The following is a 116,760-nucleotide window of genomic DNA, read 5'->3' on the forward strand; positions in this document are numbered from 1 at the left end:
AAGGGCAGAGATCCTGTCTCTGCCCCACCTTATCACTTCCTATATCTTGTCTGTATAGACCTCCAGACCTCTATGGTTAACTAGTGGCTAGCTTCACCTTCTGATTTCCAGGCAAGATTTATTTGTCAGAACACAAACAAAATATCACCCAGCATTTCCCCCTTTTTGTCTAAATAAAAAGTGAAGGTTTTAACTAGCATAGAAAAGCTATATACAATAAGCATAATAATTATACACATTGTACATATATTATACATTATAACATATATGTAATAATTACATTAACAATGTTTAGTCCATTAACCTTTGACAAAATCAGAAGAAATACTTCATTATCTGTCCTATCTTGGTAAGTCCAAAGTGTTGTTCCTAATTTGGTTTCTATCCTAACTTACATTACCAACTCAACACTATCTTTTTATGTCTCTCAACCTTATACACTTTATACTCCTTTTGTGAGTGTCTTTTCTGACTTTGTTAAAAAGGAAAACTATAACTATAACTATCTGGTCTTCATCTCCATCAGAGACCTGGGAAGGATATAATATTACCCGAATAAATAGGAAGTATAGAGCAAACAACTTCCAAAAATAAGAATGACAGAAAAAGCTAGCTGCCTGGACAGTAACCCGAAGGTCCTCTGCAATGTTGGGGCATCCAACATTGGCCAGAGGATTCTAAGAGGTAGGAAGTGACTGTGGTTGCTCCTCTGATTCTCTGATCTTTCAGCTTTCACCTCGATATCTGAGTCCTAGTTTTTATTGATAAGACTAATTAGGATCAGGCTTCTCTGGGGTGAGTAATTTACTAATCATTCTAATCTTGGCTTTCTAACATTGTTATGAGGACTTAGGATTGTATTGGATAAATTAATTTCATTTACCAATTCCTTTATGGCCTCATGAACTGAAATTGTTATTTCCAGTGCAATTTCAGCAAAATCAAAATGTTTAACGTTTCATTATGCACTAACCAATCTATTTAAAACTATATAGAAGGAGAGATGGCGTTGGGCTGTCTTTTTTCTCATCAATAATATATCACCTCTCCCTCCCTGTTTCATATCATGGTTAGACATGATCTCAATCATCTGTCTCTTTCATAAAATATCACATTGGTGAACTATTTTGATGGCATTGCTAGTTGGGCCATGTGAGCAGGAGGTAGCAACCACTTTGAACTCATTGGTAACACATATGCTCGTCAGAGAATGGAACATAAATCTAACCAAAATTCAAGGGCCTTCTATCTCATTGATATTCTTAGGAGTTCAGTGGTGTGTGGCATGTACAGATATTCCTTTTAAGGTGACTGACAAGTTAGCACATGACCCCTGCCACCACCAAGAAAGAAGCACTACATTTAGTGTGCCTGTTTGGAATCTAGAGACAGCACATTTCTCTCTTGGGTGTGTTATTATGGCCCTTATACCAAGTGACTTGGAAAGCTGTGAGCTTCCTGTGGGTTGTGTAAGAGGAGAAAGCTCTTCAACAGGTCCAGGCTGCTGTGCAGTCTTCTCTACCACCTGTACCAGTTGACTGGATGGTTTGTGAACTGTCAGTGGCAGATAGGGATTCTCTTAGGAGCCTTTGCTGGTCTCTTGTAGTTATGTCAAAGAAGAGAGCTTTTGGACCTTGGAGTGAGGATCTACCACCACCATCTGCAAACATCTATTCTCTTTTTCAGAGACAGCTATTGGCCTGCTGTTGGGTCTTAGTGGAGACTGAACATTTGACAATGGGCCATCATATCACTACGCAACACAAGCTGCCTGCCCATCATGAGCTGGGTGTTATCTGACTCACCAGATCATAAATTGGGATGATCACATTAGGAATCTATGTTCAAATGGAAGTGATATATTTGTGATTTGGCTAATCATATCCTGAAGGCACCAGCAAGTTACACTAAGAAGTTGCACAAATGTGTAAGGTTTCTACTTCCATTACAATTCCCTCTGCTGCCAAGTATTTACCTATAGACTCGGGAGGTAGGTGGGGCCTGACAGGATTGGGGCCAGAGGGAGGGACTAGAATGTTGGGGTGCTGGTGTGGGTGCAGAGACGGAGGCTGGTAGGGTGGGGTCAGAGGCTTGGGGTGGGAACAGAGGCTAGGTGTGGTTAGAGATTTGGATGGGGTTTAAAGTTTGGGGAAAGTTGGGAGGATATGGACAAGGCTGAGTGGAGCACTCATCAAAGTGGGTGGAGCTAGTGCTTGCAGGGTCAAGTTGGGTGGAGCCAAATCCAAGGAGGTTTCAGAAGTGGGCAGGGCAGAGGCTGGGACAGAGCAAGAAATGGGAAGTACAAGTGCAGGGGTGGGTTTAACCAAGACAGGTGTGCCGGGTGTAATACGTTTGGTCAAGTCTGTCAGTGCAGGCCAACCCTGAAATGCTAGAGCTTCACACAAGCAACACTGTGCATTCACAACACCTCTGCTGTGCATGACACCTACAAACCCAAGCGCCCATGAAGACTTCTCCAAACACACATGCAAAGATGGCAGGCATGCTGACATGCATCACACATGGCCTACACATGTAAACATATCACTCACTCTCAGATACATACCATAAACATATACTCCCATATTTCTCAGAATATATAGTCAGGGTCAGCAAGATGGGGCAGTCAATTATGTGGCTCCTGCCAACCCTACTCATCTACGCTTGCTTCCTATATGATGGAAGGAGAAAACCATAGCTGAGCTTTCTCTTTTCCTCCAGCCAGCTCCCAAATAAAGACATAGTGACTTCTTGTTAATTATGAATGCTTGGCCTTTAGCTTAGACCTGTCCCTCTAGCACATAATTTAATTTAAATTGTTTTATTTTGTGTACATTTTGACTCGGGGCTTTTTACATTTCTTCCCTTCTGTATGTCCTGCTTCTCTGCTTCCTCCACATCTGGCTGGCTAGTGGGGTCCTGGCATCTTTCTCTGTCTCTCTTCTATGTCTCTTTCTCCCCCAGCCTAGATTCCTTTTCATGCATTCTCTCTCTGCCTGGAAGTCCTGCCTATACCTTCTTCCTAGTTATTGGTTGTTTAGTTTTTTATTAGGCCAATCAGGTGCCTTAGGCAGGCAAGATAAACAAATGCGACCTGTCTTTACATAATTTAATATTCCACAACATAAAAAATACCAAATTTTTATATAGTTAAACTGATATTCCATAACATAAACAAATACAACTTCCACATGAATAGCTCCTACCATTAGGCTCTCATTAAGGTATATTCCCCCATGAGCATGGTTATCTGTCTGTCTACCCTCACACAAAGGTGCTGCCCCTTAGGTAAGAAGAGGTGGTTCAATCCCCTGGAACTTTGGAGTTACAGATGTGAGCTGCTTTGTGGGTGCTGAAAACTGAACTGTTTTCTGCAAGAGGGATTTGCAAGAGTCCAGCTCCAAAGTGGTTCAGATCTCAAGGAGGAGATGGGGCATCTGCAAAGGAAGGAGACCGCCACGATTTGAGAGTGAATCAGGATAGTCATTGCTTTACTGACAAAAGACTACACCTTTTACACTCTATAACTGCACAAGCCAAATTGAAAGTAGGCTTAGTGATTCCAGGATGAAAGCAGCTATCAACCTCATCACAGCATTTTTCCTGTGGCAAAAAGTGTTAAGTTCAGCAACTATCTAAAGGCCTACCTGGATGTGAGCCCATTGTTTACTTCCATAGCATGCTTTCATCCTTGACCAGGTGTGTCTAGGTGGTAAATCCTTGAGTTCTCTATTCTTGGTATAATCAGGTGCAGTGTGTGTGTGGGGGTGGGGGTGGGAGCACAATGGGGATTCTTATGTGTGAGTAGGCAGAGCTATCACACTATTTGGTTCCATGGTGTCTGAGATTTTTTTTCTTCAAGAATTATTTTGTTGAAAGAGACAGCCATTAGCCGGGCAGTGGTGGCACACGCCTTTAATCCCAGCACTCGGGAGGCAGAGCCAGACGAATCTTTGTGAGTTCCAGTCCAGCCTGGTCTACAAAGTGAGATCCAGGACAGGCTCCAAAGCTATACAGAGAAACCCTGTCTTGAAAAAAGAAAAAAACAAAGAGACAGCCATTACATACAACCTCATCTTCCCATAAAGCCTGCACAAAATTTCCCAAAGGAAAAGGCATAAAGAAACTCCTATAACACATACTGAAAATTATTAAAAATGGGAGTAAAAAGCTGCTGAAGAATTGTGATCTGAGACATAACAATGTTGAAACTTTTTCCAGCAGCAATGGTCATCCTGCAGTCCATGCCAGGTTCTAAAGTGCTGAACCATCTCTCATCTCTTTTTATTTCTTGTGTGTAAATAGTATACTTGTAATAGCAGATGACAGTCTTTGTGTACCAGTCCTCTCCTTCTACTCTCCTGAGGACCTGTGTACCTCTCCTCTCCTGAGGACCAAATCATGTTCATCAGGCTTAGTTGCATGTACCTTTACTTGCTGAGCCATGTTGGGACATCCACTAAGCCCTGATCTATTTTTTGTTAATCATTGTTTTGGGGGTTTTGTTTTTAAAATGGGCTCATGAAGGTCAGGCTAATCTTGAAATCATGATCTTTTCCTTGTCCAGCTCCAAAGACTGGGATGACAAGTTTTAATACCATGCCCTGTTTATGCAAAGGCCTGGTGCTGCTGGGCTAGTGCTCTATCCAATAAGACCATATGAGCTGAAAATATTCATGTAGCTGAGTTTTTGATGCACAGGTCCACACTGAGACCTTGTCTCAAAAACAAAAACTGCGAACAAAAATTTTTGTTAAAAGAAGTTGTGTGTGTGTGTGTGTGTGTGTGTGTGTGTGTGTGTGTGTGTGTGTGTATGTTGAGACAGAGTCTCTCAGTTACCTAGGCTGGCCTAGAACTCATGGTAGACCTTGAACTCCTGCCCCTTGACCTTAGCCTCCTAAGTATGTGGAGAACAGACTTAGACCACAAAGGGAGGAAGCCAGGGCACAGAGAGGCTTAACTATGTGTCTGGATACACACAGCTTACAGTAGCCAGATATTCATGACAAGATCAAAATGTTCCTAGGGTCAGGTCTGAATCCAGAACCTTCCTTGAGGTGGAATGCCATCAGTTCAGTGCAGAAGGATGGGAAGAGGCCCAGGATCTAATCCACTTTGGGGTCGAAATGTCCTGAGAGACTCATGTGGGCTAGGGCCACAAATGCAGTGTGAGGCATTGCTTATGAAGAGAGAGATATGCACTCCCGAGGCCATGGCCATGGCTCTGTTGCAGGTTCAGTGGCCTCATATAGAGAGGCCAGAGCTGTGCCTGGGAGTCCCTGGAAAATGATGAAAAGGAGGCTTACTGGTGGGGCACATTAAGCTGAGATTACACAAAACTGAAGAACCTCTTAGATGGCAAGATTTTGCAAATTCTTCCACTTCTCACATGGGAAATGTGGAGACCCACAGAGGTTTCCTAGTGAGAATTTACTCAGGGTCCGAGAATCTGAACTTTCTTTACCCATCAGGGCTGCATAAGGGGATGATTTGACCACAGACAGGCATGGTTACCAGGTGTTTGAAAGGGTCTACACTTGGCTGTGTGGTGTGCTTTGATCTCGAAAGGGTGAGGTCTTTTGCCCCACCTCTTGGCATTGCTATAAAAAGTCCTTTTTAATAAAAGGAAAATGCCATTGGGTAGATACCTCCTGAGGCTATCCTGTGTTTCTTTCTTCTCATTAATTAGGTCTCTCTTTCTAATATTTTCTTATCCCTCTCTCATAAGAATTTCTTCAAAAGGTGAGAACTGGCCTCCCACAGGGAAACTGAGGCACAGAGAAGGAAGACGGTGTTGGCTAGAGCAATTCTGGGTTTTGATGCTCCAACTGGTTATTGTAACCGTGGTAACAAGTGTGCTATTCTTACATCTCTCTTCTATTAAGGGAGGTGAAGCCATTCACACAAAGTCACAAGGCAGTAAATGGATCATAAGCCAGGATTTGAACCCAGTTTCCCATGTGTATCCTTATAAAGTTTTTAAGATGGCATGTATTTGTTAATGTAGGGGTGAGGGCATGCATGTATGGAGGTCAGAGGACAGCTTACCTGAATCCATTTTCTCCTTCAACCATGTGGGTCCCAGAGATGGGTCTCAGGTAAAAAAACAGGCTTGGCAGCAAGTGTCTTTATCCTCAGAATCGTCTCACTGGCCCCGAGTTGTATCATTTTGTGTGTGTTCTTTGTGTGAATGTGCATGCATGGAGGTCTAAGGTCAATGCTGGGCATCCCATAAATTAATATTAAAATCCAAGTTGACTTTATGGGTTACTGGGCATGGCCAGGCATCTCTACACTCTAGTGTTTGTCAAGATGTGCCAATGGAGACCCTATGAACAGGGGAGGCATTGTGGCTGTCTATGAATGGCCAAACAGACAAAGCATTTGCTCATCTGTAGACCAGACAGTGTCTGGTTTCTCTGTGCTGTGAGTAATCAGGGCCATGAACCATTAAAATTTTATTGATAAACATAAAAAATGTGAGTTGGAATCACTTCAATGGCCACAAAATAATTCTTTCTTTGGATTTTTTCCTTTACTAACATTAAAACTATGAGGAACATTTTCAGCACCTGGGTATACAAATACAAGTCTGAGTCGGCTCAGCTCCTGTCTTAAATCTGTGACCCTGTACCACACTGGCCAGTGAAGTGGCTCCTTGTTCCCCCCTGCTCAGGGTGGCTGCTCATGAAGCCCCTGCCCCTTCCAGATTCCAGAACTTTACAAAGAAGTCTTTATGCAAAAGGGAACTTTGAAGGTTAGCAGGCTATCCTGGCCAGCTCTGAGGAGGAGGCACTGTGTGACCAAAAGACAATCTTGCTGCAGAGAATGGAGGTACTGGCTCTGTGGGTCATGGTTGGTTGGACAGACAGAACAGTCAGGGTACAAATGGGGATAGCTTGCGGGACAGGTTCCTGCTTCAGCTATCTGCAGTCACTGAACCTGGGGTTTTGATTCAGGTGGAGAGGTATGGTGTTTTGCTATAGATGCTGCTGAGGTAGGCCCAGGGCCACTGAGGACAGAGCTCAACTATATTCAGTCTCCATCCTTCAATTCTGCAATCTGAATCCACAGGGACCACCTTCTCTAGCTGGCAGGGTGATTAAGGAGACTCGTCATGCACAGGGAGACCAGCCTGGGACTTTATCAATGGCTCTGCTGACCCTATCATACCATGGCTCCCTACACTCTGGCCCTGTGATTCCCATCACTCCAGTGACTGATGTGTTACATCTTCTATTATGACAACCATCCACCCAGGATTATAAGTGCATAGTGAAAGGGAAACATAACCAGTGTGCAACACTTGGTGAGGGCAAGGGGGGGTAGGTGGGCTCAGAAGATAGTTTGTACTTCTGGACTCAAAACTCAGTTATGGCAATAAACATTAGTGCAATGCAACATTTAAAGAATCCAGAAAATGTATTTGCTGCTCATGGGTAAAGCCCCTGCCTAAAATACCCAGATGAAGAATTTGGGGCATTTCTTAGGGGTGAAGCCTCTGCCTAGAATCTCCAGTGAGGTGCTTGGGGCATGCCCTAGGCATTGAGCCCCTGTGTAGTATCACTCAGTGATCTCTTGGGAGCATGGTCAGTGGTGGAGTCCTGTATGCTCTACAGGCAGTGGATCTGGGACAATGGAGCTGATGTTTTTGGTTGACTAAACTCTATACAGTAGTCAACTTAATTTCCAGCACCAGAGAGTATATACTCTGAAGTATTAAGAACTATAATATGAATAAAATTCTCATGAGTTCAAGCTGTATATGATCAAGGACAAGCCACAGGTGGCAAAAACATGTTTATCCATAGAGGCATAAACATTTGACTGGGTAACAGAAGCAAGCAACAATAATTAACTCTAAGTAAATGCCCTCCTGTCAGCTACCCTTGGCAGGAGCACAAAAACACATTCGAGAACATGTGTTTTTGCTGTGGGATGTTCTGTATGGCAAATGTGTTGCTCTGATTGGTTGGTAAATAAAACACTGATTGGCCATTGGCTAGGCAGGAAGTATAGGTGGGACAAGGAGGAGAATAAAGCTGGGAAGTGAAAGGCTGAGTCAGAGAGACACTGCCAGCCACCATGATGAGAAACAGCATGTGAAGATGCCGGTAAGCCATGAGCCATGTGGCAAGGTATAGATTAATGGAAATGGATTAATTTAAGTTGTAAGAACAGTTAGCAAGGAGCCTGCCACGGCCATACAGTTTGTAACCAATATAAGTCTCTGTGTTTACTTGGTCGGGTCTGAGCGACTGTGGGACTGGCAGGTGAGAGAGATTTGTCCTGACTGTGGGCCAGGCAGGAAAACTCAAGCAACATGTTTTGAAGAATCTGAGGTCCCAAGACTCTTGTTTTCTTGTCATGTTCTCACAAGCACTCAGAAATCCTGGACCGTGTTCTGACAAGCATGAGCCATCCATGTATGCAAGATCTACTTATTGAAATTGCCTATGCATGGTGAGTATCAATTGGGTGGTTTAAATTTGACTGTGAGGGGATGGGTGCCCTTTCCACTGTGAGGCAGGTGGATATCTCCACTGCAGTTCAGTAATGGTCTGTGTTTGCTAGACACAGTGTACCCAGGAGGAAGAAGCTGAAGTGTCTACTGTGTGCAGGAAGACTGCAGGGCCAGGTGCAAGATCTAGTACAGTGCCAATCCTTGCAGATCTGGGAGAGTTCTGTGGCTGGGGTGGAAGTGCTGTGTCCCTTCACAGCACTCTTATCTCTAAGGAAGCTGCTCCTGCCACTTAGGTCTCAGTAGCTAATCAGAACCTCCAAGCAGACCTGCCTCTCAGAATGTTGGAGGGCAATTTTTGTTTGCCATGCTGTAGTCTGGACTCTCAGGCTGAAGGGGCACTAGTGATCTCTAGTGCAGCTCTATAACCCACTGCAGGGGAGGGAGCTGGGCGTATAGTGCCAGAGGTTCGGAAGCCACCCCACGGTGAGTTCCTGCACAGGATGGATGTTCAGGAGACACTGTAGGTATGCAATCAGGGTTGGTTGGAAACAGCAGGCAGACTCAACATCCCAGGACTAGTGTGAGATCCCATGAGGACCCATGAGGTCCAGTGAGAGATTCTATGATGATCGCAGCAGTTTTATGAGGTTCCTTGAGGTCCCATGAGACCCAGTGACATCACATAAGGTACTGTGGGTTCCCTTGAGGTAACATAATGTTCTGTGAGGTGGGTTTCATGTCGTTTGTCAGAATTTACTATATTTTAATTGTGTGTTTATTTCTAAGTTTTCTTTGATGTGCTATTGATCTCTTTATTCTTTTCCAAACAGTACAGTCCCTATTGTAAGTGTATGGAAGTTTTGAAGTCAGTCGATGTCTCTATGTACGTTATTTATTTAAACGTGTGGATCATTTGTTTTTCATGGTGATCTTTAGTCACTACTTTTCAATTATTGCTAGCATTAATAGACATTTTGTCGGACTTCTGTTGACTCTATAGCTCAAAGCTGTACTGATATAGTGTTGAGGCTTCCTGTCTACAGTCATGGAATTCTATCCTTTCATATAATTCCTTGATTCTTTTAATTACCAATGTATAGCTTTGTCCAAAGATATTTGTCACATTTTTATGTATTTCTGGCTGTTTTATCCATGGTGATATATAAGAAATATGAGGAGGTTGGTATTTAATTTAGTGTATTTACTTGTTTTATTTCATGTGTCTGAGTGTTTTGCATCCATGTATGCATATTCTCCATGTGTGTTTGGTGCCCATAGAACACAGAAGGGGGCATCAGATCCCCTGCAACAGGATGTAGGAACAATTGTGCACCACTATGTTAGGTCTGGAGATGAAAGTCATGTCTTCTTCAAGAGCAATATGTGGCCTTCACTGCTGAGCCATCACTCCACTCCTAAACTTGACAGCTTATCAAAATTTTGTGTGTGTGCATGCAGATGCTCACACTGAAAACTGAGTGTTTAAAGAGTTGAGGTTTGATTAAAAATCTGTGTTTGTGAGCTGGAGATGATTCAGTAGTTATGCTTGTTAGATTTGGTCAGCTTGATACAAGCTAGAGTTAGATTGACATGTAGGCAAAGATTGCTCCCTTTCATTACAAATTATTTACTCAGATTGCCCCCTTTCATTATAAATCTGGGTGAGAGCAACCACTGGTAAGCACACTACAGAGTCAATACTAGACTGTCTTGAAATGTCTTCTCCCAATGCCATTAATCCAAACCTCTTATATTTACCCTTCTCTATAAAGCAAAGTAAAAAGCAGCCAGCCAAATTCTTTGCCAAAATACCACAGGAATGGTCTCTATGGCACTTAATAATATTCTCTTCTAAAAGCTCTTGAGCAGAACCATCATTGTCTACATTTCTCTCTGCACTACTACCTCCAAGCTCCTTCTAATGAGGCCCATTAAGCCCCCTTAAAGCATTCAGTCACTTTCTAAATCCAAAGTCCCAAAGTCCAGAATCCACCAACAAGCAGCATGGTCTGGCCTGTCACAGCTGTACCCTGCTCCCTGGACCAGTTTCTGTCTCTGTCAGTGTTCTCTTCCTGTGAAGAGACAGCATGACTAAGGCAAGTATTTTAAAGGAAGGCATTTCACTACAGTTTCAGATGTTTATTCTATTATCCTCATGGTGGGGAGCATGGCAGCACCCAGGCAGCCATGGTAGCTGATACTTCTACCTCCAGATCCACATGCAGCAGGAAAAGAGAATGTCAATGGGCCTGACTTTGGCCCTTGAAACCTCAAAGCTCACCCCCAGTGATAGACTTGCTCCACCAAGACCACACCTACTCCAACAACGCTTCACCCCCTAATTCCTTCTTAGTAGCATCACTCCCTGATGACTAAGCTTTCCAACCTATGTTGTAAGGGAGGCCATTCTCATTCAAAACACCACATTATCTCTCTTTTTTATTTCATTGTTGTGCATAGGTCACTAATCTAGGTTTCCTACATTTTTGATGTCTCTCAGTCATTAAGAACTTCTTTGATTTTCCACAAATGGTTATTTATTTCTTTTTAGAGCAAGTTGTCAGGTAGGTGTCTTAGTTTTGGTTTATTTGCTGTCATGAGACACCATGAAAAAAAATACATATCGGGGAGATAACAGTTTATCTGGCTTATACTTCCATATCATCAAAGGGAGTCAGGACAGGAACTCAAATGGCAGAGACCTGGAGGAAAGAGCTGATGCAGAGGCCATGGAGGGGTGCTCCTTATTCTATTGCTCCCCATGACCTGCCCAGGCTACTTTTATTTAGAACCCAGGAACACTAGGTTTGAAATAGCCCCACTGAATGAACTGGCTGTTCCTTATCAATCACTAATTAAGAAAATACCTTACAATCCAGCTTACTACCTGATCATGCAGAGGGATTCTTTTTCAATATAGGTCCCGGTTCCCAGGTGATTTCAGCCTGTATCAAGTTGACACCAAGCAACCCAGCCCATTAGGCCAGACATGCCTTGTCATTGAGAGTTGCATTGAACACCTAAAACTGCCTGTGTCACTCAGTGCTGGGAACACAGGAATGCAGGTCAGTGGGAAGGAGAATGAGACAAGGGAATGAATGTCCTCATAAAGTCCTGGCTTTTGTTGTGGAGTTGCAAATGCATAGGGACCTGTGTAAGAATCAGAGTCCATTGTCTGCTTGCAAGCTGGTAGAGTCAAGAAAATTAATTTTTGATGAAAAACTTGCAAATAATCTAATTTTATTGATTGAGTTTTTGGTTTAACTCCCCTTAGCCTCCCAGGAGATTCAAGAAACATACAAATATGGTTGCATTTTTTTTGGCCCTCATATTATCAAGAAGAAATATTTTACAGACTTTCTTATTTCAATTTACGCCTATTTTTAAAAATGCATTCTAAATTTGTTTATTTTGTTATATTGTACAAAAGTGTAAATTTCAAAACAATGTTTGAATAATAAAAGGCAATATAAAATTTCTTTTTCTTAAAGATTTATTTATTAGATAAGATTTCTTATTTTCCTATCAATTATTGGATAGATGCATAATTTGATCAAGCAACAGCTATTAAGTATACCTGATTTTAAGCGAACTTTTTTGTTTTTAGTTAATCACTTTAGGCTTAAATTTTACAACATATATAGAAGGGCAAATCTTGTATTTTATAGTGAATCATATTTATACTCGGTATGACTACAAACTTAGTTTGGCATATTATAGGATTTGCTCATTATATGATGATTGGACATTAGTTTACATGTCTTAATTTTCTTTAACAGTTTACAACAATCTAGTAGCTTTTATAAGATTAGGATTTTGCAGTTTTAGATAGAGATCTCTAAGTTAATTTTTGTTAGCTTGAGTATAACTTTGTAACCTTAGGAGTTTATCTTTGTACAAAAATCCATTCTAGCCGGGCAGTGGTGGCGCATGCCTTTAATCCCAGCACTCGGGAGGCAGAGCCAGGCGGATCTCTGTGAGTTCGAGGCCAGCCTGGTCTACAAAGTGAGTTCCAGGAAAGGCGCAAAACTACACAGAGAAACCTTGTCTTGAAAAACCAAAAAAAAAAAAAAAAATCCATTCTAATCTAAAATATTTTGTGGATTTGCTGTTGCTTCCCAAGTTTAAAAAGAAGATATAATAATAAACAGAGGATTCACTGGGACTAAGAAATGTCACAGGTGCCGCCCTTTTCCAGGAACAGTCAGAGCTGCTCCTGGCTTTCCTCCTACGCAGGGTTCTCCTGCTAGTGTTTCTAGAGATGGAGGTGCCAGCAGTTCAGTATTACTGTCATGCTTCAATAAGATCTTATTTATTTACTTATTTAATAATTTATTTATTTATCGTTTTTATAGCAAGGAAACTGAGGTGAAGCAGCACATTAAGCCCTTTTTCCACTTTTTTGTTTCCTTTCCATTTCTGTCTCAGAACTACTAGTGTTTCATCCATTCCAGCTTTCTGTTAACTAGACTCTATACTCAAGTTCCTCATTCCAAATGTTTCCTCCTACTATATCCTTTGTACATTTACAGTTCTTCTGTAAATTTTTTTCAATTTCACATTAGGTCTCACTTTTTTTTAAATAAATAACTACCTGTATTAATTACCTGAATTGATAATTCCACAAATGTTTGCTTGTATGGAAACATCATATTGCCTTCCATATGTAAAACTATTTTTTTAAATTTAATGAACATTTTTTTCATTTATTTTAAATACCCACTACAGTTTTCCTCCCTTATCTCCACCTCTTTCCTTCCACCTACCTCCCATCTATCCCATTTCCCCATTCACTGCTTCTCTGTCTCCGTTCAGAAAGGTGCAAGCCTTCCACGGTCTTAACAAAGCATAGACATCAAGTTGAGGCAGGGCTGAGCCCCTCCTCCTACATCAAGGCTGATAGGATCTGAGGGGGAATCTGAATAGCTGCTGCTTTATTAAAGAAGGCTACACTTTCATACTCTACAATTGCACAAAAGAGTAACTGGGAATGGGAGGAAGGGGGCTTGTGTGCTGGGTTGGGGTTTGTGAGCAGGGATTGGGGGAGCTAGCATGGACCATGAGGAGTTAATAAACACCACAGTCATGTGTTAATGGAAGGGTTACCAGTTCCTCTTGCCAGAGATAAGGAGAATGACTCCCTTTACAGCAAGCAGGAACTTTCTTGATGCCCTTGTGGAAATGTCAACTTTTGTTTAAATGCCTGAACTTGGGAAAAGGACTTTCTCAAGTGACCATCCCTTCTATTATAGAATGTTCTTAGTTTATCCAATAGCTAATGCTTAAAGTTAACAAAGACAAAGCTAGACAAATACTAGTGTGACCTGAGTAGACCTAGGAAATTATATGTGGTGATATTTTATTTGTGCTGAAATGTGGTATTTTATTTGTATGTCAATAAATAAAGTTTGTCTGGAGCTCAGAGGTCATAGCTAATCACAAACAGAAGTCAGGGGGTGGTAGCACATGCCCTTAATCCGATAACATGGCAGGCAGAGTCTCTGTGTGTTTAAGGACATAGCCAAGCATGGTGACACACGCTTTTACTCCTAGTACCAACCATAGAGACCTGGAGGTCTGTATAGACAGGCACTGATGAGGAAGTGAGGTGGCTGGGCTTAGAACCAATGAGAAGGCAGAACAACAAGGCAATAAAGGCACAGGTTAGACAGGAAGAAGCTGTTTTTGACTCTCTTGGGAAGCTATTTTGAGGTGGTTGGCACCTTACCTGAGCTAAGGTTAGTTGGCGGCTATTGCTCTGATCCCTACAGCTTGCACCTCTGTATTTGGCTCTGTGTTTCTTATTTAATAAGATGGTTTAGAAATTTGTCTATGATTATAAATCTTGTTTGTCAAATATACCTTATTTATAAAAAAATCTTATTTGTCAAATAAATCTTATTTATTAAGAATATGTTACTCATCTAACTTTTTTAGCATTTTGATGTTAACGTGCAGGAATCGGTAGAATTATGGTATATGGCTTCACAGTGGTAGGGATTTTTTCCCCAAGAATTGTTTTGTGTAAATATGCTCCCATTGTATACATCTTCATCTTCCACTGAAGCCCACCCAAAATTTCTCAAAGAAAAAGGCATAAGGGAACTCCCATAAGACACAGTGAGAATTATTAATTAAAAATGAAAGTCAAGCCGGGCGGTGGTGGCACACGCCTTTAATCCCAGCACTCGGGAGGCAGAGCCAGGCGGATCTCTGTGAGTTCAAGGCCAGCCTGGTCTCCAAAGCGAGTTCCAGGAAAGGCGCAAAGCTACACAGAGAAACCCTGTCTCGAAAAACCAAAAAAAAAAAAAAAAAAAAAAAATGAAAGTCAAAAGTTGCTGGAGAATTGTGATCCACAATGTCAAAATCCTGGGAAATTATCAAGCAGCAGTAGTCCCCATGTAGTTCATTCCACATCATTATCCTCTTTTTATGGGCTCTCTTCGCTTTAGTTCCTATGCATTCTAAAGTTTGCAGACCTCCTGCTCTAAATATTTTGTTCCTCTGGATCTTAACAAATATTTCAATAATTGTACAAAATGCTTTGTTGCAAATAGCTGAGAAGAGCCCATACTTAGTCCCCCTCTCTCACTTTAAGGCCATGACCACTTATCAGTGAAAGGACCCTTTAATTTTCATTAAGATAAACTCTTCTTACCTTCTTCAAGGGTCATGTGCCCCACATTGGGCACCAGTTGTGGGAGTCCCTCAGCATGAGAATGAAAACCCAGTGTGGATTGACTTCGTCAGTCTGGATCAGAATTCAGGAAGACTACTACCAGATAGAGCATGGTCAGCATATTTAAAACACAGTACAATTTTGGGAAAAGGTAACAATCAGTCCAATTCCAGGTGCACAATAAAGCTTAGGGTGTGATTACATAGACATTCCTTTAAGTGCATGTGACCATGAGAGTGGGTTCTATAGCTAAAAGGCCTAGAACAAATGTGATCTCTGACCAAGAAAGCATAGATATCAGCAGGCCATAGAGTACATGTGACATCTCCCCTCAAATACTTAGTGGACTAAGGAAGGAAGACTCTGGGATAATTATTCTTGGGAATATTGGTGAGGTCTGCCTCTGTAGCAAAAGGTGTGTAAGGTCTACTGCATAGATAGCAAAAAGTTTACCAAGTCATTAACAAAATCCACTCTTAGTCTTCTGGATGCAATTCAGTTCTTTGATTTGTATCTCCTTCATTGAGTGGACACATCTGGGTGATTAACTTCCTGGTTCTGTTAGTGCTTCTTTGTGAGTACAAGGACCTCTGTGCCCCCAACATCCCATACATTCCATAATCAGCATTAGCATGTGACTCCACCTCCTATTTTCCAAGTTCAGGTACAAATGAGTAGCCCTACCAAAGTAGATTTCCTGAGCCAGAAATTTACTATAGTGACCCAGACTGAACATGCCAGTCAAGTGTTCGTGTGGCCTTAAAGAACCCTCAGTGGAAGGCCTGCAGGCAGGACACAGGATGAAATTCCTTCACAGAGCGGTGGAGCACTGCAGTAAAGCAGCTGCACAGGGATTCTTCATGTCATTGCCACTGCTGCTGGCTGCTGCTTCAGCACCATCACAGATTCCAGACAGGGTGTCAAAAAGTGGACAGTGGACTTGGGAGCAAAGACCAGGGTGCCATAGATCCAAGTGTACTCCGGGACAAAGACCGACACTAATGGTCCAAAAATTCTGGGGTGGCAGAGGCTACATGTGCTTTGCCATTTGCTCTTTTGAGATAGGGTCTCCCTTATAATCATGCTTGCCTAAATCTCAGTGTGGTCTCCTGCAAACAGTGTCCTCAGTGCAGAATACAATTGTGTGCCACACATAGCTTCTGGTTATTTTATTAATAAATGTGCAGAGTTACTAGAAGTAAGGCATGGTGGTTTAGGCCTTTAATCTTAACACTCTGCAGCAGAGGCAAACTTATCTTTATGTTTTTTTAGACTAGTCTGGTCTGCATAGCATAGTAAGCTCTTGTTCAGCCAGGGCTACAGAGTGAGACCCTGATAAAGAAGATGAAGCAATAGAAGCATGATGTAAAACTACATATTCTTAATGCGGCTCACTTATTTTCACTGATGATGCAGAATGACAGAAAACCAAATCTGTAGACTCTTATGTCACATGTGTAGTAAAATATGTTTAATTTAGCCATCAGAATATTGAGACTCTCTAGTAAATATGGAGTAATAAGTAAAAAGCTCATTGATCCCATAGGGATGGGCTTTTTCTACAGAATAACTGTTTAAGAGAGTGCATATTAATGCATAGTTTTTTTTTTAATCAAACTTTCTTCTTACAAAAATTAAAATTATAACACGTTTTTCACAGCTCGCCTGAGGTTTTCCTTAGCCTGGAAACTGGTTAAGTTTCCTTTGTCCTTTCATAGCAAAACCTGACTAATTCCCCAGAAAAGAGTCCTCCTGAGTGCAGGGAAGACTTTGCAGTCCAGCCCCAAGTTCTGCTGCAATGTCAATCTCTGCAGGTCTGAGGCAGTTCTGTGCCTGGGGTGAAAGCCAGGGCTGCCAATCATTGGGCTCCCTCACTTCACAGCACTGTCCCTAAGGGAGCTGTTTAGATCACTCAGGCCTCAGTAGCCAATCTGGGCCTCCAAATGGACTGTCAGTCAGAATGGGGAGGGCACTTCCTGTCCGCCATACTCTAGGCTTGGCTGCCCGAGTTTTAGGCAGACTTTGGTGTCAGTGTGCTGGGCTGAGACCGGCCTCTGAGAGACGTGAGGAGAGCGGGTGAGCACGGAATCCGTCATGGTGAGTGAGGGGCCGCTATCCCCACGGGAGAAGCCGGAGTGGCGTCCCCCGCGGGACTGTGGACAAGGTGTCCGGTCTCGGTGGCCGGAGTGATTCGCTTTGGTCTTCTGAGGTCCCTGCAGCTCCCAGGCAGAAGCAGGACCTGTGATTTAGCTCTGCTGTTTTCGCCTGCGCATAGCATGGGGGTGCGTGAGCTTTTGTGTGGAAACTTTCATGGTGCGGTGCAGGGCGCGCGCATGCGCTGTTTTTTCCCCTTGCCGGTTAAGGCAGATTTGCTAATATGCAGAGCCCTGGTCACTCTAGTGTCTTATGTAAGGGTGGTCCAGTCATGTGTGTCACTAAGGCCAGCTTCCTGGATATCTTGGCCTCGTGCTGTTATATTTAACTTTATATTTATTGTGTTTTTATTTCTAAGTTTGCTCTCATGTTCTATTGATCTTGATCTCATTCTTTCCTGGACGATACAGCGCCCCCCCCCCCCCCCATCCCAATAGTTTTGTTTTTGTTTTTGTTTTTTTCTGTGTAGCCCTGGCTGTGCTGGAACTCACTCTGTAGACCAGGCTGGCCTCAAATTCTCAAGTGCTGGGTTTAAAGGTCTGTGCCGCCACCACCGCCCAGTTCAGTACAGTCTTTATTGCAATTGCATTCAAAGTTAGAAGTCAGATGGTGTCACTGTGTGAACTATTTATTCAGTCATGTGCTGATCAATTTTTCTTTCATGACGACCTTTTCTCATATGATTTTTGTTGTTGGTAGCATTAATTGTTAGACTTGTATTGGACTTTTGCTGTATTTATAGCTCAAATTCTGTATTGTCGTAACATAATGTTGACATAATAGACAAGATGATAGCAAACCACATGGTTGCTTTCTACTCAAGGTTAGTCCAGCTCCCTGCTAAGGAAGCCCCTCCTCCATCAGGTACAGTTCCCAGTGGGATCCACATCTCTCCATGGTTAAATGTGCACCCTTACACCCTTTCCTTTAAAAGACTCTTCAGTTATGCTACCATGTATGTAGGAGGAGATGGTTCCTGTGGCCTAGGCAGGTAGGCCCCATACAGCTAAGGAACAGAGGAAAGAATTCCATGACCCCAACCAGAGACAGTTGAGTCCATCCATGTGTTTCACCAACTGATTCTAACAGTTGAAGCCAATTGTCGTCATCCAGGTCTTTCACCTTCTCCTCAGTCCCCAAACAAAGATTTTGCTTGGCCCCATTTTTATCCCAATTTTAGCCTGGTCTGGGCTGTGATCAGACAGATTTGTGACTCTCTATGTTTGCTGGACTGAATACTTCCAAGGTTTAATTTGTTAAAATAATTAAATCAGTGGTGGTGGTGTATGCGTTTAACCCAGTACTTGGGAGGCAGAGGTCAGCCTGGTATGTAGAGCTAGTTATAGGGCATCCTGGGCTACAGAGAGAAATCCTATCTGGAAAAAAAAAAGGTAAATAAAATTTAAAACTTTTGTAGCGTTGTTATTGCCTAGTTCGAATGCATGTTTCAGATGGCATCATCTCCAGCAGTCACACTTAAGCACACCAGGAGACTGACTGCCTCATTGCTTCCACCACACCTGATCCAAGGTTTCCCAGATTCTGCAAGGAAACAGGGTAGGGAGGGAAACAAGGGATAATGCTATGCACTCAGGGAAAAGATAGGGACTTAAACCTGAGTTTGGAGGCCTTGAATTGTTCAATCTCTTCTTAGATGGGGTAGAGAAGGTTATATTAAGGAAGTCTCTAATCTAGCTAGGGGAGTTGTCTTCTGCTATTTGGAGGAAATATGTTTTCTTTTTGTTTCTCTCTCTGTCTCTCTTTTTCTCTATCCTCCTCTGTTCCTCTCTCTGTTTTCCTTAATAACTTTTAGTCTTTTCTTTTAGAGCTTTTTCTTAGGTTGTATTCCTGTTATGGTTTACATTTGATCAACACCCTAAGGATCCTATCTTTGAATGGTTGGCCCTAATTACTAGAAGTAATTGAGTAAATTAGGAGGTATGCCCTTGTGGGAGTAGGTGTGTCTTGTTTGTATTGGTGTGTCAATGTGGGCTGACTTTGAGGTTTCTAAAGCTCAGTGCAAGGCAAGTGTTTCTTTCTGCCTCTGTGCGAGGATGTAACACTCAGCTCCTTCCCTGCCACTGTGATTCTTCCTTTCAAGATGAGAATGGACTGACCCTCTGTCACTGTAATTAATCCCCAAATTAAAAGCCTTCCATTATAAGAATTGCCTTGGTTATAGTGCTTCTTCACAGCAAGAGAAGAATCAGTAAGGCAGGTTGTGTAATATTTTGTTATATTATCTCTCTTTATTCTGTACATGTCCTATATGGTGATATTTTATTTGTACTGAAATGTGATTTTATTTGTATGTTAATAAATAAAGTTGCCTGGGGGTCAGAGCTAATAGCAAGCCATAGCAGAAGCTGGACGGTGGTGGTGCACACCTTTAATCCCAGCACTTGGGAGGCAGAGCTAGGCAGATCTCTGTGTGTTCAAGGATATAGCCAGCATGGAGACACATGCCTTTAATCTCAATACCAACCATAGAAGACCTGGAGGTTTGTATACATGGGCAGTGACGAGGGGGTCATGTGGTTGGGTTTACAACCAATGAGAAGGTAGAATAGAAAGTCAATAAAAAGGACAAACGCACAGGAAGTAGGTCTCTTGCGGAGAGGTACGACAGCAGCGGCAGTGAAGGGTAAGGTTTTTAATCTCAGCTCTTAGCTATTGCTCTGACCTTTTGGCTTTTAACTCTGTATTTGGCTCTGTGTTTCTTATTTAACAAGACGGTTACATCTACAGTCCTGGGAAATCAAATAAGGCTAAATGAAAGAGTATGGGAAAGAAATCATGCAAGTGGCAACCACGTGAAAAGTTTTATTATTAAAAGGGGGAAGGGAAGGTGGGAAGGAGAAGGGAAGAGAGAGAGACTGGAGGTGCGAACCTTGCCAGAATTGAGAGTTTTCTCTTAAAGTGGACTTTACGTAGGATGATGTTGTCAGGACACTGCATGGACCAGGGGCAGGTCTGAATGCTAACAACTTTGTGTCTGAGTATGTAGTCAGTTTTGGAGAAAGTTCTGTGAAGCGCTTGTTGTAAGGTGTTCACCAGAAAAGATGGCTGGGACATGGGTTTAAGCCAATAGAAAGTATTATCTGTCTGCAAGTACACTGGATGTTCTAGATCCCAGTGTAGCAATGATCCTTTTTCAGGATGAGTTTTTAAGCACAAAAACCATGTTCTGGGTTGACATACTTCATTTAACAAGAAAAGCCAGAAGCAGAACTACAGTCTAAAAAGCAAGGTTAGTACATTTAGAGACTTCCTATAAATATGCACTTTGATGGATTAGATCTTGTTTTCCTCTTGACTGGTGGTAGTTTCTGTGTGCTGAGTTTTGCAGCCTAAATGGCATTTCCATCTTGGAGTCAGTTATGCTAATATCTAGGGGCCTTCTAAAGACTTGGGTCTTTTACATTCCCCCTGGACTTAGTGAATGAGTCAAATCATGGACTTGTCTGTTTTAGTTAAGATGCAGGTCTCTGCCATTAATCTAATAGAATGAGAATTAAAGGCCTAGTCAGAAATTTAAATTAGAGTTTTAAATGTCATCATGGTGTATTTTACCTTTGATAAATATATAGTGTTCTTCTTCATCTCTTTTGATTGAGTTTTGTTTGAAGAGCTTCAGATGCATTTTATGTACTCATGAACATATTGGATGAACAATGAGGCCCCATTAGTTATTTATTTCCTCCTGTGAGCTAGGGATCAAAACCATGCACTTCCATGTGATAGTCAAATAATCTGCCACTGTGTCAGGTTTTATATGGAATTTTCTTCAGCCAGTCATGGTGACTCACAATTGTACTCTAAGCGCTTGAAAAGCTGAGCCAGGAGGTCTCTAGCTTGAGGCCAGACCAGAGCACAGAATAAGACCCTGTTCCAAATGTGTGAAACAATTTCCTCATATAGGACCAAGATCTCTCCAGGACATATACTGTTCATATTCTACAGTGTTTCCTTGAGAAATGAAATACCAAGTTTTCCTAGACCCATAGGAGACCAAGTGCTTATGCCTGTTACATGGTTAGCCTTTCCATTGGCAAGAGTTAAAATCTGTCACCTTCACTTTAGTTTTGCCCTTCAAGAAGGTGCCCTATATCTCTGTATTATACTTTGATTTAATCAGTACATTTATTTAGCTGAGCATGAGGTCATCCTAGTATTTTGGCAGCAGATGCAGAAAGTTCAAGACTAACCTGGAGGAGCTTTTGTGGAGGAATGTAGTCTCACCTTATTTCTTTGTTTTGGTGAAAGTGAGCAGCCCCCTTCCTTTTAATGTAGCCACACCATCACCATCAGCAGAGACTTCATTTCTAAACAATGTAAGGTAAAATAGAAGCAATTGCTTTTCCCTGCTAATTCATTTTTCTTGCCTGATATTTTTATGTTTACATTTTTGACAGTTGAATCAGGTTTTTGTACATGTCAAGCATTTGCTCTTGTGCTTAACTTTACCCACTTCATGACTTTTGAACTTTAGTAGAGAGGGTCATTTTTCAGACCAACAATGCTTGCAGTCATGAAATTAATAGTAATCTCCTGAATCACTGAATTGCAGGTGTGTAACATTGTCTCTACTTTTGTGTATGTTTTTACATTTTTATATTATTTTCAAATGTCTGAAAAAATACACACACACACACACACACACACACGTGTGTGTGTGTGTGTGTGTGTGTGTATACCACTTGTCTTCCTGGCATTTACTGAAGGCAGAAGAGAGCATTGGATTCTCTTGATCTGGAGTTAGGAATAGTTGGTAACCTCTAGTCAGTGTTGAGAACTGGTCTAGGACCTCTTCAAAAGCAACAGGTGATTTTTTTTTTTGAGACAGGATTTCTCTGTATAACAGTCCTAGCTGTACTGGAACTTGCTTTGTAGACCAGATTTGAACTCACAGAGATATGCCTGCTTCTGCCTCCCAAGTGCTGGGATAAAGGTGGGCACCACCACAGCCGGGCACAACAGGTGATCTTATCTGTTGACTCATCTTCATATATTCCCTCCCTTTTATAGTTTGTTTTATTGTTTTAGGATCAGTATTTACTTTACTAATGTTCTTGAGAACTCATTGATCTCTGAGTCAGTAACTTCTTAAAAAAATGCTTTCCTTCCTGGGAATTATTAGTCTTACAGTTCAATAGGGGTCACTCCAGCTTTTATGATAGACAAGTGTAGAATTAGAGTGAATGTTTAACTCTGTGGAGGAATTTTGAGTGAGACCTGAGTGCTTTCTGTTTTTTTTGTTAGAGACAGGGTCTCACTACGTACCTTCTGCACAGGAATGGAAGGTGTCATCCTCTTTTTCTGTTTCCTTTTAAAATGTGTTGGTGACTGCATTTGATATTTACTGACCCATGTCATAGAATGTTTCGAGCACACAGAATTATGTAAATATATTCTCAATGAAGTGTACATTTACAATTCATTCAGTCTCACTGTTTCAATTATGAACATGCATGGGACATTTTAGGATGCAGTGACCTATAAGGATGTGCATGTGAACTTCACTCATGAAGAGTGGGCTTTGCTGAATCCTTCCCAGAAGAGTCTCTACAAAGATGTGATGCTGGAAACCTACTGGAACCTCACTTGTATAGGTAAGAATGTGAGGTTTCTGTCAGTTTTTAACTTAAGGGGACAAGCTTTTCTTGGAGATTGGTGCTCTTCTGTGATTTTGATATGAAAGGGGAAGAATCTGTTGAATAAATCAAGCATGATACTAAGATTAATGATAGTAATTTCAAGTGTGCCCAATTTTCAGTAATGTAGCATGAATCTTAAAAAGTTCTTATTAATAAGATCAAACCTGGACCAGGTATTGAGGTGAATTCTGGAAGATCAGAGAGACAGAACAAGCCACAGCTAACCTCACCTGGCCAACTTCTCAGCTAATCTTGTTTCCTCAGACTGGATGCTTCTGTGTCCTCATCCCAATGGCTCTCAGCTGAACTGCTCAAAAGCCTGAAGCTTAACCAGCTAAAAGCTTAACCAGCCAAATGCTTCTAGTTTCTGGTCTTCACACCTTATATATCTTTCCTTTCTACCATCACTCCCTGGGATTAAAGGCGTGTGTCACCATGCCTGGCTGTTTCCAATGTGGCCTTGAACTCACAGAGATCCAGAAGGATTTCTACCTCTGAAATGCTAGGATTAAACGTATGACTGCCACCATTTTCTAGCCTTTGTATCTAGTGGCTGTTCTGTCTCTGACCCCAGATAAGTTTATTAGGGTGCACAATATTTTGGGAAACACAATACCACCACACAGTAATATATCACATACATTTTCTGGTACTGTATTTTAGGTTACAAATGGGAAGACCATAATATTGAAGAACATTGTCAGAGCTGTAGAAGAAATGGAAGGTAATTTTCATGTGCAAGCTGATATATTTGTATGACTGAAGAAATGTTAATATACCCTGAACTTTTAATGAAAAGCAACAGTATAATAAGCACAGCTTTGTACTGTTTATTAAATTCACACACACCATGTACTTCATTGTCACTGTTTGCAAAGCATTCCTTTAAGGACAAGACAAGGAAACAATGCCATAGTAGATGTCGCAGTTTTAATCATAGCCATGTATGAGGCACGTTGTAGAACTGCCCATCCACTTACTGTCATGCCATTCAATTGTCATATAAGGTGTACCCATTGATGAGGGGATTAATCTATGTCTAAGACCTTTTATAAACAAAGCTGTCATATTAAAGCTAGTGTTCTTCATTTTCTTGTAGTGAGTGACTTAGCATAGTTTAGTGAGAGGAGCACTTTATGAACAACTAGGAAGTTGTCTTGATGTAGCAACATGAATCCCTATTTGCACATCTGTATGACACACAAAACGTTTGACTATGTGAATGCAATGTGAAAACTCTTTATTTGTTATCTTCCATTACCAGGGATGTCATCTATCACTCTGTATACAAGCCATGTGAGCATAAGGGACATAGAAAGAAGCATTGTAGTTCTGTCTCTCTGAGAACAACTGGAAGATATGTGGTAGTCCCCACTATGAGAAGACATGAAGACTGTGATGCAAGTTTACAATTAACTGGTTTTCCAACTTCAGTGGGAATTCATCAAGAAACTCTCATTGGAGAAAAACCTTATGAGTACCAGGAATATGGAAATTCAGCTGTCTCTACTGGTTCACTGTGCACATGTAGTGTGGCTCACAGTATAAGAAAATGTGAATACAATCAGTGTGGTCAGACCCTGAGTTCTTCAAGTTCTCTTCAAAGATGTGAAAAAGCTCATGTGGGAAAAGAAAATAGTAAATGTGAGTCATCTACTAAAGGCTTTAGTCATTACAGGCATCTTCAAACACACCAAACACCCAATAATGAAGAGGATCTCTATGAATGTAATCAACATGAGAAAGCCTTTATATCTGATTGCTGTTTAAAAGTACACCAAAGAACTCATTCAGAAGGAATACACTCTGAGTATGATCAAAATTATAAAGTTTTTGCATGTCCAAATCTTCTTCAAGTAGATAAAATTCAAACTAGAGAGAAAAGGTATGGATATGATCAATGTGATAAAGTCTTTGAATGTCCCACTTATCTTCAAATACATAATAGAAGTTATACTGGAGAGAAAGCCTATGAATGCAATCAGTGTGGCAAAGCCTTTGCTTATAACAGTCATTTTCTTATTCATCTAAAAAGTCATACTGGAGAGAAACCTTATGAATGTAATCAGTGTGGTAAAGCATTTGCACATAAGAGCTATCTTCGAAGTCACGAGAGAATTCATACTGGAGAGAAACCCTATGAATGTAATCATTGTGGTAAAGCCTTTACGTGGAAGAAGACTCTTCACTGTCATGAAAGAATTCATACTGGAGAGAAACCCTATAAATGTAATGAATGTGGTAAAGCCTTTGCAAAGAAGACAAGTCTTCACAGTCATGAAATAATTCATACTGGAGAGAAGCCCTATAAATGTAATCAGTGTGGTAAAGCCTTTGCACTGCAGAGTAGTCTTCACAATCATGAAAGAATTCATACTGGAGAGAAACTCTATGAATGTAATCAATGTGGTAAAGGTTTTGTCCAGAAGAGTAGTCTTCTCAGTCATGAAAGAAGTCACAATGGAGAGAAACCCTATGAATGTAATGAATGTGGTAAAGCATTTGTGCATAAGAGTTATCTTCGCAGTCATAAAAGAATTCATACAGGAGAGAAACCCTATGAATGTAATCATTGTGGTAAAGCCTTTGCACAGAAGAGAAGTCTTCACAATCATGAAATAATTCATACTGGAGAGAAACCCTATGAATGTAATCAATGTGGTAAAGCCTTTACACGGAAGAGTAGTCTTCTCAGTCATGAAAGAATTCATACTGGAGAGAAACCCTATGAATGTAATCAATGTGGTAAAACCTTTGCACAGAAGAAATATCTTCTCAGTCATAAAATAATTCATACTGGAGAGAAACCCTATAAATGTAATCAGTGTGGTAAAGCCTTTGCACATAACAGTAATCTTCTTAGTCACAAAAGAATTCATACTGGACAGTACCACATGGATTTAATCAATGTGGTAGTTTCAGATGTGAGTTGCCGTGTGGGTGCTGCAAGCTGAACTGTGTTTTCTACAAGCAGTACTTGTTAGAGTCCAGCTCCATAGGAGTTCAGATCCCAAAGAGGAGAACAGGCATCAGCAAAGGAAGGAGACTGCCATGACTTGAGGGTGAATCAGGATAGCTGCTGCTGGACGGACGCAAAACTCAGTTATGGCAATAAACACGAGTACAATGCAGTATTTAAAGAATCCAGGGAATGTTGTGGCTCAGGGTAAAGCCCCTGTGTAGAAAAGCCTATGTTTTTTTCTAGAGGTAATTCAAAAGGAAGAACTCTGCTTTCTGGAGTACGCAGAAGGTGTGGAAAGGCCGCATTGGACTGAAGAATGTAGATCATCAAGGGACAGACTAGGTAAACTTTTGTCATTGGGAAATGTCCTGAGTGTGCCTGCTGGAGGCCCCAATATCAAATTTTATCTAATTCTCTGTCAGCATCAAGACCCCCCCCAAAGTAAGATTACACAATGCTTTATTTTAAATTTTTTAAATGCTAATGAGAATGAGTAATAGTTGCAGAGAGACATTGTAGAGTACAAAAAACTCCTGAATTAAATCAGTTTTTATATTTTTTATTTTAAAGATATGTTCACCTCAGAATGGAAACTGGGATGTATGTTGAGTTGGGGAAGAGATTTTGCTTATGTTTTCACTGTAGAAGATACTATTCAGATTGATATATTGAGGTTGATAAAAGTTACATTTGAACAAGAGGGATCTGCTAAATGAAAGATGGATGATATTTCATTAGACAATTCAGCCATTCAAGCTAAACTAACTTATAAAGAGTAATAAATACCTTTTATTTAATCAGGCAAGAAAAAATAAAAATAAAAAATAATATTTTTAAATGATAATTTACCCAAGGCACACATGCCTTACTGGCATGAAATGAAACATAGGTTGTCTTACACCACATGTGTTACTTCTATGTTACAATGTTAGAGTGAAGATTGTCATGTCGCCCACAGCATTTTGGACATGAGCTTTTGAGTTTTCTTAAATAAAAAGAATATTTCTTTTGTATTGTTTGCTGTTAAAATCACAGTGAAGAGATTTAAAATTTTGGAAGTAAATTCAAAGGGTTACTACAATTGAAACTTGTTTTCTAAATCTCTTAAGAGTTGGAGTGATTTGGAACTAAGATAAGATATTTGAGCAGAGTAGTGGTAGCCTATGCTTTCATCCCTGCAGAGATAGTCAAATGTCTATAACTTGTTTTCTAAATTCTAACCATGGTGGTTCACACCTTTAATCCCACTACCCAGGGACAAAACTCATACCACTCCTAACTGGTATGTATGCACACTAGAGAAATCAGATACCGTATTTATAGGACATTGTAATAAACCCTCTACAGAATTACTAGAAAGGCAGCTAATAACCAATGGGACAGGAGCAAAGATGTAGATGAATTTCTAAATGGTCTTATTAGATTAAAAAACATGGAGCCAAGTGTAGGGGTGAAAGCCTTAAAGAGATAAGGAAAATAGGGAAAGCCACCAGCCAACCTTACCTCACCATCTCTGCAGCTTCCAAATGCGAGTTACTTCCTATCTACCCATGTCTGTATGCGTTGCTGTTCTGCCATCTGCTTTGCTCTCTCTGTTCAGCTATATCACTTCCTCTTCCTACTCAGCTCTGTCACTTCCTGTCTGTCTGTACAGACTTTCAGACTTCCATGGTTAACTAGTTTTGGAATTTAAGATGTGTGCCACTACACCTGGCTTTGTTTCCAGTGTGGCCTTGAACACAGAGATCCTGCCTGCCAAATGATAGGATTAAGGGCGTGTGCTACTGTTGTCCAACTTCTTTGTTTACTTAAAATGGCTTGCTATTTCCTCTGATCTCCAGGCAAGCTTTATTTATTAAAGAACAAATAAAATATCACCACATTTCAGCACAAATAAAATATTGCTAGATTTCAGCACAATTAAAATATAACCACACAAAGAGTTTTTGCAGCTGCCGTTAACCTCTTCTCTGTGCATGCAACTGTGACCATTATTGAAACAGATGATACCCTAATTATGGATATCATGTTTATTGGTAAATTGGAAACTAGGAACTCTTCATAAAGCAAAAAGGAGTCTATCTACATTTGCCTTTTGGATTTTATTGCAAATGCTTTCCATATAAGGAGAATAAATATCCTCTCTTTGAGAAACAAATCAGGACATTTTATGAGACATGGAGAAACTGATAGTGAATGGCATCTATCATATGGTCATCTGGGTACACCTTACAATGATGGATTGGATCTCTTCAAAGTCAGAGTCCTCAGAATGGAAGGAAAGGTATTACAGTGGAACTGGTACATATCAGAATTCCTTAGTGACTGGGATATGGTTAGCACTGAAGAAATAGTTCAGTTGCTTAAAGTGCTCACCCCTCCTCCAGAGAGGCAACTATTGAACTGCAGGGACCAACAGAATGGTCAAATCATTTGGCTAAGGCATGGTTTACTGATGGCTCATCAACCATTGATGGATCCCAAACTAATGGAAAGTGTCAACCTCTAGACTTGAGATGGAATGGCCAAGTTTGAGGAAGAAGATACCACAAAATCAGTGAACCACAATTGGCTCTAAGACAAACAGCTAAAGGAGGCCAAGGGAACATCTGCAGTTCATGGGGCCTGTGCAGTGGCATAGCTATACGGCAATCAAAATGGAAAAGCACTCACTGGCAGGTAAATGGGAGGCATGAATGGAAATGGCAGCACCCGGCAAAACTTAGCAAAGACATGAAATTTTATGTATTTCATAAGAGTAAGAGAAAATGTCTGAAAATAATGAAATAATGGGCAAATTGGCATCGTGTTTAAGTCTACAATATTAAAATTTGCTGTGGAACACATTCAGAAAATCAGTGAAAATGATAGATTATACACTTAAAAATGGAGAAAGTTTACCCTAATACTGAAAAATAAGGAAAATGTAGAACCAAATATACCAGGAAATCCATATTATCGAGGTTTTTGGGGGTCTAGGCCCTCAAAAGCCCACTCCCAGGTTCTGGGAAGAATCTGTGACCAGCTGATAATCTCATCTTTGATGATATTAAATGAATCTATGCACACAAAACTCTTCAGTCCATTAATTTTATTTTCCTGATTCAAGATTCTATCTACACAACTTCAATTTTCTTACACTTAGCTCCTCTCTGTCCCTTCTCCCACCCTATCCTCGTTCTAGTTAAGCTCCTTTTGCCTCATCCTCATCTTCGTTTCTCTTTATCTTGATTCCTACCCATTCTTCTCCCTGGAACAGGTCCCTCACCTGCCAGCAGCCTGACTCTGACAGTACCATGCAATGCTTCCAGATCCTTTGAAAGAGTATACGGCACTGGTGGCTGGAGCTGGTTACCATGGCAGTGCTGGTTTTAGAGCTTTACTAGGAGGAGGGGGTGAGGAGAGAGAGAGAGAGGCGCAGAGAGAGAGTGTGGGGGTGCACATCCGGCTTTTAGGCTGGGACGCAGTCACCTGCTGATGACATAAAAAGGTGCCAGATGAGACCCCTGAGCTGGGCGTATACAGAATCCGTACATTCCAGACTTTTGCTTATCATAGAACAGGAAGTAGATGGGAATAGGGGCTGACTAGGAGGGCGTTCGGTTGGCTCTTGGGGGGAATAGGGAAGGGGGTGTCTTCCGAGGTAGACAGGTGTTGTTGGATGATGGGCTATCCGTCCTGGAGCCGTGCATCTTTCTTAGCTTGGCACTCTGGTTGCTTTTGTATCTGACAGGATGCTGGTGAGGCAGGAAAAGCCTGAAGTAGATCCGACCTGTCCAGATGGATTTAAGCTGGTTTATGGAGCTTGGGAAAAATTTGAACATGTGAAGAAGCAGCCATGAGAAGATTAGTGACCATATGTGGTGTTTAGTACTTTGCTTATATTGGTTAGTGTTAATGGGAGAGACAGAGATTGGAACATGTTAAGCTTTATCAGAGAGAAATTATTTTAAGGCACCTGTTTCCTTTACTAGTTTGGTATCCAGGAGACAGGTGATCAATTGTTAAAAGCATTTCATAGTAATAGATGTTTTTATTAAAGTCTGTTTTTGTAGCACCCAGATTAAAGTCTGTTTGGGACTGGGGGTGTAAATACCTTTTAGCTGTTATGGTTTCTTACTTGATCTCTGGACTTCAGTTCTGAGATGATCCTGTACCATTAGCTGAACAGTGGGTTAGAACAGGGAACTGGGAAGAGAAAAGCTTGTGGTACATGAGAACTTATTTCTTTGGAATTAGGGACAAGGCAAAGATCAGGACCCTGTAAGCACAGGCGGGTGAGTCTGGAGTGAGGCAATGAAATGAAAACTCCTATCTTAGCTGGAAATATTTTCCCATTAAGTAACCCTGAAAGTGCAATCAAGTCTGGTGAGGTGGGTAAGGCTGTCCTCCCTACCCTGACAATAGGGAAACAAGGAGAGGTGACACCCCAAAACTCCCAGGACTGATTCAGTGGCTCTGGTGTCCAGAAGGAAAGAAACGGATTGCTTCCCTGCTGCATTCTGGGTTCCCTGCCATGTCTGTAGCCAAACCTAGGTCTGCTGGAGGTCTTAGCTTGATGTTCCCATGCGTCTTGGTGCCTGGGGGCAGTCAGCTGACTGGTTGTCTTTCTAGGTGGTACTTTCAACAAGGCTATTGATGGCCTGGCAGGGCACTCGCTAGCCCATGGCCTTTCCCCACACTTAGAACAGGGACCCAACAGCATTTGGGAGTCAGCAAGTACCAGCACTTGTGTTTTCGGGCTCTTTTTTTTTTTAATCTCTTCCGTGGCACACCTTGAATGCCACAGATGACACTTTAGCCTGTGGGGTCAGGAGCCTTGCTCTCCAGATGCTTAAGTTTTAGTTGGGGAGGTTTGGGGAACAAGAGACAGATTTTTTTTTGTTTTTTTTTTGGGGGGGACCTTGTTTTGTATACTTTTTAAAAATTTTTTTCTTTCTATTATCAGCTTGATACAGTACAAATTCTTATCCTAATAGTGAAATGTTTCACTGAAGCTTGCCCAGTGATTGAGTAAAACCAAAACTTATTATAAGCCACAGTCATCCTAGGGTCCCTCCTGCTAGGTAGCGTCCCTGGATCTGTGAGTTGCAGTCTGATTGTTCTTTGCTTTATATCTAGAATCCACTTATGAGTGAGTACATACCATGTTTGTCCTTCTGGGTTTGGGTTACCTCACTAAGGATGATGTTTTCTAGCAAATTTCATGCTGTCATTTTTTTTTCCTCTGCTGAGTAGTACTCCATTGTGTATATGTACCACATTTTCTTCTTTTAATTTTTATTTTTTTAAATTTTATAATTGATTTAATTTTACATATTAGCCGTGGATTCCCCTGTCCTCCCTCATCCCACCCACCTCCTGCCCTCCCCCCAATCCACCCTCATTCCCACCTTCCCAAGGCAAGGACTCCCCTGGGGATTCAGCTCAGCCTGGTAGATTCAGTTGAGGCAGGTCCAGTCCCCTCCTCCCTTCACTTAGGCTGAGCAATGTGTCCCAGCATAGGCCCCAGGTTCCAAAAAGCCAGCTCATGCACTAAGGACAAGTCCTGGTCCTACTGCCTGGAGGACTCCTAAATAGTTCAAGCTAATTGACTGTCTCACTTATCCAGAGGGCCTGATCTAGTTCCATGGGGGCTCCTCAGCTATTGGATCATAGTTATGTGTTTCCACTAGTTTGTCTATTTGTCCCTGTGCTTTTTCCAATCATGGTCTCAATATCTCTTGCTCATATAATCCCTTCTTTCTCTCGCTGATTGGACTCCTGGAGCTCCACCTGGGGCTTGGCCGTGGATCTCTGCATCTGCTTCAGTCAGTCACTGGATGAGAGTTCGATCATGACAGGGTGTTCGGCCATCCGATCACCAGAGTAGGTCAGTTTGGGCTTTCTCTCAACCATTGCCAGTAGTCTATTGTGGAGGGATCTTTGTAGATTTCTGGGTTCCTCTCTAGCACTTTGCTTCTTCCTATTCCAATGGGGTCTTCATTTATCATGTTCTCTCTTTCCTTGTTCTCCCTCTCTGTTCTTGATCCAGCTGGGATCTCCCACTCCCCTAAGCTCTCTTTCCCCCAGCCCTTCATTACCCCTGTCACGTCTAGTTTGCCATGTAGATCTCATCTATTTCTCTGTTGTTGGGCAATCCCTGTGTCTTTCTTAGGGTCCTCTTTCCTAGGTAGCCTCCCTGGAATTGTGAGCAGCAGTCTAGTCATTCTTTGCTTTATATCTAGTATCCACCTATGAGTGAGTACATACCATGTTTGTCTTTCTGAGTCTGGGTTACCTCACTCAGGATGACTTTTTCTAGATCCATCCATTTGCCTGCAGACCTCATGCTTTCATTGTTTTTCTCTGCTGAGTAGTACTCCATTGTGTATATGTACCACATTTTCTTAAGCCATTTGTCAGTTGAAGGGCATCTAGGTTGTTTCCAGGTTCTGGCTATTACAAACAATGCTGCTATGAACATAGCTGAGCATGGTACCACATTTTCTTAATCCATTCTTCAGTTGACGGGCATCTAGGTTGTTTCCAGGTTCTGGCTATTACAGATAATGCTGCCATGAACATAGTTGAGCATTTGTCCTTGTGGTATGATTGAGCATTCCTTGGGTATATGCCCTAGAGTGGTATGGCTGGGTCTTGAGGTAGATTGATTCCCAATTTCCTGAGACACCACCATACTGATTTCCACAGTGGTTGTACAAGTTTGCACTCCCATCAACAGTGGAGGAATGTTCCCTTTGCTCTACATCCTCTCCAACATAGACTGTCATTAGTGTTTTTGATCATAGCCATTCTGACAGGAGTAAGGTGGTATCTCAGAGTCATTTTGATTTGCATTTCTCTGATGGCTAAGGATGTTGAGCATTTCTTTAAATGTCTTTCAGCCATTTGTGATTCTTCTGTTGAGAATTCTCTGTTTAGCTCTTTAGCCCATTTTTTAATTGGATTGTTCAGTATTTTGATGTCTAGTTTGTTGAGTTCTTTATATACTTTGGAGATCAGTTCTCTGTCAGATGTGGGGTTGGTGAAGGTCTTTTCTCATTCTGTAGGCTGTCTTTTTGTCTTATTGACCATGTCTTTTGCCCGGCAAAAGCTTCTCAGTTTCAAGAGGTCCCATTTATTAATTGTTGTTCTCAGTGTCTGTGCTACTGGTGTTATATTTAGGAAGTGATCTCCTGTGCCAATGTGTACAAGAGTACTTCCTACTTTCTCTTCTATCAAGTTCAGTATAACTGGACTTATGTTGAGGTCTTTGATCCACTTGGACTTGAGTTTTGTGCATGGTGACAGATATGGATCTATTTGTAATCTTTTACATGTTGACATCCAGTTATGCCAGCACCATTTTTTGAAGATACTTTCTTTTTTTCATTATATAGTTTTGGCTTCTTTGTCAAAAATCAGGTGTTCATATGTGTGTGGATTAATGTCAGGATCTTCAATTTGATGCCATTGGTCTGTATGTTGGTTTTTATGCCAGTGACAAGCTATTTTTATTACTATAGCTCTATAGTAAAGCTTGAGGTCAGGGATGGTGATGCCTCCAGAGGTTGCTTTATCATACAGGATTCTTTTAGCTATTCTGGGTTTTATGTTTTTCCATATGAAGTTGAGTATTGTTCTTTCCAAGTCTGTGAAGAATTGTGTTGGGATTTTGATGGGGATTGCATTGAATCTGTAGATTGCTTTTGGTAAGATTGCCATTTTTACTATGTTAATCCTCCCTATCCATGAGCATGGAATGGTATCTTCTTCAATTTCTTTCTTTAGAGACCTAAAGTTCTTATCAAATAAGTCCTTCACTTGTTTAGTGTTATCCCAAGGTATTTTATATTATTTGTGACTATTGTAAAGGGTGATGTTTCTCTGATTTCTTTCTCATCCCTTTTATCATTTGTATATAGAGGGCTACTGAGTTTTTTGAGTTGATCTTGTATCCTGCCACTTTACTGAAGGAGTTTATCAGCTGTAGGAGTTCCCTGGTAGAATTTTTGGGGTCACTTATGTAGACTATCATATCGTCTGCAAATAGTGAAAGTTTGACTTCTTCCTTTCCAATTTGTATCCCCTTGATCTCCTTTTGTTGTCTTATTGCTCTAGCTAGAACTTCAAGTACTATATTGAATAAATATGGGGAGAGTGGACAGCCTTGTCTTGTTCCTGATTTTAGTGGAATTGCTTTGAGTTTCTCTCCATTTAATTTGATAGTGGCTGTTGGCTTACTGTAAATTGCCTTTATTATGTTTAGGAATGTTCCTTGTATTCCTGATCTCTCTAAGACCTTTGTCATGAAGGGGTGTTGGATTCTGTCAAAGGCTTTTCCAGCATCTAATGAGATAATCATGTGGTTTTTTTTTCTTTCAGTTTGTTTATATGGTGTATTACATTGACAGATTTTCATATGTTGATCCAGCCTTGCATCCCTGGGATGAAATCTACTTGATCATGGTGGATAATTTTTTTTTGATGTGTTCTTGGATTCGGTTTGCCAATATTTTGTTGAGTATTTTTGCAGCAATGTTCATGAGAGAGATTAGTCTGCAATTCTTTTTCTTTGTTGCATCTTTGTGTGGTTTGGGTATCAGGGTAACTGTAGCCTCATAAAAAGAGTTTTGTAATGTTCCTTTTGTTTCTATTATGTGGAACAATTTGAAGAGTATTGGAATTAGTTCTTTGAAAATCTGGTAGAATTCTGCACTGAAACCATCTGGTCCTGGGCTTTCTTTGGTTGGGAGACTTTTAATGACTGTTTCTATTTCTTTAGGGGTTATTGATCTATTTAAATAGTTTATCTGGTCTTGATTTAACTTTGGTATGTGGTATCTATCCAGAAAATTGTCCATTTCTTCCAGATTTTTCAATTTTGTGGAGTACAGGTTTTTGAAATATGACCTGATGATTCTCTGGATTTCCTCATTATCTGTTGTTATGTCTCCCTTTTAATTTCTGATTTTGTTAATTTGGTTGCTCTCTCTTTGCCTTTTGGTTAATTTGGCTAGGGGTTTGTCTATCTTGTTGATTTTTTTTCAAAGAACCAACTCTTTGTTTTATTGATCCTTTGTATTGTTCTCTTGGTTTCTATTTCATTGATTTCAGCCCTCAGTTTGATTATTTCCTAGTGTCTATTCCTCCTGGGTGAGTTTGTTTCTGTTTGTTCTAGAGCTTCCAGTTGTGCTGTTAAGTCATTGGTATGAGATTTCTCCATCTTCTTTATGTGTGCATTTAGTGCTATGAATTTTCCTCTCAGCACTGCTGTCATAGTGTCCCATAAGTTTGGGTATTTTGTACTTTCATTTTCATTGCATTCTAGGAAATGTTTAATTTCTTTCTGTAGCATGAATCTTAAATGGTCTTATTAATAAAATCAAACCCGGGGCCAGTTATTGGGGTGAAATACTGGGTGGTCAGAGAGACAGAATAAGCCACAGCTACCTCACCTTGCCGGATCCTCAGCTGGTCCTGTTTTCTCAGACTGGAAGCCTCTGTGTCCTCATATCCGAATGGCTCTCAGATGAACTGCTGCTCAAAAGCCTGAATGTTTAACCAGCCAAATGCTTAACCAAGCCAAATGCTTAACCAGGCCAAATGCTTCTAGTTTCTGGTCCTCACGCCTTATATACCTTTCTGCTTTCTACCACCACTCCCTGGGATTAAAGGCTTGCTTTCTGAGATTAAAGGCATGATGAGTCACCATGCCTGTCTGTATCCTTGAACACATGGATTTCTGCCTCTGGAATGCTAGGATTAAAGGCGTGTGCTACCACTGCCTATCCTTTATGTTTAATATTGTGGCTGCTCTGTCTCTGACCCCAGATAAGTTTATTAGCATGCACAATATTTGGGGGAAAACAATACCACATCTTTATTTCTTCTTTGACCTATTGGTGCTTCAGGTGGGCATTATTCAATTTCCATGAGATTGTAGGCTTTCTATAGTTTCTGTTGTTGTTGAAACCTAACTTTAAGGCATGGTGTTCCGGTAAGATACTGGAGGTTATTCCAATGTTTTTGTATTTGTTGATATTTGCTTTGTGACCAAGCATGTTTTCAATTTTTGAGAAGGTTCCATGGGGTGCTGAGAAGAAGGTATTTTCTTTTGTGTTAGGGTGGAATGTTCTGTAGATATCTATTAAGTCCATTTGAGTCATAACATGTTAGGTCCTTTATTTCTTTGTTAATTTCAGTCTGGTAGATCTGTCTTTTGGTGAGAGTGGTGTGTTGAAATCTCCCACTACTAGTGTGTGGGGTTTGATGTGCGTTTTAAGCTTTAGTAATGTTTCTTTTATAAATGTGGGTGCCTTTGTATTTGGGGCATAAATGTTCAGAATCGAGACTTCATCTTGGTGGGTTTCCTGTGATAAATATGTAACGTCCATCCCAATCTCTTTCAATTGATTTTAGTTTGAAGTCTCTTTTATTAGGTATTAGGATAGCTACACCAGCTTGCTTCTTAAGTCCATTTGATTGAAAAACCTTTTCCCATCCCTTTATTCTGAGGTAGTGTCTGTCTTTGAAGTTTAGGTGTGTTTCTTGTATGCAGCAGAAGGATGGATCCTGTTTTTGTATCCATTCTGTTAGCTTGTGTCTTTTTATAGGTGAGTTGAGACCATTGATATTGATGGATATTAAAGACCAGTGATTGTTAATTCCTGTTATTTTTTTGTGGTAGTGTTGTGTTTCCCTTCTTTGGTATTTGATGGTGTGGGATTATCTATTGCCTGAGTTTTCATGGGTGTGTTTAACTTCCTTAGGTTGGATTTTTTCCTTCTAGTGCTTTCTGTAGGGCTGGATTTGTGGATAGGTATTGTTTAAATCTGGTTTTATCATGGAATATTTTGTTTACCCCATCTATGGTGATTGAGAGTTTTGCTGGGTATAATAGTTTGTGTTAGCATCCATGGTCTCTTAGTGTCTGCATAACATTTGACCAGGACCTTCTAGCTTTCATAGTCTCTATTGAGAAGTCTGGTGTTATTCTGATGGGTCTGCCTTTATATGTTACTTGGTCTTTTTCCTTTGCGGCTCTTAATATTTTTTCTTTGTTCTGTATGTTTAGTGTTTTGATTATTATGTCGCAAGGGGACTTTTTTTTTTTGGATCCAGTCTATTTGGTGTTCTATAAGCTTCTTGTATCTTCATAGGTATTTCTTTCTTTAGGTTAGGAAAGTTTTCTTCTGTGATTTTGTTGAATATATTTTCTGTGCCTTTGAGTTGGTATTCTCCTTCTTCTATACGTATTATTAGGTTTGGTCTTTTCTTAGTGTTCCAAATTTCTTAATGTTTTGTGTTTTGACTTTTTTGGCTTTAGTGTTTTCTTTGACTGACGAATCTATTTTCTCTATTGTGTCTTCAATGTCAGAGATTCTCTGTTCCATCTTTTGCATTCGGTTGGTTATGCTTGCATCTGTAGTTCCTGTTCGTTTAGTCAGAATTTCTATTTCCAGCATTCCCTCAGTTTGTGTTTTCTTTATTGTCTCAATTTCAATTTTCAAATCTTGAACTGTTTCCTTCATTTATTTAATTACTTTTTCTTGGCTTTCTTTGATTTCTTCCAATTTTTTGTTTGTTTTTTCTTCCATTTCTTTAAGGAGATTTTTTATTTCCTCTTTAAGGGAGTTTTTCATTTCCTCTTTAAGGGACTTTTTCATTTCCTCTTTAAGGGCCTCTATCATCTTCTTAAAGTCATTTTTAGGATTGATTTCTTCTGCTTCTTCTGCCTTGGTATGTTCAGGTCTTGGCAGGTGTAGAATCGCTATGTTCTGATGTTGTCATATAGGTCTTTATGTTGTTGCCTGAATTTTTGCACTGGCATTTACTCATCTCTTCCTCTGCTCAGTGCAAGCTGTATCTGTGTCTGAAGGTGCCTCTCTTGTTCTACTTGATAGTCTTAGTCCACTAGGGGTTCTTGGTTGAATCGGTGCTGTTGGGCTCTGTTTCTCAGGGAGCAACTTACTCCAGTCAGTGTTAGTGGGTTCTGTCTCAGGGAGTAGTTGTTCCCAATTGGTGCAGGGTGGGCTTATAGCTCCAGTGGTTGTTGGGTTCGTAGGGGTTAGGGTTTTTTTTTTTTTTTTTTGGTGGGGGAGCAGGGAAAGGTAGCTGTCTGGTCACTGGGACTCCGATGGCTAAGGCCTAGGGCTAGAGACCTGGTCTGCCGTCCGGGAATGGGGGCTTACCTGTTCCTAGTCGGTGTAGGGTGGATTTATGATTCTGGTGATCTGGTTCGGTGGCTGGGTGGCGCCTTCTTTTGTGTTCTCAGGTTGAGTTTTGCTCATTCGTCAACTCCTCAGCTAATCTTGTTTCCTCAGACTGCAGACCGTAAGATTCTGAAACCTCTCCCGAATGGATCTCAGCTGAGCAGGTTGTTTAGTAGGGTAATCTCACCAACACCTCCATGTTGTTGGGTTTCGAAGGAACAGCAGCTGGGCCCTGGGTTGGCCTCAGGCAGAATGTTCAGGTCTGTTCTGGTTGTGTCCCACAGAGATGGCTCCTTCCCTGAGTGCTGGGATTAAAGGCATCCCTACTCCAAGCTCTTAATCTCCATGTTCTAACCAACTTTTCAGCCCAAGAGATGGATTTTACTCTGTGTCTTGAATTTTTTTTTTCCTTGATGATTACTGGCTTAAGGGCAGCTTTTTGGAAGATCTGTCAGGAGGCAGATTGTAAACTGATCTCTGGATTAAGAGCCATCTTGATTACTGTAAACTTATTTGTATGGATCTTAGCCTGCTTCCAGACCCGTCTGTGCCTCTCACGGCAGCTTGAGAATGAGTGGCAGGAGTGAGAGTCAGCAGAAGCGGCCCACACAACAGTAGAGAGCCGGCGCACTGCCGGAGAGCAGAAGGCAGAAGGCAGACAGACACAAATGGTTGCATGTGGCAGAGAAAAGGAAAACATCAGAAATGTGGAGGGAGAAGCGTTCAGAACTTTAGCAGAAAGCTTGGGGATAAAGTAACTCTTTATTTGCCCGTTCGCTGGCAGAAGTTCCCTCGAAGCTGTTATGCGGCCAGATTTACTGATATCTGCCAATTTAAGTGGTATCCGCCCCTTTGTCCCATGGCTGCAGCCAAGAGAAAAATAAAAAATTAACATAACAAACCTGGATCCTAGGCTCGTATCCCAAGCATCCCTGAGGCTAGGAGGATCTATGAATCAGCACAAGTTACACAAAACCACCGTCTCGTTATGAGTAAGAGTTGAGAGCATACTCCATATGTGGACCACCTGGTCTGACAGCATCAACCTCCTTGTCAGGGGTGAAAATTTGTCATTGCCAGCACAGCCCAAGGACGACCCCCCCCCCCCCCGCAGGGGTCTTTCTCAAAGAATATTGGTCAGGCTGCAGCCTTGGGGAATGGCGGAGGACTCACCATTTGCATGGTGCGGTGGAGGATGTGGCAGCAGGAGCCGCGGTGTGGTGGGAGTGGTGTACAGGTCCAGCATCTAGAAGCCGCAGCAGGCGTGGAGGCTTGAGGGAGGGGGATGCGTGCTCGGATGCATGCTCGCAGTGTCACTGAGGGGAGGCGGCGATGGTGGTCGCATGAACCGTGGGCAGGGTCGAAGCCCTCGGTGATCCCCCGAGTCCAAACGGCACCAGTGAAAGGGAATATGGTGCTGGTGCCTGGTGCTGGTTACCTTGTGGAAAGGTCACAGTCACGACAGAACCCAGTGGTACCTTTTAGAGCTTTATTGGGAGAAGAGAGAGAGAAAGGGAGCCCGAGAGAGATGGAGAAAGAGTGCGTGGGGGGGTGCACATCTGGCTTTTAGGCTGGGATGCAGTTGCATGCTGATGACATAATAAGGCACCGGACAAGACTCCCTGAGCTGCTGCCCATATATAGAATCCTTACACCTGTGATAGCCAGTTTCATTTGCAACCCAAAAGGGGAGTGAATAGAGGAGGTGGGGTCAGATAAGGCCTGGAATAAGTCAGAAAGGGAATTTATGTGCTCAAAATATATTCTTATAAGTGGTTAGGTGGAACGTTATGAGTCTATGATAAATGTGCTCAAACTACAATCTTTTTTTTTTTTTTTCAAGACAGGGTTTCTCTGTGTGGCTTTGTGCCACTGGAACTCACTCTGTAGCCCAGGCTGGCCTCGAACTCACAGAGATCTGCCTGCCTCTTCAAACTACAATCTTACAGGTGGTTAGGTAAAGGAGTCTATAAATCACTAAAATAAAACTGCCTCTATTTTCCTATGCTGCTATATATTGACAGGGCAGGATAACTCTGCCAAGAATTAGGAGACCTGCCTCAATACTTCATTGTACCTAGTATGCAAAAAAAAAAAAAGCCCTTTCCTGAATCAGTTGCTCTGGCATACCATTTGGACTGTGAGAGAGGAGGGTCTGAGCTGCTTTTGCACAAGAATTAAAGCTATGCCTAGGAGACAGGCAGCATTTCCCTGTGGGTGTTTACCTTAATTCAAGAGACAGCATTTGGTCTGTTTGCCATTTTGGCCTAGGATGCATGAGAAGTATATCAGATAAATATACTGTTAAGAGTTCTTGGAAGCAATACATGGCATACAAGAAAATCAATGCAGGAACCGCTAATATATCTACAAAAGCTAAAATATCACCAAGATTTCTTAAGCCATGGCTTGATCTTTGGAAAATTCTTAATGTTTCCAAGCAATAGCTTTTGTCATAGCTGAATTCCATTACATTTTCCTGCAGCTTACAGCACCCTATGAGAATAACCATTATAAGAAATCCATAGATAGGTGGTGGTTTACACCTTTAATCCCAGCACTCAAGAGGCATATGCCTTTAATCGCAACACTGGGAAGCAGAGGCAGGCACATAAGAGTTAAAGTGTTTTAAATTAAAAGCCACTTGCAAAAGGCATGCTGAAATTCAAAGTGAATGTTGTTACATAATATTCCTTTACACTGCTTGAAGATGTGTCGCCCATGGTTGGTTTAATAAAAAGCTGAATGGCCACTAGGTAGTCAGGACTGAGTTAGGCAGGACTTCTGGCTGGAGAGAGGTCTTAGGGAAGAAGAAAGATGGAGTCTCCAACCAGACAGGAGGGAGGGAGACATGCAGGAGGAGAGGTAACAGCTACAGGTGACGTGACAACAACACATAGATGAGTAAAAAGAGGTTAATATAAGTTATAAGAGCAAGTTAGACACAAACCTAAGATGTCTCCATGTTGATTTTTATGAGCTGGTTGCCCAAAGAAAAATATGGCAACCAAATATCCTTTGTGATCTTAAAATAAATACACTTAGACCTTGAATTTATATATTAAAGAAAAATGGGAATATGTATATTTATCCACACATACTAAGGTATATTTAGTTTCAAAGTTGCAAAAAGAATTTTTTTTAAATTGAAAGATAATACTTTTTCTGTTGCCCAAAACAATTTTGCCCTAGGAAAGCTATAACCGGATGAAAAAGGGAGCCCCAGAGTTATACTGGGGCCTGGTTTCCCTGTTATCTTTCCAGGAGAATAAAAGCATCCAACAAGGAAAGCAAAGACCACTAGACAAGTGAAACATCTGAAGAGAAGATGTCCCATGAGAAAGAATCAATTGTCCAAGTGTCATCACCTGCTTCCAGGTGACCAGCCTGAAATCCTGGCTTGCAGCTCTAGAGTAGCACTGGTATCCATGCCACCATCTTGCCTGACTGGCTACTCCTTCACACAGGACAACCACCCAATGTGGAACAGCCTGGGTAGGCCCTCCATTCTTTCTTCCTGCCATGGTGGATTTCAAAAAGGTTGTCTCTACTGCCCTCTACAGACGTAAGTGGCAATTGCTCTCTATGTGGTCCTGATTCAACTAAATATTAAAGTTGGCTTTGGAGTTGCAATGTGGCTCTCACCTCTAAATGCATACATTCTTCTTAAAGGAAAATCCAAAATCTCTGTCTCATGTCAGAATAGCCACCTGGTACGGACAAGAGAAAAACCAGCACTTGGGAGGCAGAGCCAGGTGGATCTCTGTGAGTTTAAGGCTAGCCTGGTCTACAGAGCGAGATCCAGGACAAGCACCAGAATTACACAGAGAAACCCAGTCTCGAAAGACCAAAAATAAATAAATAAATGAATAAACGAATAAAATAAATAAGATAAAATAAAATAAAAAAGAGTGACCACTAATAACCACTCTGTAGAGTCAATACTAGTCTGTCTTGAAATTTTTTCTCTCAATGCCATTAATCTAAATCTTGTCTATTTACTCTCCTTCAGAAAGAAAAGCAAAACACAGCCAAATTCTTTGCCAAAATACCACAGGAATGGTCTCTATGGCACTTAATAATATTCTCCTCTAAAACCCCTTGAGCAGGACCATCATTGTCTACATTTGTCTCTGCACCCCTGCCTCCAAGCTCTTTCTAATATGGCCCACTACCCCTCCCTTAAAACATTCAGCCACTTTCTTAATCCAAAGTGCCAAAGTCCACAATCCACCAACAAGCAGCATGGTCTGGCCTGTCACAGCTGTACCCTGTTCCCTGCACCAGTTTCTGTCTCTGTGTGTTCTCTTCCTGTGAAGAGACAGCATGACTAAGGCAAGTATTTTAAAGGAAGGCATTTCATTACAGTTTCAGATGTTTATTTTATTATCCTCATGGTGGGGAGCATGGCAGCACCCAGGCAGACATGGTAGCTGATACTTCTACCTCCAGATCCACATGCAGCAAGAAAAGAAAAAGGCACTGGGCCTGGCTTTGGCCTTTGAAACCTCAAAGCTCACCCCGAGTGATAGACTACTCCACCAAGACCACACCTACTCCAACAACACTTCACCCCCTAATTCCTCCTTAGTATCATCACTCCCTGATGACTAAGCTTTCAGACATATGGGCTAAGGGAGGCCATTTCATTCAAAACACCACATTACTTATATTTTTTATTTCATTTTTTGTACAGAGGTCACTAATTTGTGTTTCCTACATTTCTGATGTCTCTCAGTCATTAAGAAATTATTTTGATTTTCCACAAATGGTTGTTTATTTCTTTTTAGAGCAAGTTGTCAGGTAGGTGTCTTAGTTTTGGTTTATTTGCTGTCATGAGACACCATGAAAAAATACATATTGGGAAGATAACAGTTTATCTGGCTTACACTTCCATATCATCAAAGGGAGTCAGGACAGGAACTCAAACAGGGCAGAGACCTGGAGGAAAGAGCTGAAGCAGAGGCCTTGGAAGGGTGCTCCTTATTCTATTGCTCCCCATGACCTGCCCAGCCTACTTTTATGTAGAACCCAGGAACACTAGGTTTGAAATAGCCCCACTGAATGAACTGGCTGTTCCCTATCAATCACTAATTAAGAAAATGCCTTACAATCCAGCTTACTACCTGATTATGCAGAGGGATTCTTTTTCAATATAGGCTCCTGGTTCCCAGGTGATTTTGCTTGTATCAAGTTGACACCAAACAACCCAACCCATTAGGCCAGACATGCCTTGTCATTGAGAGTTGCATTGAACACCTAAAACTGCCTGTGTCACTCAGTGCTGGGAACACAGGAATGCAGGTCAGTGGGAAGGAGAATGAGACAAGGGAATGAATGTCCTCATAAAGTCCTGGCTTTTGTTGTGGAGTTGCAAATGCATAGGGACCTGTGTAAGAATCAGAGTCCATTGTCTGCTTGCAAGCTGGTAGAGTCAATAAAATTAATTTTGATGAAAATCTTCCAAATAATCTATTGGTGAAAGTATTAAGGCCAATTCACGTAGTTAAAAGGTGTAACATTTAAAGCTTAAACTTTGAGGATCTTTGAAATGTTTTAAGGTCCAAGAAAAGGGGTTTTGAGTTGTGTAAATGCAAGATTATGTAAGGTGTGAGGATGTCAAATCTTTAATTGTGATAAGATACTGAATTGAGGTATATAAAAAGAATGAATAATGCTTCACATTTCTGTCTCTCACCATGCTACATCTATGTTAAGACTTCAGAGCTCAAAGTCTTATTAATCAATGCAGTTCTGATAAGCTATTAATGTAGCTCTGGGAAAGCTTTGCTTCTATTGTCAGAGTCACAAGCTCGAGATTTTAAACTCCATTTGGTTGTTTTCGAGGTACAGACTTAAAAGTTCTTCTTATTGAGCTAAAACACCAGAATAAACTATATACAACCAGACTTCTGAATGGAGAGAAGAGGCCCTGCTTTTTTCATATTTAAAATCAAGACCAAGTGAGCTATTGCCCTTCTGCTCCACAGAATGTTTCTGTCCTCTCTAGGCTTGCCTTAAAGAGTGTTCATGCTTTTAACCCAGAATCATTTTTTGGTCCCCAAGCTTTAACAGTGACACAAGGGCATGAGTCTACTGCTCTTCCTACAATGTGGATATTACAAACAGTAGTAATGCTAACATATCTAAAACTTGTGCCTCTTTATATAAACTTAAAAAAGTCTTGTAAGCTTCAGGTCATCTACTTCCATCCACCTCTCACATGTGAAATGGACTCCAGATATATACTCTTTTCAATCAACAGCCTGCTTCCCCACCTGACTATTCCTGAGGGTGGAATCTTCCCCTTTCTCTGGTCTTGGGATTCCCCTCCCAGAGTGACAAGGACTGTGGACCTAAAGGTTTCAAATGGACACCCAAGAAACAAATTTCCCCCTAACCTCCTCAGCTTTATCTTCTGTTGCTAATATGTGTCTCTTCCAGCAGATTTCTAAGCAATCAAATGCTGCAGACTGCTCTAACTGCCGCCTGATTTTCTATCAACAAAAGGCTGGGATGTTAAATTTCAAGCTAGGGTCAAATGGCTGAGGTGACTATTTATCATACCAAATCAGGATTTGGTCACCAGTTTCTCCCAGAATCCTTCAGTCTCTACCTATTACAGGGCATGGCTGGCATACTGAATCCCCTACCCTGAATTCTTCTGCCCAGGGGCTGGGCTATCCTTCCCCCAGAGGCTCTTCCATATGTAGTTTAGACATTTTGGTCACTTGTCACTTTTGTATGTTTGGCCTCCTGACTGCTCCACCTGGTTCCCATCTCTTCCCTTCCCTTCCCACTCTCTCCACATGACCCAGCTCAGTCTGGTCTTATCCACTCTATACTCCCTCAGATATCCCTGCTTCTGACTATGCTCTCCCACACAACTACAATAAACTTTCTCCTCCACCATACTTAGGAGCAGTCATGTCCTTTTCTTTTTATTCTTTTTCTCATTTAAGCACACCTAATGATACAGTTCAAAATTATGAAATTTGCTCCAAAATTAGTTCATATATCATGAAATTAAGCATTCATTTAAGCATTAACTAAAGGATCAGGAGAAGAGATCTGAGTTTCAGTCAGTTCCTGTGATAGGACAAGTCCCAAAGGTCCATGGCTGGCCTCGAAGTCTAAAGGTCTAGAAATGATTCGGTCTTTGTGGCCAAGATGTGTCTATAGCATGAATCTTAAAGAGTCTTATTAATAAAATAAGACCTGAGGCAGGTATTGGGGTGAACACTGGAAGATCAGAGAGACAGAACAAGCCACAGCTAACATCACCTGGCTAACTTCTCAGCTAATCCTGTTTCCTCAGACTGGAAGCCTCTGTCCTCATATCCGAATGGCTCTCAGCTGAACTGTGCTGTTTGAAAGCTTAACCAGCCAAATGCTTCTGGTTTCTGGACTTCATGCCTTATATATCTTTCCTTTCTACCATCACTCCCTTGAATTAAAGGCTCGCTTTCTGGGATTAAAGGTGAGAGTCACCATGCTTGGCTGTATCCTTGAACAGATGGATTTCTGCCTCTGGAATGCTAGAATTAAAGGTGTGTGCTGCCACTGCCTATCCTCTATGTTTAATATTGTGACTGTTCTGTCTCTGATCCCAGATAAGTTTATTAGAGTGCACAATGTTTTGGAGAACACAATACCACCACATTTGTCCAGCAGAAAATTTTCTCTCCCCTTTCTAAAAACTCTTTGACTGGGACTTTATTGCCAGAGTCCAGCTCTGTCGAGGTTCAGGTCCAAAAGTGGAGGTGTGGAGTTGGTGAGGGAAGCAGACTGACAGGATCTGAGGCTGAATCTCAACAGCTGCTGTTTATTTCATTAGTAACTGTGCAGAATTACTAGAGTGATGCAGAGTGGAGCAGACCTTTCATCTTAGCACTCTACAGCAGAGGCAAACTTTTCTTTATGATTTTTAGGCTAGTCTGGTCAGCAGATCAAGTTCTTGTCCAGTCAGGGCTGCAGAGTGAGACCCTGGTAAAGAAAATGAATAGAAGCATGATGTAAAAATAAGTATTCTTAATTTGCCTTGCTTATTTTCACTAATGATGCAGAAGTAAGAGAAAACAAATCTGTAGACTGTAACACGAATTTTCAAAGGTCTTATTAATAAAAACAAAGCCAGAGCTAAGTATTGGGGTGAACGCTGAATGATCAGAGAAACAGAACAAGCTACATACAACCTCACCTTGCCAGTTCCTCAGCTGATCTTGTTTCCTCAGACTGAAAGCTTCTGAGTCCTCATGCGAATGGACCTCAGCTGAACTGCTGAAAGCTAAAAGCTTAAAAAAGACTCTAGTTCCTGGTCTTCATGCCTTATATACCCTTCTGTTTCCTGCCATCACTTCCTGGGATTAAAGGCATGTGTCACCATGCCTGGCTCTTTCCAGTGTGGCTTTGAACTCACAGAGATCTGGATGGACCTCTGCCTCTGGAATGCTAGGATTAAAGGGGTGTGTGCTCTCATTTTCTGGCCTCTATGTCTATCTAGTGGCTGTTCTGTTTTCTGACCCCAGATATGTTTATTAGGATGCACAATAAATTGGGGGACACAATATCACCACAGTAGACTCCTATGTCAAATGGACAATAACATATATATATTTATTATTTAATAATTAAAATATATAAATTTATATATTTATTATAAATTAAAGAAATATATAAACAATATTTTAAATAAAATTATTAAATAAATTTATATATTTATTTAATTTGTAATAAATATATAAATTACATATAATTTAGTCATTAGAGTATTGAGGCTCTCTAGTAAATATAGATATAAGTAAAAAGCTCACTCTGATCCTGTAGGGTTACTTCTCTAAATCCTGTATTTATATTGATGGGCTTTTTCTACAGAATAACAGTTTAAGAGAATGCATACTAGTGTATAGGTTTTTTTTATCATAATTTTTTTTTTTTACAAAAATGAAAATCATAGCACGTTTTCTACAGCACGCCTGAGGTATTGATAGCCCAGAAAGTGGCAGGTTTCCTTGTTCCTTTCTCAGTTCTTAGCAAAACCTAATTCTCCAGAAAAGAGTCCTCCTGAGTCAAGAAATAGTTCAGGGAAGACTTTGCAGTCCAGCCCCAAGTTCTGCATCAATGTCAATCTCTGCAGGTCTGGGGCAGTTCTGTGATTGGGGTGAAAGCCAGGACTGCCAATCCTTGGGTTCCCTCTCTTCACAGCACTGTACCTAAGGGAGCTGTTTAGATCACTCAGGCCTCAGTAGCCAGTCAGGACCTCCAGATGGACTGCCAATCAGAATGGGGAGGGCACTTCCGGTCTGCCCTGCAGGATGGTCTGTGGCTCAGTGGTTAAAGGAGGATCTACTGTTCTGCGAGCTGGACTGTGACTGGGAGCCACAAGGCCAGCGGGTGGGCAGGGAATCCGCCATGGTGTGTGAGGGGCTACCGTCCCACGTGTGGAGAAGCCGTGGGAGCCAGCGTGGGGTCCCACCGGTGCTGTGGAAATGGCATCAGGACTTTGTGTCTGGAGTGATTCCCTTTGGTCCCCTGATGTCCCTGCAACTCCCAGGCAGAAGCAGGACCTCTGAGTGATTTATCACTGGGGTTTGCACCTTCACAGAGCATGGGGGAGTGTGAGCCTTTGTGCGGAAATATCCTAGTCACCATGCAAGGCATGGTAGTCATGCATTTTTTCATTTCTTTCAGTAAAAACTGAAGGCAGATTTGCTAACTTGCAGAGCCCTGGTCACTCTAGTGTCTTCTAAAAGTTCTGCACTTGGCACTGAACATTCAGGTGTGGGATCCATCTGCAGTTAATTCTGTGCAGGAGTAAATTCGGTGTCATTAACACATTTGCATGTAGATGCCATAGTGGTTCATTTACCTGTGTCATTAAGGCCAGACTTACTGTGATTTCTGGCCTCATGTGGTAAAATTTAATTTATATTTATTTTGTTTTTATTTCTAAGTATGCTTTCATGTTCTGTTGATCTCTTTATTCTTTCCCACACAGTACAGTTTTTTTTTCCCGTGAGATAGGTTTTCTCTGTGTAGCCCTGGCTGTCCTGGAACTCACTCTGTAGACCAGGCTGGCCTCAAAAACCAAGTGCTTCGTTTAAAGGTCTGTGCCGCCACCACCATCCAGTTCATTGCAGTCTTTATTGCAATTTCATTCAAAGTTAGAAGTCAGATGGTGTCACAGTGTTTATGTACTATTGATTCAGTCCTGTGATGATCAATTTTTAATTCATGATGATATTTTCTCATGTTATTTTTGTTTCTCATGCAATTTTGTTTGTAGCATAAATTATTAGACTTTAATTGAACTATTGCTGTATCTGTAGCTCCAATTCTGCATTGTCATAATATAATAATGACGTAATAGACACATGGTTTCTTTCTACTCAAGGTTAGACCTGCTCCCTGCTAAGGAAGCCCATCCTCCATTAGGCACAGTTCCCAGTGGGGTCCCCAAGTCTCCATGATTAAAAGTGCATGGTTACGCCCTTTCCTTAAAAAGACTCTTTAATTAGGTTTGCATGTATGTAGGAGGAGATGGTCCTTGTGTCTAGGCAGATAGGCCCCATGCAGCTAGGGAACAGAGGAAAGAATTCCATGACCCCAACCAGAGACAGTTGAGTCCATCCACATGTTTCCCCAACTGACTGTAACCGTTGAAGCCAGTTGTTGTCATCCAGGTCGTTCTCCTTCTCCTCAGTCCCCAGACACAAGATGTTGCTTGGCCCCATTTTCTCCCAATTGAGTCTGGTCTGGGCTGTGATCAAACAGATTTGTGACTCTCCATGTTTGCTGGACTGAAGACTTTTGGGTTTAATTTGTTAAAATGTTTAAATCAGTGGTAGTGTTGCTTGCTATTAATCCCAGCACTTGAGATGCAGAGGCAGGCAGATCTGTGAGTGTGAGGCCTGCCTGGTCTACAGAGTGAGTTCCTAGGACAGCCAGGTCTGTTCCACAGAGAAAGCCTGTCTGGAAAAACAAAAACAAACAAAAAGAGTTGCCTTAGTCATAGTGCTTCACAGCAAGGGAAGAGTCAGTAAGACAGGTTATGTAGTATTTTGTTATATTATCTCTGTATTCTCCACATGTCCTGGGAAATCAAGTAAGGATAAATGAAAGAGTAATGTGCTGTGGAATATTATCTTAACTGGACAAAGATTTGTTACCTTTGTTTATGAAGTGGAATATTATCTTATGTGAAGGTGTTATATTTGTACCTGTTTCATTTGTTTAATGATGTAAGGATGTGTTACATTTGTTTATCCTGCATTTGTTTTATTATGAAGAGATGTGTTTCTGTTTCACTTTCCCTGCCTAAGTCACCTGAGTGGTAAATAAAAAGCTGAATGGCCAATACCTGGGCGGAAGAGGGATACACAGGGCTGGTGGGCAGAGAGAATAAACAGAAGCAGAAATTTATGCTCCAGAAGAAAGAGAGGGAGGAAGAAAGGAGAGAATGAGGGAGAAAGAGAGGGACACACCCAGGGCCAGGAGCCTGGCAGCCGCCAGCCAGACATGGAGAGAGCAAGAAAAATATCCAGAAAGAATGAAAGGTACAAAGCCCTGGGGCATAAGGCAGATAAAGAGAAACAGGTTAATTTAAGTTGAAAGAGCTAGCGAGAGGTGAACCTAAGCTAGGCCAAGCATCCATACCTAATAATAAGTCTCTATACCATGGTTTGGGAGCTTGCTGGTGTTCCCCTAAAAATGCCTGGTACATTTGATTTTTCAGTGTGGGGCATGGAATTTCCACATCCTGAGAAAGCTGAAGAAAAAGTAAAAAGAAAACAACAACAAAAAACCAGACACAGCTCCTTTAAGAGGTTCTGCTGTACATGAGAGCATTTAAACAGTCCTTTTCACCTGTGTACATTCAAACAGTATTGGGACTATGACATAATATGGGGATCTTTGAAAGCAGACTAAATGCATTGTGCATCATGATTTGACTTGAGCCTGTCGTGACTTGTGTCAAAATGTTGAGGGTTAAATGAAAAATCTTCCAGGTAGTGTGATGACTTTGAGCATTTGTCTTTGGTCTGAGCCTTCATTGGTGACTTACAGTCACAATTGTGACTTAGAGTCACAATTGGTGACTTCTCCTTAGGAGGAGGATCCTTTCTGGAGGAATATAGTCTCACCACATTTCTTTGTTTTGTTGAAAGTGAGCAGCCCCCTTCCTTCTCATGTAGGCATGCCATCACCAACATTCGAGACTCCATTCTTAAATAATGTAAGGAAGCCGGGCGGTGGTGGCGCACGCCTTTAATCCCAGCACTCGGGAGGCAGAGCCAGGCGGATTTCTGTGAGTTCGAGGCCAGCCTGGGCTACCAAGTGAGTTCCAGGAAAGGCGCAAAGCTACACAGAGAAACCCTGTCTCGAAAAACCAAAAAAAAAAAAAAAAAAAGTAAGGAAAAGTAGAAGCAATTGCTTTTCCTTGCCGATCCATATTTCTTGCCTAATATTTTTATGTTTATATTTTTGGCAGATTGAATCAGGTTTTTGTATATGTCAGGCATTTCCTCTTATGCTGAACTTTACCCCTGTCATGACTTTTGAACTTTGGCATTGGTGTCATTTTTCAGAGCCAGAATGCATTCATTCATGAAATTAATAGTGATCTGCTGAATCACTGAATTGTCAATGTGTAATATTGTCCCTACATTTGTGTATGTTTTTACACTTTTACATTATTTTCAAATGTGTGATCTTATCTGTTGACCCATCTGTCTATACTCCCTCTATTTTGGTGTTTGTTTTACTGTTTTAGGATCAACATTTACTTTACTAATGTTCTTGAGAACTCATTGATCTGTCAGACAGCAACTTAATAAAAATGCTTTGCTTCCTGGGAATGATTAGCCTCACAGTTCAATAGACAATTATAGAACTGGCGTGAATATTTCAGTCTATGAAGAAATTCTGAGTGAGGCCTGAGAGCTTCTTGTTTTTTTTGTTAGAGACAGGGTCTCACTATGTACCTTTGGCTATCCTGGCAATCTCTCCATAAACCAAGCAGGCTTGGAAATCTCAAATTTTACCTGTCTCTGACTCCCGAGGGTTGGTATTAGAGTTGTGTACCACCCACCCTTATTGTCTATCCTTTCTTGAAGTTAGTAATTTTGATAAAATTCTGTTGATGTATACTATATACTGTTACTCTGTTTGCATGTCTCTCTGTATATATTCCCAGGCATTTCTCCTGCTGTGCCATATTCTATTCTGTGGGCACTGGAATGGAAGGTGTCATTCTCTCTTGATGTTTCCTTTTAAAATGAGTTGGTGACTGCATTTGATATTTACTGACCCATGTCATAGAATGTATCAAGCACACAGAATTATGTAAATATATTCTCAATGAAGTGTACATTTGCAATGCAGTCAGTCTCACCATTTCTATTATGTACATATATGGGATACTCTAGGATGCAGTGACCTATGAGGATGTGCATGTGAACTTCACTCCTGAAGAATGGGCTTTGCTGGATCCTACCCAGAAGAGTCTCTACAAAGATGTGATGGTGGAAACCTACTGGAACCTCACTATTGTAGGTAAGAATGTGAGCTTTCTGTCAGTTTTTAACTTAATGGAAGAAGCCTTTCTTGGAGATTGGTGCTCTCCTATAGTTTTGAATGTTAAAGAAGAAAAATTCTGGTGAATATATCAGGCATTGTTCTAAGGTTCATGCAAGACAGTAATTTCAATTGTTCCTAATTTCCAGTAATATATCACATTTTCTGATACTGTACTTTAGGATCCAAATGGAAAGACCACAATATTGAAGAACATTTTCAAAATTCTACAAGACATGGCAGGTAATTTTTACATGTAAGCTGATATATATGTATGTCTGTGATAAGTACTGGATTCCTGGTTGCTGGGTTCCCCCATCACTGATGCAATAAGTCAAATCAAACAAAATTAATAAATCCAGATTTAACAAACAGAGCATAGCAAAGCAGAGCACTCCAGGGGCTCTCAAGAAGGCAGGAGACAGAACAGGAGAGCACCCATGGCAGATCTATGGGCCAGGTCTTAAATAGCCAGTAGGCATGGGCATGGTTCCAGGCATCTCTGGGGCAGGATCTGCCATTAGTGGCTTTCATGAATGAGGCCCACTCTGCTGGAGATTCTAAACATCCCAAATTTTTGGGTATATGTGGGTGCAGGTTCAAGTTTGTGTACTTCCTGCTAGCATGGGACCATGTGGGTTGGGAGGAGTCGGGAGTCAGGTGGGCCCATGCTCAGCAGGGTTATGGGTGGAGAAGCATTTGGATACTGCCATCCAGAGGACCTCATGCATCTATTCTTGAGGAGGCAGAGAAAGCAGATTGCTAGGAGAAAAAAGAATAGCTTTTTATCACTGTCCTTATGAACAGGGATAGCCATTGGTAATAGGAAGACTGCCAGAAAGAATGCAACTGAGAAATGTCCTGGTTGTACATAAGAGTCAAGGGTGAATGAGTGAGGCATGAGTCCAGATATGCCCTTAATTGGGACATCCTGAAAAACAAGGTTTCAGTTGCTGGGTAGGTGTCCACTTGTGCCTGAAGAGGTGGTACCAGCAATGAAGTCCCAGGAGCTTGGGGAGATGGCATGCTAAATCTAGGGATGATGTTTTCCAGGAGTACTGGAGTCATAGCATCTGCTGTTTTTTGGGATGTTTGGAGAGCATTCATCCTGTCAATGTGTCAATAAGAGTTAAGAGATATGGAGCCTTTTTATGAGCAGGCATGTGGGTGAAATCCACCTGTTAGTATTTGTCCATTTGGCATCCTTGTTTGGTGGTTGGCATCCTCAGAGCTGTTGCAGGAGCTGGTGTATCTGTAGGGCCCCCTGTGGGTTTGACCTTGGCCCAGGCAGAAGGAATGAACCTACAGAATATGCTCAAAAATGGGTGGGGTCAAAAATAGGCTTTGGAAACAGAAATTAATTTCCATTAAGTCAGACTTCTTTATGAAGTAGAAGAGCCCTTTTCCCAGGAACCTTCAGGTGTCTGTAAAACTACTGGAACAGATTTACATCTTGGTGTCATAGTATAAAGCTATGACTTTGGGTTAAAAGGCATGAATGTTTTTAAGTCTAAATTCACTGAAGAAAGGAGGTTGTATGAGTGAAGGAGGAGGGAGTTGAACATGCCTCCAGGGTTCTATATCCTCTCTAGTGCTAACCTAGCTCTAAAAGCTGGACCAGTAAAATCCACAGAAATTTAAGGGCCCCTGAAAACTGTAATCAATTTTTTATCAGTTTGTCAAAACTGCATTTATCAAACCTAAAACTTTGAACCTATGAAGTTACATCTGAAACCAGTTTATCCTGTACCATGGAGTCTGTGAATGAGGCACACCTGTCTTTATTTTTAATAGGAAATGTACTAATAAGCTACTAAGGTGATTGTAGCCTTGGGATTGGGGGTGCTGTTAAACTGGTAAATCTATTAGTACCCTGGTCATCGAACATCATGAAATCTGAGAAGGATAAGTAAATAAGCAGGAGTGAAGGAGCTTTCCAGTTACCCAGGCAGTCCAAAGTCTCTCCGTGGTCACTGGGCGACAAGTCCCAGAGGTACCACTTGTTCAGATGCCAAGCACAGAGCATCTGACAGATTCTTTGGGGAGTAGAAATTTGGGCAGATCGACCTACCTGTCTTGACAGAGTGGGACAATTGTTCCCCCAATGCTCCACCTATTCATAGTCTGGACATGATCTCAGCAGCAGTTAAAGGTGTAAAGCAACTTTTCACTGTGTGGCTGGCTTTTTTACACATGAGGCAAGGGTCCAGGTGGAAGTTCTTCTGTGGCCATCCATCTTCTTGGAGAAGATACAGGATGCTTCCAGGAGTTGGCATGCCTCTCATAAAAAGCTTTTATATTAAATGCCATATTCTCAGATCTCAGAGTGTTTGCGAATGAGGGAATAAAATATGTTAGGTATATCTAAACTAGACAAATGTTGTTTAGGTTTAACTTTGAGGGCATATGTTGGTTAAGTCTAAATGTACAGTTTACCCAATTAGTTACAGCTTACCATTGTTCATAAAAGCCAGAAGATTCAGTCTGTAATTTTCAGTGGTGATCCTAAGATATATTAGGCAAAACCAAGTTTTACCATTGCAAACAATTTTTATTTCAATATCAATTATCAAAACCACCATTGTTTTAAATTCTGTTTAAGAAACCTTGTTATTAGGACAGGACAGAAATTATCCAACAGAAATATATCCTAACCCAAATTATATTGGAGACCTAATGTTCCTTGGTGGGGCCAGTCCAAGTGGTTACCCTTATTAAAGATGGTGGTGAAGTATTTCTTTAACCTCAATCAAAATGGTGACTGGTGATGTTCTCTAGAACAGTTTCAATCTGTAGTCACAAGCCTTACAGATTTTAAAACATACCCAATTAGCAAGATACATTCAGGACACGTAAACCCAGACATTCAAAACTAGTCAGAAACACACATGTGTGGCCACACCATTCACACATTTCCACCACACATAAAAAGTAAACAGGATCATTAACAGAAACAATTTTTTTTTAATGAGGCTCCACTCAGGTTTGGACGCCTGATACCCAGATCCCAAAGAAGTTGCTGCAGAGGGAAACTGAAAAACAGAGTAGCAGCACGTGCTGCCCCGTTGAGTAAGTCAGAGCAGCAAGATGAGAATTTTGGAAAAAGGGATTTTTAGGAGGGAGGAAGGTGTAGCAGAGTGTATTGAAGGAGAACAGGCTTAAGGGTGGAGTGGGCAGGTAGAATTTTAGGGGTGAGGAGTATGGGGACAGGGACCTCCCTGGGCTGCAGTGAGGTGGTGATGGTGGTGGTGGCATCGGTGGTGGAGGTGAGTGGTGGTGTGGTGTGGTGTGGTGTCGGCAGCGTCTCTGGTGGGAGGGAGGAAAGAATGAGGGAGCAAACAGTCAGACCAACAGGCTGGAGACTTTTATGCAGTAGTTCAGGGTGTGAGAGCAGACAGGACCAAAGAGAATGGATGTTTAACTGGGAGAATCCCGGTGTGACCGGGTCATATGCCAGGAAGGAGAGAGGCAGACAGACAGACAAACAGAACAGGGGAGGGAGAGGAATAGGGGCATTAGAATCACAGTGCGGCCGAACTACACGCTGGGAACAAGATGCAGAGTAACAAGGAAGAGAGAGGTATGGGGGCAGTATTCTTGCAGCCCCAATTTGGAGGAGACAACCCCAGAATTTCTGGGGACAGAAATTGGACTCAGCAAGTACCCATTCACAAGCCATTTGCTGGGGATGTTGTTGTGAGGGCAGGTACACCAATCACATCTGGGAGCTGTGTGTGGGGTGGACTCTGGTGAAGTCTCTCTCACACAGGGAATTCCAAGGGCAGCGACTGTCTCTACCCTGAAACAGGCTGGAGTCACCTGGCACTGCAGTGGCTCAGCAGGCAGTCTGCAGGTTGGAAGAGGTCCTGGACCTTTAAGACATTTTGTTTGGGAATGGGAGGCTTACTGAGCTGTTCATTCAGTGTGGCAAAGGTGGAGTGGGGAGAGAGAGTGAATGGCCTTCCACAGCCACACCACATGGTTGTGGAAGGGCTACTCACCCCGGCCAGTGCACCAAAGATAAGTATTGGATCTCCAGTTTGTAGGTTCCTCCGTCACCGGTGCAGTAAACCAAATCAAAATGAATTAATAAATAGAGCTTTAATAAAAAGGGCAAGGCAAAGCAGAGCAGTCCTATGTGGCTCTCAGGAAAGCAGGACACAGATCATGAGAGCACCCATGGCACATGTATGGGCTGGGTCTTAAATAGCTTGTAGGCATAGTCCCAGACATCTCTGGGGGAGGACCCATGGATGGCAGGCTTTCTGCAATGGGGCTGCCTGAGCAGGAGATTTCAAACAGTTTGAAAAAATGTTAATGTGCCCTGAACTTTTAATGAGAAGCAACTGTGTAAATAGGCACAGCTTTGTGATGATTATTAAATTGTCACAACACCATGTAATCCAACGTCAGGTAGCTGATCACTGTTTGTAAAGCAATCCTTTAAGGACAAGACAAGGAAATAATGCCATAGTAGATGTCACAGTTTCAATCATAGCCGTGTGAGAGGCATGTTGTAGAACTGTGTATCCAATTACCATCATGCCTTACAATTATGATATCATTGATGAGGGCATTAGTTTATGGCCAAGACCTTTTATAAGCAAAGCTTTGGTATTAAAGCTAGTGTTGCTCATATACTTGTAGTGAGTGATTTAGCATAGTTTAGTGAGGGGAGCACTGTATGAGAGACCAAGAGGTTGTCTTGGTGTATAAACATGAACCTCTATTCCACATCTGTATGACACACAAAACATTCGACTATGTGAATGCAATGTGAAAACCCTTTATTTGTTATCTTCCTTTACCAGATGTGTCATCTGTCACTCTGGATACAATCTATGTGAGCATAAGGGACATGGAAAAAAGCATTGTAGTTCTGTCTCTCTCAAAACAAATGGAAGATATGTGATAGTCCCCACTATGAGAAGACATGATGACTGTGATACAAGTTTACAATTAACTGGTTTTCCAACTTCAGTGGGAATTCATCAAGAAACTCTCATTGGAGAAAAACCTTATGAGGACCAGGAATATGGAAATTCATCTCTGTCTTCTGGTTCACTGTTCACATGTAGTGTGTCTCACAGTATAAGAAATTGTTATGAATGCAATCAGGGTGGTCAGACCCTGAGTTCTTCAAGTTCTCTTCAAAGATGTGAAAAAGCTCATGTGAGAAGTGAAGATAATAAATGTGAGTCATCTACTAAAGGCTTTAGGCTTGACAGGCATCGTCAAACACACCAAAGAACCAATAACGAAGAGGCTCTCTATGAATGTAATCAACATGATAAAGCCTTTAGATCTGATTGCTCTTTAGAAGTATACCAAAGAATTCATTTGGAAGGAAAATCCTATGAGTATAATCAAAATTATGAAGCCTTTGCATATCACAATCTTCATCATCAAGTACATAGAATTCAAACTCGAGAGAATCAATGTAGTAAAGCCTTTGTACAGATGAGTGATCTTCACAGACATGAAAGAATTCATACTGGAGAGAAACCATATGTATATAATCAATGTGATAAAGCTTTTGCAGAGATGAGAAATCGTCACAGTCATGAAAAATTTCATACAAGAGAGAAACCCTATTTATATAATCAATGTTTTAAAGCCTTTATTGGAAAGAATAGTCTTCGCAATCATGAAAGAATTCATACTGGAGAGAAACACTATGAGTGTAATCAATGTGGTAAAGCCTTTGCAAGAAAGAGTAATCTTCAAAGTCATGAAAGAATTCATACTGGAGAGAAACCATATGAATGTGATCAATGTGGTAAAGCCTTTGCACGGAAGAGTCATCTTGAAAGTCATGAAAGAATTCATACTGGAGAGAAACCCTATGAGTGTAATCAATGTGGTAAAGCTTTTGCAATGAAGAGTTATCTTCTCAGCCATGAAAGAATTCATACTGGAGAGAAACCTTATGAATGTAATCAATGTGGTAAAGCCTTTGCACTGAAGAGTAGTCTTCAAATTCATGGAAGATTCCATAGTGGAGAGAAACCCTATGAATGTAATCAGTGTGGTAAAGCCTTTGCAAAAAAGAGTTATCTTCTCACCCATGAAAGAATTCATACTGGAGAGAAACCCTATGAATGTAATCAATGTGGTAAAGCCTTTGCATTGAAGAGTAGTCTTCACAATCATGAAAGAATTCATACTGGAGAGAAACCCTATGAATGTAATCAATGTGGTAAAGCCTTTGCAATGAAGAGTTATCTTTTCAGCCATCAAAGAATTCATACTGGAGAGAAACCTTATGAATGTAATCAATGTGGTAAAGCCTTTGCACAGAAGAGTAGTGTTCAAAGTCATGAAAGAATTCATACTGGAGAGAAACCCTATGAATGTAATAAATGTAGTAAAGCCTTTGCAAAAAAGAGTTATCTTCTCATCCATGAAAGAATCCATACTGGAGAGAAATCCTATGAATGTAATCAATGTGGTAAAGCCTTTGCATTGAAGAGTCATCTTCACAAACATGAAAGAGTTCATACTGGGGAGAAACCCTATGAATGTCCTCAATGTGGTAAAGCCTTTGTGCAGAAGAGTAGCCTTCTATGTCATGAAAGAATTCATACTGGAGAGAAACCATATAAATGTGATCAATGTGGTAAAGCCTTTGCACAGAAGATTAGTCTTCAAAGTCATGAAAGAATTCATACAGGAGAGAAACCTTATATGTGGTAAAGCCTTTGCAATGAAGAGTTATTTTCTCACCCATGAAAGAATTCATACTGGAGAGAAACCCTATGAATGTAATCAATGTGGTAACACCTTTGCATGGAAGAGTCATCTTCACAGTCATCAAAGACTTCATACTGGAGAGAAACCCTATGAATGTAATCAATGTGGTAAAGCCTTCATACAGAAGAGTAGCCTTCTAAGTCATGAAAGAATTCATACTGGGGAGAAACCCTGTAAATGTGACCAATGTGGTAAAGCATTTGCAAAGAAGAGTAATCTTCACAGTCATGAAAGAATTCATACTGGACAGTAACATATGAATGTAATCAATGTAGTAATTTCAGATGTTAGGTGATGTGAGCTGCCATGTGGCTGTTGGAAACTGTATTGTGTGTTCTACAAGAGTTACTTGCTGGAGTCCGGTGTCATAGGAGTTCAGGTCCCAAAGAAGAGATCACGCATCAGTAGAGGAAGGAGACTGCCATGATCTGAGCATGAAATAGTATAGCTGCTGCTTTATTGAAAAACAACTACACATTTAATGCTCTATAACTGAATCTTAGGTTAGACTCAAGCAGGTTAAAAGCAGGTTTAATGATTCCAGGATAAAAGCAGCCATCAACCTCATTACAGTATATTTCCTGTTGCAAAAAGTGATAAATTCAGCAAGTATTTTAATGCTTTTCTGGATGTGGTCCCATTGTTTGTTTTTCATAGTTGCTTTAATCCTTGGAACTAGGTATATCCAGTTAGTAAATCATTAAGTTCTCTATTTTTGGTGTAATCGGGGACACAATGGGGCTTCTTGTGTGGGAGTAGGCATAGTAATAACATTGTGTGGTTCCATGGTGGTGGGATTTTTTCCAAGAATTTTGTTTAAAGAGACTTCCTTGCCTATGTATATGTTCCCATCCTCCAGTGTAGCCAGAAAAATAAATTTCCCACAGTAAAAGGCATAAGGAAACTCCATAACATATAGTAAGAATTATTAAAATTGAAATAAAAATGATGCTGGAGAATTAAGATCGGCAATGAGGAAATGCTGGAACTTTGTCAAACAGCAATGGTCACCGTGCAGTCCATGCCAGGTGCTAAACTGCTAAACAATTTCTCATCCCGTTTTATTTCTTTTAGGATTCATTTTATTATTGTTATCTTTGTGAGTCCATATGAATAGTATAGTTTGAAATCAGATATCAGCCTGTGTAACCCAGTTCTTCCTTTCTACACTGTGGGTTTTGAGGACCACACCAGGTCCATCAGTCTTGGTTACCTGCTGAGCCATGCCATGATGAACACTGAGCACTGATATTTTTTTCTTAATTTTTAATTTTTTTCTGTTTCTTTAAACAGGCTGATGAAGTTCAGGCTGACCTTGAACTTCAAACCTTTCTGCTTCCACCTCCAGTTACTAGGATGACAGGTTTTACTACGATGCCCTGTTTATGCAACGGTCTTGTGTGTCCTGAGCAAGTATTCTATCCAATGACCACCAGTTGATATGAAAACATTGATGTTGCCAAGTTTTTCATATACAGGTCTACACTGAACCTTCCAAAACCAAACCAAAACTGCAAACACATCTTTTGTTAAAATAAACTGTGTGTGTGTGTGTTTTGAGATAGAGTCTATCTCAGTTGCCTAGACTGGCCGAGAACTCACACTGTAGCCCTTGAATCCTGCCCCTTGGCTTGGCTTCCTAAGTACCTGGAGAACAGGGCTGGACTAGGGAGTGAAGAAGCCAGAGCACAGAGTGGCCTAACTGTGTGTCCTGGGGCTCACAGGTAGGAGCCAGAAGTGCATGACAAGATCTGAATGTTTCTAGGGTTGGAATATATTCCAGAACCTTGCTTGAAATGGAATGCTAGCATTTCAGCATGGAAGGATGGGAAGAGGCCCAGGATTCGATCCTCTTGGGGGTCAAAATGTCCTGAGAGTCTCATGTGGGCTAGGGCCACAAATGCGGTGTCAGACATTGCTTATGAAGAGAGAGATATACACTACTGAGTCCAGGGTCATGGCTTAGTTGCAGCTTCAGCGTCCTTATATAGAGGGTGAATGAGCATGCCAGGGCCAGAGCTGTTCCCAGGAATCCCTGGACAAGGACAAGAAGAATGATGAAAAAGAGGCTTCCTTCTTGCTCACTGGTGGAGCACACTATGCTGAGATTACACAAAACTGAAAAACCTCCCAGGTGGCAAAGTATTGCAGAATCCTTTCACTTCTCACATGGGAAACTGAAACAGAGAAGGAAGACAGTCGTGGCTAGAGCAATTCTGGACATTGTTCCAACTTGTTATTGTAACTATGGTAACAAGTGTGGTGCACTTACATCTGTCTGAATAACAGGCATAGGGAGGTGAAGGCACTCAACAAAGGCAAAAAGCAATAAATGGGCCATTAGCAGGATTTGAACCCGTGTATCCCATGTGTACTCCTATAAAATTGTAAGTCTGCATATATTTATTAATGTAGGGGTGTGGGCATGCATGTGTGGGAATCGGAGGACAACTTACCTGAATCCATTTTCTCCTTCAACCATGTGGTTCCCAGTGATGGTTCTCAGATATAAAAGAGGTTTGGCAGCAAGTATCATTACCCCCACAATCATCTCTCTAGCCCTCAGTTGTATCATTTTGTGTGTGTGCTTTGTGTGAATGTGCATGTGTGGAGGTCACAGGTCAAAGTTGGGCATTTCATAAATTGATATTATTCTCCAAGTTGACTTTATGGGTTATTGGGCATGGCAAGGCATGCCAGACTCTATAATTCCCCAAAATGTGCCAGTGGAAACCCTAAGGACAGGGGAGGCATTGTGGCTTTCTATCTAGAGCCAAATAGACAAAGTATTTGCTGACCTGAAGTTCAGACAGTGGACAGTGCCTGGTTTATTTGTGCTGTGAGTACACAGGGCCTTGAATCATTAAAAGATAATCTGTGTTTTTGATTGTGGTAACAAATCACATCCCCATAAATTCATGACTGTATTGTCCATATATTGCTTTACTTTTCCTGTTTGTCATTCTGACCCTATATATTCTACCCCTTTTGTACTTTGTTTTACCTGAGATCAAGTTTAAATCCCTAGAAGCTGAATGTTTCCCTGTGAAGAGACCAATCTGAATGCCACGATTTGATGAACATCAAAATATGATCTCTTATCCTGTCAAGGGTAAAAAAATAATTGTTTGAATTTTTTCCTTCCCAAACGTTTAAATGAGGAACATTTTCAGCACCTTAGGTATTCAAACACAAGTTCTGAGTTGGGTCTGCTCTTGTCCTGAATCAGGTACCCTGTACCAAGTTCCAGTAAAGAGATCCCTAGTTGCATCCTGGCTCAGGGTGGCCCCTCATGAAGCCCCTGCCCTGTCCATATTACAGAACTTCCAAAGAAGCCTTTCTGCTAAAAGAGACTTTGAGGTGCAGCAGGCTATGCTGGCCAGATCTGAGGAGGAAGAAGAGGAAGAGGGGGAGGAGGAAGCACTGAGAAGCCAAATGACAGATTTGTTGCAGAGAATCTAGTTACTGTAGGCTCTATGGAACATGGTCAGGTGATGGGACATAGAGAAAACCATCTCTGTACATAGAGGGATAGGTTGCTGGATCCAGCCTGGGACAGGTGCCTCAGTGACGTGTCCCTCCTTCAGCAATCTGAAGTTCGGGTTTTGATTAAGGTACAGAGGTGTGTTTTTGTGTCTTGCTATAGATGCAGCTGATGCAAGCCCAGGGCTGTTGAGGAGACAGCTCAGGGATTCAATCTCCATCATTTACCTCTGCAAGATAAAGCCTTAGGGACCACCTTCCTCAGCCTGCAGGATGATGACCAGGACTTGTGCACTGGGAAATCAGCCTGGACAGTACCAATGGTGCTCAGCTAGCCCCATCACACCATGACTCCCTAAACTTTGCCTGTGATTCCCATTACTCTGCAACACTTCACATGTTACAACTTCTGATATGCCACCTACATCACAAGTATCCACCAGGGAGTGTAAGCTTACTGTGAGAGGGAAACATAACCAGTGTGGAACATGGGGTGATGGCAGGAATGTGGCAGATGGGCTTAGTAGATAGTTTTGAGCTTCTGAACCCAAAACTCAGTTATGGCAATAAACATGACTACAGTGCAGTATTTAATAAGTCCAGAGAATGTTGTGGCTCATGGGTAAAGCCCCTGCATAGAATGCTCATCATTTTTTCTAGAGATAATTTTAAAAGGTCTCGGCCTTCTGGAGTATGCAGAAGGTGTGGCAAAGGCTGGCATTGTACGGCTGAATTCAGACCATGAAGGGACAGACAAGGTAAACCTTTGACATTAGGAAATGTTCTGAGTGGGCCTTCTGGAGGCCCCAATATTAAATTTGATCCAATCATTATCTGTCAGCATCAAAACTCCCAAAGTTAGATTACACAGTGGTTTATTAACTTCAAATTTTTATATGCCCTTGAGAACAGACAGTAGGCACAGAGAGATATTGTATAGTACAAAGAACTTCTGAATTAAATTAGTTTGTATATTTTAAAGATGTGTTAACCTCAGAATGGAAACTGGAATATGTGTTCCATTGGAGAAGAGATTATACCTTTTCTTTCACAGTAGGAAAATAGTGATGAATACCATCAGGATTGATAAAGGTAGGGTTTGAGTAGGAAGGACCTGCTTAATAAGAAGAGGTAAGAGTTCATCAGACAGCTTGGTCATTCAATCCAAGCTAATATAAAGACTAACAAATGCCCTTCACTTGATCAGACAAGAAAAAATTAAAAAAATAAATTTGAAATGATAATTTACCAGCAGCACACGTGTCTTACTGGCATGAAATGAAACATGGCTTTTCTTGTACTCCATGTCTCAATTCCATGCTACAAATGATAGACTGTAGATTGTAACATGACACATGATATTTTGGACATTAGCTTTTGAGTTTTCTTCTTAAACAAAAAGGATATTTGTATTGTTTGCTGTTAAAAATCACAGTTAAGAGATTTACATTTTTTAAATTAATTCAAAGGGTTACTACAGCTCAAACTGTTTTTCTAAATCTCTCAGAGTTATATTCGGAGCTAAGATGTTTGAGAGAGCAGTGATGGCCCATGCTCTTCATCCCTGCAGAGACAGATCACTACAGTTTACTTTTTTTTAAAGACGTGGTAGTTCACACCTTTATTGCCACTACTCAGGGTCAAAAGTCAGATGCAGTGTTTACAGGTTATTGTAATCAATCCTCTACAGAATTACTAGAAAGGCAGCTAATTTCCAGTGGAGACGGGGAAAAAAGAGCAGCTTTTGTGGCTGCCTTTATGCTCTTCTCTATGCATGCAACCTTCACAACTGTTTAATCAGATGGTATCCTGATGATAGATATCAGCATATTTATTGCTTAATTGGCATCTATGAACTCTTCATAAAGCAAAAAGGAGTCCACCTACATTTACTATATGGATTCTATTGCAAACACTTTCTAGATAATGAGAATAAATATCCTCTCAAAAAAAAATCTGCACATTTTTTTGAGGCATGGAGAACCTGATAGTGAAGGCCAACTATCCTATGGTGATCTAGGTACCCCTTACAGTGATGGATTGGATCTCTTCAAAGGCAGAGTCCTCAGCATGGAAGGAAAGGTATTACAGTGGAAACAGTACATATCAGAATTCCTTAGTGACTGGGATATGGTTAGCACTGAAGAAATAGTTCAGAGCCTAAAGTGCTCACCCGTCCTCCAAGAGAGGCAACTATTGAACTGCAGAGACCAACAGAATGGTCAAATTATTTGGCTAAGGCATGGTTTACTGATGACTCATCAACCATTGATAGATCCCAAACTAAAATGGAAAGTGTCAACCTCTAGACTTGAGATGGAATGGCCAAGTTTGAGGAAGAAGATATCACAAAATCATTAAACAACAATTGGGTATAAGACAAACACCTAAAGGAGGCCAAAGAACATCTGCAGTTCATGGGGCCTGTGCAGTGGCATAGTTATGTGGCAATCAAAATGGAAAAGCACTCACTGGCAGGTAAGTGGCAAAGATATCGGGTCATGGGAGGCATGGATGGAAATGACAGCACACGGCAAAAAGGACCTATGAGGTCTTATGAGAGTTTCCATGTTGATCCAGGTGGTCTTATGAGGTTCCTTGAGGTACCATGACTTCCCATGGAGACCAGTGAGGTCCTGTGGGTTTCTCCAAGGTAACATGAAATCCTTTGAGGTAGTTTTCATGTCCTCATTTGTCAACACTGACTATATTTTTTATCTTGTCTATTTCTAAATTTTCTCTGATGTTCTGTTAATGTCTTTATTCTTTTCCAAACACTACAGTCTTATTGTAGGTATATGGGAAGTTTTCAAGCCAGTTGATGTCACTATGTGTACTATTTATTCAGTCTTGTGTAAATCATTTGTTCTTCATGGTGATCATTTTTCATTTTTCTGTTGTTGATAGCATTAATAGTTAGACATTTTGTTGGACTTCCGTTGAATCTATAGCTTAAATCTGTACTGACATAGTAATGAAACTTCCTGTCTAAAGTCATGGAATTCTATCCTTTTATCTAATTCCTTGATTCTTTTAATTACTAATTTATAGTTTTACCTACAGATATTTGTCACATTTCTATGTTTGCCTGGCTGTTTATCCACGGTGACATATAAGAGATTTGGGGGTTGTGTTTTTAATTTGCTGAATTTACTTATTTTATTTCAACTGTATGAGTGTTTTGCATCCATGTATGTTTGTTCTCCATGAGTGTTTGGTGCACACAGAAGACAGTAGAGGGCATCAGATCCTAGGCAAGATGATGTAGGCATGGTTGTGCATCACCATGTTAGATCTGGGGATGAAACTCATGTCTTCTCCAAGAGTAAAATGTGGCCTTCACTGTTGAGTCATCTCTCCACTCCTAAACTTGACAGATTATCAGAATTTTGTGTGTGTGCATGTAGAGTCTCACACTAAAAACTGAGTGTTCAGAGAGTTGAGGTTTGATTAAAAGTCTGTGTTTGGGCACTGGAGATGATTCAGTAGGTGTCAGAGTCAGATTGACATGTAGTCAAAGATTGCTCCTTTTCATTGTAAATCTCCATCTCCATAAGAGTGACCACAAATAACCACTGTGTAGAGTAAATACTAGTCTGTCTTGAAATCTCCTCTCCCAATACCATTAATGTAAACCTCTTCTATTTAGTCTCCTTTTGACAGCAGCGCCCAAAGTGTCCACATTCTTTCTCACAATACCACTGGAATGGTCTCTATGGCACTTAATAATATTCTCTTCTAAAACCTCTTTAGCAGGACCATCATTGTCTACATTTGTCTCTGCACCACTGTATGGTGGTATTTTATTTGTACTGAAATGTGATTTTAATTGTATGTTAATAAATAAAGTTGCCCTGGGTTCAGAGCTATTAGAGCCATAGCAAGAGCGTGGCGGTGGTTGCCCACGCCTTTAATCCCAGCACTTGGTAGACAGAGCTAGGTAGATCTCTGTGTGTTCAAGGAAACAGCCAGCATTGGGGACACATGCCTTTAATCTCAATACCAACCATAGAAGACCTGGAGGTTTGTATAGATGGGCAGTGATGAGATCATGTGGTTGGGTTTACAACCAATGAGAGGGCAGAACAGAAAGACTATATAAGGACTTTAACACTTTAACACTCTCTTTTGGAGAGGTAGGACCACCGCAGGAGGAAGGGTCAGGTTTTAGCTCTTAGCTCTGACCTCTTGGCTTTCTTCTCTAAATCGGCTCTGTGTTTCTTATTTAATAAGATGGTTGGTTACATCTACATTTGGCGCCCAACGTGACAAGAATCCATTAAAAACCGCTTAACTTGGCTTGGCGGCAGGTCTGATTTCCTGCCTGGGTGGCTGGCTCCCTAGCCCAGGCCCAGGTCGGCTTGGCCTCAGGCCAGACTAACCTTGAGCTACTTGCTTAAAGCCAGTGCTACAAAAAACTCAGGCCTGCCCTGCCGAACAGGGCCCCTGCCTGTAAAGCCACCACACATCGTCGGAGCTTAAGGAAGCCAGAGCCAAGCCTTGACTAGGCTCAAGCGGGAACACGTGGCTGGATTCAAGCTCTTAGGCAGAACTTGTGGCTACACTTTCTCTCTCTCTCTCTCTCTCTCTCTCTCTCTCTCTCTCTGGATTCACACCTCGGACACTAGATGGCTGTTTTGAAATTCTCTCGGATTTCTACTGTTCTTCGCAGACTTGATAAGTCACTTAACATATCAGATATGTTAAAGGAAACTATTTAAAAAAGAAATTTTTTCCACATTTAAAAAAAATGGGTTTTCTGTGTACATTGGAAGAAAATTGGGCTTTGTTTGCAATTTAGGCAGTCTGACAATGGAACAACTATATGAGAAGATTAATGTTGATCAAATTATGCAGTTTATTACTATGCTTATCCTCATTTTACTATTTAAAAAGATAGACAATTTAAGTGCCAGGATGACAGCTTTAGAAAAACTTGTTAAACCTGTAAAATTTCAGACAGAAGAAATTAACAGTGAAGTTGCTTCAAGATTGGACCATAAGGTTACAGAAAGAAAGCCTGTTTTCACACAGTCACCCTTAATTTGTCCAATAACCATACAGCAGTTGCCTAATCAAATGACTACACAAAATATTTGGGTTCCAATTGAAATGTTAGATTTATGAAGGTTTAAGGAGGCAATAGTATCTTATGGCATGCGTTCCCCATATGTAAAGCAAATGTTAAACTCTTGGTCAACATATAATAGGATTGTACCACAGGACTGGCAGGAGCTGGCACAAGCTGTTCTTGAACCCAGTCAAGGCTTCAGTGGCTAACTTGGTTCAAGGATGAAGCTAATAACAGAAAAACAATGGAGGGATAAAGGAATACAAGTCTCACAGGATCAGATTATTGGAGAAGGTCAATATGCTTCAGAAAAAACACAATGTTTATATGATGTCCAAACCCTAATTTTATGTCAAACAACAGCATTGAATGCATGGGACAGAGTTGAGGAACCAGAAAAAAAACTGAGTTATTTACAAAGATTATACAAGGCCCAAAAGAATCTTTCACAGATTTTTTTACAAAGCCTGGCTTCAGCAGTAAAGAGAATGGTCCTGGATTCAGAAGCTAGTCAGATAATAATTGAATCTTTGGCCTTTGAGAATGTGACTGCACCATGCAAAAGAATAATCAGGCCATTAAAGGCAAGATCTGCACCTTTGGAAGATTGGATTAGAGACACGGTTAATGTTGAGGCTTATGACCATGATGATATGTGGGTAGGAGAAGCAATTTCAAAAAGTTTGAGGAATGTTAGATGTTTTGGATGTGGAAAGCAAGGACATTTGAAAAGGGATTGTAAACAGGTCATTCCAAGAAAAAATGTTTCTTCAAGGAACACTGGCAACAGAATGCCCCTTCCTTCTGGAGTATGCAGAAGGTGTGGTAAGGGAAAACACTGGACCAACGAATGTAGATCAACAAGGGACAGACAGGGTAATCCTTTGCCTCAGTCTTCGGGAAACTCCCAGAGGGGCCTCATGCAGGCCCCCGTAGCAAATCCAGTTCAAACCTTTCCTGCAGTTGTAGAGGAAACCCCTACTCAGAGCAATTAAATAACCAAATGCCTATTGGAATAAATCATGCTGGTCAGGATGATAAAACAGAGAGAATAGAAAATTCAGGAGAAAACATGAAATTTTTTGGCAAATTTCTATTAATGAACAAAGACCAAAATTAACGATAAAAATAAATGGAGTTTTGTTGTCTGGTCTGGTAGACACAGGTGCAGACGTTACCATAATTGCACCAGAATTTTAGCATCCAACTTGGCCTCTTCAGGAGGTAAACGTTCAACTATTAGGAATTGGGACATTATCTCAGGTGAGACAGAGTGCAAGATGGCTTGAATGTATAGGTCCAGAAGGACAGAGAGGAAAATTAAAACCATATGTGACTAACATAGCTATGAACCCGTGGGGTCGAGACTTGTTGAAACAATGGAATACTCAGATTAACACCCCTACAATCTCAGAAACAAATCATAAACTAGCACATGTTTCTGAGAGAAATGTTAGAAGGCATTATTCTGAGTGGTGACCAGCCATCCATATTATATAAGAAAAGGGCACAACAACTGATGATCTTCCAAAAACACCAACAGCTCTACCTTTAAAATGGTTAACAGACAAGCCTGTATGGGTCCAGCAATGGCCTTTAACAACAGAGAAACTCCAGGCTTTAGAAGAGCTGGTAGAAGAACAGGTAAATGCTCAGCATGTTGAAGAATCAACCACCCCTTGGAATTCTCCTGTGTTTGTTATTAAAAAGAAATTTGGTAAATGAAGAATGGTAAGAGACATTAGAGCAATTAGCAAAGTAATTCAGCCAATGGGCTCTCTACAATCTGGAATTCCTTTGCCTACTCTGTTACCAAAAGGATGGCCTCTCATAGTTATTGATTTAAAAGACTGTTTCTCTTCAATACCCTTACAAGAAAAAGACAGAGAAAGATTTGCTTTCACAGTGCCTATTTATAATAATTCTCAACCTGTTAAAAGATTTCAATGGAGGGTCCTCCCATAAGGAATATTGAATAGCCGAACTCTGTGCCAATATTTTGTACAACAGCCATTGGAAGTGATATGTAAAAAAATTCCTAAATCTATAATTTATCATTATATGGATGATATTTTATTAGCTGACTCAAATGTAGATACTTTAGAAAGAATGTTTTAAGAAGTAAAGAAAATTTTGCCTTGCTGGGGATTACAAATTGCTCCTGAAAATATACAAAGAGGAGATTCTATTAATTATTTAGGATATAAAATAGAGCTACAAAAAATTAGACTCCAAAAGGTGCAAATTAGGAGAGATGGACTACAGACTCTTAATGACTTTCAAAGATTATTTGGAGACATTTCTCATCTAAGAACTATTGTTGGGGTAAAAAATGATGAACTAAATAATTTGTTCAAAACCTTAGAAGGTGATAAGGACTTAAATAGTCCAAGAGAATTATCACCTGAAGCTGAGAAAGAATTGGCCTTGGTAGAAAAGAAAGTACATGAAGGGCACGTGGATCGTATTGATCCAAAGCTGGATTGCATTTTGGTTATTTTACCTTCTGGGCATTCTCCAACAGGAATATTAATGCAGAGGGAAGATACTATATTGGAATGGATATATTTACCAAATACACCAAATAAAAAATTAAAAACTTATGTGGAAAAAATCTCTGACTTGATTTGGAAAGGAAAATTGAGACTTCGTCAATTAGCAGGAATAGACCGAGCTGAAATTTTTGTAGCTATAACTAAAGAGGACATTGAAAAATTATGCACAGAAAGTGAACCTTGGAAAAAGCTTGCAGTAATTTTTTGGGAGAAATTAACAGCAAATATCCCCAAAGCAATAGAATTGATCTTATAAAGAGAGCTGATTGGATTTTGCCTCGAATTGTGTGGGAAAAAACCCATATCTGGAGTTCGTATATTTTATACAGATGCCAACAAACAAGGAAAGGCAGGTTACAAATCAGAAAATTTAAGTAAAGTGGTTCAAAGTCCTTATAATTCAGTTCAAAAATCAGAATTGTATGCTAGTCTGTTGGTATTAATGGATTTTTCAGAACCTCTAAACAGTAACTGACTCTCAGTATGCTGAAAGAGTAGTATTACATATTGAGACTGCAGAATTTATCCATGATGCTTCAGAATTAACTTCACTGTTCATTCAATTACAAGATACAATCAGGAAAAGGAGTCATCCTTTATATATAACTCACATCCGATCCCATACTGGTCTGCCAGGCCCTCTAGCACAAGGCAATGATGAGATTGATAAATTATTAATAGGAAATGTGCTGGAGGCCTCAGAATTTCATAAAAAACATCATGTAAATAGTAAAGGTTTAAAAAAAGGATTTTTCCATAACCTGGCAACAAGCCAAAGAAATAGTAAAGAAATGTCCTACTTGTTCCTTCTACAATCCAACAACATTACCAGCAGGATGTAACCCAAAAGGTACTCAGAGGAATGAAATCTGGCAGATGGACGTGTTTCACTTTGCAGAATTTGGAAAATTGAAATATGTACACCATACCATCGATACTTATTCAGGATTTCAATGGGTAACTGCTTTGAGTTATGAAAAAGCTGATTCTGTAATCGTTCATTTGCTAGAAGTTATGGCCATCATGGGTATACCTGCAGAAATCAAAACTGATAATGCTCCATCATATCTCTGTTAAAATAAAAGTTTTTTGCTTATTACAATATAAAGCATATTACAGGCATACCACATAATCCTACAGGTCAAGTAGTTATAGAAAGATGAAACAGAACTCTAAAGTATATGCTAAATAAACAGAAAGGGGTAACAAAACCCCCAGATATAGATTGCATAATGCTCTATTAACTTTGAATTTTCTTAATCCCACTGAGAAAGGAACAACAGCTGCAGAGAGACATTGGATAATAGAAAAAACTACAGAATTAAATCAGCCTATATACTTTAAGGATGTGCTGACCTCAGAATGGAAACCAGGATATGTGTTACATTGGGGACGAGGTTTTGCTTTTATTTCTACAGGAGAAGATAAGCTGTGGGTACCATCAAAATTGATAAAGGTTCGAATTGAACAAGAGAAACCTCTTAATTAGAGGAGGTAATAGTTCATCAACCAGCATGAACATCCAATTTAAACTAACTTATACCAGTAACACATGCCTTTTCATTTAAGGTCCTGTGGAGGAATATAGTCTCACCACAATTCTTTGTTTTGTTGAAAGTGAGCAGCCCCATTCCTTCTCATGTAGGCATGCCATCACCAATAGTAGAGACTCCATTGTTAAATAATGTAAGGTAAAGTAGAAGCAATTGCTTTTCCTTGACAATCCATATTTCTTGCCTGATATTTTTATGTTTATATTTTTGGCAGATTGAATCAGGTTTTCGTACATGTCAGGCATTTGCTCTTGTGCTGAACTTTACCCCTGTCATGACTTTTGAACTTTGGCATTGGTGTCATTTTTCAGAGCCAGAATGCATTCATTCATGAAATTAATAATGATCTCCTGAATCACTGAATTGTCGATGTGTAGTATTGTCCCTACCTTTGTGTATGGTTTTACACTTTTACATTATTTTCAAATGTGTGATCTTATCTGTTGATCCATCTGTCTTTACTCTCTCCCTTTTGGTGTGTGTTTTACTGTTTTAGGAGAAGCATTTACTTTACTAATGTTCTTGAGAACTCATTGATCTGTCAGACAGCAACTGAATAAAAATGCTTTGCTTCCAGGGTAGTATTAGCTTCACAGTTCTATTGACAAATATAGAACTGGCATGAATATTTAACTCTAGGGAGAAATTTTGAGTGAGGCCTGAGAGCTTCTTTTTTTTTGTTAGAGACAGGGTCTCACCATGTACCTTTGGCTATCCTGGCAATCTCTCCATAAACCAAGCAGGCTTGGAAATCTCAAATTTCACCTGTCTCTGCCTCCAGAGGTTTGGGATTAGAGTTGTGCACCACCCACCCTTATTGTCTATTGTAGATGTAACCAACCTTCTTATTAAATAAGAAACATAGAACCAATGCAAAAAAGAAAGCCAAGAGGTCAGAGCTAAGAGCTAAAACCTTACCCTTCCTCCTGCTGTGGTCCTACCTCTCCGAACCAGAGCTACCCCTGTGTTAAAGTCTTTATATAGAGTTCCTGTTCTGCCTTCTCATTGGTTGTAAACCCAACCACATGACTGCCTCCTCATGGCCTGTCTGTATAGGCCTCCAGGTTTTCCATGATTGGTATTGATTAAAGGCATGTGTATCCAATAATGGCTGTATCCCTGAACACACAGAGACTTATCCAGCTCTGCCTACCAAGTGCTGGGATTACAAGAGTATGCCACCACTGCCCTGCTTTCCTATGGCTTGCTAATAGCTCTGACCCTCAGGCAACTTTATTTATTAACATACAAATAACATTTTAATACAAATAAAATATCACCATATTTCCCTTTTCTATTTTAATAAAAAGAAAAAAAAGAAAAAGCTTATAACTAACATAAGAAAAACTATATACAAAAGTACAATAACTATATACAATATAAGTTCATTTGTATTTGACAAATTCAGAGAAAATAATTCCATTATCTATTCTATTATATCTAATTCACTTTCTATCCTAATTAATCTTCAACTATAACTAACTAATCTTCAACTCCCTCAGAGACCCAAGAAGGAAATAATATTAGCTAACAAAAAAATAAAAACGGGAAGTATATGCTAGCAACTTCCAAAAAATTGTGAGTTGACAGAAATAGCCAGCTGCCTGGACAATCATCTGAGGTTTCTCTGCAGTGTTGGGGCATCATCAGCCTATAAGCTTAGCGTATTTGACAGACTCATTTGTGAAGTAGGATATACACAAGGTCAACAGTTCAACCTCACATTGGGTGAGAGCAGTCCATGTACCAGAAACACCTGAATTCCACTAGTGTCATGTCATGATTCAGGGTTTTAAATTCTGGAAATTGTTGATGGTTTTTTAATTCAGCTGTCCATTCTTCTTGGCTGTGTATATATGGCTTCATCTCAGCATCCCGTTCTTCTCCACATCCCTCTATCAAATGCCAGTCTACTATTGAGAGGCATGAGCTTAGTTACTCTTCAAGAATAACTGTTTCAGCTGCTGTTCCATTGCACATCAGAGGCCATTGGCCCACTGCCTGTTCAACTGCCTTCGAAGAAAAGGGCACTGTACCTTTTCCGAATTGCGAAGGCCACTTCAGGGATGGTGCCATATTGTCCTGGCCTCAGAAGATGCCTTTTGATAAAGCCATAACCTACTTGTTTTGGCAAGAATCAGTAGTCCTTTGTTTCATGTCCTGTGTGTCCATTTTGTCAGCAGTTTATTTGAGGATACTTTGTTGTCCAGTGGCTAACTTTTGCCACAATGAAAGTTAACTCCATACACAGTTTCTTCAATGCCCATATTTTCTCTAAAGTAGCTTGGTACTGCCAGGAGCCAACATGTCTCAAAAAAGAAAAATTTTCTAAGTTATTAAAACATTTTAAATGCCATATTCTGTAGATCTCTGAAGGGTTTGAAGATGACCTGTCTAAAATATATCTGCTCAATTTTTAAAACATATCTAATATGACAACAAGTTCTATTGTAATGTCTAACTACTAACCTTCATTTCTTTATATCCTAATAGTTGGTAATAATAACATTCAAGGATCAGAAAATCACATTACATTGTTAAATGAATGGTACAATTAGAAATATACATAAAGCATTTTCTAACAATATCAATTTCAATATATATAATTTGTATACAATATAAAACAATCCAATCCAATGTAAAGTATTTAAAACTAGTAATTGTCTTTTTCTTCTTCTTTCTTTCTCTTTTTTTTAAACAAGAACCTTAAGTCTAATCTCCTTTGCTTAGCCTTTTTCCTAACCCTTGACAACAACTTGTAACCAACCCCCCTAATCAATGAAAATTATCCCAGACCCAAAACCCATTAAAAGACCAAAAAAACCACCAGCCCCACACCACCTCTTTGGGAATGTGGGCGTTGTATTCTTGAAATTGCTTCCTGCTGGGTATGGGCGAAGGTATCTTGAAAAGAAAAATTTTAGGTTAATTGTCAAATTCTAGGAAAGGTAACTATATCCTTCATTATCCAGTCTGTGTATAATGCCAAAATTCAGGGTTTATCTCAAGTCCTTACTCAAGTAGTCTTTGAGACTGGATCATCTCAGCTAGTCATCTCAAAATTGCTCTGGGCACCTTGTAGTTCAAAGCTGATCTGTAGATGATGTTTGTCAGCTTAGTGATTTTATTATTGTCCACGTGAAATTGTTGTTGTTGTGGGGCCCCATCTTCTTCCTGGAGACTTCAGTTGATGTTAGGCCTGACCGTGATTTCCTGCAAAAAACTGATAAGAGACTTGAACACAAAGACTATATATGCGACTTTTTAGAATTAGTTAGTACTCTATATGACCATTTATATCTTAACAAAGTTTAGAATGTATTTATGTCTATATATATATTAATCTTGTAAATTTTGATATAAAATTTATACTTTAAGAAAAGTTTAAAGAATCAGAATAGAATCAAAGAGTTGAGAGAGATTAGTAATAGAATAGTTCCTTAATTAATTTGGCTTTTCTCCTGTCCCATAGCAGAAGATGGCTCTTTTCTTCTGGCATGATACAGGGAGTTTGCATTTTCCTTTTAACAACATGCTTGAGTTTAAAGAAGGAGAGAGCCATTCTCCAACTCCAAAGTCAGCTTTAAATTTTGATTGAACTGGGACTATTAAAAGACCAATAGTGTTAAATCTTTAAAGAAAAACAAAAACAAACATTTAGGAAGACATAAAATTTTTTAGATAACATACCCATATGCCATTTCACTCTGTTTCTTAGGATAGACGATTTGTCCCTTTTCTTCAGTTGTCTCATTTGTCCAGTGTTCTTCAAATTCCTTAACCTTCATTCTCCTAAAAAACAAAAACAAAAACCTTTCCTCAAGGTTTTTTGGGGATGTTCCCTTTTGACAAGTTATCTGATTAAATGAAAAGGCATGTGTTACTGGTGTAAGTTAGTTTAAATTGGATGTTTATGATAGTTGATGAACTATCACCTCCTCTAATTAAGAGGTCTCTCTTGTTCAAATCGAACCTTTATCAATTTTGATGGTACCCACAGCTTATCTTCTCCTGTAGAAATAAAAGCAAAACCTCGTCCCCAATGTAACACATATCCTGGTTTCCATTCTGAGGTCAGCACATCCTTAAAGTATATAGGCTGATTTAATTCTGTAATTTTTTCTATTATCCAATGTCTCTCTGCAGCTGTTGTTCCTTTCTCATTGGCATTGAGAAAATGCAAAGTTAATAGAGCATTATGTAGTCTATTTCTGGGGGTTTTTGTTACTCCTTTTTGTTTATTTAACATATCCTTTAGAGTTCTGTTTGATCTTTCTATAACTGCTTGACCTGTAGGATTTTGTGGTATACCTGTAACATGGTTTATATTGTAATAAGCAAAAAACTGTTTCATTTTAACAGAGACATATGATGGAGCATTATCAGTTTTGATTTCTGCAGGTATACCCATGATGGCCATAACTTCTAGCAAATGAACGATTACAGAATCAGCTTTTTCATAACTCAAAGCAGTTGCCCATTGAAATCCTGAATAAGTATCGATAGTGTGGTGTACATATTTCAATTTTCCAAATTCTGCAAAGTGAAACATGTCCATCTGCCAGATTTCATTCCTCTGAGTACCCTTTGGGTTACATCCTGCTGGTAATGGTGTTTGATTGTAGAAGGAACAAGTAGGACATTTCTTTACTATTTCTTTGGCTTGTTGCCAGGTTATGGAAAAATCCTTTTTTAAACCTTTACTATTTACAAGATGTTTTTTATGAAATTCTGAGGCCTCCAGCACATTTCCTATTAATAATTTATCAATCTCATCATTGCCTTGTGCTAGAGGGCCTGGCAGACCAGTATGGGATCGGATGTGAGTTATATATAAAGGATGACTTCTTTTTCTGATTGTATCTTGTAATTGAATAATTAATGAAGTTAATTCTGAAGCATCATGGTTAAATTCTGCAGTCTCAATATGTAATACTACTCTATCAGCATATTGAGAGTCAGTTACTGTTTAGAGGTTCTGAAAAATCCATTAATACCAACAGACTAGCATACAATTCTGATTTTTGAACTGAATTATAAGGACTTTGAACCACTTTACTTAAATTTTCTGATTTGTAACCTGCCTTTCCTTGTTTGTTGGCATCTGTATAAAATATACGAACTCCAGATATGGGTCTTTTCCCACACAATTTGAGGCAAGATCCAATCAGCTCTCTTTATAAGATCAATTCTATTGCTTTTGGGATATTTGCTGTTAATTTCTCCCAAAAAATTACTACAAGCTTTTTGCCAAGCTTCATTTTCTATCCATAATTTTTCAATGTGCTCCTGAGTTAAAGGTACAACAATTTCTGCAGGGTCTATTCCTGCTAATTGACGAAGTCTCAATTTTCCTTTGCAAATCAAGTCAGAGATTTTTTCCACATAAGTTTTTAATTTTTTATTTGGTTTATTTGGTAAAAATATCCATTCCAATATAATATCTTCCCTTTGCATTAATATTCCTGTTGGGGAATGCCTAGAAGTTAAAATAAACAAAATGCAATCCAGCTTTGAATCAATACGATCTATGTGCCCTTCATGTACTTCTTTTTCTACCAAGGCCAATTCTTTCTCAGCTTCAGGTGATAATTCTCTTGGACTATTCAAGTCCTTATCACCTTCTAAGGTTTTAAACAAATTATTCAGTTCATCATTTTTTACCCCAACAATAGTTCTTAGATGAGAAATGTCTCCAAATAATCTTTGAAAGTCATTAAGAGTCTGTAGTCCATCTCTCCTAATTTGCACCTTTTGAGGTCTAATTTTTTGAAGTTCTATTTTATATCCTAAATAATTAATAGAATCTCCTCTTTGTATATTTTCAGGAGCAATTTGTAATCCCCAGCAAGGCAAAATTTTCTTTACTTCTTCATACATTCTTTCTAAAGTATCTGCATTTGAGTCAGCTAATAAAATATCATCCATATAATGATAAATTATAGATTTAGGAAATTTTTTACGTACCACTTCTAATGGCTGTTTTACAAAATATTGGCACAAAGTTGGGCTATTCAACATCCCCTGTGGGAGAACCCTCCATTGAAATCTTTTAACCAGTTGAGAATTATTATAAGTAGGCACTGTGAAAGCAAATCTTTCTCTGCCTTTTTCTTGTAAGGGTATTGAAAAGAAACAGTCTTTTAAATCAATAACTATGAGAGGCCATCCTTTTGGTAACAGAGTAGGCAAAGGAATTCCAGATTGTAAAGAACCCATTGGCTGAATTACTTTGTTAATTGCTCTAAGGTCTCTTACCATTCTTCATTTACCAGATTTCTTTTTAATAACAAATACAGGATAATTCCAAGGGCTGGTTGATTCTTCAATATGATGAGCATTTAACTGTTCTTCCACCAGCTCTTGTAAAGCCTGGAGTTTCTCTGTTGTTAAAGGTCATTGCTGAACCCATACAGGCTTGTCTGTTGACCATTTTAAAGGTAGAGCTGTTGGTGTTTTTGGAAAATTATCAGTTGTTGTGCTGTGTTCTTGTATGACATGGATGGCTGGTGAGCACTCATTAGAATAATATCTTTTAATATTTCTCTCAGAAACATGTACTCATTTATGATTTGTTTCTGAGATTGGAGGGATATTAATCTGAGTATTCCATTGTTGTAACAAGTCTCAACCCCACAGGTTCATAGCTATGTTAGCCATATATGGTTTTAATTTTCCTTTCTGTCCTTCTGGACCTATACATTCAAGCCATCTTGCACTCTGTCTCACCTGAGATAATGTCCCAATTCCTAACAGTTGAACGTTTACCTCCTGAAGAGGCCAAGTTGGATTCCAAAATTCTGGTACAATTATGGTAATGTCAGCACCTGTGTCTACCAGACCAGACAACAAAACACCATTTATCTTTATTGTTAGTTTGGGTCTTTGTTCATTAATAGAAGTTTGCCAAAAAATTTTCTTTATGTTTTTTCCTGAATTTCCTATTTTCTCTGTTTCATCATCTCGACTAACATGATTTATTCCAATAGACATTTGGTTATTTAGTTGCTTTGAGTAGGGGTTTCCTCTACAATTGCAGGAAAGGTTTGAACTGGATTTACTGTGGGGGCCTGCCTGAGGCCCCTGTGGGAGTTTCCCGAAGCTCAAGGCAGAGGATTACCCTGTCTGTCCCTTGTTGATTTACATTCGTTGGTCCAGTGTTTTCCTTTACCACACCTTCTGCATACTCCAGAAGGAAGGGGCATTCTGTTGCCAGTGTTCCTTGAAGAAACATTATTTCTAGGAATGACCTGTTTACAATCCCTTTTCAAATGTCCTTGCTTTCCACATCCAAAACATCTAACATTTCTCAAACCTTTTGAAATTGCTTTTCCTACCCACATATCATCATGGTCATAAGCCTCAACATTAACTGTATCTCTAATCCAATCTTCCAAAGGTGCAGATCTTGCCTTTAATGGCCTGATTATTCTTTTGCATGCTGCATTTGCATTCTCAAAGGCCAAATATTCAATTATTATCTGACTAGCCTCTGAATTCGGGACCATTTTCTGTACTGCTGAAGTCAATTTTTGTAAGAAATCTGTGAAAGATTCTTTTGGGCCCTGTATAACCTTTGTAAATGACTCAGTTTTTTTCCTGGTTCTTCAACTCTGTCCCATGCATTCAAAGCTGCCGTTCGACATAGAACTAGGGTTTGGACATCATATAAACATTGTGTTTCTACTGAAGCATATTGGCCTTCTCCAATAAGCTGATCCTGGCAGACTTGTGTTCCACTATCCCTCCATTGTTTTTCTATATTTTTAGCCTCATTATTGAACCACATTTTCCACTGGAGATTTTGTCCGGGTTCAAGAACAGCTTGTGCCCATTCCCACCAGTCCTTTGGTATAATCCTATTACAAGTTGACCAGGTGTTTAACATTTGCTTTACACATGGGGAGTGCATGCCATAAGATGCTATTGCCTCCTTAAATCTTCGTAAGTCTAACATTTTAACTGGAGTCCAAGTATTTTGTTCATTCTCTTCATCAGGTAGCTGCTGTGTGGCTACCGGATAAATTAAGGGTGATTGTGTGAAAACTGGCTTTCTTTCTGTAACCTTATGATCCAATTTTGAAACAACTTCACTATTTATTTCTTCTGTCTGAACTTGAATTTCTCTATAATTCATCTTTACTGGTTTAACAGGTTTTTCTAAGACTGTTATCCTGGCACTTAAGTTGACTATCTTTTTAAATAGTAAAATGAGGATAAGAAAAGTAATAAACTGAATAATTCGATCAATATTAATCTTTTCATATAGTTGTTCCATTGTCAGAGTGTCTAAAATTTCAAACAAAGCCCAATTTTCTTCCAATGTACACATAAAGCCCATTTTTTTTAATGTAGAAAAAAATTCTCTTTTAAATAGATATGTTAATTGACTTACCAAGTCTGGGTAGAACAGTAGAATTCCAGGGAATTTCAAAACAGCCACCTGGTGTTCGAGGTGTGAATCCAGAGAGAGAAAGAGAGAGAGAGATAGAGAGAGAGAGAGAGAGAGAGAGAGAGAGAGAGAGAGCCTTGGCTTTACAGGCAGGGGCCCTATTCGGCAGGGCAGGCCTGAGTTGTTTGTAGCAGTTGCAAGTAGCTCCAGCTGTGGGTTAGTCAGGCCTGGGGCCGGGCTAGGCAGCCAGGGTGCCCAGGCCGAAAACCGGACCTGCCGCCAAGCCAAGCCAAGCCAAGCCAAGTGGTTTTTAATGGATTCTTGTCACGTTGGGCGCCAAATGTAGATGTAACCAACCTTCTTATTAAATAAGAAACACAGAACCAATGCAAAGAAGAAAGCCAAGAGGTCAGAGCTAAGAGCTAAAACCTTACCCTTCCTCCTGTGGTGGTCCTACCTCTCCGAACCAGAGCTACCCCTGTGTTAAAGTCTTTATATAGAGTTCCTGTTCTGCCTTCTCATTGGTTGTAAACCCAACCACATGACTGCCTCCTCATGGCCTGTCTGTATAGGCCTCCAGGTTTTCCATGATTGGTATTGATTAAAGGCATGTGTATCCAATAATGGCTGTATCCCTGAACACACAGAGACTTATCCAGCTCTGCCTACCAAGTGCTGGGATTACAAGAGTATGCCACCACTGCCCTGCTTTCCTATGGCTTGCTAATAGCTCTGACCCCCAGGCAACTTTATTTATTAACATACAAATAACATTTTAATACAAATAAAATATCACCATAGTCTATCCTTTCTTGAAGTTAATAATTTGGATAAAATTCTGTTGATGTATACTATATACTATTACTCTGTTTGCATGTCTCTCTGTATATATTCCTAGGCATTTCTCCTGCTGTGCCGTATTCTATTCTGTAGACACTAGGTTGGAAGGTGTCATTCTCTCTTGATGTTTCCTTTTAAAATCAGTTGGTGACTGCATTTGATATTTACTGACCCATTTCATAGAATGTATCAAGCACACAGAATTATGTAAATATATTCTCAATGATGTGTACATTTGCAATGCAGTCAGTCTCACCATTTCTATTATGTACATATATGGGATACTTTAGGATGCAGTGACCTATAAGGATGTGCATGTGAACTTCACTCCTGAAGAATGGGCTTTGCTGGATCCTTCCCAGAAGAGTCTCTACAAAGATGTGATGCTGGAAACCTACTGGAACCTCACTATTGTAGGTAAGAACGTGAACTTCCTGTCAGTTTTTAACTTAATGGAAGAAGTCTTTCTTGTAGATTGGTGCTCTCCTATAATTTTGAATGTTAAAGAAGAAAAACCTGGTGAATATATCAGGCATTGTTCTAAGGTTCATGAAAGACAGTAATTTTAATTGTTCCTAATTTCCAGTAATATATCACATTTTCTGATACTGTATTTTAGGTTACAAATGAGAGGACCACAATATTGAAGAACATTATCAAAATTCTACAAGACATGGAAGGTAATTTTCACGTGTAAGCTGATATATATGTATGTCTGTGATAAGTACTGGATTCTTGGTTGCTGAGTTCCTCCATCACTGATGCAATAAGTCAAATCAAACCAAATTAATAAATCCAGATTTAATAAACAGAGCATAGCAAAGCGGAGTACTCCAGGGGCTCTCAAGAAGGCATGAGACAGAACAAGAGAGCACCCATGGCAGATCTATGGGCCAGGTCTTAAATAGCCAGTAGGCATGGGCATGGTCCCAGGCATCTCTGGGGCAGGATCTGCCATTGGTGGCTTCCTTGAATGAGGCCCCCTCTGCTGGAGATTCTTAACATCCCAAATTTTTGGGTATATGTGGGTGCAGGTTCAAGTTTGTGTACTTCCTGCTAGCATGGGTCCATGTGGGTTGGGGGGAGTTGGGAGTCAGGTGGGCCCATTTTCAGCAGGGGAATGGATGGAGAAGCATTTGGATAGCTGCCATCCAGGAGACCTCATGCATCTGTTCTTGAGGAGGCAGAGAAAGCAGATTGCTAGGAGAAAAAAGAATAGCTTTTTATCACTGTCCTTATGAACAGGGATAGCCATTGGTAATAGGAAGACTGCCAGAAAGAATGCAACTGAGAAATGTCCTGGTTGTACATAAGAGTCAAGGGTGAATTAGTGAGGTGTGAGGGCAGATATGCCCTTAATTGGGACATCTTGAAAAACAAAGTTTCAGTTGCTGGGTAGGTGTCCACTTGTGCCTGGAGAGGTGGTACCAGCAATGAATTCCCAGGAGCTTTGGGAGATGGCATGCTATATCTTGGGAATATGTTTTCCAGGAGTACTGGGGCCATAGCATCTGCTGTTTTTCTGCATGTTTGGAGAGCATCCATCCTCTCAATGTGTCAATAAGAGTTAAAAGATATGGAGCCTTTTTATGAGCAGGCATGTGGGTGAAATCCACCTGTTAGTATTTGTCCATTTGGCATCCTTGTTTGGTGGTTGGCATCCTCAGAGCTGTTGCAGGAGCTGGTGTATCTGTAGGGCCTCCTGTGGGTTTGGCCTTGGCCCAGGCAGGAGGAGTGAACCTACAGAATATGCTCAAAAATGGGTGGGGTCAAAAATAGGCTTTGGAAACAGAAATTAATTTCCATTAAGTCAGACTTCTTTATAAAGTAGCAGAGCCCTTTTCCCAGGAACCTTCAGGTGTCTGTAAAACTACTGGAACAGATTTACATCTTGGTGTCAGAGTACAAAGCTATGGCTTTGGGTTAAAAGGCATGAATATTTTTAAGTCTAAATTCACTGAAGAAAGGAGGTTGTATGAGTGAAGGAGGAGGGAGTTGAACATGCCTCCAGGGTTCTATATCCTCTCTAATGCTAACCTTGCTCTAAAAGCTGGACCAGTAAAATCAACAGAAATTTAAGGACCCTTGAAAACTGTTTGTAATCAGTGCTTTATCAGTTTGTCAAAACTGCATATATCAAAGCTGAAACTTTGAACCTCTGAAGTTATATCTGAAACCAGTTTATCCTGCACCACAGAGTCTGTGAATGAGGCACACCTGTCTTTATTTTTAACAGGAAATGTACTAATGAGCTACTAAGGTGATTGTAGCCTTGGGATTGGGGGTGCTGTTAAACTGGCAAATGTATTAGTACCCTGGTCATCAAACATCATGAGATCTGAGAAGAATAAGCAAATAAGCAGGAGTGAAGGAGCTTTCCAGTTACCTAGGCAGTCCCAAGTCTCTCTATGGTCACTGGGCGACAAGTCCCAGAGGTAGCACTTATTTAGATGCCAAGCTCAGAGGATCTGACAGATTCTTTGTGGAGTAGAAATTTGGGCAGATCGACCTACCTGTCTTGACAGAGTGGGACAATTGTTCTCCCAATGCTCCACCTATTCATAGTCTGGACATGATCTCAGCAGCAGTTAAAGGTGTAAAGCAGCTTTTCACTGTGTGGCTGACATTCTAGGCAAGGGTCCAGGTGGAAGTTCTTCTGTGGCCATCCATCTTCTTGGAGAAGACACAGGATGCTTCCAGGAGTTGGCATGTCTCTCATAAAAAGCTTTTATATTAAATGCCATATTCTCAGATCTCTGAGTGTTTGAGAATGGGGGAACAAAATCTGTCAGGTATGTCTAAACTAGACAAATGTTGTTTAGGTTTAACTTTGAAGGCATATGTAAGTTAAGTCTAAACATACAGTTTACCCAATTAGTTACAGCTTACCAATGTTAATAAAAGCCAGAAGATTCAGTCTGTAGTTTTCAGTGGTGATCCTAAGATATATCAGGCAAAACCAAGTTTTAACATTGCAAACAATTTGTATTTTAATATCAATGATCAAAACCAGCATTGTTTTAAATCCTGTTTAATAAACCTTGTTTTTAGGACAGGGCAGAAATTATCAAACAGAAATATATCCTAACCCAAATTATATTGGAGACCTAATGTCTCCTTGGTGGGGCCAGTCCAAGTGGTTACCCTTACTAAAGATGGTGGTGAAGTATTTCTTTAAACTCAGTCAAAATGGCAGCTGGTGATGTTCTTTAGAACAGTTTCAATCTGGAGTCATAAGCCTTACAGATTTTAAAACATACCCAATTAGCAAGACACATTCAGGACACGTAAACTCAGGTCTTTCAAAACTAGTCAGAAACACACATGTGTGGCCACACCATTCACACATTTCCACCACACATAAAAAGTAAACAGGATCATTAACAGAAACAATTTTTTTAATGAGGCTCCACTCAGGTTTGGACGCCTGATACCCAGATCCCAAAGAAGTTGCTGCAGAGGGAAACTGAAAAACAGAGTAGCAGCACATGCTGCCCCGTTGAGTAAGTCAGAGCAGCAAGTTGAGAATTTTGGAAAAAGAGATTTTTAGGAGGGAGGAAGGTGTAGCAGAGTGTATTGAAGGAGAACAGGTTTAAGGGTGGAGTGGGCAGGTATAATTTTAGGGGTGGGGAGTATGGGGACAGAGACCTCCCTGGGCTGCAGTGAGGTGGTGGTGGTGGTGGTGGCATCGGTGGTGGAGGTGAGTGGTGGTGGTGGTGGTGGTGTGGTGGTGTGGTGGTGTGGTGGTGGTGGTGGAGGTGGAGGTGAGTGGTGGTGGTGTGGTGGCATCGGTGGTGGAGGTGAGTGGTGGTGGTGGTGGTGGTGTGGTGGTGTGGTGGTGGTGGTGGTGGCGGTGGTGGTGGTGGTGGTGTGGTGTGGTGTCGGCAGCGTCTCTGGTGGGAGGGAGGAAAGAATGAGGGAGCAAACAGTCAGACCAACAGGCTGGAGACTTTTATGCAGTAGTTCAGGGTGTGAGAGCAGACAGGACCAAAGAGAATGGATGTTTAACTGGGAGAATCCCGGTGTGACTGGGTCATATACCAGGAAGGAGAGAGGCAGGCAGACAGACAAACAGAACAGGGGAGGGAGAGGAATAGGGGCATTAGGATCACAGTGCGGCCGAACTACACGCTGGGAACAAGATGCAGAGTAACAAGGAAGAGAGAAGAATGGGGGCAGTATTCTTGCATCCCCAATTTGGAGGAGACACCCCAGAGTTTCTGGGGACAGAAATTGGACTCAGCAAGTACCCATTCACAAGCCATTTGCTGGGGATGTGGTTGTGAGGGCAGGTACACAAATCACATCTGGGAGCTGTGTGTGGGGTGGACTCTGGTGAAGACTCTCTCACACAGGGAATTCCAAGGGCAGCGACTGTCTCTACCCTGAAACAGGCTGGAGTCACCTGGCACTGCAGTGGCTCAGCAGGCAGTCTGGAGTCCTCCTCCTCCTCCTCCTCCTCCTCCTCCTCCTCCTCCTCCTGCTCCTCCTCCTTCTCCTCCTTTTCAGTTTTCAAGATTTTTCAAGACAGGTTTTCTCTGTGTGGTCCTGGCTGTCCTGGCACTCAATCTGTAGACCAGGCTGAACTCCAACTCAAGAGATCCTCTGCCTCCAGAGTGCTGAGATTAAAGGCCTGTGCCACCATCAACCAGCCACACTGCATTTTTAAATCTCTAATGTGATTTCCTGTTATGTTGAGATAAGGTTTCTCTATCTAGTGCTGTAGGCTGTCTTTTATATCAAATAGTTGCAGGGTTTGTTTGTTTTGTTTGTTTGTTTGTATTTAAATCCCTAAACAAATAACAGATAAATAAACAAAGAAATTCAAAATGAAAAAGAACTAGAGGAATCAGAAAAACTGCTGCTGCAGCTACCTTGTCTCAAATAAGGAAGACATCATATTAAAACATTATTGAGTTAACCGAGATTTAAAAAGAAGTTCTATCCCAGCACTCGGGAGGCAGAGCCCGGAGAATCCCTGTGAGTTTTAGACCAGCCTGGTCTACAAAGCGAGTTCCAAGATAGGCTCCAAAGCTACACAGAGAAACCCTGTCTCGAAAAACCAAAAAAAAAAAAAAAAAACCCAAAAAACCAATACATTTAATACATTTATTGTAACTAATGAATATCATAAATATAGTTATTGAATGAAAAAAATTTTAATCACACAATGTTTTAAGTATGTTTACTATTTTGTGTTGGGCCACATCATAGCTATTCTGGGCCCCCAGTTGGATTCTCCTGAATCTGGAAATTTCCCTAGAAAATTAAATGTTGAAGATGAGAATAGAAAAAAAAAAAGAAAAGAAAAGAAAGAAAGAAAAGAAAGAGAAAAACAGCTTCAGATGAGTTTCTACACGAATACTAATTTTTAAAGTATAATAAGAGGAGAAATTCGGCCGGGCGGTGGTGGCGCACGCCTTTAATCCCAGCACTCGGGAGGCAGAGCCAGGCGGATCTCTGTGAGTTCGAGGCCAGCCTGGGCTACCAAGTGAGTTCCAGGAAAGGCGCAAAGCTACACAGAGAAACCCTGTCTTGAAAAAGCAAAAAAAAAAAAAGAGGAGAAATTCTTAACCATTTAAATAAGTGTAATCATCTTATGTTAATAATGATGAAGGAAAGGTGTATAGAATGCAAACAAATGGAGTTTGGCAAAATAAAATGTACAGTGTGTCAAAAAAAAGGGGGGGGACATAAAAGAGGCCTGAGCCAGGTGGTGGTGGTGGTGGTGGTAGGGCAGTCTTTTATCTCAGCACTCAGGAGGCAGAGGGAGGCAGGCGGATCTCTGTCCTTTCCAGGCCAGCCTGGTCTAAAGCGAATTTCAGGACAGGCTCCAAAGCTACACAGAGAAACCCTGTCTCGAAAAACAAAAACAAACAAACAAAAAAGTTCTTTTTCATTTTGTTATTTGTTTGTCTGTCTGTCTGTCTGTCTGTTTATTTATTTACTATATTTTTATATGTACTTGGGACAGGATCTCTTGGCATAGCCTTGGAATTCAGAAAAATAAAATGTTAACACATACATAACTTTCTCCTTTTCTTCTTCATGTCCTCCACCACCCCCACCACCCCACATGGTGTGTGTGTTTGGGGGGGTATGTGTGTGTCCATGGCCCAAGCCTATATACTTTTTTTTTTGTTAAACACTCCTAGAGTTATAGAAGACACAGAGTCTACCTGTGTCTTCCTGGCTGACAAGGTTTCTCTGTGTAACAGGTCTGGCTGCCCTAGAACTCACTGAGACCCGAGTGCCTCTGCCTCCCTAGTGCTGGGATTAAAGGCCTGTGCCAATAACACCTGGCAATTTCACCTTCTGTTGTTGTTTTGCCTTTTTTGTTGTATTACAGAGTCATCCTGTCTGTCCTGGAACTAGTTCTGCAGACCAGGCTGGCCTGCAGCTCACAGAGATAAGATTGCCCCTGCCTCCCGAGTGCTGGGATTAAAGCATACATCACCACAGCCTGGCTAATTTTACTTTTAGCATGTGTGTGTGTGTGTGTGTGTGTGTGTGTGTGTGTGTGTGTGTATACAGGATTATAAATTTTTTGTTTCATTTCTTTTGTTTTTATTTTTTGTGTATTGTTGTTGTTCTTTTTCCCTGTCTGTAAATACACATTTTTTTTTTGTTTTGCCTGCCAGGAGGTAGTGGTGCAGCCTTTAATCCCAGCACTCAGGAGGCACAGGCAGGCAGATCTGGGTGAGTTTGAGGCCATCCTGGTCTACAGAGTGAGTTCCAGGAACTCTGTCTCAAAAACCCATCTTGAAAAACCAAAATAAATAAATAAATAAATAAATAAATAAATAAATAAATAAATAAATAAAGAAAGAAAGAAAGAAAGAAAGAAAGAAAGAAAGAAAGAAAGAAAGAAAGAAAAAGAAAGAAAGAGGCCTGAATGCCTTAGAGTTGCCTGGAGCCCAGGGCCTACCCCTTCCCTCATAAATCAGATGTCCAGCACTGCTGTCTGTTGTTTGTTTGATCCCAAGTGAATTATATTTGTGTTTATGTCTATTTACTTAACTTTATTTATTTAACGAGGCACATGAAATGAGAAGAGAATCATATTTAGCCACGGTTTGCAAGAATCTTTTAGTAGCTCAAATACTGCTGGAATAATCAAGAAAAAGTCCATTCCTCAGGGATGGGTGGGAGTGAGGCTGATCTCCATCTTTTCAGCTCCTTAGGGTCTCTGGACCTTCTGTTTCTTTGTTTTGTGTGTATTGTTGTTGTTGTTTTTCCCGGTCTGTAAATACACATTTCTTGCCTGCTGGTGAGGTGGTGGTGAGTGACCTTCTGTTTTCCCTTTATTTATTTATTTTTTTCTCCTTTTAAGTTCTGGCTGGCCCTCTAGAGGCCACGAAAACACAGAGAACAAAAAGGACCTTGCAAAGTTTGTCACATGGTGGCTTCCATCTTGGTGAGGTCACTGGCTAAGATGGCTGCCATTCTCATGAATGCTTCCATGTTGGTGAGGTCGACATGCCATTCTAAGGGCAGTTCCTGAAAAGTTTAGAACTGTGACCAATCCCCACCCCCCAAGCAGGCATACAGGCTCACATGCACATGCATGAGCATATCCGTAGATGCATAAATACATTTTGAAATTAAACTAAATGTACAATAAAGTTAACAGGAGAAGAAATTAAAAACAGACAGAGAGAAAAATGTTGTTCCTGGAGTTTTATTTTATTTTATTTTTTGATTTCGTGATTGATTTTTTGAGACAGAGTTTTTCTGTATAACAGTCCTGACTGTTGGGGATTTAGCTCAGTGGTAGAGCGCTTGGCTAGCAAGCCCAAGGCCCTGGGTTCGGTCCTCAGCTGGGGGCGGGGGTCACGGGGAGATGTCCAGGACAATATGTTCTACATATTGAGTAATACAGTCTGAAATAAAATTAAAAAATAATGTAAAATATAAAAGAGCCCGGGGCTGGGTGGTGGTGGTGCAGCCTTTAATCACGGCTTCAGGAGACAGAGGCAGGTAAATCTCTGTTCGTTCCAGGCCAGCCCGGTCTACAGAGTGAGTTCCAGGACAGGTTCTAAGGCTACACAGAGAAACCCTGCCTCAAAAACCAAACATACAGCCTGCTGGTGGGGTGGAGGTGTATGCCCTTAATTCCAGCTGTCAGGAGGCAGAGGGGCTTTGTGACCTTTTTTTTCTTTTAAGTTCTGGCCCTCTAGAGGCCAGGAAAACACAGAGAACAGAAAGGACCTTGCAAAGTTTGTCACATGGTGGCTTCCATCTTGGTGAGGTCACCAGCTAAGATGGCTGCCATTCTCCTGAAAGCCTCTATGTTGGTGAGGTCAACAACCGTGCTGTAGGCTGAGGGCAGTTTCTGATTTCCCAGGCTATGTATGTAGAAAGGCCACTGTCCCAACTAATTTATTGAATAGAAAATATAGAAAACTTGGAGGAATCAAACAAACAAAGGAAGGCAGTGCTTATGCGTTTGAAAATGACCCCCACATTGGACATGAGGATAGAAGCCAGTCTGGAAGCCTCAGAACATCCCCAGCCCTGCTTGCTTGCTTGCTTGCTAGCTAGCTAGCTATGCTTGCTTGCTTTTGTTAGTTTTTTGTTTGTTTGTTTGTTTGGTTAGTTTTTCAAGACAGGGTCTGTTTGTGACATCCTGGCTGTCCTGGAGCTAGCTCTGTAGACCAGGCTGACCTTCAAATCACAGAGATCAGGCTTTCCTCCAAATCAGAGATCAGCCTGCCTCTGCTGCCCAAGTACTAGGATTAAAATCCAACAGCACCACTGCCCAGTTAATTTTTGCTTTCCTTCCTTCCTTCCTTCCTTCCTTCCTTCCTTCCTTCCTTCCTTCCTTCCTTCCTTCCTTCCTTCTTTCCTTCCTTCCTTCCTTCCTCCCTTCCTCCCTTCCTTCCTTTCCACTCCATAGAATCCAAAGCCTCTGGCCTCCCTATACAATTTAAATTAAAATAATTAACTAACCTGGCATTAATAAAGACAAAAATGAATAAAAGCAAAGGGAATCTGGCCTGGGTGGGGATGAGATGAAGCTACAGATGTTGGTTTGGGAACCTGAGCTAGTCTAGGGTTCTGATCTCAGCAGTGTGTGTGTGTACACTGGGATTCATCACAGTATACATAACAGAGCAAGTTCTGGTGGTGTTGGCAGTTGGGGTAGTATGATAAGAAGCCCAGATACTGATGGCAATGATGCTTGCTTGCTTTTGTTAGTTTTTTGTTTGTTTGGTTAGTTTTTCAAGACAGTCTTCTTTCTTTCTTTCTTTCTTTCTTTCTTTCTTTCTTTCTTTCTTTCTTTCTTTCTTTCTTTCTCTCTCTCTTTCTTTCTCTCTTTCTTGATTATGCCTGCCCACTCCAATGCCTCTGGCCTCTCTAGGCATCTGTACTCATGTGAGTGAATCCACACACATACACCAGTGAAAATAATAAAAATTATAATGAACACTTAACATGGCATTAAAAAAAAAAGGAAATAAAAGGAACGGAAAACAAAACAGGGCTAGGGATGTGATGCACCAGCTAGTGGTGTTGGGTTAGGAACAGAGTTGGTTTCGGGTGTCCCGAGCACTGGCTTCTATCCTCAGCAGTGTAAAAACTGGTGTCGCCACAACACACAGACAGAACAAAGCCATTTCTGGTGGTTGTTGTAGGGTGGGGGTAGGATGAGAAGAGAAGTCTAGGTACTGGCTGAAAGTTTGTCTCTCTTTCTTCAATTTTTTCCCCCCAGGGATTCTTGGTATAGACCTGCCTGCCCTAGAACTCACTCTGTAGCCCAGGTGGGCCTCCAACTCTCAGCCTTAGCCTCCAGATTGCTGAGAATATAGGCCTGAGTGATCCCCTGTAGCTAAGATTTGGGGTTTCTGTTTTTGTCCATTTATTCTTTGGTAGATGGGACCCAGATCAAATAATAGCAGAAACAAATGTGGGAATCAGTTGTTGCTCTGCCTTATGGTGTCTGTGCTCTGTGACCTTTTTTTCTTTTTTCTTTCTTTTTTTTTAACCGTGTCTGTAAATACACATTTCTTTTCTGTGTCCCGTTGGTGTCCCCTGAACCACTCCCTTCCCCCCCTCCCGACAGCAAACTAAACTTTTATGGTACTTTTCTTTTCATATGGAATGTACTTTCTCTGTCAGGAGAGCTCTTCACAATTCTTCACATGCAAATTGGTTTTAAATTTTGGCCCTCCAGAGGCTAGGAAATGCAGAGAGAACAAAATAGACCTGGAAAAGTATGTCACATGGTGGGTTCCATCTTGGTGAGGTCACCAGCCAAGATGGCTTCCATCCTCATGACTGCTTCCATTTTGGTGAGGTCAATAGCCATGCTGTTGGCTAACCACAGCTACTGAAAAGTTTTGAACTGTGAACCCCCACCAAACACACACACACACACACACACACACACACACACACACACACACACACACGGACACAGGGACACACAGAGACACATAAAATTTGAAATTAAACTGAATGTACAATAAAGTAACAGAATAAATAAGAAATTAAAAACGGATACAGAGAGAAAAATGTTCCTGGAGTTACAGAAATAGAAGGAAGCCCAGTGTGGTGGTCCACGCCTTTAATCCTGTCATTCAGGAAACAGATGTAGGTGCATGCCTTTAATCCCAGCACTAGGAAAGCAGAGGTAGCTGAGCTGGATCTCTGAATTGAAATTTGGCCTTGCACACAGAAAGTATTTCCCAATAGTAAGTAAGTTCTACACATTGAGAAACACGGTCTCAAAAAAAAAATTAAAAGTCTGGAGGTTGGACTGTTGTGCCCAGATCGTGACCCCCAGAGAGACCACCAAAGACGAGCATGCTGGAATGCAAAAGCAAGGTTTAATTTTGGGATATCCAAAAGCAATACAAGCCCAGGCAGGGACTTCGTCCAATACATCCAACGCAGTGGAGGCTGGAGGAAGTACCCGCCTGTCTGCAAGCTCAGTTTTTAAAGGGAAAAATCACAAGGTTACATCATTTAGGGGTGCTAGTATGGGTACAATTCTGATTGGCTCGCTTCTAGGGACTTCTAGAAATTACTTCTAAGGGAGTGGTTGCCCGCCACCATTTCTCATTGGCTGCCCTCAGGTGGGGGCATTTTTATGGTCAGTTACCCTGGAAACCAGGGAGAGGACATTCCATAGTCTGGCAGGCATTACCTTGTGACTATCTTGTGACTCTGTACTTTTACACTTTCTGGTTTCTGGAATCTGAACTGACTGGTTTTAGTAACTCATGGCCTGTACCTAAAAGGAGATATCTCAGGCCTTAGTTTTAGGGTGAAAGCACTTTGGTCTTATTTCTAAGATGGCTCATTTTGGTCTCACAGGACCTCTTAAGACATTTTGGTTTGGGAATGGGAGGCTTACTGAGCTGTTCATTCAGTGTGGCAAAGGTAGAGTGGGGAGAGAGAGTGAATGACCTTCCACAGCCACACCACATGGTTGTGGAAGGACTATTCACCCCGGCCAATGGCCCAAAGATAAGTATTGGATCTCGGATTGCTGGGTTCCTCCTTCACTGGTGCAATAAGCCAAATCAAACTGAGTTAATAAATCCAGATTTAATAAACAGGGCAGCGCAAAGCAGAGCACTCCCAGGTGGCTCTCAGGAAAGCAGGAGACAGATCATGAGAGCACCCATGGCAGATGTATGGGCTGGGTCTTAAATAGCTGGTAGGCATGGTTCCAGACATCTCTGGGAAGGGAGCCATGGATGGCGGGCTTTCTGCAATGGGGCTGCATGAGCAGGAGATTTCAAACAGTTGGAAAAAAATGTTAATGTACCCTGAACTTTTAATGAGAAGCAACTGTGTAAATAGGCACAGCTTTGTGATGATTATTAAATTGTCACAACACCATGTACTCCAATGTCAGGTAGCTGATCACTGTTTACAAAGCATTCCTTTAAGGACAAGACAAGGAAACAATGCCATAGTAGATGTCACAGTTTCAATCATAGCCATGTAAGAGGCATGTTGTTGAACTCTGCATCCAATTACAATCATGCCTTCCAATTATCATATGATTGATGAGGCCATTAGTTTATGGCCAAGACCTTTTATAAGCAAAGCTTTGGTATTAAAGCTAGTGTTGCTCATATACTTGTAGTGAGTAATTTAGTGTTGTTTATTGAGAGGAGCATTTTATGAGAGACCAGGAGGTTGTCTTGGTATATAAACATGAACCTCTATTCCACGTCTGTATGACACACAAAACATTTGACTAAGTGTATGCAATGTGAAAACCCTTTATTTGTTATCTTCCTTTAGCAGGTGTGTCATCTGTCACTCTGGATACAAGCCATGTGAGCAAAAGGGAAATGGAAAGAAGCATTGTAGTTCTGTCTCTCTCAAAACAAATGGAAGATATGTGGTAGTCCCCACTATGAGAAGATATGATGACTGTGATACAAGTTTACAATTAATTGGTTTTCCAACTTCATTGGGAATACATCAACAAACTCTCATTGGAGAAAAACCCTTTGAGTACCAGGAATATGGAAATTCATCTCTCTCTACTGGTTCACTGTTCACATGTTGTGTGGCTCACAGTATAAGAAAATGTTATGAGTGCAATCAGTGTTCTCTGATTTCTTCAAGTTCTCTTCAAAGATGTGAAAAAGCTCATGTGAGAAGTGAAGATAATAAATGTGAGTCATCTACTAAAGGCTTTAGGCTTGACAGGCATCGTCAAACACACCAAAGAACCAATAACGAAGAGGCTCTCTATGAATGTAATCAACATGATAAAGCCTTTAGATCTGATTGCTCTTTAGAAGTATACCAAAGAAGTCATTTGAAAGGAAAACCCTATGAGTATAATCAAAGTTATAAAGCCTTTGCATATCACAGTCTTCAGCATCAAGTACATAGAATTCAAACTCGAGAGAAATGCTATGAATGTAAACAATGTAGTAGAGCCTTTGTACAGATGAGTGATCATCACAGACATGAAAGAATTCATACTGGAGAAAAACCATATGAATATAATCAATGTGATAAAGCTTTTCAGAGAAGAGAAACCTTCACAGTCATGAAATATTTCATACAAGAGAGAAGCTCTATGAGTGTAATAAATGTGGTAAAGCCTTTGCAAAAAAGAGTTATCTTCTCACCCATGAAAGAATTCATACTGGAGAGAAACCCTATGAATATAATCAGTGTGGTAACACCTTTGCATGGAAGAGTATTCGTCACAGTCATGAAAGAATTCATACTGGAGAGAAACCCCATGAAGGTAATTAATGTCATAAAGCCTTTGTACAGAAGAGTAGCCTTCTAGTTCATAAAAGGATTCATACTGGAGAGAAACCATATAAATGTGACCAATGTAGTAAAGCCTTTGCACAGAAGATTAGTCTTCAAAGCCATGAAAGATTTCATGCTGGAGAGAAACCATATGAATGTAATCAATGTGGTAAAGTCTTTGCAACAAAGAGTTATTTTCTCACCTATGAAAGAATTCATAATGGAGAGAAACCCCATGAATGTAATCATAATGGTAAAGCCTTTGTACAGAAGAGTAGTTTTCTATTTTATGAAAGAATTCATACTGGAGATAAACCATATAAATGTGACCAATGTAGTAAAGCCTTTGCACAGAAGATTAGTCTTCAAAGTCATGAAAGAATTCATACTGGAGAGAAACCATATGAGTGTAATCAGTGTGGTGAAGCCTTTGCAAATAAGAGTTATTTTCTCACCCATGAAAGAATTCATAATGGAGAGAACCCCTAAGAATGTAATCAATGTGGTAAAGCCTTTGCATTGAAGAGTAATCTTCACAGTCATGAAAGAATTCATACTGGAGAGAAACCCTATGAATGTAATCAATGTGGTAAAACCTTTGTACAGAAGAGTAGCCTTCTAAGTCATGAAAGAGTTCATACTGGGGAAAAACCCTATGAATATGACCAATGTGGTAAAGCATTTGCAAAGAAGAGTAATCTTCACAGTCATGAAAGAATTTATACTGGATAGTATCATATGGATGTAATTAATGTGGTAATTTCAGATGTGAGCTGATGTGAGCTGCCATGTGTCTGTAGGAAAATGAATTTTGTGTTCTACAGGAGGTACTTGCTGGAGTCCGCTGTCATAAGAGTTCAGGTCCCAAAGAAGCGATCAGTTATCAGTAGAGGAAGGAGACTGCCATGATTTGAGCATGAATCAGTATGGCTGATCCTTTATTGAAAAACAACTACACATTTTATGCTCTATAACTGAATCTTAGTTTAGACTCAAGCAGGTTAAAAACAGACTTAGTGATTCCAGGATAAAAGCAGCCATCAACCACATTACAGCATTTTTCCTGGGGCAAAAAGTGATAAATTCAGCAAGTATCTTCATGCTTTTCTGGATGTGAACCCATTGTTTCCTTTCATAGTTACTTTCATCCCTGGAACTAGGTGTATCCAGTTAGTAAATCATTAAGTTCTCTATTTTTGGTTTAATCAGGGGGACACAATGGGGCTTCATGTGTGGGAGTAGGCATAGTAATCACATTGTGTGGTTCCATGGTGGTGGGATTTTTTCCAAGAATTTTGTTTAAAGAGACTTCCTTGCCTATGTATATGTTCCCATCCTCCAGTGTAGCCAGCAAAATAAATTTCCCACAGTAAAAGGCATAAGGAAACTCCATAACATATAGTGAGAATTATTAAAATTGAAAAAAAAATGATGCTGGAGAATTAAGATCGGCAATGAGGAAATGCTGGGACTTGTCAAACAGCAATGGTCACCGTGCAGTCCATGCCAGGTGCTAAACTGCTAAACAATTTCTCATCCCTTTTCATTTAAGATTCATTTTATTATTGTTATCATTTGTGAGTCTACATGAATAGTATAGTTTGAAATCAGATATCAGCCTGTGTGACCCAGTTCTTCCTTTCTACCATGTCTGTTCTGAGGACCACACCAGGTCCATCCATCTTGGTTACAAGCACTTATACCTGCTGACCCATGCCATGATGAGCACTGAGCACTGACATTTTTTCTTAATTTTTTTTTTTGTTTTTTTTAAACAGGATAATGAAGTTCAGGCTGACCTTCAACTTCAGGTGTTTTTGCTTCCAACTCCAGTTACTGCAATGGAAGGTTTTACTACCATGCCCTGTTTATGCAGAGGTCTTGTGTGTGCTGAGCAAGTATTCTATCCAATGATCGCCATCTGATATGAAAACATTGAGGTAGCCGAGTTTTCATATACACGTCTACACTGAGAACCTGCCTCAAAACCAAATCAAAACTGCAAACACAAACTTTTGTTAAAATAAACTGTGTGTGTGTGTGTGTGTGTGTGTGTGTGTGTGTGTGTGTGTGTGTGTGTGTGTGTGTGTGTGTGTGTGTTTTGAGATGGAGTCTATCTCAGTTGCCTAGACGGGTCTAGAACTCACATTGTAGCCCTTGAATCCTGCCCCTTGGCCTCAGCTTCCTAATTACCTGGAGAACAGGGCTGGACTAGGGAGTGAGCAAGCCAGAGCGCAGAGTGACTAACTGTGTGTCCTGGGACTCACAGGTAGTAGCCAGAGGTGCATGACAAGATCTGAATGTTTCCACAGTTGGATTATATTCCAGAACCTTGCTTGAAATGGAATGCCAGCATTTCATCATGGAAGATGGGAAGAGGCCCAGGATTCGACCTCTTGGGGGTCGAAATGTCCTGAGAGTCTCATGTAGGCTAAGGCCACAAATGCAGTGTGAGGCATTGCTTATGAAGAGATAGATATACACTACTGAGTCCATGGTCATGGCTTAGTTGCAGCTTCAGTGGCCTCATATCGAGGGTGAGTGAGCATGCCAGGGCCAGAGCTGTGCCCAGGAGTCCGTGGACAAGGACAAGGAGGGTGATGGAAAAGAGGCTTCCTTCTTGCTCACTGGTGGAGCACACTAAGCTGAGATTACACAAAACTGAAAAACCTCCCAGGTGGCACAGTATTGCAGAATCCTTCCACTTCTCACATGGGAAACTGAAACAGAGAAGGAAGACAGTCGTGGCTAGAGCAATTCTGGGTATTGTTCCAACTGGCTATTGTAACTATGGTAACAAGTGTGGTGCACTTACATCTGTCTGAATAACAGGCATAGGGAGGTGAAGTCACTGAACAAAGGTAAAAGACAATAAATGGACCATTAGCAGGATTTGAACCCATGTATCCCACGGGTACTCATAAAATTTTTAAGTCTGCATGTATCTATTAATGTAGGGGTGAGGGAATGCATTTATGGGAATCAGAGGACAACTTACCTGAATCCATTTTCTCCTTCAACCATGTGGTTCCCAGTGATGGTTCTCAGATATAAAACAGGTTTGGCAGCAAGTATCCTTACCAAAACATTCATGTCTCTAGCCTGCAGTTGTATCATTTTTTTTTTGTGTTCTTTGTGTGAATGTGCACGTGTGGAGGTCACAGGTCAAAGTTGGGCATTTCATAAATTGATATTATTCTCCAAGTTGACTTTATGGGTTATTAGGCATGGCAAGGCATCTCCAGAATCTAGAATTCCTCAAAATGTGCCAATGGAGACCGTAAGGACAGGCATTGTGGCTTTCTATCTAGAGCCAAATAGACAAAGTATTTGCTGACCTGAAGTTCAGACAGTGGACAGTGCCTGGTTTATTTGTGCTGTGAGTACACAGGGCCTTGAGTCATTAAAAGATAATATGTGTTTTTGATTGTGGTAACAAATCACATCCCCATAAATTCATGGCTGTATTGTCCATATATTGCTTTACTTTTCCTGTTTGTCATTCTGGCCCTATATATTCCACCCCTCTTGTACTTTGTTTTACCTGAGATCAAGTTCAAATCCCTAGAAGCTGAATATTTCCCCCCTGAAGAGACCAATCTGGATGCCAAGATTTGATGAATATCAAAACATGATCTGGAATCCCTTCAAGGGTAACAAAATAATTGTTTGAATTTTTTCCTTCCACAAAATTTAAATTAGAAACATTTTCAGCACCTGGCATATTCAAACCCAAGTTCTGAGTTGGATCAGCTCCTGCCCTGAATCTGGTACTCAGTACCAAGTTCCAGTGAAGAGGTCCCTGGTTGCATCCTGGCTCAGGGTGGCCCCTCATGAAACCCCTGCCCCCTCCAGATTACACAAGTTGCCAAAGAAGCCTTTCTGCTAAAGGAGGCTTTGAAGGTGCAGCAGGCTATCCTGGCTAGCTCTTGAAGGAGGAGGCACTGAGAAGCCAAATGACAGTCTTGCTGCTGAGAATCTAGTTACTACATGCTTTGTGGAGCTCGGTCAGATAATGGGACATAAAGAAAACCGTCTTTGTACACAGAGGGATAGCTTGCTGGATCCAGCCTATGCTAGATGCCTCTGGGACATGTCCCTGCTTCAGCCATTAATGACCAGGTTTTGATTTAGGTACAGAGGTGTGTCATTGTGTCTTGCTATAGATGCACTTGATGCAAGTCCAGGGCTGTTGAGGAGACAGCTCAGGGATTCAGTCTCCATCATTCACCTCTGCAAGATAAAGCCTTAGGGACCAGCTTCCTCAGCCTGCAGGATGATGACCAGGACTTCTGCACTGGTATATCATCCTGGACAGTACCAATGGTGCTCAAGTAGCCCCATCACACCATGACTCCCTACACACTCCCTGTGATTCCCATTACTCTGCAACACTTCACATGTTACAACTTCTGATATGCCACCTATATCACAACTATCCACCAGGGAGTGTAAGCTCACTGTGAAAGGGAAACATAACCAGTATGGAACATGGAGTGATGGCAGGAATGTGGCAGATGGGCTTAGTAGATAGTTTTGAGCTTCTGGACCCAAACTCAGTTATGGCAATAAACATGACTACAGTGCAATATTTAAAAAATCTAGGGAATTTTGTGGCTCATGGGTAAAGCCCCTAAATAGAATGCCCATCATTTTTTTCTAGAGAAAATTTAAAAAGATCTCAGGCTTCTGGAGCACGCAGAAGATGTGACAAAGGCTGGCATTGTACGGCTGAATTCAGATCATGAAGGGACAGACAAGGTAAATCTTTGACATTGGGAAATGTTCTGAGTGGGCCTTCTGGAGGCCCCAATATCAAAGGTGACCCAATCATTATCTGTCATCATCAAAACTCCCAAAGTTAGATTACACAGTGATCTAAGTGTTTTATTAACATCAAATTTTTATATGCCCATGAGAACAGACAATAGGCACAGAGAAATATTGTATAGTTTAAAGAACTTGTGAATTAAATTAGTTTTATATTTTAAAGATGTGTTAACCTTAGAATGGAAACTGGGATATGTGTTCCTTTGGAAAAGAGATTTTACCTTTGCTTTCACAGGAGAAAAGTAGCAGTGAATACTATCAGCATTGATAAAGTAGTTTTTGAATAGGAAGGACCTGCTTAATAAGAAGAGGTGACAGTTCATCAGACAGCTTGGTCATTCAATCCAAGCTAATATAAAGACTAACAAATGCCTTTCTTTGATCAGACAAGAAAAATTTTTTTTTTAAAAAATTTCAAATGATAATTTACCAATGACACACTTGTCTTACTAGCATGAAATGAAGCATGGCTTTTCTTGTCCACATGTCTCAATTCCATGCTACAATGTTAGACTGTAGATTGTAACGTGACCCATGACATTTTGGACATCAGCTTTTGAGTTTTCTTCTTAAACAAAAAGGATATTTGTATTGTTTGCTGTTAAAAATCACAGTTAAGAGATTTACATTTTTTAAAGTAAATTCAAAGGGTTACTATAGCTCCACCTGTTTTTCTAAAATCAGACTTATATTGGGAGCTAAGATGTTTGAGAGAGCAGTGATGGCCCATACTCTTCATTCCTGCAGAGACAGACAGATCTCTATAGCTTACTTGTTTCTTAAAGGCATGGTAGTTCATGTTTTTAATGCCACTACTCAAGGTCAAAAGTCAGATGCCATGGTTAATGGTTATTGTAATCAATCCTCTACAGAATTACTAGTAAGGCAGCTAATTTCCAATGGGGACAAGAAAAAAGAGCAGCTTTTGTGGCTGCCTTTGTGCTCTTCTCTGCATGCAACCTTGACCACTGTTTAACCAGATGGTATCCTGACGATAGATATCATCATATTTATTGCTTAATTGGCATGTATGGGCTCTTCATAAACCAACAAGAGTCCACCTACATTTACCATATGAATTCTGTTGCAAACACTTTCAATATAAGGAGAACAAATATCCTCTCAGAAAAAAATCTCTACATTTTTTGAGGCATGGAGAACCTGATAGTGAAGGCCAACTATCCTATGGTGATCTGGGCACCCCTTACAATGATAGATTGGATCTCTTCAAAGGCAGAGTCCTCAGCATGGATGAAAAGGTATTACAGTGGAAATGGTACATATCAGAAATCCTTAGTGACCGGGATATGGTTAGCACTGAAGAAATAGTTCAGAACCTAAAGTGCTCACCCCTCCTCCAAGAGAGGCAACTCTCAACTGCAGCAACCAACAGAATGGTCAAATCCTCTGGCTAAGGCAGGGTTTACTGATGGCTCATCAACCATTGATGGATCCTAAACTAAAATAGAAAGTGTTAACCTCTAGACTTGAGATGGAATGGCCAAGTTTCAGGAAGAAGATATCACAAAATCATTAAACTACAATTGGGTATAAGACAAAAAGCTAAAGAAGACAAAAGGAACATCTGCAGTTCATGGGGCCTGTGCCGTTGCATAGTTATACGGCAATCAAAATGGAAAACCACTCACTGGCAGGTAAATGGCAAAGACAGCGGGTCATGGAAGGCATGGTGGAAATGGCAGCACCTGGCAAAGAGGACCTATGAGGTCTTGTGGGAGTTTCCATGGTGATCCAGGTGGTCTTATGAGGTTCCTTGAGGTCCCATGACTTCCCATGGTGACCAGTGAGGTCCTGTGGGTTTCTCCAAGGTAACATGAAATCCTTTGAGGTAGTTTTCATGTCCTCATTTGTCAACACTGACTATATTTTTATCTTGTCTATTTCTAAATTTTCTCTGATGTTCTGTAAATGTCTTTATTCTTTTCCAAACAGTACAGTCTTATTGTAGGTATATGGGAAGTTTTCAAGCCAGTTGATGTCACTATGTGTACTATTTATTCAGTCTTGTGTGGATCATTTGTTCTTCTTGGTGATCTTTTTTTCATTTTTCTGTTGTTGATAGCATTACTAGTTAGACATTTTGTTGTACTTTTGTTGAATCTGTAGCTCAAATCTGTACTGACATAGTAATGAAGCTTCCTGTCTACAATCATGGAATTCTATCCTTTTATCCAATTCCTTGATTCTTTTAATTACTAATTTATAGTTTTACCAGAGGTGTTTGTCACATTTCTATGTTTGCCTGGCTGTTTATCCACGGTGACATATAAGAGATTTGGGGGTTGTGTTTTTAATTTGCTGAATTTACTTATTTTATTTCAACTGTATGAGTGTTTTGCATCCATGTATGTTTGTTCTCCACGAGTGTTTGGTGCACACAGAAGACAGAAGAGGGCATCAGATCCTAGGCAAGAGGATGTAGGCATGATTGTGCATCACCATGTTAGATCTGGGGATGAAACTCATGTCTTCTCCAAGAGCAAAATGTGGCCTTCACTGTTGAGTCATCCCTCCACTCCTAAACTTGACAGATTATCAGAATTTTGTGTGTGTGCATGCAGATTCTCACACTAAAAACTGAGTGTTCAGAGAGTTGAGGTTTGATTAAAAGTCTGTGTTTGGGCACTGGAGAAGATTCAGTAGGTATCAGAGTTGTGGGGCGTTGACCCACCAACCTCACAGCTCCCCAGAGTTTTCTTGAGTGTGAGCAACAGGAAATATTAGATAGAAAGATTTATATTGCTGAGAATATTGTGGAGATAAACAGGTAGAAAATAAAGGAAAGCCTCAAGAGGGCCTCGAACCTTTCCCAACAGGCCCAGACTGTCTCTGCCCCTGGGTATTTATAGAGACACCAAGGGGAGGATCAAAGACCTCCTCCCCCAGCACAGGCAAGTGCAGAACATTCCAGACACCTGCATTCAGGCCTGTGGCCCATAATCATCCTCTATGTGGACTTGCTGGGTAAAGCCATGAGGAACCTGAAAAAGTGCTCCCACAGGCCCCCTTTCTTATTATATAAAAAATAAGTCATTATTACAGCAATCTCCATAGCTGTTATACCTCCCAGTATGGAGTAGAGGATGATATAGATGGCATTTCTTTTTCTTATTATATAAAAAATAAGTCATTATTACAGCAATCTCCATAGCTGTTATACCTCCCAGTATGGAGTAGAGGATGATATAGATGGCATTTCTTTTTGGGATTAGGTCCAAGCTGACTACAGCAGTCTTTAGCTGCATCAAGCCCTCTTTAAACCAAAAACTCCTAAGGTAACTACAAACTTAAAGAATCCCTTAGCTTCATCATTACCATTAACAGGTTAAAATAAATATTGCTTTACATAGTCACAATTCTCCCAGTCTTACAGCTCAAAACAAACTCTTAGCAGAACCATTTGAATTAGCATATATGGTGCTATATATAGTTAACACTTTTCTCTGTCTTACAACTTTACCTCTTAAGCATTTGAATTTTCTTGCTAACAGAACATAGGAAAAACTTCTGATGTATTCACATCGAACTTAAATATTTCCTCAACTCCACAAAACTAGGGTGCATTAATACCAATATGTCAAACATAATTTCTGCAAACATAATTCAACCTTAATTCACTCATAATTCCTCCTTTTCTTTATAATTTTTTATACAAAATCTCAAACCTAGTTAGAGGAACCCAAACTTTTCCGTTTAAACAGTTCCATTTGTAACACAAAACCAGTTCCATAAGTAATTCCATTTTTACATAAACAGTTCCATAAAACAATTCATGAATCACCAGTTAATAAAGCATATATGCATACACAAAACTGCATCTTGATTCTAGGTAGAAATAAATTTCTTCATTTAAACAGTTCCATTTTTAACCCAATTCCAGAAAACACTTCCTAGGTCATTACTATAAGTAAACTCAAAATTGTCCCATTGCAATGAAATCTATTGTTCATTTCATTTCTTAAGTCCCAAAATTCAAATGATAAATTCTGGTACTAGCCTTCCAAATATGAAGAAATCTATAACCAAAATCTTTTTGTAGTTTTATCTCATTATTTTAAGTTCAAAAAGTTCAAAAAAATAAATTCTGATATCAGGCTTTCACTTCCAAATATGAAGAGACATTTTACAACCAAAACTTTTTGCAGTTAACAATTTTAGTTCAAACAAGAGTCTCTACAACTTTTATTCTCAAGCCAGAGACCTTTTTAGGTACAGTAGTATTTTAAACCTCACCATTTTTAATGTTAGCTCAGGTTCTCCATGTTGTGTCAATTTCTACGGATCTCAACTGCGAATACCTTATGGCTGGTTCTAGCGTCCACCATTCTTAGCTTCTTAGCAGCTTCTGAAGCTGTTGAAACCATTCAGACTGCCTGCTTTGCAGTCTACTATGACACTAACTTCTGTGTCTCTCTCCCTTTTTTTTTTACCATGTACTTTAAGCATAGATTCATACTCAATATTTACACTATTTCACAAACCCATATGTAACATATCTTGCAAAGCATTTAGACTCACATTCAACATTTACACTTTTTTTAAATAAACTCACATATACTTCTTATTTACTTATATCCTTAAGGAAACTCTAAGACTACATTAACAAATATAATTCTTATTTACTTATATTCATCTTATGCTTATTTAAACTTACATTTACAACTAGCATCTTTACTTCTACAAGCTTATTACTAAATGTTTTAGGACTACCTTAGATACTTCTTGCAAGCTTACACTCATAAAGAAATTCTATAGCTCTATTTTACAAACTTATAGGGCTACCATTAGCATATATCTAACTTAGCAAACACCTAAAGATTTCTTAACCCTTAGAGATTTAACAATTTCTAACAAGACAGAATAATTTTCTACTTTTTACTCTTAATTATCACTACTCTCTGTATTAGATTCTCTTAACTAGACAAAGTATGCAAATCATTTCTAAAGTTCAGAGCTTATCATTCTAAAAGTTCTTGAAAAACAAGAGTTTAATTCTTTAATGGCTCTCTTAACTCTGGGATTTAGTGACTTCTGTTGCTATGCATTACAGATGTTTTATACCAACTCTATTAAGAGCTATCTCGCTGGGCAGTGGTGGCACGCACCTTTAATCCCAGCACTCGGGAGGCAGAGCCAGGCGGATCTCTGTGAGTTCGAGGCCAGCCTGGGCTACCAAGTGAGTTCCAGGAAAGGCGCAAAACTACACAGAGAAACCCTGTCTCAAAAAAAAAAAAAAAAAAAAAAAAAAAAAAGAGCTATCTCAGTTTACAGCAAACCCAAAATGAAAAAAGAGAAAAACCTTGTAAGGAATATTCTGTTTCTGAATGGCTTAGCTAGTCATTCCATAACAGTCAATTTCCCAACAGAAGATAGTTGTCTAAATTGGAGTCAGGTTCCAGACCTCCAGCTTTCAGCAGGTCTGAAAACGTTGTTGAAACATATTTACAATTGTCTCAAACTCCTCAGCAGTCTGGAAGCCTCTTTGTACTCCTACTATCCCCAGACTGTAGGATGGAACCTTGATATCATGAACATTTAGTTGCTTTTTATACTCAAACTGTGGTACAATATTCCCCCTTCTTAATTTTTTAAAGCTGTATTTGCCATGAGTTCTTTAACAATGGTGATGTTTCTGATATTTTTACTAGCCCAGTAGTTTCATCAAAACTGCTACTATTCAAAAGAGTCAAGAACATAGATGTTCTTTCATGAAACGTATCCTTCATTAGCTTACTCTGAGAAAAAGCACTTTCAGGATTTAGTATTTACATTTCATTAGCTTTAAGTCCTGATGTTATTAGCAGCTGTGATATTTAGCATTGATTTCTTATAAGGAACTTTTAGGTGAAGCAACGCTTTTGTAAGACAGCCAGATTTTCTGGTTTGTTCCCATCTATAAAGCAGTCATTTCTTTTTGAATGCCTGTTTTCTTGTCTCCTTATTAGATTTGCAAAGGAATTACTCATCGCAGGCAGTTTGTTCAAAAGGCAAAGAACTTTATTTTCCCATAAGTTTTTTCATATCTAAAACAATGTTCAGTGTATAAACTGCTTTCTCTTGCTTTCTTAAGGATTTTAATTGGCTTGTTTGCTCTTAAAGGAAGCTTTTTGTCATCCAACTATGGTAAAAATGTTGCACAGCTATTAGGGTAAATAAGGCATTTTACCAGTGGAGCCCCAAACCCTGAAGCACCTAGTTCCATATCCTTTCAATTTTTTATTGGAACTGACACTTAAACTCTTAGATAATTTTCCTCCTTATTCTTTTAAAAGCTGTATTTTAAATTTACCATGAATGTATTTCCTTGTTGACAAATTGTTTCAGGGCAATGTCGCCATCTTTAGAAGAAAAACTACCTTTCCCAGAATGCATTTCCCTTATAATATTTCCTTATTGAAAGCTAGCTTTTGGACTTCATTTCCCATAGTTCTTTTCGGGTCTGAGAGTCAACTGGATCTCTTCTACCAGACTTGCTTACAAATTCTTGCCTGGGAAGTTTGAACCAAGTTTTTTGCTTTTGCAATGGGAGGTATGAACAAGCATTTTACATGTTCAGCTATGGCACATTGGGAGTTTTCTATTCTCTCCTCAGCTGGCTTCTACAGGTGTTTTTCCTTCATTTGACACTGGCCCCAAATCAGAACTGCACCTGCCTCGTTAGCGCGCATTGAGGCTGACATTCCTGATAGCAACTTTCCTCAGGGCTTGTCTTGGCTTTAGCCAGTCAGTGAAAAACATTTACAACAGCTTTTCCATAGCTCCTTCGGAGAGATTTTCTCCCACTGATTTTATTCTCATTTTGCTTGTCCGTCCCCGTCCCCCCCCACCTAGTGGCAGGGCTTCAGCTATCTGTCTACAGCTCTGTACCTCTGCTAGCTGCCTTAGGGGGTATGGGCTTTTTCCCCCCCAATCTGCCTCAAATTCTTAGCAGCTTTCACAGGTCATGCATTTTCTGGGGAAGAATCTGTCCCCTCTGTTTCTTCAGAGTCTTTCTCCCTGACAGTACCCAGTTTGGTCTCAGTTTATTCCCTCTACCCCTGAAACAGTTTCTGACATTAGAGTGGTGGCTTTCCCTGCTACTGAAGGTAGGGGCTTTTAGTCCCTTTCTGTTTTGGGAGTCTGTGTAGTTTGCATACAGACTGAAAATCTAACAAGGGAGGGTTTTGCCATTTCTAAGCTCCCATTAGGACAGGTGTTTTGCCTCATCAGGCCTTCACCTGGCTCAGTCCCCCAGTGGGTTGTGTTTGCTTGTTTGGGTGCTCAAGGACAGAGCTTATGCCAGAGGCAATCACCCCTCAGGGCTACACTCCCTCATCTCAAGCAGCCAGTTGAAACAAAGCTTTTCTCAAAGAGATGCTTTCTCTGACAGAAAAGAAAGCTTTGCTCCCGGATAGTTCTACTCTGCCCTGGCTGGGGTCTTTCCCCAGACAGCATTCTGACTCAGCAGCACAACTGCTTCAGACACAGTTCAGTTTTACTGTTTTCCCAGAAAAGTCCTTACTCTGATAGGAAAGCTTTTCTCAGATTTCTTTTTGCAGCTGTGGACCTATCAACCCTGGACTTGTAGGAAAGCAGACAACTGCACTGTTCCCACTGGCTTTAGTTTTGTTTGTTCATTAGCAGTCTTCCCCTGGGTCCTGCACCTTCCCTGCCTCAGCTCTGTGCTCCAGGAAGTTTACAACTGCAGGAATCCTAGTATCCCCGAAATGCATTTTAACTCAGAGATGCTGGCCAGTCACCTTTGGGTTTTTGGTCAGAAGTGAGGATACAATGTTAACAGTTTGCATTGCTTCAGGGAATTTTGCATTAGGAAAATTAGGAGCACCTTTTCATTCTGAAATGCTCACTCAAACAAAACCCTTGATGCCTCAGCTCAGCTGTAACTGACAAGCTTGGCTTTTTTGCTTTTCTCAGGTAAAGTTTCCTGCCCTTTTGGGCTCTCTGTAGCTCTTTACCCACACTCTCCCAAATGTTTCCCTCAGGGTACTCTGACCCACTCTCTTTACTAGCTTGAAGAGACAGAGCTTAGAAAAGTTTTTTAGGAACTTGTCCCTGCCTCCTGCATTGCAGGGAGGATTTTTAAAGATTGAAAGAGAACTTAGAGAGGTTTTGCTGTCTTAAGAGGTTTGTTGTTTTCCCTTAGAGGTAATCACAGGTGGTCCCCATACTAATATCTTCAGGTGATTCTAATTTGTCCTTTTGAGAAAGTTAAATGCTTTAGTTTTTAATTTTTTTTTTTTTTTTTTTGGTTTTTCGAGACAGGGTTTCTCTGTGTAGCTTTGCGCCTTTTCCTGGAACTCACTTGGTAGCCCAGGCTGGCCTCGAACTCACAGAGATCCGCCTGGCTCTGTCTCCCGAGTGCTGGGATTAAAGGCATGTGCCACCACCGCCCGGCAGTTTTTAAATTTTTTAAGAGAGAAAGATTAAGGCTTTTTAGAGAGATTTTTTTCCCCCAAATTTTCCAAGAAATGCTTTAGTTTAAGAGAAAAATTTTTCCCCAAAAGAGAGAAAGACCAACTTCTCCCAAAACTTCTAAACTTTAAACTTTGGCTTTTTACACTCCCATTTTTTGCCCCAGGAAGAAAACACTTTCTCCTGCTGCTTGGACTTAGCATTTCAGCTGCCCTCAGGTCAAAAGCTTCCATAGGAAATTTTTTCTTCCCCATAAGCTCAAAGAAGAGTTTTTTTACTACCTGTAAAGCCCAAAGAAAGATTTTTTTCCCCCCAGTTTGTGTTCATAACTCCCAAAGTTAGAAAACTGGAGTTTTTCTGTCTAGTTGCCTTACTTATTTTTTTTACACGATCTTACACTTGTAAGTTTTTCCTACACTATATTACTACCTTATACCTTATACATATTCACAGATAGAAATTGACAAAGGGATAGAAGATAGAAAATTTTGACAGAAGAGAATATTGCACTGCAGCATTGGACATCCTTCTGGTCTGTTTTCCTCTTCTCTCGAGGATAAAATCCTTGCCCCTCAATAATTTGCCCCATGTGAGTACCAGATATTGGTGAAATTATTAAGGTCACTCCGTGTAGTTAAAAGGAAGGTTATTTTGTGGGGTAACTTACAAGTGAAGGGATAGGTAACAGGGTCTGGGAAAGTTGTGCCACAGTCTCTGGAGTTCTCTGGAGAACTCTGCTAGGTCTACCTCCAGCGAACAGGGTCCAGAAAACAAGAGTGCTGGTCCTTCCAGATCTTGGGTCTTCAGGGTCCTCTCTCAGCCTTGCCTTGTAGGCGTCACAGTTACCGAAGTCTCAGTCAGGTTGGAACTTCCAGATCAAAGCTGGAATGGCTACTCACTACAATAATCTAATTTTATGGATTGAATTTTTGGTGTAACTCCCCATTGGTCTCCCAGGAGATTTAAGAACATACAATTACGGTTGCATTTTTTTGGCCATCATGTTATCAAGAAGAAATATTTTTTGAACTTTCTTGATTTCAATTTACTCCTGTTTTTAAAAATGCATCCAAGTTTGTTTATGTTGTTTCTTATCTCTCATTTTTTGTTATTTTGTACAAAAATGTAAATTACAAAACAGTGTTTGAATGATAGAAGACTATAAAATTTCTTTTTCTTAAAGATCTAATTATTAGATATAATTTCTTACTTTCCTAGTGAGTTATTGAATAGATGCATAATTTGATCAAGCAACCAGCTATTAAGTATACCTTATTTAAGCCAACTTTTTTTTTAGTTTATTGTTTTAGGCTTAAATTTGAAAACATATATAGAAGGGCAAATCTTGTTTTTAAAATGAATCATATTTGTACTCGCTATGACTGCAAACTTAGCTTTGAGCACTTTAAAGGATTTGATCCTCATATGGTGATTCATCATTAATTTACATGTCTTAATATCTTTAACAGTTTACAAAAAGCTAGTAGCTTTTATAAGATTAGGATTTTACAATTTTAGACATAAATCACTAAGTTAACTTTTCTTAGTTTGAGTGTAACTTTGTAACCTTAGGAATTTATCTTTGTACAAAAATTCATTCTAATCTAAAATAATTTGGAGATTTGCTGTTGCTTCTCAAGTTTAAAAGAAGATGTAATAATGAACAGAGGACACATCAGCACTAAGAAATGTCACAGGTGCTGCCCTTTTCCAGGAACAGTCAGAGCTGCTCCTGGCTTTTCTCCTATGCAGGTTTGTCCTGCTAGTGTTTTCTTGAGATGGAGGTGCCAGTGGTTCAGTATTACTGTCATGCTTCAATAAGGTTTTATTTATTTATCTATCTATCTATCTATCTATCTATCTATCTATCTATCTATCTATTTATTTATTATTTTTAGAGCAGGGAAACTGAGGTGAAGCAGCACATTGAGCCTTTTTTCCACTTTTTGTCTCCTTTCCAATCCTGTCTCCAAACAACTAATGTTTCATCCATTCCAACTTTCTGTTAAGTAGACCCCAGACTCAAGTAACACATTTCAAATGTTTCCTCCTGCTATATCCTTTCTACATTCACAATCATTCTGTAAATTTCTTTTTCACATTAGTCCTCTCTCATTTTTTTATAAATAGCTATATGTATTAATTATCAAACTTGATAATTCCACAAATGTATGCTTATATGGAACCATTATATTGCCTTTCTATATATAAAACTTTTATTTAACTTTTTAAATTTATTTTACATATAAACTAGAGTTTTGCCTCCATACCCTCCTCTTATTACCTCCCCACACCTCCAATCTACCCCTTTTCCCATCCACTTCTCCTCTGTCTTCATTCAGAAAGGGACAAGACACCCATGGTCTTGAACAAATCATAGAACATGAGGTTGAATCAGGTCTGAGCTCCTTCCATGGATTAAGACTGGTTGAGGTAATTCAACATGAGGAACTGGTTCCCAAAGCCATCTAAGCACCAGAGAAAGGCCCTGATCTCATTGCCAGGAGCCTTACAAATAGACCAAACTACACAGCTATCATAAACATGCAGAGGGCCTAGGTCCTTCCCATAAAGGCTCCCTAATTATTGGTCCAGAGTTTATAAGCTCCTACCAGCTCAGGTCAGCAGTCTCTGTAGGTTTCTCCAACATGAACTTGACCCCCTGGTTCATACAATCCCTCCTCCCTTTCTTAAGGAGGATTCTTGGAACTTGTCCTAGTGCTTGCCTGTGGATTTCTGCATCTCTTCCATCAGTTACTGCATAAAGGCTCTCTGATGACAATTAGGGTAGTCACCAATCTGATCACAGTAGATGACCAGTTCAGGCACCCTCTCTACTATTGCTAAGGGTCTTAGCTGAGGTCATCCTTATGTATTCCTGGGAAAATTCATGCCCATGTGGATCAAACACCTCAACATAAAACCAGTTACAACCAACCTGATAGAACAAAGTGTGGAAAGTAGCCTTGAATGCATTGGCACAGTAGGCTACTACCTGAATACAACACCAGTCACACAGACACTGAGATTGACAGTTAATAAATGGGACTCCCTGAAACTCAAAAGCTTCTGTAAGGTAAAGGACACTGTCAGTGAGACAAAACAGCAGCCTACAGAATGAGAAAAGATCTTCACCAACCCCACATCTGAAAGAGGGCTGATCTCCAAAATATGTAAAGAACTCAATAAACTAGACTTGAAAATACCTTTTCACACTCAGAATGTGTATTTTGGTTTCTTTACTGCATCCATTTTCATTCATGGTACACTATAAAAGATGAGTAAAATTTCCAGTCTCTCTATGGACTATACCAAGGCTAAAAGTTTTATTTTGATACTAAAAGAGCCCCAATACAAAAACATTTTTAAGGCAAAAACCCAACAGGGATGGAACATATATTCCTACTCTTTGGAAAGTTACTCACTTACTGTAACCTGTTAAGGATGATTAAGAAATGCCAGTTAATGGTCAGTCACCTTTAATACAATTGGAATTTAAAGTCCTAGTATTATGAAAGCTCCTAACTTAATGTAAATTTTAGAGATAATTAAGAAATACAAGTTAATGGGTAGTCACTTTTTAAATGATAAAACTCTTTAATATGCTCAGAACTATACTTATAGTCATACTAAGCACTAATGTAATTAATTGTAAGAATAAGACTTATTTAGCTCCTTGTATATATTTTCAAAGTTAATCCTAAAACAAATGACTAGAAGCAAGCAAACTTTGTCTATTCAGACATACTTAATAGACAGGTGGTTCTCAAATGCTTCAGAGATATGCAGAATATGGCATTTAAAATGTTTAAGCTCTTGAGGCCAGCCTGGTCTACAGAGTGAGTTCCAGGACAGGTACCAAAACTACACAGAGAAACCCTGTCGTGAAAAACTAAAAAAACAAACAAACAAACAAAACCCCAAACTTTAAGCTCCCTGCTGCAGTTAGAATTGCCCCAACACAGAAGGAACCATTAAGGCATCCAAAGAATATAGATAGCACAGGGCAACTCTGTCTGGGTTGTGGTAACACTAACTGGCAATGGACGAATCTTTCCCACATGCCTATTCTGAAATAACCACTCAGAGGCTTATATTAATGATAAACACTTAGCTGATGGCTTAGACATATTATTAGTTAGTTCTTCCATTTAAATTAACCCATTTCTATCCATTGGTGTATATTTGCAGGTTCTGCTCTGACCCCACCCTTCCTCATCTATTACTTAATTTGAATGTAATGCCTAACCTTATTCTGCCTGGCATTTGGACAAAATAGCTTTATTTATCAACCAACAAGAGCAACACATATTCACAGCATACGGAAAGACCATCCCACAACAACTAACCACTGGGAAAATTGCCTATGCCTTACCTGTTGTCAGGGCTCTCCTCAAACTCAATATTTTTGGATTCATTGCCATACTTTGCCTAGTTAAAATAATGTCACTCCCCCAAGTTGCTCCTCCACAGAACAAAATCTCAGACTTGGGTATGGCAGCCAAAGTCCTATGTATTGTGGGAATTCATTCCATTTAGCCAATGGCTTTGGGGAACAAGCTTTAGGTTGTGGCATTGTCTGCATATGTGACCCCTTAATATCTGAGGGAGAGTTGTCATTCATATTCTTGGGTTGTCAAGACTGGGTCAGGTGGTGGAGAATGGCTTGCAGTTGGTCCACATTGGTCTTGAGGAGATTGGCAGCTGGATCAGCGACGCATCATCAGTGCATCTACCTTGCTTTGTATTAGTGAGTCTGTATTCCCATTGCACCCATTAATAAATTGAGATATATACCTTTGTGGGATCTTGCTACACCTATGCTGTCTTGTTTGACAGCTGAAGACCTGAAACTACTGTCCCCACTGAAACTGCAGTGCTTTGGGATATCTTTCTGCATGTTGTGAATATGTGTTGCTCTGATTAGCTGATAAATAAAGCTGTTTGGCTTATGGCAAGGCAGCTTAGAGGAAGGCAGGAAATTCAGGAAAGAGACAGGAAGATGAAAGGCAGAGGTGGAGGAGCCATCCTGCTGTCCAGGGAGCAGCATGTAATGGCACACATGTAAAACCACTGAACAGTGGTGACATATAGATTAATAGAAATGGGCTGAGTTCAGTTATAAGAGCTAGCAAGCAAGAAAATTGAGTCATAGGTCATGGCCGTACAGTTCGTAATTAATATAAGCCTCTGAGTAATTATTTTTTTAAGTGGTTGTGGGACCGCAGGCTAGGCAGGACAGGAGAAATCTTCCGACTACACTGCAGTCTATGGTAACCTGTATAGGAAATGGGTCACTCTCATTTTATTTGATACATAGACCATTGAGAATATATTTACAGTTATAATGTACCCTTCTCAAATCTCTGAGGATTTTGACTAGGTAGCTTTATCAGCAGCAAGCACTCAGCTGCTTTCCCAAGACTTCAGCTGCCTTCTCAGTTCTCTTCATATGTAAAAATGTGCCTACAGGCCACACTTTCCTGGAGTTACTAATGAGACTATTCACCATTTACCCTGTTATCAGAATACAAAGGAGATAAACTCACAAAACATACTTCAGTATAACTTTTTACTATTTTTTAAAGGATAATTGTGTTACAATGACCTCTGTCTCATTGTGAATATTTGGATAGAAAAAGGTATAACATTTAAAGCTTAAGCTTTGAGGATCTTTGAAATGTTTTAAGGTCCAAGAAAAGGGGTTTTGAGTTGTGTAAATCCAAGTTTATGTAAGGTGTGAGGATATCAAAGTTTAAATTGTGATAAGATATTGATTTAGGGTATCCAAAAAGAATAAATAATGCTTCAAATTTCTGTCTCTCACCATGCTACATTTATGTTAAGACTTCAAAGCTCAAAGTCTTATTAATCAATGCAGTTCTGATAAGCTATTAATGTAGCTCTGGGAAAGCTTTGCTTCTATTGTCAGAATCACAAGCTCAAGATTTTAAAGTCCATTTGGTTATTTTTGAAGTACAGACTTAAAAGCTCTTCTTATTCAGCTAAAACACCAGAATAATCTATATACATCCAGTATTCTGGATAGAGAGAAGAGGCCCTGCTTTTTTTCATATTTAAAATCGAGATCAATTGAGCTATTGCCCTTCTGCTCCACAGAATGTTTCTGTCCTCTCTGAGATCACCTTAAATAGTGTTCATGCATTTAATCCAGAATCATATTGGGGTCTCCAAGCTTTTACCATGACACAAGGGCATGAGTCTACTGCTCTTCCCAAAATATGGATATGAGTACATATTACAAACAGTAGTAATGCTAACATATCTAAAACTTGTACCTCTTCATATAAACTTAAAAGTCTTGTAAGCTTCAGGTCATCTACTTCCATCCACCTGTCACATGTGAAATGGACTCCAGATATATACTCTTGTCAATCAACAGCCTGCTTCCCCACCTGACTATTTCTGAGGGTGGAATCTTCCCCTTTCTCTGGTCTTGGGACTCCCCTCCCAGAGTGCCAAGGATTATGGACCAAAAGGTTTCAAATGGACTCTCAAGAAACAAATTTTCCCCTAACATCCTCAGCTTTATCTTCTGTTGCCAATATGTGTCTCTTCCAACAGATTTCTAAGCAATCAAATGCTGCAGACTGCTCTAACTGCTGCCTGATTTTCTATCAACAAAAGGCTTTAATGTTAAGTTTCAAGCTTGGGACAAATAGCTGAGGTGAGTATATCATAGCAAATCTGGATTTGGTCACCAGTTTTTCCCAGAATCCTCCAGTCTCTACCTGTTACAGGGTATGGCTGGCGTACTGAATCCCCTACCCTGAATTCTTCTGCCCAGGGGCTGGGCTATCCTTCCCCCAGAGTCTCTTCCATATGTAGTTTAGACATTTTGGACACCTGTCTCTTTTGTATGTTTGGCCTCCTGACTGCTCCACCTGGTTCCCATCTCTTCCCTTCCCTTCCCACTCTCTCCACATGACCCAGCTCAGTCTGGTCTTATCCACTCTATACTCCCTCAGATATCCCTGCTTCTGACTATGCTCTTCCACACAACTACAATAAACTTTCTCCTCTACCATACTTAGGAGCAGTCATATCCTTTTCTTTTTATTCTTTTTCTCATTCAAGCACACCTAAAGATACAGTTTAAAATTACGAAATTTGCTCCATTAGTTCATATATCATGAAATTAAGCATTCATTTAAGCATTAACTAAAGGATCAGGAGAATAGATCTGAGTTTCAGTCAGATCCTGTGATAGGACAAGTCCCAAAGGTCCATGGCTGGCCTCGAAGTCTAAAGGTCTAGAAATGATTCGGTCTTTGTGGCAAAGATGTGTCTGTAGCATGAATCTTAAAGAGTCTTATTAATAAAATCAGACCTGAGGCAGGTATTGGGGTTAACACTGGAAGATCAGAGAGACAGAACAAGCCACAGCTAACATCATCTAGCTAACTTCTCAGCTAATCCTGTTTCCTCAGACTGGAAGCCTCTGTCCTCATATCCGAATGGTTCTCAGCTGAACTGTGCTGCTTGAAAGCCTGAAAGCTTAATCAGCCAAATGCTTCTGGTTTCTGGTCTTCACGCCTTATATATCTTTCCTTTCTACCATCACTCCCTTGAATTAAAGGCTCGCTTTCTGGGATTAAAGGCGAGAGTCACCATACTTGGCTGTATCCTTGAACAGATGGATTTCTTCCTCTGGAATGCTAGGACTAAAGACGTGTGCTACCACTGCCTATTCTCTATGTTTAATATTGTCGCTGTTCTGTATCTGATCCCAGATAAGTTTATTAGGGTACACAATATTTTGGGGAACACAATACCACCACATTTGTCCAGCAGAAAATTCTCTCTCTCCCCTTTATAAAAACCATTTGACAGGGACTTTATTGCCAGAGTCCAGCTTTTTCAAGGTTCATGTCCAAAAGTGGAGGTGTGGAGTTGGTGAGGGAAGCAGACTGACAGAATCTGAGGCTAAATCTCAACAGCTGCTGTTTATTTCATTAGTAACTGTGCAGATTTACTAGAAGTCATGCAGAGTGGAGCAGACCTTTCATCTAGCACTCTACAGCAGAGGCAAACTTTTCTTTATGATTTTTAGGCTAGTCTGGTCAGCACATCAAGTTCCTGTCCAGTCAGGGCTGCAGAGTGAGACCCTGATAAAGAAAATGAAATAATAGAAATATGATGTAAAAATAAGTATTCTTAATTTGCTTTACTTATTTTCACTAATGATGCAGAAGTGAGACAAATTTGTAGACTGTAACACGAATCTTAAAAGGTCTTATTAATAAAAACAAAGCCAGAGCTAAGTATTGGGGTGAACGCTGAATGATCAGAGAAACAGAACAAGCCACATCCAACCTCACCTTGCCAATTCCTCAGCTGATCTTGTTTCCTCAGACTGAAAGCTTCTGAGTCCTCATGCAAATGGATCTCAGCTGAACTGCTGCTGAAAGCTAAAAGCTTAAAAAAACACGAGTTCCTGGTCTTCATGCCTTATATACCCTTCTGCTACCTGCCATCACTTCCTGGGATTAAAGGCATGTGTCACCATGCCTGGCTCTTTCCAGTATGGCTTTGAACTCACAGAGATCTGGATGGACCTCTGCCTCTGGAATGCTAGGATTAAAGGGGTGTGTGCTCTCATTTTCTGGCCTCTATGTCTATCTAGTGGCTGTTCTGTTTTCTGACCCCAGATAAGTTTATTAGGGTGCACAATATATTGGGGGACACAATATCACCACAGTAGACTCCTATGTCAAATGGGCAATAACATATATATTTAATATTTAAATAATTAAATATATAAATTTACATATTTATGATAAATAAATATATAAATTACATATAATTTAGTCATTAGAGTATTGAGGCTCTCTAGTAAATATAGATATAAGTAAAAAGCTCACTCTGATCCAGTAGGGTTACTTCTCTAAATCCTGTATTTATATTGATGGGCCTTTTCTACAGATTAACAGTTTAAGAGAATGCATATTAGTGTATAGGTGGTTTTTTTATATCATATATATATACATAATATATACAAAAATGAAAATCATAGCACGTTTTCTACAGCACGCCTGAGGTATTGCTAGTCCAGAAAGTGGTAGGTTTCCTTTTTCCTTTCTCAGTTCATAGCAAAACCTAAATCCCCAGAAAAGAGTCCTCCTGAATGCAGGAATAGTTCAGGGAAGACTTTGCAATCCAGCCCCAAGTTGTGCATCAATGTGAATCTCTGCAGATCTGGGGCAGTTTCTGTGACTGGGGTGAAAGCCAGGACTGCCAATCATTGGGCTCCCTCACTTCACAGCACTGTCCCTAAGGGGGCTGTTTAGATCACTCAGGCCTCAGTAGCCAGTCAGGACCTCCAGGTGGACTGCCAATCAAAATGCGGAGGGCACTTCCGGTCTGCCCTGCTGCATGATCTGTGGCTCAGAGGTTAAAGGTGGATCTCCTGTTCTGTGTGCTGGGCTGTGACTGGCTGCTGGGAGCCCCGAGGCGACCGGGTGAGCAGGGAATCCGCCATGGTGAGTGAGGGGCCGCGTCCCACGTGGGGAGGAGCCATGGGGAACAGTGTGGGGTCCAGCGGGACTGTGGAAATGGCGTCAGGAAGCGATGTCTGGAGTGATTCCCTTTGGTCCCCTGAGGTCCCTGCAACTCCCAGGCAGAAGCAGGACCTCTGAGTGATTTATCGCCGGGGTTTGCACCTTCACAGAGCATGGGGGAGTGTGAGCCTTTGTGCGGAAATATCCTAGTCACCATGCAAGGCATGGTGATCATGGTTATCATTTTTTCATTTCTTTCAGTAAAAACTGTGGGCAGGGAAGGCAGATTTGCTAACTTGCAGAGCCCTGGTCACTCTAGTGTCTTCTGAAAGTTCTGCACTTGGCACTGAATATTCAGGTGTGGGATCCGTCTGCAGTTAATTCTGTGCAGCCATAAAG

General features: G+C 40.4%; 2 protein-coding genes across 3 annotated transcripts; both read left to right on the forward strand.

Annotated features, from left to right (window-relative positions):
- Positions 1 to 17,118: 17,118 nt before the first annotated feature.
- LOC128115837 (zinc finger protein 585A-like) lies at positions 17,119 to 60,001 on the forward strand. The gene is given in 6 exon segments (XM_052746932.1): positions 17,119 to 17,240; positions 22,783 to 22,909; positions 23,618 to 23,678; positions 24,219 to 25,841; positions 57,343 to 58,374; positions 58,376 to 60,001. Coding segments are annotated over 6 exon segments (3,165 nt in total). The 5' UTR covers positions 17,119 to 17,237; the 3' UTR covers positions 58,695 to 60,001.
- Positions 60,002 to 79,657: 19,656 nt separating this feature from the next.
- Positions 79,658 to 95,626, forward strand: LOC128115833 (zinc finger protein 717-like). Of its 2 annotated transcripts, none has more exons than XM_052746928.1 (4): positions 79,658 to 80,752; positions 80,955 to 81,015; positions 92,600 to 93,566; positions 95,356 to 95,626. In XM_052746928.1, the coding sequence occupies exons 3-4, from the start codon at positions 92,715 to 92,717 to the stop codon at positions 95,500 to 95,502; spliced, it is 999 nt and encodes a 332-aa protein (XP_052602888.1). In that variant the 5' UTR covers positions 79,658 to 80,752; positions 80,955 to 81,015; positions 92,600 to 92,714; the 3' UTR covers positions 95,503 to 95,626. The 2 variants fall into 2 exon arrangements, with proteins under 2 accessions (XP_052602888.1, XP_052602889.1); XM_052746929.1 differs by having other exon boundaries at positions 92,603 to 93,566.
- The last annotated feature ends 21,134 nt before the right edge of the window (positions 95,627 to 116,760 follow it).

This window comes from Peromyscus californicus, unplaced genomic scaffold (assembly GCF_007827085.1).
Source record: "Peromyscus californicus insignis strain IS unplaced genomic scaffold, ASM782708v3 Scaffold_1__1_contigs__length_55948999, whole genome shotgun sequence".
Lineage (NCBI taxonomy): Eukaryota > Metazoa > Chordata > Mammalia > Rodentia > Cricetidae > Peromyscus > Peromyscus californicus.

Bases quoted from the DNA above. Each gene is read 5' to 3' on its own strand.
- LOC128115833 (XM_052746928.1), top strand. From the start codon at position 92,715: ATGAGAAGATATGATGACTGTGATACAAGTTTACAATTAATTGGTTTT. The intron at 93,567-95,355 runs GTAATTAATGTC...TTTTTTAAACAG, and splicing joins TGGAGAGAAACCCCATGAAG to GATAATGAAGTTCAGGCTGA.